The sequence below is a fragment of the Diadema antillarum genome, unplaced genomic scaffold (genome assembly GCF_040938485.1).
Source record: "Diadema antillarum isolate AM-2024a unplaced genomic scaffold, OU_Dant_1.0 seq00002028_RagTag, whole genome shotgun sequence".
Lineage (NCBI taxonomy): Eukaryota > Metazoa > Echinodermata > Echinoidea > Diadematoida > Diadematidae > Diadema > Diadema antillarum.
This window is the reverse complement of record NW_027272682.1, coordinates 1-134,134: the sequence shown is the minus strand read 5'-3', so window position 1 is coordinate 134,134 and position 134,134 is coordinate 1. Positions and strand designations below refer to the sequence as shown.

The 134,134-nt window shown below is 38.5% G+C and overlaps 2 protein-coding genes across 2 annotated transcripts; one reads left to right on the top strand and one right to left on the bottom strand.

The window, feature by feature from the left end:
- The first annotated feature begins 25,853 nt into the window (after nt 1-25,853).
- On the top strand, nt 25,854-92,330 carry LOC139713673 (N-acetylglutamate synthase, mitochondrial-like). Its single transcript, XM_071625373.1, has 11 exons — nt 25,854-26,284; nt 31,723-32,245; nt 70,286-70,408; nt 78,837-78,950; nt 80,484-80,665; nt 82,040-82,202; nt 83,036-83,216; nt 84,053-84,146; nt 87,863-88,028; nt 88,662-88,756; nt 92,159-92,330. The coding sequence occupies exons 2-11, from the start codon at nt 31,850-31,852 to the stop codon at nt 92,328-92,330; spliced, it is 1,686 nt and encodes a 561-aa protein (XP_071481474.1). The 5' UTR covers nt 25,854-26,284; nt 31,723-31,849.
- A 15,125-nt stretch (nt 92,331-107,455) lies between these two features.
- Nucleotides 107,456-131,946, bottom strand: LOC139713664 (uncharacterized; the record flags this gene model as incomplete). Its single annotated transcript, XM_071625366.1, has 25 exons — nt 107,456-107,743; nt 108,427-108,518; nt 108,788-108,992; nt 109,863-109,939; nt 110,792-110,892; nt 112,069-112,171; nt 113,220-113,345; nt 114,070-114,196; nt 114,935-115,017; nt 115,994-116,050; nt 116,750-116,878; nt 117,524-117,570; nt 119,174-119,231; nt 119,657-119,712; nt 120,577-120,710; nt 121,308-121,486; nt 122,188-122,262; nt 122,996-123,117; nt 123,641-123,704; nt 124,581-124,687; nt 125,664-125,802; nt 128,273-128,386; nt 128,950-129,050; nt 130,585-130,692; nt 131,840-131,946. Coding segments are annotated over 25 exons (2,632 nt in total), but the record flags the coding sequence as incomplete, so codon positions are not given.
- Nucleotides 131,947-134,134: the final 2,188 nt, after the last annotated feature.

The following is a 134,134-nucleotide window of genomic DNA, read 5'->3' as shown; positions in this document are numbered from 1 at the left end:
ACTTATTTTGATGTCGATGCAGGGCAATTTGTTAACCAGTTGCAAACATATCAACTGCCTTGAAGTTGCAGAAATGGTCCATGCCATTATGTTTCACATTGCCCACATTCCTCACTTTTCTCATCTTTTTGAAGACTGTATATAGCGATACAGCATACAAATGAAATACTAGACATCCCTGGCCTGCACATCCACACCATGCCTGCCAAACAACACTAACAAATTTTGGACCAAAGTTACAATACGCCAGAGGCTCGAGCCGCAGAGGTGAACTGTACTGAGCAGGAAGAAGAAGTAATGTAGGCCTCGTCCCCTAGATCTACTTCATATGAATCATACATGAATCGTAGCATTGATCAATTTCAACCAGCCTTTTAAAGTTTTGGCTTTGTTTCATGAGACTGAAGCCAAATCTTGCAACCCATATTCTACAAACGTAACGACATGTGTTACCCTGTTATTGAAATGGGTGATTGATAGACCTCGTCTAGATTTAGACTTGTCTATGAGTATACTATAGACTAGTCCAAGTAGTTTATAGACGTTAGACACCTCTAACCGTGGTGTTACTGTTAGACAAGGACCTCTGCTCTGTTGTCTGTGGCGACTTTTTGTTGCAACACTTTTTACATCAGCTAAAAACATGAAAAAAGGCTTCATTACTGTACAGTGTAGAGATTGATAGGCTTAATAATTGGACACAAGGGCATTCCTTTGTAACAGTGAGAGTGCTTACCGTGATATGTTTTAAACTGAACATAAAGTTCTATTCAAATGGAGTTTCTCCGCATTGTTTACATCGTATCCTGAACGAACGCCCACACGCAGCAGCAGACACTAGCACACACGCTACACACAAATCGGTATCGTCGCAGCAACAATGTAATGCAATGGGTAGTTCAGACTGCTGTGGCTGAGCTGTGCAATGCGATTGAAGAAAACTTCGAACTGAGGCCCTGAAAAGTGTTGGATACTTGACTTACTGATCTGAGTATATTTATCACAAAGCTCCATTCATAGTTACCTTTCTACAACGCAATCAACGACGAAATTTTCTGCCAGACGTTCAAATTACAGCGATTATCCGATAGACTTTACAGCCGACGGACGGCCATCTTGTTTGCACTGTTGCTAAGTTCTCAGTTCGTAGGAACGCCTAGCTCATCGAAAAAAGGTATCCGCTGCGCCGACGCAGATGGTGTAGTACCACAGAACCGCAAGTTCTGAACAAGAGTGTAGGCTGCTAACGATCATTCGTGGGACATTCTCAGATACCGTGGGGATTTAACTTTTAGTAATTACAGTGTAGCTCATAAATTCGTTTATCAATAAATTTCTAATGCTTATATATAATAATTATAATAATAAAGGACATTTATATTGCGCAGCTACTATAATAATATACTCTACTGCGCATTACAAAATGACATGCATACAGGAAATTCAAACAGAAAATACATTACTTCAAGAGATGACTTTTAAGTGTCATATAGTGTCATTGCGCAGTTCATGTGCAGCATAAGCCTATTATACTGGGGCTTATGGCTCTATCCAGCCATTTTCTCAGATGGAAATATCAAGCAAACAAAATATTTGACCTAATGTGAGCGGGGAGATTGAAAGAATTATTTTGCTATGATAAATGACAGAGAGATCAAAGATATGTTAAAGAGATAAACGTTTTGATACTTCTCCATGGGTCCCTTTGCTAAATAGTCCACTGTACCGATGTTGTCAGAACTTTAACCTCTCGACACATAGTGCATATTCGTAATTTTTATTTTTTTTTTATTCAGATGATTCAATCTAGCCCCATTATCTTGTTCAGACTAGAACACGTACGTGGCCAAACACGACACTACTTCCCTATTAATTATCATTAATGATATCGTTACAAGTTGGTACTCTTGTCTTTACTCCCCCCCCCCCCCCCATACATCCTCTTTCCCCCCCCCCCCTTTTTCTCTCGCTCCCGACCCTCGCTCTTTTCACCATCTCGCTCCGTCTATCAATTCACCTCTACTCTGACTAAAATCAAGTTTGCAATGCTTATATCCCCTCTCCATTCAGTTCCATCGGGGAAGTTTCTACCTCCCTGGTTCCAGTCTTCGACATACCCCTCTATAGATTAGAAGAACAACAGGCGATGTTAACTAATCATGACTATAAATACCCCTCCGGAGTCGAAGCGATGAAATGGTATCTCTCCCAAACAAAAGAAAGCTATTAACTCTCAAGTCATATGAGAATCCAGGCGAGATAACGAGGCGGTGCGGAGTGAAAGCCTTCAAGGGTGCACTTAGATTTTCCCGCCCTGGGAAGAGGGCTAACTTTGGCCCGTCAGTCAATGTCAGAGAGTTGAAAATCATTGACAGGTGCAAGCGCGGACCCTTAACATTGACCATGAGCATATCGGGGACGGATATTGCGTCACTACGTCACAATCATGCGTTCTTGACAGCGTCATTATTAACTCGCTATATCACTTTCTAACTGAAATGTTAGATATTTCGCATATAATATGCAATACCATTTCAAATTCACTATGATAGACTACTATAGTAAATCAAACAAATACTGTTGGCGGTTTCATCAAAATCTTACATAGAGTTGGAACATGAGTATGGCATTTTCAAATTTCATATACGTTTCATTAAATGTGATTTTAATGAGAACCATGAACATGTTCAGTTCAGATGAGGGGAACAGCATGATCTCACAAGCCCCTAACTGTAGACATGCAAACAAAATAATCGTAATTCAATGAAGTTTCTTTTTTTGACGAAATATCAGCAAGAGAGACTTCTCCTTTATTCGCATCAGGTTGTGTTGAAATAACTTAGCAATGGTGACTTGTACTTGCTAAGTCGTTCAAAACAAGGGCAAAACGATTTCTTTGAAAAAAAAAAACTAACAAGAGAGGTGTAAGACATTATACACTATGCACCTCTGTTTGTCTCTTATTCAGGAAAGAAAAACATATGACAATAGAATCTATATTTTTCAATGTTAGAGTTTGAAGAGACTGCTATATACCACTCTGTTCATCTGTTTTCACTGATGAGAACTTTGAAATTGTGTTTAATTATCATACACTGTAGTATAGTATAAAAGCACAAGTGTTCATCATGGCATCCCGAAAACCGTCCTCCTAAAGATAGTGAATTAAGAAGCAATAAATGGTGCTGAACTTACAACCAAAACAACAATATAAATTGTATCTCTCTCTCTCTCTCTCTCTCTCTCTCTCTCTCTCTCCCCTCTCCATTTCTCTATAATTCTCTCTTGGTATACATGTACAGCTCTACTGTCCTGTGTGTACGTGTATCTGATTAATGTTTAAAATTGTGAGTGCAGATTTCCGCTCCAAAAACTTTAAAACTAAACCTGAACTATATATATATGGGATATTTTCATGACACAGATTTGCTTTAATTCAAATGTGATAAATGTGTAGAGTTCTGGTGAAAAAAAAAAAGTCAAATATGATGAATTGAATCATATTATTGATAAGAAAATGCCATTTTCATCCTTTATGTGCGTTTCATCAAAACACGAGAAGTAACGCGAATATCAATGAGTGCGATGCCGTTAGAGATATTATATAAATAGATAATCGATTTGCAGGTAGAATGTTAACAAAACGTTGTTATTGCTGCTGTTGTTGTTGTCCATACAACGCAATGTCCCTATTCAATACTGATATATTTGGAAAGATGATCAGGCCTGTTGCCATATCTAGCAAAGTTTTGTTAACAATCAGAAGTGTAATGAAGCATGTGCATGGCTAAAGAGGAGAAATCTTACGCAGTCGAAACAACGAACATCCCCCCTTTTGTGATGGAAACTACACTGACAACTGTTCTTATTATGACTTTATCATGATATTTCCAAACAAACTCTTCTGGTAAGATCTGGTAACATATAAGAATAGAGGGTGCCTGAACCCTAAAAATCTGCGCGCGCACACACACACACACACACACAAGCTACATCTTATGTAGTTCAATCGTCCTTTCGTATTCTTAGCAGTTGAGCTGCAGTGGACTGCGATGACCTACTCACGGTTGAAAGGACAAAATCCCGAAGCTTCTGGGATCGAGACTATACTGCTTCCGAAGTTTGGCTGCTCATCATCCTCAGCGCAGCGGTCAAGTGCGAGCGGTCATTGGTCGATTACCTGTCATCACTGACCCTCTCTCGAGAAACAAAGGCCAGCGTGCTGTTGATTGGACGGGAAGCTGATTGACATGATCAGACGGGATCTGGTCGGGTCTGGTGCTCCGGTGGCGGCCGGCGGAAGAGATCAAAAATGCCCACTCTTATCTACAGGTCCCTATTTTTAACCTCATGGGTGCTTCTTCGGACAAACGAGTTAACACCATCGACAGACCGTGTCCAGCCATGAAAATTATGCGGAGCTGCACTCCATGTGGCTAATCAAGATTCTGTACTGCAATTCACAATTCTCGCTATATCTTGCGTTATATTTCTGGAATTTGTTGGCAAGTCTGTTGGCGGTTTACAGTGGTGAGGACATTGAAAGTAGTTGAATTCCTAATATGAAACAAATTTTTAGTATGTTTCCCGGATCTCTTGGTTGAGAGATGGGATAGAGTGGAAACATAAGGTGTCAAGAAAGTGAACGGAAAGACAGGGGAAATCTTTGCATAATTTTATGGTTGAAATGTGATGTGAGAGAGACATTGCACAATATAGGGTGTATCTATTAGGTATTCATGAATTACCCAACTGCATGGTGACGTTAGTAAACAAACCAGTACTTAAAAGATAAATGAATAACTGCAGGGAAGAAAATAAACAAATAAACAAACGACCACGCAGTATAATGATAGGAAAAATGTACATCGGACTCAACACCATGGTTAACATGACACCGATGAATAAGGGTATCCTAAAATCAAGCAAGCTATTGGTATACAAACTGGTTATGGCAGTTTCTTCGAACCTCCATTAGAATTAGAAAGTCATGAAATTGAATAGTGTTTCATACGTTTCTAAATCAGTCTTACCAATTCCACATAAAACTCATCGTTATGGCAGGTTCAATCATAACAACACTTCATTGGTTTGATGCACACAGGAGTCTGGTTTTGATGAAAAATTTCACAATCTATCATCTAATAGTGTGCGTTTTGCAGCCTTAAACGAAAAAAAAGGCGTTTTGAATTTACATTTTTCAATTAATTATTTCAGTCAACATCCGTCTTGATACAGCTATAGGCATGAACATAAGCACGAACAAAATATATTGTACACATTATTTTACGCAAACACGTATCCCGCTCTCCCTATCTCTCCTTCTCACACACATGATCGTATCTGTATTAGATAATGCCCGTCCCCCAATAGATATCAGCCTTTCATTCATTTCTCCTCCAGGCAGTCAAAGTAAGGTCTCAATACCATGTATGGCGTACAAGACTTTTGTACTCTGCCCACTCTGCAGGTTGGCTACGCAGCTCATGAATACAATAGGAGGCGGAGAATAGTTTTCATGCAGTCTGAGTACGATGATCGAGAAGATTACGATGTACTCTTGGCTATTCATAAAATGAAACAAAAGATGGCTGCTATCACTTGGTCCATCCTGGAGAATGCTAAGCGAACGATACGACACGGATTAAGGAGATCAAAAGATAGCTCAGATCTTACCGACTCGTCGAAGTATCCTCCTTTCGCCTGTCAATCTATGACCTGGGCATAGAATCATCAAGTTTGCACATGACATTGTCTGAATCGCAACAGACATGCACCATACCCATTCACATTCGCATGTCAGTGTTTATCAATAAGTTGTTTTTTTTTTTTTAAATCACATTACTTTCTCTCTTTTTTTTCATCTTATGTTACTTTTTTATCTCTATGATTATTACAGTGTAATCAGAAGGATTTGTGGAGAATATCATTATAATACTGTTTAGCAATGTAACAATTAATCAGATATATAGGTCTATAACCTCTGTACAATCAACGCTCGTGCATGTTTGGTGGTATGTTTTTTTTTTATTCTTTGTCATTATTACCTTGCGTTATTCACGTTTTATTGATATTCTAATTAATGCTCTCATAAAGATTGAGGCGGGCGTTGTCATGGAAGCAAAACGGCAAGGGAATCTGAAAAAAAAAATGTTTCAGACGTTTTCACGGAAACTAAAATCGTGGAACAAACGAAATAAACCACCGAACTTTGTGATACATTGAACTTTATGAACACCATAATGACGAAGGGCTCGCCATGGCTGTGCTGTGCAACATAGCAGCACCTGATGCATGCAGACTGAATCACAAGCATTGAAGGGGAAAGCCAATCCAACTAAAAGTTAGACTGCTAAAAGAGTAAAATTTTACGAGTTCAACGGTAGAAATTTGACTCAAATGGGATAAGAAATAAAGAAGTTATGACATTTTGAAGTTTTGCTAATTTCTGTCCAACAGTTCTTGTACAGTGGATATGAATATGCAAAATGAGGGAGCTAACATGTCAAAACCTCACAATTTTCCATTGATCGTGTACCAAAAAAGAAATATGACGAAAATTCAATGTTTCTGACAATGAAGTCTATAAAACATGATGCTATTCCCGGTTAACATTCAAAAAAGTGATCAGTTATAGATGTACCAGGATTTGAGACTCGGGCATAATTGCATTGGAATTAAAAAGGGGACATTTCAAATTTTATGTCCCAACAATATGGCAAGTTGTAAGGGGATGACATGCTCACTTTGCCATTTGCATAGTCATAATTTTATATCGACTGTTCAAGACAGAACTGTTTCCTGAAAAAATTAGCGAAACTTCAGTATGTCATAACTTCCTTATTTTTCACCCGATATTGATCAAAATTTTACCGTTGAATTCGTAACATTTTACTCTTTCTTATCAGACTAACTTATTTGGACTGGATTTCCCGTTTAAAATACAGTTAACAAATAAACTAGTTTAATTACATATTCAAATCTATGCATGTTTTGGCCTTTTGAACAAGTAGTACTGGTGCGTAAGACTTGCCTGATAAAGTGACACTAAATCTATGCCAATTCGATTTTAAATACTGATATGAATCCCTGATAAGTTCTTCAGAAAATGTTTTCCACTGCCACTTGAATAATTCATAAAACTGGTCAATAATGGTGCTTATACTAAAAATACGTTGTATAGAAGAATTTCAATATATATGCACCAGTCTGAGAAAAACATGAATAAGCATCCCAGTGGACCTATGTAATGCATTATGCTTGTTGACTTATACAATGTATAGTTTATCCCCTGATCATTATTATGTGGCCAGAAGATTATCTCAGTATGTGCCATATTTTTCCATCTTTTTTTTCAGACAACGTGGATACGCCCACAAAAACACTTTCTAATGCAGATAATATCATCTATCAATAACTGCTAAAGTGCTAAGACCAACAAATCGGAATGTACATTCCACTATAGACTGGGCGTAACTTGCATTATTCCATGTTTCTGATATGAGTAACACAAGACCTTGCGTGGAAACATGCAAGTTATGTTCAATCTAGACCGCTTCGCTCAGTCTAGTCATAGCTTCGGCCAGATGGTCAAAACAATAGCTCAGTGATCTGCTTTGTCCGTTGCTCTAACGCCTATCATCCACGGTCACGGTCAGCGAGTCCGCGCGGTCATTGGACAATGAGCTGTCACTGTCAAAGAGTTGGAGGGATCGGATTGGATGGGACCGTTGACTGGCGTGAGGATTTGACAGGATGTGACTGGAATGACTGGACTATTCAAGAACACGATCGGCGGAGATCACACGCCACCTGTGATCTACCGACCGCTATTATTACAACTTTCCTCCATCGCGATGAAGGTGAATGGCAAGTCTATTGGCAGACATGGTATAAATACTGCTGCTTCAGAAGGAAGGCTCATCATTCTCTGACTTCCAACCATCGATACTACGTCTGCCTCAAGCGTTATCTCCAAGTTCTTCATTCGATATACCTTTTGTACCTGAAGTTCACTTTGGAATTACATTACAATTTATCATCATCGTGATACCGAACGAACGCCAAGACTATTAGGATGGCAACGAGTGTCAAGTTAAAGTATTTACAGGTATGTTTGCACTCTCGTTATTTACCGAGTATGTACTCTGAAACCATTATGATTTTCTTTGGATGAAATGTCAATATATGGTGCTTAATTTTTCCTCTTCTTTTTTTTTCCCAAGAACTCTTTTTAATTTCAGCTTGAATCGTTCATATCGTTTCTATAAAGAATTCTGTTGCTGTAAATGTCATCTAATAATTTTCCTCTTTCATTTTCTTCGTTCCAGCTCTCCGACGAGGATGCATCTTGTATCGGCAAGCCGAGCCCTCTGGCCTTGTTGGCTGCTACCTGCCGAAAGATTGGCACAGCGTCGCCCCGTCCTGCAGCTAGAACGGCTTCTCCTCGTCCCGTGTCCGGGTCTACGTCAGACTTGTCAGCACCGCCGGTCGCAAAAGCACCCTGCCATCAACTACCACCAACGCCGCCTCCATCTCCCCCGTACGTCTCGGTGTCTCCTGCTGCTTCGCCCGTGGGCATCGATCGTTCATCGCCATTGCCTTCGTCGTCAACCACCTGCTACACCACGCAACCACCGGTGTGTCCGCCAGCCAGTCAACCACGCACCACTCACCCGGCTTACCGTCCGACGAGCGTCCGCTACTCTCCGTACACCATGATTCCAGCTCGCCGAAGTACCCGATATCCAGTCGCCTGTTCCGGCCCGTGCTGTCTTGGACCGCAGTACCTCCCATACCCAGCGGCCTACCACCAGGGATCAAGCTTCTGCTCCAGCAATTGCTACCCGGTACCATTTACGCAGTTTCCCGTGTTTGGAGTGTACGACCAGCATCAGCTCAGGACACCGGTTGCCTCGGTCTCGTCGCTGAAGGTCCGACCAGCGAGACGTCAACCGAGGAAAGCAGCAGAGCAGGAAGACGAGGAGGAAATCATCGACGTCGTGTCTCTTTGAAGTGGAGATTGATATGGACTTTGGGTCAAGATGCCCTAGGAGTTTCTTTATGCTAAAGACTTCTTGGTTTTGTCAAATGTGTGTTGTGTCCAAATCGCTTGAACAAGCTTCTGTTCAGGTGAAAAAATAAATAAAAAATATACTGAAGATCATGAAGATTACATCGCTTATTGTCTGTGTATTGATTACGAGAAGTATGAATGGTGTCCACGTTACTGATCTGTGCGCAGGTGAATTATGAATTCTGTCATATACGGGTGATATTACGTGTTTGTGTGTGTGTGTGTGTGTGTGTGTGTGTGTGTGTGTTTGTGTGAATGTAGTCTGTGGAATGCCACATTGAATAACAAAATAGAGGAAAGTGACGAACTGATAGAAATGAATATGTAGGTATAATTGTAGACATTACCACAACACCGCACAATACTACACCTAACAATGCTCCTTACATTATAATCCAAACTGAATATCCACATCTTGTTTAAACAGTGAAGTAAAGTGTGTTAAGCCATATATGGGACCTATACAAACTGGTAGAAGTTTCGTTACGAATTCTTCGTATGTGTGTGTGTGTGTGTGCAGTGTGTGATGTGCAAGATTATGTCAATGAAACAAGAGAGAGAGAGAGAGAGATGTCATTAATACAACTGTATGAAGCACACAAGCAGAAGGAAAAATACTAGGCCTATACATCGCAATTACAACACATGATACTATACCAACACAGCTCTTATCGTTATCAAGAACTGTTACAAATAAACGACTACTACATACATATCCGATAAACTTCAAAATTCCACTTGTTCAAGATGACTTTGATAAACGGAATAAGATCAAGCAAGCAGTCAAGCTATCTTCCTCTCGCTTTTTTTTTTTTTGGTCTCCCATCTCCCCGTCTATCAATTCACCTCCACCCTGAATCAGTTCAAGTTGGCAACGCTTATATTCCCTCTCCATTCAGTTCCATCAGTGAGCTCTGTTTCCACCTCCCTGGTTCCAGTCTTCGACATACGTTTCTATAGATTAGAAGAACAACAGGCGATGTTAATCATGACTATACCCTTCCGGAGTGTATAAGCGATGAAAAGATGTCTCTCGCAAACAAAAGAAAGCTATTAAGTTTCAAGTCAGATGACGATCCTGGCATGATAATGAGGCGGTGCGGAGTGAACGCCTTCAAAGGTACGTTTAGATCTTTCCGCCCTGGGAAGAGGGCTAATTTTGGCCTGTCAGTCAAAGTCGGATCGAGAGTTGAACATCAATGACAGGTGCAAGCGCAGACCCTTGACATTGACCATTCCTGTACGTAGGAGCATCGGGAACGGAAATTGCGTCACTACGTCACAATCATGTGTTCTTGGCAGCGTCATATTAACTCGCTATATCAGTTTCAAACAAAATTTGATAATTTCACATATTATGCAATGCAATGCCATTTTAAATCCACTATAGAGTAAAATCAAGCAAATAATGTTGGCGGTTCCATCAAAATCTTACACAGAGTTGGAACATGAGTATGGCATTTTCAAATTTCATATACGTTTCATGAAATATGATTTTAATGAGAACCATACACATGTTCAGTTCAAATGAGGTGAACGTCAAGGTCTCACAAGCCCCTAACTATAGACCTGCAAACAAAATAATCGCAATTCAATGAATTATCCTTTTTAACGAAATATCAGCAAGAAATGCCTCTTGTTTATTAGTGAATTAAGAAGCAATAAATGGTGCTGAACTTACAATCAAAACAGCAATTTGAATTGTATCTCTCCCCTCTCTCTCTCTCTCTCTCTCTTAATTTCTTCCTATATGCAAGTTATATTACATTTACACTGATGTATCTGATATTTTGCAAAATAGTGACTGCAGGTTTCCGCTCCAGGGAATATTTTCATGACACAGATTTGCTTTAATTCACCATCCATGCGATGAATGTTTAGAGTTCTGGTAAATAAGTTCAAATATATGAATTCAATCATAAATCAGAAAATGTCATTTTCATCCTACAATAAGAGCGTTTCAACAAAACAAGAGAAGCAACGCGAATATCAGTGACATCGTTCCCGTCTATAAATGAATATTCGATTCACATCTATGATATTGATGCTTACAAAAAAAAAAGGAAGTTTATTTTGTGATCCGTACGACACATTAACCCTATTCAATACAGATAGCTTTGGAAAGATGGCCAGGTCTATGTCGCTATTGTTTCTAGCAAAGTTTCGCAAACAATAACATTGCCAAACAAAAGTATGAAGTCATAATGTGCATTGCTAAAGAGGATGAACCTTATGCCGTCGAAGCCACGAACTTTTGTGATGCAAACAACACTGATAACTGTTCTTACTCTATGTCTTCATCATTATTTTCAAACGCACTCTTCTGGCAATATCTGGTAATATATAAGAATAAAGGGTGCCTGAACCATAAAAATCTGCAAACACACAGACACACACACACACACACACGTATACACGTACAAGCTGGTTCAATTGTTTTTTCGTATTCTTAGCAGTTGAGCTGCAATTAATTGACTGCGATGGCCTACTCACGGTCGAGTTTTGTTGAACAGGTAGCGAAAGGATTCGTTTGGCTACTCCTCATCCTCAGCAGCGGTCAAGTGCGAGCTGTCATTGGATGATTTCCTGTCATCACTGACCAGCGAGACCAGCGAGCTGCTGATTGGACGGGTAGCTGATTGACAGGATCTGACGGGACGTGGACGGGTTTGGCGTTACGGTGGCCTCCGGCGGAAGAGATCAAAAACTGCCAACTCTCATCTACAGGTCACTATTTTTAAACTCATGGGTGCTTCTCGGACACAAACGAGTTGACACCCCTGACAGATCACCTATTATTCAGCCTAGAAGAAGTGCTTAGCGATGAAGATATGCTAATCATGGAGATGCACTCCATGTGGCTAGTTAAGATTCTGCAGTACGTCATATACGTGTTATTGACACTGCTTGATTTTATCTTGCGTTATTTCAGTATAATTGGTTGGCAAGTCTGTTACAGTGTTGAGGACATGTATTCGTTGAATGCCCAAGGAATCAACTTTTAAATGCGTCTTATATTCAGGTTGAGAGGTGGGATAGATAGGAAAATTAGATGCCAAGAATTAGAATGGAAGTGAACGGAGTGACAGGGGAATCTTTGTAAAGATGGTTGAATTGTACATAATGAGAGAGACACGTGGACAGGATGCCTCTATTCAGTATTCATAATTTGATTTTATCCAGCTGCATGATGACGTTAGCAAGCAAACCTATACAAAAAAAAAAAAAAACATATATATATATAAACAAAAATAATTGCAGGAAAGGAAATAAATAGATAAACAAACTCATAAGGGTAAAATCAAGCAAGCTACCAGACATACATTATTTTGTAGCAGTTTCTTCGAAACCGGCCCTAAACTTGGAAAGTCATGAGATTGATTAGTGTTTCAGATGTTTTTTAAATCAATTCTTACCCATTCCACATAAAACTTATGGTTTCACCAGGTTATATCTTCATAACAACACTACATTAATTTGACACGAAGGTGCAATTTGGTGCACGTATTGATATCAAATACAAAAATAAACACAAAAAACACTAAAATGTTTCAGTATTGAGGGGATTTATATTTCATCTTTGGTATTATTCACCTCATAATAATTCAATATGTTTACGACGATTATCATCATTCTGTAAAGTATATAGTGCCTAACTAAAAATGTTAAACCTTTCTTTCAAATTACAAAAGTGTCATTTTCGTTATTTCATGATATTCTGCCTTATTTGAATATTTGTACCTTTCCTGGTAAGCAAACTAGTTTGTGTATGTTTATGTACAAAAGTGTAGTTGTTTCCATTTTTCAATATACTTGTTTTATTGCACGGTCGTAAGTGAGATACATCCATGGCTGAATCAGTACAGTGCATAAGTAAAATGAATGAATGAGCGAATGTTATATCTGATTTTGATGAAAAAAAAATCACCATTATATTATCTTCTCTGATAGTGTGCGTTTTGCAGCCTTGAAATTAAACGTGGCGTTTTGAATTAATCAGTTTGAATAAATCATTTCAGTCAACATCCCTCTTGATACAGCTCTAGGCATGAACGTGAGCACGAGCAAAATATATTGTACACATACACAAACACACCTACTCTCTCTCCCTCTCCCATCTCTCTTTCTCACACACTAACTTCCACCTGGTGAGCCTATCTATTATTAGGTGCCCGTCCACCAGTACTAAAAGTTTTTCATTCATTCCCCTCCGAAACAGTCTACGTAAGGTCTCAAATTCAATACCATGCATACGATTGTATGTTCACGCTATAACACATAGGTTGGTCACTTTGCTCATGAACATAATAGGAGACGGAGAAAAGTTTTCACCCAGTCTGAGTACGATCATCGAGGAGATTACGATGTACTCGCAGCTATTCATATAAGGATGGGACAAAAGATGAGGCTATCACTCGCTCCATCCTGGAGAATGCTGGGCGACCGGTACGGCACGGATTAAGAAGATCAAAAGATAGCTCAGATCTTACCGGCTTGTTAAAACGTCCTCCTTCGCCTGTCAATCTATGACGTGGGCATAGACTTCTCAAGTTTGCTCATGTCTGAACAGTGAATGATTGGCGACAGACAATTATTATTGCCCCATATTTCACGTTCGAATGGTAGTGTTGATCAAAGTTTGTTAAAAATCACATTACTTTCTTTTTATCTACTAGTATATATTTATCATAGTGTATATGCCTACATGGAAAGACATGTGGCAAATAAATATCTTTCTGTAGCAATGTTACTATTAATCACAAACAATTACCCCCTCCACCTGTACACAGTATAGGTCATGTTTGGAGTTAAGATTTTAGTAGGCCTATACTGACGTTGTGATTATCACCTGCGTTATCAAAGTCTTATCATTTTTCTGTATATGCTGTCATAAAAAGATAGGAAGTCATAATATGAAAGCAAAAACACCAACCTAAACTAGTAGATGCATGTTTCCGACATTTTCATTGAAAACATCGTCGTGGCGCAAGGGAAATAAACTGATTTGAATCACATCCAAATTTATGCATACCATGATGACGAAGATTCGCCATGGCGTGTGCGATATAGCAACATCTGGTGCATTATGCAGACTGAACTCCATGTGTTGGAATGTAATCAAGAAATAGACCAGTTTACTTACATATTCAAATTCTAATAAGCGTATTCTTGACCTCGCTTGTCTGAGGTTTGCTCGATGAAGCAACAACAATTAACTGCATTGAAAGTACAGTATTGAATGCATTGATGATATCATCGGTGGAAGGTATAGCTTGTTTCTAGGCCATGACAGGAAATAATTATATTCATAAATTTGAATACACTATGATCTCTAATAGGTAGAGAGCCCTTGTGTTAATACACGGTAATACACGGTAATACACATTACAGCATAAACTGTAGTAACACAAGTCACCAGCGATAACTATGTAGTTCAAGTGCGTAAGACTTGCCGGACAAGGTAACACTAAATGTATGCCAATTGAATTTGAAACACTGATATGAATCCGTGACAGAAAATAGTTAACGTAGCCACTCGAATAAGTCATATAAAACCTACCAATTGTGTGTGTGTGTGTGTGTTTTAGATAGTAGAACTGTAATAGGTCCTACACAAACATGAGATTCTCGGAGTATAGATGAAAACCTTTTTTTAAGTGAATACATAAACATTGAATAAGCGTTCCATCTTAATGGACCCATACAATACAAATGCATGTAGCCTTGTGTTAATTTGAAATACCCTGATTATCACTTATGTGGCCAAAATATGTCATTGTGCCAATTCAAATAATTATTCCTTTTTTCTTCAGATAACGTGAATACGCCCACAAAAAAGTACAGATTCTACCGATGACACCTTCTATCAATCACTGTTAAAGCATTCATAGCCATCGTTTAACAAAAGACATTGGAATGTACCTTCCTCTAGACAGAGCATAACTTGCATGTTCCATGTTTCAAATATTATGATCAAGAAAAGACACTGCATGTCGAAAGAAACATGCAAGTTTATGCTTGGTCTGGACCGTCCAGCTCAGTTTAGTCGCGACAGCTTCGGCCAGATGGTCAAAACAATAGTTGAGTGCTCTGCTTTGTCCGTTGCTCTAACGCCTATCATCCACGGTCACGGTCAGCGAGTCCGCGCGGTCATTGGACAATGAGCTGTCATTGGCAAAGGGTTGGAGGGATCGGATTGGATGGGATCGTTGATTGGCGTGAGGATTTGACATGATAATGTGACTGGAATGACTGAACTATTCAAGAACACGATCGGCGGAGATCACACGCCACCTGTGATCTACCGACCGCTATTATTACAACTTTCCTCCATCGTGATGAAGGTGAATGACATGTCTATTGGCAGACATGGTATAAATACTGCTGCTTCAGTAGGAAGGCTCATCATTCTTTGACTTCAAACCATCGATACTACGTCTGCCTCAAGCGTTATCTCCAAGTTCTTCATTCGATATACCTTTTGTACCTGAAGTTCACTTTGGAATTACATTACAATTTATCATCATCGTGATACCGAACGAACGCCAAGGCTATTAGGATGGCAACAAGCATCAAGTCGAAATATTTACAGGTATGTTGCCCTTTAATTATCTGTCATGTAACGTACATGTGCTCTGAAAGTGATTTTCATTTCAAGAAATGTCAATGTGTTACTTTTTTCCTGTTCTTTTTATCAACAACTCTTCTTGATTTCAGTTTGAATTGTTCATAACAATCTTTGTCCAGAATTCTGTTGCTGTAAATGTCATCTAATAATTTTCTCTTTCCTTTTCTTCATTCCAGCTCTCCGACGAGGATGCATCTAGTATCGGCAAGCCGAGCCCTCTGGCCTTGTTGGCTGCCACCTGCCGGAAGATTGGCTCAGCGTCTCCCCGTACTGCAGCTAGAACGCCTTCTCCTCGTCCCGAGTCCGGGTCTACGTCAGACTTCTTGTCAACACCGCCGGTCGCCAAAGTACCCTGCCATCAGCTACCACCAACGCCGCCTCCATCTCCCCCGTACGTCTCGGTGTCACCTCCTGCTTCGCCCGTGGGCATCGAACGTTCATCGCCACTGCCTTCGTCAACCACCTGCTACACCACGCAACCACCGGTGTGTCCTCCAGCCCGTCAACCACGCACCACTCACCCGGTTTACCGTCCGACGAGCGTCCGCTACTCTCCGTACACTATGATTCCAGTTCGCCGAAGTACCCGTTATCAAGTCGCCTGTTCCAGGCCGTGCTGTCTTGGACCGCAATACCTCCCATACCCAGCGGCCTACCACCAGGGATCAAGCATCTCCTCCAGCCATTACTACCCGGTACCATTCACGCATGTTCCCGTGCTTGGAGTGTACGACCAGCATCAGCTCAGGGCACCGGTTGCGTCGGTCTCGTCGCTGAAGGCCCGACCAGCGAGACGTCAACCGAGGAAAGCAGCAGAGCAGGAAGATGAGGAGATCATCGACGTCGTGTCTCTTTGAAGTGGAGATTGATATGGACTTTGGGTCAAGATGCCCTAGGAGTTTCTTTATGTTAAAGACTTCTTGGTTTGTCAAATGTGTATTGTGTGTAAATCGCTTGAACAAGCTTCTGTTCAGGTGAGGAAATAAATGAAAAATATATTGAAGATCATGAAGATTACACCGCTTATTGTCTGCTGTGTATTGATTACAAAAGGTATGAATGTGTCCACGTTACTGATCTGTGCGCAGGTGAATTATGAATTCTGTCATATACGGGTGTTCTTACATGTTTGTGTGTGTGTGTGTGTGTGTTTGTAGTCTGTGAAATGCGACATTGTCTCACACACAAAAAATGAACGAAAGTGACGAACTGATAAAAGTGAATATGCAGGAGTAATTGTGCACATTACCACAACACCACGCAATTCTACAACCAACAATGCTACTTCCATTATAACCCAAACTGAATATCCACATCTTATTTAAACAGTGAAGTAAAATATGTTAAGCCAGATATAAGACCTATACAGACTGGTAGAAGTTTCGTTACGAATTCTTCGTATGTGTGTGTGCAGTATGTGATGTGTAAAATTATGTCAACGAAACAAGAGAGAGAGAGAGAGGTGTCATTAAATACAGCTGTAATAAAAGCAGACATGCAGGAGGAAAAATACTAGGCCTATACATCGCCATTACAACACAAAAATAATGATACTTCCAACACAGCTTTTTATCGTTGTCACGAACTGTTACAAATAATCGACTACATACTGGAAGAAATATCCAACAAACTCCCAACTTCCAATTGTTCAAAATGACTTTGAAGTTTGATAGATCAAGCAAGCTATAGACTACTGGAAGCTTCACCAAAAACACCCTTGAAAAAAACAAAAATGGTTATGAGGCTCAATACAAGTGTAATGTTTCAGATATTGCATCAAACGGGGATATTGCTGGCAACCACACATATTTATACACATTCAAGAGTCAACGTTTATTATTACCCCACAACACTCATCAAAACAAAGTTATGAGACACTAATGTTTCATCTATGATTATTGATCGATTTTTTTTTCGAGTTGTTTTAAACCCATTCGAATAGTAACCCTTCATTGTCTTCCAGATTATAAAAAAGACCGCATTTGATGCTAAAGGGCATCTTATACGTATTGATATCAAGTGTCTCCCAAGAAGATTAAACCAAGAAATTTGTTTAAACTGAAGAATCTTTCACTCTCTCACAGCGTATTGATACAGATCCAGATTTGCACGCAAGTTCTTGAGACATAATATATTCACAATTTTTTTTAATAGTTTGATACTAAAAATGCCAAAAGTTGGTTATATTGGCCATTTTTTTCTTAACACCTCTATAATTATCATTATAATACCATGTGCGTATTTCAGCCCGAAACTTTGACGAGGCGTACATAAAAAAACCTCATCACTTCATTCACGATACATGCATAAATGTTTTAGGCACGTGCAAACACACACACGCTCTCTCCCTCTCTCCCCCTTCTCTCTCTCTCTCTTTCTATCTCTTTCTCTGATACTAAATTTCACTATAGCCTAGCTATAATTACATAATGCCCATCCCGAGTACTAAAAGCCTTCCATTCATCTCTACTCCCAAGAAGTAGAATGTACGTATTTCAGTCTTAACTTTGACAAGGCGTACATTTTAACTCTTCACTGACCTTATTCCCGATACATGTATGAACTTTTTAGGCACATACAAACACACACACACGCTCCCCCTTCTCTCTCTCTCTCTTCTCTGATACTAAATTTCACTCACCACTTTTATTAGATAATGCCCGTCCCGAGCACTATAAGCCTTCCATTTATCTCTACTTCAAAGCAGTTGAAAGTAAGGTCTTGAGTTCAATACCAAGGCATACGTAATTATATTGCATGTCCACTCTACAGGTTGGACACGCAGCTCGTGAATACAATAGGAGGCGGAGAATAGTTTTCACTCAGCCTAAGTACGATGATCGAGGAGATTACGATGTACTCTTAGCTATTCATAAGATGGAACAAAAGATGGCTGCTATCACTTGCTCCATCCTGGAGAATGCTGAGCAACTGGTGCGGCACGGATGAAGAAGATCAAAAAATAGCTCAGATCTCACCGGCTTGTCAATTGTTGATTCTTTCCTTCTCGCACCTGTCAATCTGTGACGTGGACATTCTGATAACACTGCTCAAATTCTTTTTGGTAGACTTACGATATCAAAACTTGCAGAAGAAGTGGAGGTGCCCTCTATCATGACTGTTTAGCATCCAGTTTTTCAGAGTCGACAAACATGATGGTCTTACACACACACACACACACACACACACACACACACACACACACACATAAACTATGTAGGCCTATGCATAAACCATTACAAATGTATAAAAAAGAACACTCCGAGATATTCCCCTATATATACGTGATAAAGTGGGTTTGTGAGAAAAAGAGATTTTTCTTAAAAAATAATCTTTAACTTTCTAAGTTTTGTTAAAGTCAACTAAGGAATGTGATATTGAAACAAGTTTAGCTTTCTCTGTTTTAATATTCGACAAAAAATGATAACAACAACAACAACAAACCGGCAGTATCATCCACCTGTAGACATCTTAATTTGTGGGATACACGTTACTATTGATTTATATTGAGGTATATGCGGAAAGATTTGTGCCGAATTATGCTCTATAAAGATGTAGCTAAGTTATGAATCATACATTCCTACTTCTGTCAGTTGTCTGTGAGGCCTACACAGTTGTGCAAGTTGTGTTAGGAGTTTAAATGTGGATAGTGTATTTGTATTAATTATCACTTTGCCCGATCCACGTTTTATGAAAATGTATTTATCTGGCCATAAAAGGTAGTCATGTGAAAGCCAAGACACCAATCAAAAATTGGAGATGCTTCCGACATTTTCATTGAAAACATAATCGTTTGGTAAACGAAATAAACCGGTTTTGTAACAGGCATAAATCTATGCATAAGATGATGAAGGATTTGCCACAGCAACACGCAAGCTGAATTCCATGTATTGAAATAGTAGTCAAGAACGATAGACCATGCAGTATACTTACACATACGAAATTTTAAATTTCATGCATATTCTTGGCATCTATAACGGAGATTCCCCCGGCAGTCAGAATTTTTCTAGAGGTTTTCCCGATGTCGCAGCAACAACTCCATGCAAACTACAATCCAAATATTGACAAGCTTTTGATGAGGTGACTGGCATAGCTATATAGCTACAAGGTCATTAAAAGAAGCATATCCGTAAACAATGAATTCTTGAATACATCAGGTTAGGTAAGAGATTCTTACACAGGATACTTCCTGTAAGACTTGCCTGACACAGCAACACCAAATACATGTCATGCATCGGATATCAAATACTGATGTGCATTAATAATAAGGTCCTCAGAAATCTTTCCACATAGCGCATTCACTGGCATTATTCATAAATTTCAATATTCATAAGTATCAAAAAGGAAACAGACCGGTTTACTTGCATATTCAAGTACTGTGCATTTTTTCCAAACGAGATTTTTTTTGGGATACATTCAGAGACGTCGCCCGAAAATTACCCGACAAAGCAACAACTAATGCGGCAAACTACATTTTAAGTATCTAGATGCAGTGAATTTGTATAGGTGAATTGAATAATTTGTCAGCAGGTATAGAGGACATTATCCGGGAAAATAATATTCAGGTCACCTCGTCTTGATTTGATTTGATTTGATTTGATTTGATTTGATTTATTCTTTGTATATGACATTGCTTTCCACTTACATCAAGTTTGAGCAAACTTGGTACGAGCAGTTAATAATTTGTATGGCTGTGAATCTCTGATGCTTGAAATAATATCTAGTACCTGTACATTAATTCAGTTGTAATGGGGTAGAGAGCTACTTTCATCACAACTCCTTTTGAATTCCCGCCAAGACATCTTCAGACGAGTGGTCAAAACAAAAGCTCGCTGCTCCGTCTTTTGTCCGGTGCGCTAATACGCCTGTCATCCTCGGTCATGGTCAGCGAGTCCATACGGTCATTGGACAATGAGCTGTCATTGCCAAAGGGTTGGCTGCTTGCGGATTGGATGGGATCGTTGACTGGCGTGAGGATTTGACATGATAATGTGACTGGAATGACTGAACTATTCAAGAACACGATCGGCGGAGATCACACGCCACCTGTGATCTACCGACCGCTATTATTACAACTTTCCTCCTTCGTGATGAAGGTGAATGACAAGTCTATTGGCAGACATTGTATAAATACTGCTGCTTCAGTAGGAAGGCTCATCATTCTTTGACTTCCAACCATCGCTACTACGTCTGCCTCAAGCGTTATCTCCAAGTTCTTCATTCGATATACCTTTTGTACCTGAAGTTCACTTTGGATTTACAGTACGATTTATCATCATCGTGATACCGAACGAACGCCAAGGCTATTAGGATGGCAACACGCATCAAGTCGAAATATTTACAGGTATGTTGCCCTGTAATTTTCTGTCGTGTAACGTACATGTGCACCTGAAAGTGATTTTCATTTCAAGAAATGTCAATGTGTTACTTTTTTCCTGTTCTTTTTTATCAACAACTCTTCTTGATTTCAGTTTGAATTATTCATAACAATCTTTGTCCAGAATTCTGTTGCTGTAAATGTCATCTAATAATTTTCTCTTTCCTTTTCTTCATTCCAGCTCTCCGACGAGGATGCATCTAGTATCGGCAAGCCGAGCCCTCTGGCCTTGTTGGCTGCTACCTGCCGGAAGATTGGCACAGCGTCTCCCCGTACTGCAGCTAGAACACCTTCTCCTCGTCCCGAGTCCGGCTCGACGTCAGACTTGTTGTCAGCGCCGGTCGCCAAAGTACCCTGCCATCAGCTACCACCAACGCCGCCTCCATCTCCCCCTTACGTCTCGGTGTCTCCTGCTGCTTCGCCCGTGGGCATCGAATGTTCATCACCACTGCCTGCGTCAACCACCTGCTACACTACGCAACCAGCGATGTGTCCGCCAGCCCGTCAACCAAGCACCACTCACCCGGTTTACCGTCCGACGAGCGTCCGCTACTCTCCGTACACCATGATTCCAGTTCGCCGAAGTAACCGTTACCCAGTCGCCTGTTCCAGGCCGTGCTGTCTTGCAACGCGGTACCTCCCATACCCAGCGGCCTACCACCAGGGATCAAGCTTCTGCTCCAGCCATTACTACCCGGTACCATTCACGCATGTTCCCGTGTTTGGAGTGTACGACCAGCATCAGCTCAGGGCACCGGTTGCGTCGGTCTCGTCGCTGAAGACCCGACCACCGAGACGTCAACCGAGGAAAGCAGCAGAGGAGGAAGACGAGGAGGAGATCATCGACGTCGTGTCTCTTTGAAATGGAGTTTGATATGGACTTTGGGTCAAGATGCCCCTGGAGTTTCTTTATGCTAAAGACTTCTTGGTTTGTCAGATTTGTGATTGTGTGTAAATCGCTTGTACAAGCTTCTGTTCACGTAAGAAAATTAAAGATATATACTGAAAGATTACACCGCTCGTGTACGCATCGATTAAAAAGTACGACTGTATATTAAAGTCAAAGTGTTTGTGTGCATTTGAATTATGAAATCTATCACTATCAGTGATGTGCTTATGAGTGTGTGTGTGTGTGTGTGTGTGTGTGTGTGTGTGTAGAGTTTGTAAAATGTAAGATAATCGCGTGATATGTCACAACATTGACTGAAAATGAGAGCCTGATTGAAGTGAATAATCGGGAAAAATTACACATCGCCACTATACCACATAACAAAATATATCCCACACATCTCCTCACATTATGAACTGCAAACAATATGAAGGGTAGATTATTATACAGACTAGAAGAAGTTTCGCCAAAGAGAGAGAGAGAGTGAGAGAGAAACTTTGTAGTATGAAATGGTAATCGGTCGTAGTAAATAAGCAGGAGAGAATACATCTTGACTAAAACGCATGCAAGGAGTTTAAATAACAGTGTAATGTATACCTGTCGTTATAAAGAAACTCGGGACATGCATAGCGGGTGGCTGTCCTTCACCGCTAATAACTTATACCTATTCGCTTTTACAACACTGTAACTTTTATATGTAAGCCATAAATGGGGGGGGGGTCAAAATAATAGGAAAAGATGATTCATTGAGTCATGCACTGAGTCAATGAAACAGCACCCAAACCAAACAGGCATACACCTAGCAGCTATGTGGGACATATAGAGAATCTACTCATAAGTTTACCTGATATTTATTTTCGAGTAACATGTCATTGTCAATTCAGGGGTAGGCCCTATATATTCTTCTTTTTTTTTCCCTGTCATGGTTGAGGGCTGGGCGCTCTGTTGTCAGTCTCCTTCCTGCATTTTCAGTCACGGAGTCACGGATTAACAACTCGCATGGAGTCCGTCTCTTGGTAAGCCCAGAATGTCCCCAGCTACAACGATACAAAAGGGGGCAGGGATGTTGGAAACGCCTATTACAGTGCAAGTACGATTGAAAAGGACAGGCTTATCATCGTTCTATTGAAATCGAGAGTACGATTTTTATCCTATCCGGGAGAGTAATCAGCGAGGCGGCTCAACATGAACTGGATCAAAGATTCTTCAGATCTTGCCGCTTTGAATTCATAGCCACAGTTCCCTAAGAAGCTTGTCAATCAAGGTCTGAGGAAAGTGCTAGTGTAGAGTATATTACTTGAAGAAAACGCCAATCCTTGTTTGCCTAGAACACCCCCCCCCCCCAAAAAAAAAGGAAGAAGAAGAAGAAAAGAAATGATAATTATAATGAAAGTTTCATTTAAAAAAAAAAATCGCGAATAAGAGAAGCACGGTACCTCCAATTTCACAATTATTTACATATGCCAACTTCACTTATTTTCTTTCATTTCTTTCGTAATTCACATTCATAAAAGGCAAAAGTGAAAGTTCATCATTAAACTATTTGGCTAAATATTGACAATAACTGATTTTTAAAGAGACGGTATAATAGAGAGGAATGGTGCCCATGGGATGAGTCGAGATTGCCCCTCGAATACTTGACCGCGATGTTTTTCAATCATGACATTTTCATCTCACCTCAGTGCTTTAAGCATGGAAAGTTACTACAATATTGATTGTTCTTCTCAACAGTAGCGTCCAGCCTACGTCTTTAATAAAATCATAATATGTGAAGTAAATTACCTGCAGTTCTTATCATGCACGCAGCCCATGAGAACAAGGCAGTTACGTCGGTTACACGCAAACCATAATATAGGGCAGGCAACGGCAGGTGGTGACGTCGTCGTATAGCTTTTTTCACTGGTTTTTACACAAAGACACACTAATAAATCACATTTTAGTCTATAATTTTAGACTACACAACCATATACTTTAAGTCACTCCTAAAAGTTATCATTGATAGACACAAGAGCGCCTGATGTATAGAGCAATTTATTATGCAACTTATACTGATTTCACCACGTTTGCATCAAATTGTTATAGGATTCAAATTATTCGTAATAATTTCAAGAGGATTGCAGCAATACATGATGATGACTGTATGAATGATATCAAGGGAATATAAAGAAAATTTCACAAGGCTATTTTAGTTAAATTAAGACATTCCTTTGACTTGTTCTGACAGTCACTATGTCTATAATAAATGCTAGAAAGAAAAATCTTTAAGCAAGTGCTTGATAGTGCGACATAACGATTTGTTTCATGGGCCCTGTACCTCGTTGCCAGCGATGACGGCACGTGAATTTGTCAAACAAATGAAAAAAAAAAAATCACTTTTTTAATTGATTGTCTTAATTTCCTCAAATTTAACTGACATGAAATTGTTTTGCTAATATTTATTATCATTTCTGCATTCATAACCTCATAATTTTAGGTAAAATCTGAATGTTTTTCACGTTATAATAGGGTCCTAGTGATGTCGACCACAGTCGCATGATCTGCAAATCAGATCTGGGGGCATTTCATGAAGCATTTTGTCCGACAAAGTTGTCGGAGAAATTTTCTCACAGCCAATCAGATGCAAGGATTTCAGTAGCTTGTAACAGTTTGTCAGAAAAATATCCGACCAAAATGCTTCATGAAATGCCCCCCCCCCCCCAGGGGGGCGTTTCATCAACGAGTTCGTTGGAGGTTTTCACCGACAAATTTGCTATCAGCCAATCAGACGCAAGGATTTCAGTAGCTTTTAACAGTTGTCAGTGTAAATCACTGACAAAAAGTTTCATGAAACGGTTCCCAGCACATGGTGGTTATTATCACCTGACAAACCTTCCATTATACCCCAAAACAACAACAACAACAACAACAACAACAACAACAACAACAACAACAACAACAACACATTATATGCAGCATCCCCGTCGCATCAGGAGAAACTATCCAATTCAATCATGTTATTTTACATCCATTTGCATTGACTTACCACTTTTGAAGTGGAATGGATTTATCACTGGCAAAATCATTGACCGAATATAGGCCTAGTAATTTTTCTTATCGAAGAAACCAATGGAATATTTGTGAGGATATATATGTCATATTTAAGTTTGCATTTGCCATTATCTGTTGTTGAGCGTCTTTGCTTACTTTCCTATTTTTTTTTTTTTTTTTGTGCGATGATAAGTGTACATTCTTTCCACGTTATTAACATAATATACTATGTGGGCCCTATTATGAGCAAAACCACTTTATGAATTTCATAAGAAATGCAATTAAATATCATTGCGCAGTTCATCTGTTCTCCTTCCGGAAATCGCTGCAAATGCACGTAAGACTGTTTTTATGTAAATTCTCCTTGTGATGGCAAGTTTGTAAATAATCATTTCAGTCCGTGGGAGAGGAATGATGGGATTCCCTTTATGCTTATGATGAAATCAGGAAATAAAAATCGAAGGACTTCTACTTCGATCTCGAACGTGAAACTTACATAGAGTAAGTTGGTATCAAGATGACATTGAACGAAGTTCTACCATAAACTGAAAAAAAAAAAATCACACTACTGTTAAGTAGGCCTACTTCATAAGTAAAGTAAAATATGCAACATCAGTGCACTGTGTGTACAGTGTAACCAACAATAGAGGGCGCTGGTCCAAAATGAGTTTTGTTAAGATTAATTTCTGTTCGGATAAGCGGTTTTAAAAAGACTGCTATCTTGTTTTTTAATGATACAGCCATACACAAGATACACATGTTTTCAAGATATATGAGAGCAATCTCTATTAAGATCAATCGTGCCCTTTACAAATTCAACGAATCTCTCTGGAAGCCACTGATCTCTCATGCAAGCCACTGATCTCTCAATGAGACAAGCCGACCGCAGCTCTACAGACATTGATCAGCGCATTTTACCCTTTGATAAATCGCTCATCTACGCACGGAACACACGTAGTCGGCGATATTTTATGTAAATGATAGCTAGTTTCTATCCCAATACGTGCGCTGCACCGGTAATTTTGTTGAATCCATGTGGCATAGAGTCTACAGTTATACATACGAGGCCGACTAGCATACCGGTACCGGTTCGTGTAGTACCGACACCGGCTGGCCTCCTGCTAGCTAGCTTACCTGGGATCGCGTACCGACTGGCAGCGCCTTTCTACCGGCAAACTGGAAAATTTAATAGCAAGACTGGAGTTCTGCTTCTAACAGTTTCTTGAAGAGACTTGAATGAGCATGTTGAGAGAGATGTAAGTGGACTTGGTAGACTCGATCTTGTCGGTGAGTTAAATTTTCATTAAATTTTAATAGATTTCTGGTTAGTCTAACGGTTAGATCTAGAGTCAGCTCATATGAGCTAGAAAAATACACAGTCACAGTCGGTCTGCCCTAAATTACTCAATCGGACAACTAACAGTTAGAGTTCTAACCGTAATGCTGTAATAGGCTTGATCCGGTGGCTTTGATTATTACAGTTGGAAGCTACTCTCTGCGCACGACGGTGCAGTGTTCATGTGATTAGAAAAACAAACAAACAAACAAACAAAAAACAACCCCCCAAAAACAAAACGTTTTTAGCTGTTAGCTTTTAATAACTTGTAACATGTTACGATTGTTAGCAGTTGGATTCATAGAAATCTTTAAGGACCTCACTGTTTTCAAGTCAAGGGTTCCTACTAGTGTCTATAATTTAAATCCAAGCATTTCTAACGTGTTACTCTCTAACGTTTACGTTAGTGTTAGAATTGTAGACTTGGCAAGACTTCCAAGTTCCATATGTACCCCGCCCGCTTTGCGTTATGTATAAAGTTTAGGTGGCTTTAGGATTAGAGTTTACTCAGTTTAGGATTAGGGTTAGGGTCAGGCCAAGGGTTAGAGTTAGGGTAACATTGATCTTAGTGTCTTAAGAAGGGAAATGCGGACTTCAGAGGAAGCTCATACAATGTAGAGAATGTAGAGGTCTACAGCGTCGAGCTACCAGAATGATACGTCCACTCAGACCTTTGAGTTATGAAGCAAGACTTAAACATTTGAAATTGCCTTTATTGGCATATAGACGGCATAGAGCCGATATGATTGAGATCTTTAAGATTGTGAATGGGATTGATGATATGAAGTCCTCTGATTTTTTTGAGTTCTCAGTTGGAGGAAGGACGCGTGGTCATAAGTTTAAGATGCTGAAGAAACATGTGGAAAAGTCCAAAGTGAGACAGTGCTCTTTTTCTCAAAGAGTTATCACTGAATATCAGTGAGTGGAATAAGTTGCCATCATTTGTAGTCGACAGCCCATCCGTGAATAGTTTTAAGTCTAACTTAGAGAGGTTCTGGGGGGCGTTTCATCAACGAGTTTGTCGGGGGTTTTCACCGACGAATTTGCTATCAGCCAATCAGACGCAAGGATTTACACTGACAACTGTTAAAAGCTAATGAAATTCTTGGTCTGATTGGCTGATAGCAAATTCGTCGGTGAAAACTCTGACGAACTTGTTGATGAAACGCCCCCGAGTCAAGACAAGAACAAATACAACCCCGACGGATATTTTTTTGTCCATGTTTACTGCACAGCGCCTAACTAAAAGTTATTAAGGTCATGTAATGACGGCACCGAGGGGCAAATAAGTTAAGTATAACTTGTATACGCCCACATCCAAGGTACTTTGTATGTTAAGGTATGTATGTAGGTGTATAATAATGGGGAGGGGGGGGGGGGTACATATGGAAGTCTTTCCGTAGACTTTGTGGCTCGAATTCACGAAGGTGGTACAAATGAAACCATGGTTTAATTTAAACCATATAGAAAATGGACGTGGAAACCATGGAGCACCAAGTGTCGCACGGAATATTTCATTACGAAATTGGTCATTTTGTCAACAAAATGACCGTTTCGTTTAAGTTACAAAATGTTATCATTTCGTTACAAAATAATCATTTCATCGACGAAATGACTGATTTCATAACGAAATATTCCATGTGACACATGGCGCTCCATGGTTTTTGTCCATGGTTTAAACCATGGTTTCATTTGTACCACCTTCGCGAATTCGGGCCATTCTGTTTGTATTAAAACTTTAGATCTACTAGACAGCTGATTCAAATTAAAGGGGTCAATCATTAAAGTCAACGTTGCAATAACAAGTGTAGTAGGAATCTTCGCTCTGACTCTTTATCATGTTATAGAACTTTCCTAACCTGACGTTAAACATTACAATGTAGATTTAACGTTGCAGCATATCAACACTTCAGTGGATGGAGATTTGCATATTGGTGGTCTAACGTCACTAGTGGCCACTTGTATTTCCTATGCACTCCCGGGTTGGCAAAACTAAGTCACTGTATTTAGTTCGCTGCCCATGGTGCGCCACGTATTATTAGCGTGAGTGTTATCACACTTCAATGTAGGATGCATTGTGCATCATCACATTTGAAAAACTTTGTTAATCTGCCACCTGAAATCCATTTGAAATCAAAAACATTCTTGCATTAAAAATGATTTTGTCACCTGTTACATGGTAGCCCATTTGGATGACAATTATTTGTGTTTTTATGGAGGAACAAAGTGAATTAGGAATGTCTTTTGAGAGCGATAAAAATCTGTTGCCCCTGCTAATCTCTGATCGCGGCGCGACTTACATGCGATGTGAATGTCTGGCGACTTTAGGTACGGTACCGGTAGTGGTGACGTAACAGTAATCGATGTTAGTCAAGAGTGACTAGTCGATGTGCTATCAACACGTCTCTCCTTTTGGCAGCTGTTTGGATCGTTCCTGGTTTGTGGCAGGAGGTGGTACATAGCTGGTATGCATGACAAGAGCCAAAGAGGGTTGGTTACAACACTTTTAAACAGAACAGCACCAGCAGATTGCACACGTGGGATGAATGCATGTTCGCTTTGTCATCTGACACAATACATACAACATGCACCCTCTATGATAGCCCTACACTTGTACTTGCGGCCTCCTCTGAAACCTGACAAGAGTGAAATTGTTCACTTTACGTATTTGCAGCAAGCGGGAGCAGAAGGCAACCCTTACACTCTCCCATCATCTCAAATCGGCCTCCAAAAACACAGTTAGGATTCATATCTAGGCATTATCTAGGTATGTCCATAAGCCTTATTTTACGGATTAGTATATTGTGAACTTACAATGTAACAGCATTAGATGCTTCTGTGAGATTTCCAGTTATTTTTTTCAGCTAAAGAGCACTGCGTGTAGTTGTGCTTAGTCCCACTATAGAACAAAAGCAGAGGTTGCTTGCATCTGTTCTGGGAAGTGAGCGTACTCTCGCACCTGATCGGGCAGTTTCATCGATGTTGAATGAAACTGCCCCTGCAGTAGAAGAGAGAGGTAGAAATATAGAAATCTATAGAATCTAGAGTCTGCGATATAGTAGAATCACTAGACCTATAGATGCGGTCTGCACATTATTACCTCCACCAAGGAAGGAGGTTATATTTTCATTGACCAGCATTTGTTTGTTAGTTTGTTTGTTTATTTGTGTGCAGCATAACTCAAAAAGTAATGAACGGATTTGGATGAAACTTACAGGAAGGGTTGAGAATTACACAAGAAACAGATTATTAAAGTTTGGTTGTGATCTAGGATTTTTTAATGGATTTTAGGAAGAAATTTCAATATTTTGGCAGATGGGGTCACTGAAGTTTGGAGTTCAATCCGCGCATTTTTGAGGTTTGCATACAATGTATGTGCACTGTGCTTTGCTTGAGCGAGGCTCCGCGCAGCTGGAAGCTGATGAAGTAACAAAAGGCTTATTGAGAAATCGGGTATTTTCAGCATGCATTATATGTGTATGAGTGGAAATCACTGACCTCATTCGGAGAACAACATCAATGGTGGATATGAGCTGCTTTGTGGAGGTTTGTACTCTCAGAGTGCCAACTCTAGTTTTTTTACCTCTGCCAAGGTAGGAGGTTATGTTTTCGTTACCGTTGGTTTGTTTGTTTGTTTGTTTGTCTGTGTGCAAAATAACTCAAAAAGTTGCACACAGAATTGGATAAAACGTGTAGGAAATGTTGAAAATTACACAAGGAACAAGTGATTAAATTTTGATAGTGATCCGAAAATTTTGATGGATTATATGAAGAATTTTTGATATTTTGGCAGGAAGGGTCATTGAACTTGGGAGTTCAAGTTGCACATTTTTGAGGTTTTCATACACATAATAAAGTGCGTGCTCTAGTTTCTGCTAGGGCAAGGCGCGCCGCGCAGCTGAGAGTTTTTAAGGCTCCTACTACCGTATATTGGGAAATCGGACGATTTTTCAGCATGCATAATGTATGGGTGGAAATCACTGAGCTCTGTTGAAGAGCAAGATCATCAGTGGATAGTTACAGCTGCTTGGGGAGGTCTGTGCTCTCAGAGTTTTTTCTATTTTTTTAATTCAAGTATTGACTTATTATATATTGACTTATCAATCTGATCTATCAGAACCTACATGTATTCACCATTTGTTTATTTTCCTTGTAACCATAATGCATTGTCTATAAGTCATCTGTACAATGATGCCCCTGTTAGCCATCTGGCCTCCTTGTATGCTGTGGTAATGAATCTCATTTCTATCGCAAGTTCCAGTCAACGCATTCTGTGCTCACTGCCTTAAATAACAAATCATGTACTGTACAATGTGTAGGCCTGTTTGGCTACTGATAATTGAGCCCTCTCTTAGCAGGCTTTAAGATGCAGGATGACATCCAGATGACGCTTAGACATCACTATCGTTCACTTTTTGTCGAGGTGCAAAGTAGAGTAGCATCCAGACAATGTCTGGGTTACTTTTTGCCCTTGTCTGGCTCAAGTTACTGGCAGAGTAGTCTTAAAGCATCAGCCAGGTTTTTAAGGGGGATGTTCTGCTTACAAGTCGCACAATTAATGTGAGCTCCATGTAATCATACGATGTATGTAGATGCCTCTGCTCCACATCAGTGCTGCCATTCCAATGTTCATTGTAATTAATCTTTCATATTACTGAGACAGTTTTGTTGTGTGTACTTAAGTATTTTCAAAATCATCATTGAAATTAATGCAAGATTGAAACCAGAAATTTATTTTCCTTTAACATCAACTTTATCTAACACAATTTTGATTAAAAACCAACTAGATGGCAATGATAAGCAAACTACTTATTACTTGAAAGATTGTGAATGAAACTGAGTGTAGAAGGATTGGAACTCAAGATGAGCCTGTGGAGTAGTCTAAATCCACACAGTCTCTGTTATGTACAGTGCATCATACCCATGCATGTATTGTGCAGACATTTAAAAAGTACTGCGGGCTTAGCAATCATGATAGTGCTCTCACGGGACATGTTACTCAACTCCATCCACTTTGTATCATCACAATTTTAGGGGGAAGTCAAGGAAATTACATCACAGCTAAAAACAAAAATGGTACGAAGGTCTGGAAAGCTATGAAGTTTGCACATAAAGTCTTACAATGTAAACTAGTGAGCCTTGGAAGGAATAATTCACATGATCAAGTTACAGTATAAAAATGACAAAACTTCTTAACTGTGTATTTTGATGATATTGATATTTTGAGGACATAAAACATAATTAATAGGATATTATTTTGAATTGCTATATGTTTGTGACCACTGACTTACATGTTTTCTTATGATGTTTAATTTTCTTGTTTGGGGTTGCTTATTTTTATAAGATGTTGAAATATGGTTGTTTTAAATCTCATTGTTTCATTATCCAGGACTTAATTCGCAGGTCAGCCTTATCCATCCCTGACTGCGTGACGAGTCTTTGAATGTCAGTGGCCATGATATCAACAGTGTGAAGAAACCAGGAGAAGACACAAGAGACTCCTTTACTCAGTGACAATGTCTCGACAGGTCATCATCACTAGAAACTTTTCAGGATGGAGCAAGTGCTCCCCGCCCCCTAGCACCCTCCTCAGTGGGGATCTCGCCAGCAGCATCCTAAAACACGCCCAGAACCTCGGGGCGGGACTGAAGAAGGGGGCAGCCGGCCAGAGCAGGACTTTCTCCCTCCTGTCCGGCGCCAAGCCCCTGTGCGGTGTGGTGGACTCCCGTGTCTGGCAGGAGGCCGGTGCCTCCGACTGCCACAAGGCACCCAAGGTGCACCCCAACCAGCGGGGCTACATGCTGCAGTACCAAAGGTGGAAGAGTGACTTCTTCAAGATCACCATGCCTAACGACTGGAACTCCATGTATTCTCCCAATCTCACTCACGACCTACGTAGATTTCTTGAAGAGGTAAGTAACATGCTCCCTGCTTCTCCCCATTTTAACAAGCCAATAACTTCACTACTAGCAGCTGGTGCATACACGTAGGTCACTGGTCTTTCATATTTCACACTGTGTAATGTTAGGATATTCGCAAAGGTTTCATGTTACAACCCAATATCACTTTGAGATGTGATATTAGGAAACAAATGCCTGCTTTTGTTTTTCTTAATCTAGAAACATTGTTGCTCTGAGGGAATGTTCTAGTCCCATTGATTCAACATGATGTGTAATTACTAACTAGTACTAACACACGGTACATCCAACTGAACAAATTTGCAAAAACTTGATAGCTTCATGTTTGCATGTCAGCATGTTCCAGGATATTGTTATGTGGCAAGCAAAAACCTCGGTGTGAAATGAACGACAGATCTTTTAAAACCTGTCATGCTATTCTGAGCTGATGCATAATTGTACTACCTGTGCAATACAATAATTGTAGTTCGTGGTAGTAATGCACCTAAACAAATTGTCTGCTAGGGTGCATGTCTTTGATTTCATTTTTCCCATGTGTGTAGCTACATGTAACTTTACAGTAGGGGTCAATATTATGAAAGGCAACTGGATTAACAAGGAGCCTGTAATGTGATGTGTGCTTTAAACACATACGGTATATTGTAAAAAGAAAGAAAAAAAAAAACAACTGAAAGACACTAGGGAAAAGAATACAGTATACATGTATTTGAGTGCCTTGTCAAGGGCAACATTGTAGTCTGTGCTTGAGACGATGGCATCTGTTGAAGATGTTAAAACATGTCTTAGTTGAGAATGCGAGCATGTGCCTCTCGAGATAGCTCCTCTTTCTTCTGTTCCGTTGATCAAGTGATTATTTGCCTGTGTATGACAGGTTGACCTTGAGTGAGGTACCACCTGTTTCAAAGCTGCATACTTCTTTGCCAATGCAAGATCTACGACTAGCATCGAATGTGCTCTTTGCATAGTACAATGTATGAAGTACAAAAGTAACACTATTCAAAGTGGCACAACACACAGACAGTTCAACCAAAATAGGATGCTTGACAGTGCCAAATTAAAGAGATGTGCAGTGGCAGGTGATTATGAAAAAGCAAGCAACAATATGATTGGCATACAGTATTGCAATCAGGGCGGTGTTACAGAGATGGAGTGGCAACTCTTTGTAATTCATGCAAACACACGTTTGGGTTCAAGGCGTTACAATGGGATGTCTAGGCATTCCACTACGCTTTGAAGTCATGCTCGGCACCGCTCTAGTTGCAAGGCGAAGTTTGGAGATGAAGAACGGATTTCACCTTTCGTTGAATTACAAGCTTTATTTCACCGTAAAGTTTTAAATGAAATACTCAAATCGATTTAGTATAGTTTAGGAAAGAATTCAATATTATAAAATTATATTTCTAGTTTCTTTGTAGTGTGCAAATCGAAATGAAATGAAAATTAGGTCCTGTTAAAAACCTAATATTTTTCTATAATGCGCACATTTTCGCATGTTACAATGTAGTTTTCAATCTTTTAAATCTGGTATGTTTTGATCTCTCAAATAAAGTACTCCGCTAAAGTGTGTTCCAGCGTGCTTTTAAACTATTTGCTGTTAAAATTGTCAGTTTTACACTGTATTTTGATTCGCTGCTCCAATTCAAGGTACACAAATTCATTGTTGCCATCACCTTGAAAGAGAGAGCGAATTGCAGCAGGGGCAAGTATCTGTGAGATAGTCGCGATTATTGATGCTCTCTTTTGTCAAAGCACCTGGGTAACACAATAGTTGAACGCATTTCAACTTCTTGGCGGTGGCGCGCATGACTTCAAAGGAGAGCAGTTGTTGTCTCTCCTTCTCTAGCACCTCCCTACTGCAATAGATGCCAAACTGTCTGTCTAGAAGACTCTATATCATGTAATATTCAACAGAGGTACATGTATTCTGATTTAAATTCAACATTGTATCTTTGTATGGTGTGAGGCAAGTATGCTTCTGAATAGTGTGACTGATAATGAAATGACAAGAGAAAACAAATTCTGATTTTTTTTTTTTGCATTTAATTTTTGAAATCCTCCACTAAAATCATTGATTGATACCCGTACCATACAGTGTACTGTAAAATGAGGAATGTTCGTGTGCATTTTAATTTCGTGAATTTTATGAGAGACAAGATTTGTGAAATTAAAGTGCGCATGAAAGTTCTTGTCTACATTACATGCATTGAATGTTAGAGGCAACTTGCGAAAATTTCATGCTGCGAAAAAGGCTGCCGGCTCCAATTCGCGAAAATTTCATGCTGCGAAAATGTTGTGTTTACAGTACCATTTGACATTTTGATTCTGGTTATAAATGTTCATAACAGATACAGTACCAAGACTGTAGTAAAATAGATTGAAGCTTTTGTGTCATATTAATGGTGTCATGATAGCTGACAGATATTGCAAGTAGACTTGACTACTTTATTTCTTGCTTGCCATTGCCTGTAAATGGATCAGGGAATTGATTGATTACAAAACAGCACATGATTCAAATGCTTGGAGTAGAAGCTCATACTTTTCATCAAATCAGAGACTCCAACTCTCCCGTTTTCGACGGGAGATCTCCCGCTGAAAGCCCATTTTTGCAAAATCTCCTGTTCTCCCGCTTGATATTTGATTTCTCCCGCCCTGGCTCAGTGTCTCCCGGTGGAAAGGATTTCTTACTTATTGCTATCGTATGTTGAAAAAATAAGCCTTAGATAGCACCAGAGAACATCTAGAACCCTAGGAACTTCGTGCTTCGCGCACATCAACTTGGAGTCTCCCGTTTGCTAGGGGTTTCGGCCAGGAGAATCTCCAGATCAGAAGGTGCTTGGGGTTGGAGTCTCTGTCAAATGTGAATCACAATATCATGCTACAATTGTAGTACATGTAGAAAAGATAGCAAAATTTCAACCTCCTTCATTTATGGCAGTGCAACATATTGAAACCATATAATAAAAGGAGAATCAGGTTGAACCTTTTGTGGAAATTTTCATTTGCACAGTAGCTACACAAGAGGTCAGTTGTAGAAAAAAAAAATAGTGAATGATGATACATTTTCCACATACACCTGTACACTATAATGCTTTTTTATACTACAGACATTAGGTGATCAAGTACATAATAAGTAGAGTCAGTTGCTGTCTGGAAGGTTTTTCCTCTGTATTGGGTGTTCATGGCTTCCTCGCTCTGTTTAGGAATATGATAGCTTTGGGCAGTGTGGATATCTGCACTGCTTCCGTGTGTTTCCCTGGCTAAACTCTGGAAGGAGGCTCTCTCCACGTACTGTAAGCCTCTTTGCCTACGTGGGGAGAAAAGAAGGTGGCTGATGTGTCTGCCTGCTTTTCACAGAGTCGTGTTCTTGTCGTTCGGAGGGAGCATCCAGGCCCCTGATGCAAAGATAATCACCGTGCATTGCCTGGCACAACCTTTTCGTGTCCATCAGACCCTGCCACTGTCAGAGAGGTCTATGACATATTGTTTTGTGTATTCCCGAGTGAACTTCAGAGGATATGAAACAAAATGAAGCAGTGTACAAAGCTTTTCTTTTTGTATAACATGTGATTTTTAAGTGAGAAAATGTGAAACAATGTACACGTTTGTCACAAGCGTGTAATCCACAAGACTACATTGTATGTGTATCGTGTTGAAATAAAAGAATGTCCAGTGATACTCTGAGCTCAGGCAGTATTCTGTGATGAAGTGTTTGCCATTCTGGGATTGTCGGAGTTTTAGATTAAATTTGCATCCCTGGCAAACAACGAAACTCAAGGTACCTTTGCTTTCAAAATATTAAAATGAAAAGACTGAAAAGCAGTGCAGACATGAATTGTAAAGTAGCATAGAGCCAATGGAGAACAACATTTTGCACAAAATGCAGAGCGGAAGCTGACAAAGATACAGTGCAGCACACTTATTGTCATGCTGTACCACTCCTTGCCACTTTGTACTGTAATTTACAACGTAGAGGAATGGTAGGCACGTCCCTGCCTCAAGCATAGCCATTTTTTGTTGTTGTGCATAGTGATGAATATATTGTGTATTTGTATGCATCCGGAACCCCCTCCCCTCCCATCCCTTTCCCCCTCCGACCTCTCCCCTATCCCCTTCCCTGCCCCCTCCCCTTTACTCTGCCCTTCCTTCCAAACTCCCCCTCCCACACACATGCACACAAGAGCATTAGCTTCATCTTCATTTGGAGGAGTCGTTTCCAGAAGCTATGTGACTTGACTACCCATACTAGAGCTGCTGTAATTGGAGAGCCTACTGCCTCCAAAATTGCCCAGAGATGAGATAGGAAGAGTAGAGTTGGATAGAGAGAGAAGGGGGGAGGGGGGGGGGGGGGGAGGAGTTAGATCTTCCTGCATGACAAAAGCATGTTTCAATTTTTAAAGATCAACCTAAATCCAGGTTGATAGTTGTCTGCTTTCTGCTGCCTTTTTTGATATTATGAAAAATACAGGGGTCACATCATTCAAGCGAATCAAATTGGATTTAACATGGAAAATGTTTACCGGTATATTTGTGCCGTTCTTTCTGGTGCACAGTTGAAATGCCCCGCTTTCGTATTACATACATGTACGTCTCAATTTAAATTCCTTTTAGAAGCACAGCAATTATTCCTAGGGCTGTACTGGAAATATACATTGTATTCTACATCTGTTGATGATAGCATAAAATTGATTTTATCTCAGATGCTGTCTCATTTACCCTTCATGGAATAATTAGCAGGTGTAGGCTACAAAAGGACATAACATACATTGTATTTGTAGGAACTGTTCAGTATATTAATCATTATTCGAAATAATGGTACACTTTCTGATCTAGATGAGAATTGGTTGTGATTGTTGAATGTGTGTACTTGAAGCTCAATTCTAAGCTTACACATCTTCACTGCAGGCTCAATTTTTGCACATTTGCTTGATAGGTGTTTTGCAGTATTAAATCAAAGTTCTTATAAAGATCTATAAACTTTGAATTTCTGCAGAATGCAATTTTAGTGAAGCTTAATGAAATGAAGTTAAGGCAATGTTAAGTCACATGATATTGTAGGCACCTATACCCTGTTCGCAGTCAATATTTGAAAGCAGATTCAGAAACACATTTTTTTTTTTAACATCATAATCATTCCATAGATGGATGTCAGTCAGTGCTCACTGATGAATTGTATTTTGTGGTACGTGTTTAACAAGTAAATTCTATAGGTGGATGTCGCTCAGTGCGCACCAATGAATTTTGTATTTTGTGGTGTAGGTAAATTGCATTATCTCTCATATCCAGATCTTTGTGTGATACGTGAGCACAGAGAGGCCGCCACATTTGACACACGGACCGTATTTTGTGATCCTCCCTTATCTGATTTTCAGCTCACTATACTCAATTAGCACTGCCTACAAATCAGGCTAACACTTTTGAGAGTCCCATGGCTGTTGCCTCAAGCGGTGAGCGTTTCGAATGCCACACATCCCTCTGATAATACGGGATGGATTTCAGCATGTAGATGAAGTCGTAGGCCGCTACAGTCCACTTGAATCTGTCCTTCCGGTTGTTTTTTGCTTTGTTTGTTTGAACTCTTCTCCCGGAGAACTCTCAATCACCGTTCACTATGATGGTACAATGCTGTGTCATCATTAGTACTGTTGATATTTGCAGTCAGCTGTTGGAAAATGTAAAAAAAAAACCCAGAAAGAGACTGAGCGTGAAATGCATGTAATTTGTGTATCATCATCCTTATGCAAGATAATGTATCCATGAAGAAATTCACTCCGGCACAAAGATGCTTCAGGTACCCTTTTGGAAGAATTACAAGTTTACCCAGGGTCAGTGCAAGACCTACACCGTACATGTATAGTGACATTTTGATATTCAGCTCTGGCACAGGCTGGTCTTATCCTCATTGCTCTCTGCTGGTAGATTTTGAATAGAATTTAAAATGAAAGGGCCACGTTTAAAGCTGTCATGAACCTATTCATCTCTTGCATTAAAGTCAGGATCATTAATCATAAAGTACAGTTGTTCCAGCAAACATTTCTATCTGTTCACCACCAGAGGATGCCTGTAGCATTCACAGGATAACTGAAGGAACTTCAAGAATGATGCTCTCAACATTCAAAGAAAAATACAGTTAAAACTTTCAAGATAGAGCCATTACGTTCAACACAGGATTGTACAAGTTGTATGCCTCTCCCTTGAGGACAAAGTTAATATACAGTCAACTTCGGATACCTCGAAGTCGTCGGGACTGAAGAAAATGGTTTGAGGTACGCGAAATTCGAGGTACGCGAAATCCGAGGTACGCGTACGTACGTCGAATTTTCTTCGACCTATCCGACGTTTATCGATGTTCAACATGGTATCTGTTATAGTGCCTACCGATTGTTTACATGCTTGTCAATTGGAATTGAATCGACTTTTATATGACTGAATTGAATGAAAATCGGAATTGAAATAAAAATTTCAGAAATGAAGATTTTGGTGGCCCTATCGCGCCACCAAAAAAAAGTCGGGTGTTTGCCTTTACTTTTGAAAATGAATAGCGGTAACAATCGGCTCCGTAAGATACTAAAATAAATGTCGGATGTTTGCTCATACTTTTGGAAATGAAAAACGATAAGACTCAGCTCCGTATGGTGCTAAAACTAATGTCAGATATTTCATTTTGCGTTCGGAAATGAATAAGGATAATATTCGGCTACGGAAGACGCTGAAATAAATGTCGAATATTTGCTTTGACGTTAGGAAATGAAAAACAATATTCAACTCCGTACGATGGTTAGATAAGTGTCGGATGTTTCCTTATACTTTCGAAAGGAAATAGCAATAACATTCGGCTCCGGAAGATGCTAAAATGAATGTCAGATGATCGCTTTTATGTTCGGAAGTTGCAGTAATATTCTGTTCCATACGATGCTAAAATAACTGATGTTTGCTTTTTAAATTTCGAAATGAATAACAGTAACATTTAGCTGCGTTCAATGGTAAAATTAATGTTTGATGTTTGCTTTGACGTTCGGAAATGAGTAACAATAACATTCAACTCCTTACGATGATAAAATAAATGCTGGATGTTTGCTTTTACGTTCGAAAATAAATGGCAATAACATTCAGCTCCGGAAGATGCTAAAATACAGTGTACATCTCGAATGATTGCTTTTACGTTTGGCATGTTTGGAAGTGAATAGCAGTAACATTCTGCCCCATATGATGCAAAAAAAAAAAATATTGGATATGTGCTATTACATTTCAAAATGAATAACAGTAACATTCAGCTACGTTTGATTGTAAAATAAACGTCTGATGTCAGCTTCGACTTTCAAAAATGAAAAACAGTAACATTCGGCTCCATAAGATGATAAAATAATTGTCTGATGATTCATTCCACTTTCGGAAGAGGACAGCAGTAACATTCGGCTCCGTACGATGATAAAATAAATATCGTATGTTTGAAATGAATAACGGTAAGATTCTGCTTCGTACGATGCAAAAATAAATGACAGATTGTTGCTTTTACATTTGGAAATGATTAACGGTATTAAACCGCTCAGTTAGGCCTAGATGCTGAAACAAATAGCGGATGTTTGCTTTCACGTTTTGAAATGGGTAAGGATAGCATTCAGCTCCGTAAGATGCTAAAATGAATGTCGGTTGTTTGCTTTTACATTTAAAAATGATTAACGGTAATATTTGGCTCCGTAAGGTGCTAACAGACTAATAAATGTTGGATGATTGCTTTTACAATAAGAAATGAATAACGGTAACTTTCGGCTCTTTACAATGCTAAAACAAATGTCAGATGCTAACAAATGTCGGCAAATGCTCCCACTTTTTCATTTCAAACCGAAGTTTTGACCTCCTAAGTATATAGGCATCAACTTTTATAATAATCTATACGCCTATTTGCTAAATCTTAAAACACAGAGTCTAGATGATTGGATTTTCTATTCATTTGTTTTAGACATGGGCATCTGTTTCACTTTAGTAATGCTTAATATTCATTTTTCTATGTTTTGTAGGACCGATTTAGTTTTTCTAATGTTTTTCTCCATTTTTTTTTGTGTGTCGCCAGATTTTAATTTCGAGTAGATTCGACCACCAAAAAATAAAAATCAATGATACTGGTGGCCCGATAAAAGTTAATAGTGTGGAGCTCTGTCTATTCTATTCTTTATTATGCTCGGCCTATACTTCCACATCATATTCCACAAAATTTTCATAATCGCATTGCTGAAAAAAAAAAATCAGTGCTTGCGTTCTCGGGGAAGAATAAATGAAACATACTTCGTGAAAGGTAAAAAAAAAATAAGTTAAAAAAGGCACTACGCAGGAGATTGATGTTTGGACAGTGGACCGTGATTAATGCCAAAGATATAACTGTCAACACCTATATACGCAGGTGCGCCACGACGGTTAAGAAATTGACGCGCACGGTATGTCTATCATGATCAAGAATTAAAACACAGTGGTTAAAGAAAAGAAGATGATGGGGCAGAGCGTAGTGCTGTCGTTAGCACTCCATTGCTTGGCAAGGGTGCTATGTGCATACCGTGTACGTATGTAGGTAGGTGTTGGGATTTTTCTTGTCAGTTGTGTACCGGGTATTTCTTTGGGCGCGCGATTGTTCTGGTCGCGAATATTTACAGTCGAGTGTGAAAAGATTTGTGACATGTCTTCTTCGCTGTCCACGCGCGCTTTATCGGAGATGCTGAGTGATGTTGCAATTTCGATTCGAGCTACATGCCGGGAAAAACAATAAGTTAATCAAGATCGGGACAGTAGATTTCACTTCGAGGTAACCGAACTTCGAGTTATTTTCTTCGAGCTACGCGAATTTTAATACACGGAAACTCCATAGGAACAATCGGGACTTTCATTTTGCCCCCGAGGTAAGTGATATTTGGCTTATCCGACGTCGAGGTATCCGAAGTTGACTGTATATGTGACCGTGCACCTCAAAACGAACATAAAGTCGCACACACTGATTTTGCGTGAGGACTGAAAATAAGTGAAATGGGTCAACCTAGCCGAACTTGACTTTTTCATATTTTCTGAAAGAGCGGGTCTTCTTTTACATTATGCTAAAATTTGGTATCATAAAACGGGCAGGAAAGCGTGTTTTTTTAGCCGTTTATCTCGAACATTTTTGGTAGAATAGTGTGATTACAAAGTTGTAGGTGTGTCTTTAGAATCCCTTTTTCATTTCTGAAAAACCTTGTCCACATTCTTCACTTTCAACTCTAATAACTTTTGAAAAGATAGTGCTACTCCTTTGAAAGTTGGCATCAATTATGGACAGAATGTGTTAATGAGGCATGCTTAATTACAGTTTAATCTAATAATCCCTTCATTGTTGTTACTTGTTTACTTCCTGTTTTTTTTCCCATTCATTGGTAAAGATTAAGCGCTTGAATAGACACTGTACTTCAGAGCCTCTTTTCTCAGTTCACACTTTTCCTGAGTTTGTGCTTTCTTTCCAATATTTAGATAGATTAGGAGAGTCCATTCGATTTGAGTTATACATCATTTCAAAGCTTAAAGTCTGCTCTTTCAGAATATGGTCTTAACTAAAAATTCATGTCTGGCGACTTTATGTTCGTTTTGAGGTGCACGGTCATATATTTAGTTTGAGCTGGACCTTGTACCATATTGGTGACAAGGATTGGAACTAGCCTTCTTGTCAAAGGTGTAGAGCCTACTATCATAAGGACACTGTTTAACATTGTGTTTATAAAAGTATTGTCTGTGCTGTAATTTATAATGACGACAATTTGTCAATCAGCTTCAATTTTACACACTTGCGTAGATACTGGTCGTATGGAGAGCCATCCAGCTCAGATCGTTCAAATCGGAAGCATTAGACTACAGTCATAAATGCCTTTAATGCCCTGTCTGCATCGTCTCCGAGTGAGTAATTTTGTGAGGAGCGCATTCCTCTAAGTCCCCTTATCAACTCCTCGTGACAAGGTTGAGCTGTCTCTGGAGCCCCCCAAAAGCCAGAACATGCCGACGACTGATTGGTGCTATGTTCGTATGGGCGAACCTACTTCCGTTGATTAACCACCGACCTGGATTCGCAGTAGAGACACTCGGCGAATGGGGTTGGTTGTTGCTTGAAAAGAAAACATTCAAGGGTACACTCTCATTCAGTCAGAGCTTTATATCCTGTACTCATTTGTAGGACGATGTAGGGATTCATATCACGTACAATGTACACTTTGGAATGCTGCGCTGTGTCTTTTGATGTCAGACTACCAAAGAATATGAAATTATTTTCTTCTTAGATTGTGCATCTTGCAGAATACAAAATGTGAAATAAAATTGAATGAAAAAAAAAATGTTTGATCAAAATTTGAATTCATTTAAGTCATACTTGAGGTTGTTAGGAGTTTTTAATTGCATTCATCTATTAAACTCACTGTACTACAAGTACAGTGTACGTCAAGAAAAATGATGCAGTTATGCCATTAAAATGAAAACCAAATCATCAATCCGAGGAGTTATGCAAGCTGCTGACGGATATTCATGCGTGATGGATGACATGCTCTAGCAAGAGTTCAGGTGTCTGTGAGCCATACAAAATGTAATACTCTATAATAGGTGGAGCCTGTTATTGATCACCACACGGCTGCTTTGAACAAAATGGTGCCGTGTCCAGTGTGTTGACCAGGGATGAAAGACCAGCTTGATATTGATTAGTGTCTTTCTCTCACTTTCCCTTGAGTCATCCCAGTAAAGACAAAGTTGTGTGAAAGTAAATGGCCTTTGATATTGATTTTTCCAGTCATGCAACAACGCTGTGTACTTCAGGACATGGTGGTGACTCGAACATGTGCTTTTCATTTGAAGAACACTACCAAAACTTTTGATATACCGGTAATACATTGTATTCATCATAACGTGTAGACATTAACACAAAATTTTCATCATTAAACTATATGAACCATGCATACAAACTGTGATAAAATGGGAATCAGGCCAAATACCCAACTGAATGCACAAAAGCTCAGACTTGTTTTTTACTTGGTCACATGTAACCTACTGTTCATAGAAAATGTCATTGGCAGTACATGCTATGTCAATTGTTCAATGACATGGCCAAGTTGCAGGTAAGGACATTGCCTTTGTGTATTACTTCCTGTGGCATGTATTGTGACCAAGGCCAGACTTTGTTTTGAAAAATGAGGGGGGGGGGAGGTGGAGGATCTCACAAAGATCACATTCCACTGGAGTTTGTTCATGTTCTACTCAAATTGCCTTGAATTTGAATAAATGCATGATTAAACAACAAACTTTTTTAGGGAAAGAAGAAAGCAAGCATGCCCTTTGACCTACGTACAAACAGTTTGATGTGTTTTATTAATGGACAGATTTATCCTTACAGTAATACCATTATCAGTTTGATGCAGAACAGCAATAAACATTTACTTTTTCCTTCCTCTTTGTTACTTAATTTTAGTGGAGTGAAATGTAAGTGAGACATGAATAGAGTAATTAGTAATGCCTAGATGATATCTCATTCATAGAGGATGATGATGGCCAGCACCCTTGAAGTAGGCAAACCCATCAAATCTTTTCATTTTTTACCACTTTGAGTGTGTTGAGGAAGTATCCTACATGGGAATTTCAATTTTTGGTGACCATCTTGAATACAGTCACAATATATCAAAATCCTCAAGGATGCAAGACTTGCAGCACCCAGATTCATAATGGCACTCTTGAAAAAGGTTAAAAACATATGTATTTTTTTCTTTTTAAGTATTTACCGTTCGTAAAGGAAATACAGTATAGGAATTTTAGATTTTGGGGGCCATGTTGGTGGCCATCTTGAATATACATCTCAAAATCCTCCAGGCATCCAGATTCAGATTCAGCACTGCATAAATGAAAGATAAAGCCATCAAAAAACATTGGGAGAATGGTGAAACGAGGTTGGGCTCAAATCTGACTTTGGCACCCAGACTACGGGTACTGCAATTTACAATGTGTTACAGCTGTACATACATATGTAGGTGACAAGTATTAACCATATGATTGTGAAGTGTGCCCCCCAGTTTTCATTGCTCTATGCAGCAGATGTCACAGTGCAATTGCTATATGAAATCATAATTATTTGTGTACCATGTGACACCAGTAACCCAAGCATTGTATAGCATTTGTGTATCACATTCATAATTTCACCACTGGATGGCAGACATAGCATTTAGAAATAAATGGTTGTGCTGTAATAAGGGGCCGCTTTAGGGACAAGCTGTCCCCATGCCACGTGTTCAGATTATATCCTCGTTGATGGAATACCTAGCATGATGGGATAGGACATGCAGTAACATGACCTCATCAGTTGGAGTACATCATCATTGCGGAGTGCTATCCTCTTGATTTGTTTGCTATCAAATGTCCAGTCATGCTTTTATTTTCAACTCCTATGTGCAAGGGTAGTGTTGTGTCATAACATGCCATGTAACACAAGGTAGATTGAGCACATGTAAAGTATTAACTCAAATTTGTAATTGTATCATTGTCATAGACCTGTGTTTCTTTCAGTGTATCCTCATCCATGAATGAAAGTACTGTATACGCTATATATTTCACGGGGGTTTTATTTTCGCGAATTTCGCGAGTCGGGAGCTATTCGCGAAATTAACAACACGCGAAAATATTACCTTCCAAAATGAATCCCTTGCCTTGATGATACGAACATTTCAGTACTAGTATACCATGTCACGGCTTACCGAACAGACCATACTGGCTAAGCTTGTTTACGCACATCCACGTCTACGTATGAATACTGTAGAAAGCCAATCCATTATCGCAAGGCGGGACCACTCGTCAGAAATCTAGGGGACCACTCGTCAGAAATCTAGTGCGATGGACTTAACCACTTCAAAAATGTTGAATTCTAACTTACTAGTTCACAGAGTTTGGCAAGTCTTTTTCATGCAGTGTATAACTAGTATCATTCTTATTTGCTAGTAAGTTGAAAATTCACACTTTCTTTGCCACTTCATATTTTCTCTGGTCCCCCCAATCGCGAATTTAACCACTCGCGAAAATGTGTGACAGCGGCAATTCGCGAAAATTTATGTACGCGAAAATTATAGCGTATACAGTATGATGAAGTAGAGGAGTTCTATAATATCAAGTGATATGATAAGGTCTGAATTTCTGAGACTGACTAGAAAGGGTTGAGACTTGATCGCCATCTTGTCTACCTCCAGCCTTCGGCAGCATTTATCTTCAGCCTGGCTTTGATGTGAATGTCTGACTGTGCGGGTGGGAAACCACAAAATACCCTTGCTGACTCTGTGCATTGTGCACTAGCAATCAAATTACTCAACTACACAGTGAAAGAGAACTTTGATATTGTGAGTCATAGAAATTGTCTCTAAAGTATTTCAACTTATGAAATTCTAATTGTCATATTTCAGTGATGCTGTTTATGATATCTTGATTATGCTCATTACATGATGATGCTCGTTATAGGATGATGGTCATACAATGTATTCATGAGCAAATTCACATGAATGCTTTATTAGCTGATACATAGTATTATTTTGTGTCTCAAGGTGCCTAGAGATTTCCCATTCATTGAGTAAATCAGACCCAATATATGATGTGTGTATATGTGTGTGTTCCTTTTTGTTTTTACTTCAAAGCCTATTTTAAACATACACAATATTGCCTTAAAAATAAGTGATAATGTTAAATTGATTTCAAAGAAGGACCCTTTCACAAACTCCCACCCAGAGATATATACAGTCATGCTTTAGGAAAAAAAAAATCATATGTTTAGAATGAAAATACCCCTTTTCTGTTTTGTTATAGGGATCACTTGGTTTGGCTTACAATTTCATGGGTAATGTTGAAAGGATGGTATCATAAAATATACATGGTGTATATCTAAAAATCACAAATTTTCGTATCATCTCGAATGCAAAAGTTATGCTGCACACTCATTGCTCAGAGCTCTGCATTATCATTCAATGGACTAAAATGTTTTTTTAAAGCACCGTGCTATAGGCAGTGTGAAAGAGGCTGTCCATCTCCAGGTTTTTCTGAGCTGTCCCGTCCAATTTCTTCTGCGGGGGTGTACAATGTACAGATAAGAGCCAGCGCCTTGCCAGACTTTTTGTGGCTTGGGACGCCTCCCAGGCTAATCAAGGAGCCGAGTATGCAGTGAAGAGACCGAGCTGACCTTTATAAGATAACTCGGCCTAATGCTGTGGACACCACTCCATGGGTTGAAAGAGTCTGGAGTCCCTGTCAAGTTCAATACTAGCTATTAAAACTCATGTCCATCAGCCATTGTTACGTGGCAGTGGTAATTTCTGTTTGAGAGAGACGATGAACATTTTTTTTTGTTCTAGATTCCTTCTGATTTATATCTTCAATAGCAATTCAAGATCAGGTTATGTTTTTCATGCTTTCGATCATTGATCATACAATTATTTTGTTTGAAAGCCTGTATGCTGTACTACTACATTTCATAAACAGTCAGTCTGTATTTTGCTAGTTAACATGTTTTGCTGGACCTATGTCAAGATGTTAAAAATAAAAATGAATGGAATTTTTTCCCTCCATTTTGAAATGGGTTTACTGTCTACTAGTAGAAACTGTAGCATAAAATGTGCCATGCATACAAGCAATATTACTGTATATTGGCTCAATGGTGATTACGTGATACTAGTCTCACTCATAGTTGATATTTAGATACCGGTAGATCTTTAAAAAAAATTGTGTGCTGCACTTGGTAAATCTCTTGTCTATAAAGAATTTATACCTGAAGGGATATCAAACACACTCTCTTGACATTGTAAGTGTTCCTTCATTAAAGTCCCCTCAAGCCAGATACACCATGTACCTGTACCATTTGTCATACTGAAATGAAACCCACTTTCGGGGGGTGGGGGGGGGGGGAAGGAGGAGCACCACATACAGTACATGTACTCTGATGGATGCAGCCCTTGTTTCACTGATGCATGGTTCTACTGGTACAGCCAGGCCATGGCAAATTGAGTGCAAGTCACACATAAATATTTGAGGTAGTCACGTGTGTGTTTAATGGACTGTATGCATCCGTTGACAAATCTGTGAAGATCTACCCAATTTGTGGCGCACTGGGGCTCACTCAAAATAGCTGAAGGAATATGCTCCTGTGGACTTTAAAGGTACATTGTTTACAATTTGGAGCAGTGATTTTAAAAAATGTTCAAGTTATCACATTTGATGCATATTTGTAGGTCAGTTGTATCACAAAACATCCTACCATATAAAAATGTTGCAATGAAGCCTGAAATATAAAGATATATCACTATTTTTATCAATAAACCATAACTGTAGACGGTTCATTCTTGAAACAATTTTATAATAACTATTGTTCACATTTCATATATTTAACAATTTACTTAACACTACAGTAAATACTGATTGACATTTTTACATCAGTTGTTTCTATCCCTAACTCACATTTCAATACTATTTTTAAAAGAACTTGTTTTTTTTTTTTTACATCTGCAAATGGTACGTAATGCCTTTAATGTCTATAGTTCTAGTTGCAAAACATACATTTATAGGCATTGGAAATATCCACTCAAGGTATCATCACTTCCATGATAGGTAAGGCTGGGTAGCATACTTCAGAAACAAGTGTACTGTATTAGCTGAGGATGATTCATAAACATAACACTTACATTTGCAGTGAAATATGATATTGAGTCCTGTTTATATTGTAGAAATCATATGTCCAACAACTGTAGTTATCAGAACCAGATGTGAACTTACTGAAGTGCACTGAGTGTCATGGATTTTCAAAGCACCTCACCTACTATAAAATGTGCACAAATGAAACAGTTAAGTCCACCTATGTAAGTGCATACATGTATTATCTCAGTACCGTACTGTAAAACAAGGAATGTTCGTGTGTATTTTAATTTCGTGAATTTTCGCGAGCGCCAAGATTCGCAAAATTAAAATGCATGCGAAAGTTCTTGTCTACATTACGCTACATTGAATGCCAGTGGCAATTTTGCGAAAATTTCATGCCGCAAATATATCATGTTTTACAGTATATGCATCTTTAGACTCCTTATAAACTGTACATGGGGTAAAATCTTTGAAGGCTTCCGTGGCGGTAGAACATTGGGTGGTAGAAGGCTTAACGGTGTACTACGTCCTCTTTCTAGGGTATGTGTTTGGCCCTGAAAAGGACCTACCCAGTCCCAACGTTTCGGCAAGCATGTTCTCGCCGTTCTCAATGGAATGAGAACGGCAAGATCTAACAGCGAGAAGCATGCTTGCCGAAACGTTGGGACTGGGTAGCCCCTTTTCAGGGCCAAACACGTACCCTAGAAAGAATACGTGGTGCACCGTTAAGCCTTCTACCACCCAATATTACATGGAGTAGTTCATGGTCATGAAGACACCATGCTGTAAATGGGGTCACAGTATCTATTATCAAGACACCAAAGCATGGGGAGACGTTGCATGTGTGAAACAAATTCCTTGAATGGATACACACCCCATACAAAATGTATTTCACACCTTCCTCAGTATCGAGCTGTGCTATGTAGTCTTCGTACAAAACTGAGTTGCAGCCACATGTGCTGTATACAGTATCCTTACGACTGTTAATATTACAGCAAGGGAGATCCCAGGTTTAAGGGCTGCCTGTACTACTGAGCGCCAGGATTTGTTGCGTCTGGGTCAGTGCTACAGATTTGTCTCTAGAGCTAAAAATAAACCCCTTGATAGTCACAATGTGGTGCTTGACCCTTTAGTAGGTTACACCACAAATAGTACTGAGGGACAGTAGGGGAATACACATTACAAATGCACAGGTGCTGCTTTGACGCTCTTGTGTAAGGTGTTCACTTGTCATCGCTGATGATTAAGAAATCTGTGTTGTTTGACAATCTTTGTGACCTACATTGCAATACTCAAGTGATACGTACAGTTTATATAGTGTTCAGTTTGATAAAGACAACATGGAGTGACTTTGTGGTGGTTGGAATCTAAAGGTACAACTGTATTTAGGGGTTATGGCATAATTAAATGTAAAATAAATCTGGCAAGAATACCAAGTTGTCATTATAATGCACTGCTGTGATACTGATATGAAGTGAAAAGAATTGCATATACACATGTGTAGCCATATGTCTTAGAATACATGATATGGCAAGAATAACTACAATTTATACATGTGCGATGTGCACAAAGCTGGGTCATGACCCAAGATGTATTAATTTGTAATAATGTGCACTGTGTATCCTGACATAAATTTGTACAGTGTTTCCCAGACCTACAAACCTACTGTCTAGTTTGTGACCATTAGGAATCTGGAGTGTTAAATACTAATTTCAACTGCCATCCCAACTATGTATATCTGTGGGTTATGGCAGCCACAGTATGAGCTACAAAAGCACTCAGAGAGCGGAGACCTCCGCCAAGCAGCTCATTTCCACCCTTTCCACCAATACATGCATGCTGAAAATTGCCCACTTTCTCGATATAGAAGCCTTTTGTTTATGTCATCAGCTTCCAGCTAATAATGCGGCGCCTCGCCTGAGCAGAGCATGCATTTTCTATTAAAGAGCATGTTAATGCAAACCGCAAATACGTGCAGCTTGAACTCCCAAGTTCATTGACCCTTCCTACCAAACAAACAAAAATCCATATAAAATTCCCAAATTACTTGTTCTTTGTGTCACTATCAACTTTTCCTGCAAGCTTCATTCAAATCCGTTCACAACTTTTTCAGTTATTTTGCACTCAGAAAAACAAACAAACCAACGCTGATGAAAACAACCTCCTTCCTTGGCGGAGGTAATGATACTCTAGAGATGTAGTATCCTTTGAAACAGCAGATGTCATAAGTGAAGTGAAGTTCTTCTCATTTAGAAATCCCACGGGTATTGTTTGTTGTTGGCATTTAGATTTTGATAGGCTGTTGTGATGTGAAAAAAGTATCTTGAAGGAAACTACAGTAATTAGTCTTGTTGTATGTGATATTCTACCCCCCCCCCCCCTCTCCCCAAACGTGCAATTTGTGAATGCTCAAATTCCTCAGGAAGAAAAATGATGGCTGCAGGTAAAAATTCCTGTATCAAAGTAGAATCAATTGTCCAATGTTATCACAGCGATATTAGCTGTGTCATTAAGTGCCAGAATGCTTTTAATGAAAAATTGTGTGTGATGAGATTCATACAACATTAAGAAAATAAACTGCTATCAAAATGAGGTGAATATCACACGTCAAGCATTTGGAGTCAATGGGTATACTAAAATTTCTTCAGCCGTGTAATCGATGAGCAATAATTTTCTGCCCTTTTGCCTTTTCAAAAAGTCTCTGAAGCTTGGCTGCTTGAAGGCTTCTGTGGTCTGGATGTTCCCTATATATGCTGTCAAGTGTAAAGTATAAAGCACTTTGGAGTAAATGGGGCTATTGATTCACCCCCTGGAATGCAGAGGAAGCAGTGACTGTGTTTGAAAACTTAAAATGAAGTATATTAATAATATTTTGCTGAAATCACCTCAGCACATTAACCAAAATCTACAAGATTTTATGTGCATCATATCATGCCCTATGGAGAAAGCAGGCAGACACAGTGTGGCAAAATGTGCATTAGATTGATGACATACATGTATGTAATTTATATGGCCTTTAATGATAACATGACCGTAAATACCCAGGGTAGCCACTTCAGTGTAAGCACGGCCATTTTTTCCCCCCGCTGAGGGCCCTGCCGCTATTACCCTAGCTTGGCCAATACCCATATTTACACCTCGGGCAAAAAGAAAATGATGAACGAGACATCTGCTGGGATGTACAATCAACAGTATATTGCATACAGTGTTTTTATTTGCACAAGATGTGTGACTTGACCAATATTTGTGAAATTAACAACTTGCAAAAATATTGCCTCCTGCAATACAAATGCATTGTATGTAACGTATTAGCGGTGGGAAATTGCTAATTTTTGTTTTGAAATATGATAACTCTTAGATGTTATTCCGTCATTATGGTTCCAGATTGCAAATTTAACCACTTGCTATTTTGTTACTGTCTGACAAATCCCAATTCACAGAACTTACACTCTTGAAATATATCCTAAGATACGGTATACAATGTATACCTTGCATGGATCTCGCTGTTATAGAGTGAAGAGCTTCAGTCACTCTGACATGTACCATAATCATGTTTGGCAGTAATGTCTAAAAATATATATTTAGTCCTTCGTGGTAAGAGTTCGGTCACCTGCAAACTTAATACTTGAAAGTTTCATTTTCTTTGTAACAATTTCACAATATCTATCATTCCACACACTGCGCATTTCTTCCCAAGAAGTTGATATGGATTGTGCAATGTCCACAGTCTGTTTGATTCCAATGAAGAGCATACATATTCAAGTGACTTATGTAAATTTTGGTGGAGTATGGTGAGGAAAGGGTTACTGTTCCCATAGCAACTGATGTAAAATATCAGTGCTGTATCTCTGCAAGGTGCACTGTAGTGGCGTGAGTCCTTTGGTACTTCTCCGTGAGAGGGGCCACTCTGGGGGGATGTCCATTATGCTTGCATCAATTTTGTGGGGGGGGGGGGGTAGCAACTGAATGAGAAAGGGAGCAAAGTCCATATGTTTCAATGCAAGGCAATCTTTCAACGCCACTCAGAAGTGAGTGCACATTTAATGAGGCTTTTACTCTACATCAATCCATTTTATTAGCACTCATGGTTTGGAGAATGATCATCGTACAGGAAACCAGCAATTAAAGCAGAATACTAAAGGAAATACATATTTTGTTGGATTATTCCCCTATTTCAAGCATAGAGCATGTTAAACACAGCGGCCTTTAATTCATCCATTTAGAAAATTGCGTTTTGGAGAACGGCTGCTTAGAAAAAATGTATCCTGAATCATGCTCAATCGGAAGATCCGTGGTTATTTTGGGGGCGTGTCCATGACGTCATGGGATGAAAGGCAAACCCGGAAGTATCACACAACAGCCTAAGCAGTGCTTACCTATGTATGCTCTCGATGAGAGCGTGATGTCGAGGCTCATACCCCGAAATCCCAAGACATTTTTTATCAGAATGTCACAAAAAATGAAATAGAATTGTTTTCTACTTCAAGTCTCCCGTGAAATCACACATTTCCTCGTTTAAATAGAGTCTGTTACGTGTTATTTAGGCCACGAATACAGAAGCTGTCAGGCCTAGTGCGTGTACGATGGTGCTTCGTAGTCGATCAGTCACATGCATGCGCCCATCACCGGCCGCGTATGTCGCAGTGCAGTAGCCTCCGTGTATCAAAGAGCGGAGAAGCCTGAGCTTCGTACCTCTTTGATACGTACAATGTATTATATCGGCAGTTCCTCGGTAGTACTACAGCTGTGTACGGCATATACATATTGTACATGTATTCAGCGAGGCTATTTTTTCGCGAATCGGGACTTGCCAATAATTTCGCGAGTGCTTAAATTCGTGGTTGTGGAGTACACTACGGAAGAAGGAAATATATACGGAAAGAGAGTTGATATTTTCTCGTGTTTTTAAATTCGCAAAAAGCACCAGGTTCGCGAAATTGGCGAAAATAATAATAATAATAATAATAATAATAATAATAATAAAAAACAACTCGCGAAACATTCGGCGTACGTGGATCGCTAATTCATTTATTTATTTTTTTTTTTCATACTTCTCATTTATGAACATTACAACAGAAACCAGACAAGTTCTTTTACCTTGTGAACAATGTGCAGAAAACAAACAATATACATGGTGATAACACAGTAATTACATGTAATGATAACTGGTCAAAATCGAAATCGAAATGGGGTTGATCAAAGAGAAGTATGACGGGACCTACATGAAAGCTAGCTTGTTTGGCTGTAAGCCCCGAGTAATCAGTGTTTGTGAAAAAGAAACGGAGAACGGATAGAAGGCCAGAATGATGATGTAAGGTTGCCAAATTTTATGTAATAAAAAAGAAGAAGAAAAAGAAGTAGAAGAAAAACAAACAAACTATACATTAATATGAACTTACTGTGACCGAGCCATCATTATTATACAGCCTACTTTGGTGTATATACTATAAACTATTGTTGCATTAAAACTTTCACCAGGATATGATCAGTAAGACACAAAAAGTAACATGTACAACTATTAAGCCATTTGGTGCCTGCCGTCAAGCTCTGCATAGAAGGTTAGAGAGGGGCAGAGGGAAAGAGGAAGAGAGGGAAACGAAGTAGAGTGTGGAATTGCTAATGATGAATTCAGAGAGCCCGATGGCAAGACCCTTAATGGAATCTGTAACGTGTTGACAAAATGTTTGATTGGACAATAACATACCACAGTATTACATAAGACATTACGACTGTTCAGTGTCTGCAAAATATGCACTCAATAAAAACTCTTTTAATTTACGTTTAAAGGAATATAAAGACAAGCAGCTTGTTATTTCGGGGGAGAGGTCATTCCAGTATCTAGGGCCCATATACATTATCGTTTTTTTAGCGAAAATTGTTCGAGTACGTGGAAGGTGAAATGCGTCACTTTGGCGGGTAGGATAATTATGAATCAAATAGTTTTTTCTGAACATGCTAGTAAAAACATCCGGTAACTCGTTGGCAGAAAATTTGTACATAAATATGCCGACGTTGTAACTGAACAGATCTGATATTTTCAGTATTTTATTTTTCAAAAATGAATCATTCGTGTGGGACAAATATCCGACATGGTTGATATTTCTGATGGCACGTTTTTGAATACGGAACAGTATATCAAGAAGATTTCTAGTTGCATTCCCCCACACAAGAATACCATAATTAAGGTACGGAGTAATCAAAGTAGAATAAAGATTAAGCAGAATTTGACTTGGAAAAACACTCTTAAGTTTATTAAGAACACCCGTATTTTTAGAAAGAATATTACTTAAATAACTAACGTGGGATTTCCAAGATAAATCACTATCAATAAAAAGCCCTAAAAATTTTATACTACTGACTTGATTTAATTCAGTTTCATTAAACTTAATATGAAAAGGAAGGGTTTTAAGACTATTGCTAAAAAGCATACAATGAGTTTTATCAATATTAAGTGACAATTTGTTGGCGTATATCCAAGATTGCACAGATTTAAGTTCTTTATTCACTGTGTTAACAAGAGTATAAGGATCTCTGTGTGTAAAAAACAGATTGGAGTCGTCAGCAAAACATATAAAGGAAAGAATTGGCGAGGAACTAGGAAGATCGTTAATGTACAAAATGAACAATAGTGGGCCTAGTAAGGAGCCCTGTGGAACACCACATGAAATTAACTTTAACTGAGAATCACGGCCATTTATACTCACAAATTGTTTTCTGTTTGATAAATAATCTCGAAACCAGTCCAAAGCCTTCCCACGTATACCATAATGTCGTAGCTTGTAAATCAAAATATCGTGGTCAATTGTGTCGAAGGCCTTCGAAAAATCAAGAAAAACTCCAATAGTGTGGGAGACATCATCTATAGCATGAGCAACTTTATGGATAAAAGTGAGTAAGGCATGGGTCGTACTGTGGTTTTTCCTAAAACCAAACTGGGAGTTACAAAAAACTTCACACTTTTCGAGAAATTTGTGTGTGCGCGTATATACCAACCTTTCAAGAAGTTTTGAAAATGAAGTTAACAAAGATATAGGGCGATAATTTGTCACAGATTCTTTTTGTCCTTTTTTAAAAATTGGTACTACTTTAGCTATTTTCATTTTTTGTGGAACTATGCCAGTAGATAACGATAAATTAAAAATGTGTGTTAATGGTATAACTATTTCATTAATGATGTTTTTAAGGAGAAAATTGGTGATTCCATCACATCCAGAGCTTTTCTTAGTGTTCAAGTTTTGCACGATATCTTTGATTTCTTCTTCAATGACAGGTTCAAAAAAAAGAGACTGCTGATTCTGGTCTTTTAGAAAGTAATAAAAATCAGTATTTGAATGCGGAATACTGCTGGCAAGATTAGGTCCTATGCTTACAAAGTATTCATTGAATACTTCTGCCACATCAGCTTCATCTTCAATGTACTTATCATTATTAATAATATGCCTAGGTGGTTCGATGTTATTTTTAGTGTTCAGCGCTTCATTTATCACCTTCCACGTACTCTTGATGTCATTTTTATGCTTGATAAATTGCTTTGAAAAATGCATTCGTTTGGCTAAACGTATGGATGATGTAAGAACGTTGCGATAATGCACATACCGAGACCGAGTTCGACTGTTAGGATCACTTCGGTATTTGTAGAAATGCTAGATACCACGCAATCAATGCGCGGGCATCGGCTAAGTCTAAGTCTTGACTAGGCCGGCCGGCCTATCTGGTGATAAGATAAACGATACAGAGCACTGCCATTTTCATCGATAGTGATATAACTTTGATGGACTCGGTGAAGTAATGAATGGATCGTGCAGTACCTAGCTCTTGCTAGATAGAATGCTGATGAGCTGTGAACGGGAGTCTCGTTTATGGAGTGAGTTAGCCCGACCAGACGCTGTAAATACGCTGTGCGAATTAGGTCTGTCGCGATGTACCTACGTACAGCGACTGGGCTGTATAGGAGTGAGTGTGATGTGATTGATAATACATAGCCCGACCAGACGCTGCGCTACTTACAGCGACTGGGCTGTGTTCATAGTTAGGCCTACTGCTGCTCTGAAGTACGAGATTAAGTCAGCACTAAGCTCGGTTCATCTTCAGTTCGGAATTTAAAAAAAACCTCTTACCCATCTAAATTTTGAAGTCTACCTGGTATTGGTCCTGCGTCACCAACATTGTCCCCTGGCCTGCCGTGTGGCAAGGGCTCGTACTGCCAATCTCCACTAAGTCCGTCCGCTTCAACCGGACCGCCCTGGGCCTTCCCCACTAGCTCGCCCGTACCGTCTCCCTCCTGCGCCCCGCCGTGCGGCTCGTCAGCAACATCTATCTCTCCAACTTCACCAGGGTCATCATCACTAGTTTCATCATCGTTATCATCACTAGTGTGTACTGTATCACTCAGTTCATCATCGCTCCCACATTCAAATTCCACCAAGAAATCATCCTGATCATCACTGCATGGCCTTAATGTACGATGTCGTGCATTATCGAAAAACAAACTTTTAAACTTTGTATGCAAATACTATCTACAACAACTTGTATGATACAATGCATGCATTATGCGCGCGAGGGCCTGCGGCGCTCGAGACCTTGCGCGATTCCTTTCATCCCATGACGTCATCGGCAAAGCCTCGAAATTTACGCTGTGACCTAGATTTCAGGGGGGTGACAGGTGTAAATTTTCAAAATCCTCTAACTCCACTTCAAAAAGGCCATTTTAAACGATGTAAACGACAAATTGTTCTATGTGTCCCACTCTTTCACTTCATATATAATTCTATTTCTTTAGTATTCCCCTTTAAGACTAAAGCTTCAAAAATGGAGTAATGACATAATGATGACAGTCACTAAGCTACATTGTAATCTCAAATTTAATATCACTTATTTGGCTGTAGCCCTCATCAGAACCACATACAGTGTGATAGCATCATCTTCAGCTACAATGTAATTCACTCACATGAAATATGAAGTAGAGCATTAAGTAGAGTGAAGAATGAAATGAACAAAAACAAAATTCATAACATTGCCAACTAGTTTTATGGCCATAGAAGCCAGTTGTAGATCTATACACTGCAAAAAGTCCGGTGTTTATAAATAGTGAACACCGAGCTGGTGTTAAATTTTCAGTGCTCATTTATGGTGTTAAATTAACACCTACGGGTGTCATTTCCAAATTTTAAACTGTTTTTTGAAGAGTTTCTTAGTAACTGCACTTCTTGTTGATTTTTGATTTAAACAAGACGATCAAGAATTTTACATTAAAATACTAGATTTTTGAAAAAATGTGAAAATAAATTTACACCAAAGTAACACCAGCTGGTATGGTCTCTTATTGAAGCTGGACGGGTGTTAAACCATTGATATTAACACCAACAAATATCAAATCAACACCATGTGGTGTCATTTTTGAATTAACACCAGTACAGTGTCAAAATAACACCAGGTACAGTGTCAAATTAACACCACGAAGTATCAGGTGAACACTTTTCGACACCATCACAGTGCATTTTTAACACCTGTGGGTGTGGTCCTTTATTGAAGTTTGATCGGTGTTAGATTTAACACCCGTGGTGTTAAATCTAACACCGATGTTTTCACAGTGTAGCTTCGCAAATAAAATATGTGGGGTACAGCAACACACATACAGGTAGTGGATACCAGTTGTGTGCATCATGTGTAAGATCTTTGAAATAAACATTGCATCTTAATAATGGAGATACTCTACAGATCTTAAACAAACAGTGAAGTCGCTGGGTTGGGCGTAGTGGCTGCGGAAATCAATAATCAATCTCGGAAGCTCCTCCTGGATATTTTTTCTTCCAGTGCCTTCCCATGGTACCCGCAGCACTGCTACTATGATACTCTCAGCCCTGCAGATATAAACATCCAAGTGAATGTGAGTGTACAGGTCTGTATGTATGTATAAAAGCAAGAGATAGAGGGATAGAGTGAGAGATAGGGCACACTTTGGGTGTGGGAATGTTTGGTTTCTCTGCTCGCAGGAGGGATTTTGTCTGTTAATAGGGGAGCGAGGGATTGCCTACGTGCACATCGAGAGCCCTCTTCTCCCCCTCCCCCTGTGGGCATACACGCCGCACAAGCTTCGAATATCAGCAGCAGCAGCAGCAGCAGCGGAAGGCCTGATTTGATGAGGGAAGCGAAAAATGCTGTGTGTGGTGTGCACTCATTCGGGTGTGTTCTCATCGGTCCAAGCTCATGCAACGTTCATAATCAAATTGCTTTCTCTCTCTGAGGGATAATTTTGATCAGAGTGAAATTAAAACCTCATACATGGTACATTTTGCCCAAGTTCATAGCGTTCATTGTTGTCCTTACCACCCCCACCCCCCCCCCCCCCCAAAAAAAACCCATTTATGACTGATTTGAACAATTTGTGGTTGCAGTTTTAACCTCTCGTCGGTTCTAGGACAATTACCCCCAGGACAATTACCCAGACCCCTCCCCTGACTCTCACCCTAACCCTATTCCTAATCCTGAACCTAGTCCTAACCCTAAACCTAATCCTAATCTTTACTCTAACCCTATGAGCCAGTGTTTAGCTGGGGGGGGGGGGGGGATAATTGTCCTGATACATTTAACCTCCTGTGCTGTCAACTGTATCGCTCAACTGTTCCCACTTAACCTTTGTCTTGCATTAAGATAATGAAAGGAATCATTGTAACAACCTTATTCAGGTCAGCCATCAATTTTTTCTATCATCTTTTTCTTGTCAGTTTGTTGTTGTAGTTTATACCAGCAAGATGACATTTAATACAATGTATGATGTAATCTTACAATGTATTGATGACGTGTTTGTATTTTTACTGACATTAAAAAGTGCAGCTACCCTTTTTGTTTAAATAATCAAATATTTGTATGGTATGATAAAAAAAAAAGGAGTGATGTTCAGCAGACCACACAGCATGTGGTGCGGGAGTGAGAGATGATATATGAGGAACATTGATCAATTGCCAACAGACAAGGGGAGGGAGATAGGCAAGGAATGCAACAACTGCCTGGAAGGCATGGTCTTCTCCAGGGCCCAAATGAATACAGGAGACATAAGTACTACAGAGTGAAGTATAGCTTGGCATTAGTGCACCCAAGGGCCAACTTGTTTTCTAATTGCTTTTTATTGCCATTGGGCCTGTGGTAAAGCCAGTCACTCAAAAGAAGTAATGTCTTGATAGTGAATATTATTTAGGTAAAATCACTTAATCACTGGTACACACTGTAAGTGCAATGTTTTTACTATAAAGAATAATTCCAAGCTTTGTTTTGAAATGGATATTTCCTAATTGGATTTGAAATTGCATTGCTCCACTCCTTTTTCAAACTTTCCAGAAATATGCACAGCAAGTACCTATTTAGCATTGTGGAAACACATTTGTATGAATGTGTGAGAGTTTGAAAATGTATGTATGTTTTTGTGTGCAATATCTACAGGCTGCAGCATATATCCGTTGCTGTTTGTTAGGTGCTTTTGAGAACCAAAGTTTCAATGTCATAGTGAATCCACTCAAAATGAATGATAGTACAGATCAGCGGTCATGATGAATAGAGACATTATTAATTGATGGATTGGGGAAGGCTTGAAGGCTGGTGCCTACTGAAGTACAATGCAGTGAATGTAATTCATGTGCTTTCTTTTTTATATGACCAAATTTAAGAGCCCACACATGAAAGGAACATGCTCTCAGTGCTCTATGCGACAATAACATGTATGACTGATAGCTGGGCTGCTGCAGTGCTCATAAATGCTTTATTTGCTTTCCCGAAAGTGCCAAGAATTCAAGTGGTGTAATGTGATATTGGAGCACCGTCACAGTGCAGAGGCAGGAGAGTAGAGCAAGGGAGGGGAAGAGTTTGAACTGAGAGGAGAAAAGAGGGGAGGAGTTTCATGTTTTCAAGATTGATGTGGCTGATTTAAAACCATTCGTATTATGCCCACTTTCACCATTGTAGGAGATGCAACTGTAATGATAATAATGATGATAATAATAATAATGATAATAATAATAATAATAATAATAATAATAATAATAATAATAATAATAATAAAGTACATTTATATTGCACAGCTACTATAATATACCCTACTGCGCATTACAAAGTAGTAATCACGAGTAGAGTAGAAGAGTTACCTTTATTTTATAGTCTATTAAATGTTCCTTTTCCTTCATTGTGTGCAGTGCTCACCTTCCACATCTTCTATAGATTACAGCCACTCACATTTCTGTCCCTTTGATGCCATGCCTCGTGCTTGCTGGATCGAGTATCTACAAACATTTGTCTGCCAGCAGATCTATAGGGATATCTGCTCTCGCTAATTGTGATTAAAGGTAACAGGTGACTCTGCTACCTCTAATCAATATACTCCTGTCCCAAGCCTCATAATTACTCCACCTATAACCATTCAATTATGGAGGCGAGAATAGCGGATGGCACCTAAAATCTGTACAGGAAACACTCACACCTGAGATTTATTGAGGTCAATGCATCGGCTCCAAATATTGTGTTCATAATTGATCAGGTTTCATTACCATCAATTAAATGTTATAGTTCATTCCATACCCTCTTCTCACAGAAAAGTTAAGTTGATAATCTGAATGGTCATTTTCAAGAGAGTTAGATGTATATGTGTGTAGGTGTTCACATGTTATATGCAGTCCTTGCCTTTAAATTTAGACTTATTTTGATTAAATACACCTGCTACTGTAGAAAAAAAGTATAATGATGAATGTCATGGTTAGGTCGTAGATGGGTGCAGTAAGAAACTTGTAAATCCCATAAAAAATGCATTTGATGAGTATTCATGTTTGTCGACGTATTAAACATTAACTCGAACAGTGATTTTGCATTTTAGTAGCAAAGTGCCTCTTTGACATTGTTAATCTGTGTGTGTGTGTGTGTGTGTGTGTGTGTGTGTGTGTGTGTGTGTGGTGGAAAATGGCTCTTTGTGAATGTAGATCATTGATACACGAGTGTGACAAGTTTTTCAAGCTATCTCTGTGTAGAGCTAAATGTGCTGTGGTTTTTTTTTTTACTCTACAATTTTGCCTGATTAGATTCACCTTTCTCGAATAGCATCAAAATACAATGTTAGGTAACAAACAAGTTTCTGTGTGAAACTCTTTCTTTCTTTTTTTTTTTGGGGGGGGGGTGGCTTCATAGAGTATGTTGGTTTGTAGAATACATACTGTCTGGAGGGAATTGTGAGATGTTACAGAGTACACATTCTCTATAGGCTAGACGACCACACCAAAGGCATGACTTCAAATGAATCCCATTCATGAGTAAAGCACCAGGCTCAGTCAAAGGATCTGTTCTAAAGTAGATTTGCCTCAACACCTATCCTCAGTATCCAAAATGGTATCTATTTTACTCTTTGTAATCACCTCATTCAACTGTTGTTAAAAGATAAAGAGGGTTTGGAAACGATCATGCTTGACAAGAGGACGGAAAACCAGAATTTTACTTGGACTCAGTAAGTTATGGTGAACGGGTAAATGCTATCTTGTTTGGGTGTCAAGTAGGTAGGGTGTTGTTGCCTGGCTCAATGATGCTGACACATGATACATAGATCAGACAACATCTGCCAATTGACCATGTTGTGTCAACAGAGATTCAGATTACTATTCTTCATGTGAAAGGGGCATATGGACAGAAGTTTCAGCTGTAGTTGGGCTATGTGCAGGTGCTGGGAGGTCGCTCCAGTATATTGTCGTGTGGCCAAATTGGTCGTGTCCAGTTCTTTGCCGACACTGATTGGTAATTCTAGATTGAAGTCGATATGGATGAGATTCTCAGTTTACACAGGGTCAGTTGTCTGGAGTTTGAAAGTCAAGATGCCTTAATTAAGCGAGAAGAAGATTTATGTTTCTCCAGAGCTCTTTAAGCACTTTGTCTTTGACTTCAGTATTTTTGCAAAGGAGAAGTTGTGGTTCTGAGTATCAAGGATTATACCCCACCAATGCTAAACAACCCCCTTCACTGCACAGCTACTTTCTTTCAATCAATTCCTAGTCCTGATAACAAAGTCAGCATGAAACATTTGAAAGTCCTAAACTCAAAGAGATATCCAGTTTGTAGAAAAATTATGTTATAAAAGATTCAGATCACAAAATTATTGTCTTTATCTTTATATGCGGTACTGTATTAAGGCTGTAATGGAATTTTGTTTCAAAAGAAAATTGCAGTTCACTGAGGACTTCAATAACAGGAGTCCCTTCCATTCATCAGACAATAAACATTCCTGTGGTTTGTGGTTTCATCCTGGCTTATTTGACTAGCGCAACCCCATATCATGTTTGAATCCTGGATCTTCAGTCTCTGTTTTGAAAACCATAGATTGTTATGGCTGCCTACGTTGTAAAGTGCATTTACCTGCCCCAAATCCTTTTAGCGTACTCAACCCCATATTGCATACTATACTCTGTATATTTCTTGTACGATTTTTTTTTTTTTTGACTGGAAAATGAAGATATGACTATTGATGCTGGTTCTATACTGTATGTGGCATGTGCACAGCACCATTGCTCATCTGATTTTGCATGTCCCCTTTGGGAAAAGAATGTCTGGAGGCCGAAACAGTGCATAATGTGAAGCCATATTGAGGAGAAGTGAATCCTTTAATACTGAGTGAACATACAGAAAGAGCTTATGTTTGTGTGGTGTGTTGTGTGTGTGTGTGGGGGGGGGGAGGGTTGGAGAAGGGGGTAAGGGAAAGTCATGTTAAGTAAGAGAGGAGTTTTGCATCCTTATAAATGGCTTGGCTTGTCTTGTCTTTCGTGTAAACCTCAGTGTTAATCAGCGTCTACTGAAAAGCTTGGGATATGGGTTAAGGTGAGGGAGGGGTCAGTGGTGTTGGTAAGGGGTCTCGGAGCAGAATGATAGGTTGCTTACAGTTTTAATGATGATAAACCTGTACACTTGTGTATGTACATTTAACTTTATGGACTTTATGAAGCCCGCTCTTTTTTATATGCCCATACATGTAGCCATTAGCTGCATGTTGTTTAATTTATATCAAAACGATGAAAAAAAGTGTTATAATCCCACTGTGGAATAAAAGTGCCACACCCGACATAATGACCATTATGATGCAATCAGAGATAAGGGGGATTGCATTTAAAATTCTTAATATTGGAAATCCTTTTTTGAGGTTTTAAACTGTGCTGATGCAGTAAAAGGATGCATCCAGCTATTTAATGGCAACCAAAGCACATTTCAGCTCATTGCTTTGGCATCTATGGAATTGAAGAATTTGAACCAGAATGATTTAAATTCTAGATGCAATATATTCTACGTGCTGTACTTTATAGATCATCTGAAGGAGATATTAAATCATTATCTGATACGTTCATTAGATACATCCTCACTCAGATAAAAGAAAGAAGACGCAAAAAATAGACTTGCAATGTATGATACATGCTGGAGAGTTAGTATCTTTTCAAAATCGACATTTACAAATGTATCTCAGCATTTTATTTAGTTGTGTGTGGCAGTGTAATAGCATGGTTGGAACCATGTTCTCCAGTGAGCTGGATTCTGACATGTTTACAAGAGGATGTTGAAACAGTATGCTGGCATTGCAGTGGAGACACAAAAGAATGCACTATGGATAGTAAGAGATGGAGCCTCACCAAGGGAAACAATGGCCCGAATTCACGAAGGTGGTACAAATGAAACCATGGTTTAAACCATGGACAAAAACCGTGGAGCGTCAAGTGTTGCACGGAATATTTCGTTATGAAATTGGTCATTTCGTCGACAAAATGATCGTTTCGTTAACGAAATTATCATTTCGTGGACGAAATGTTCATTTAGTGACAAAATGTTGTCATTTCGTTACAAAATAATCATTTCATCGACGAAATGACTGATTTCGTAACGAAATATTCCCTGCGACACTTGGTGCTCCATAGTTTTTGTCCATGGTTTAAACCATGGTTTCATTTGTACCACCTTCGTGAATTCGGGCCAATGTATTCATGTTTTTCATACCCTTAGAAATCAGGAGTTCAGTGTAGATTAGGTTTTGCTGTCTATAAATAGGCAATATTTGACTATGTTTCTGGTTTGAAAAAAAGAACAGAAAAAGATCATGCTGCATGGTCCTATGGTGTACACATGCACTTCCAGAATCTCTGATTGTGTCAATATGAAGATACACAGCGTGAAAATGACTGCTAAGTGCTTTAAAAAAAAAGAAAAAGAGAATCTCCTTGTGACTGGATTTGCCCTGTATGCACTAAATTTTTAAGTGCTGAAATGGACTATCATAAAGTAAATGCTCAATTAGTGTGATGATCTTTGTCCATAGATCTCTTAATATTGATAGCATTTTCTCAAATTTTGCATGCTGGAATGTGCCCCTTTTTCTATCATTTCTGTCATGTCCTTGAACATCATCGTACAGCCCAGTATGCTAGTTCATAGGCAATATCTTGAATTGAGCTATTATGTTGCACAGTGTCTTTGAAGATGCCATTGCATTACAAAGGTACTTGAGTTAGGAAGGGGGTATCAAAGGAGGGAGTGAATGTGCCATTTGTACCCTTCCATGAACATGAGGAGCCGCTATGGCTTTAATAACAGCAAATGAGACAGAAGACTCAAATGTGAGGTCCCTGGTTTAAGGGTGCTGCCATTAGGCAAGGTATGAGGTACTTTATCTTTGCTGCCGTGTTCTTTAAAGGGAGGGAATGTAACATTGTTTGTCCCACTGTATCCTGCTCATTTATAAGCATCTATTCATAACACATAGAGACATTATCAGTTCAGAGATAAGAATAAACATCTTTTTTTTGTCATGTGGCAGTAATGCCCTTCTGGCAGTGAAACTCAGATCAGCCATGTAGTCACAGAGTACAAGGGGAACAACCTCTTCCACTGTTGAGGAGACTCAAGCTCAAGACAGCGGTCACAAAAGACAATGCTTCCTTCATCGTTCTCACGTACACTCAGTAGGTTTGACCCAGGAAGATGCCCCATGCACCTGCCTCTACTTCCTCAGGTACTTGGTGCCTGTCATCTCCAAAGAGAATATGAAGGGAAGTTGACAGTGAGATACAATTGTAACAGTTGTCTTTGTATGTTTCCAATCTCAAGAGACCTTTAAAAAGTTTGTTTGGTACCCTCCCCTTAAATTGCTAATATAAAGCTCTCTGTCTATTGGTCTATCAATGTCAATCTATCTATCTATGATCTATCTATCTATCTGTCTGTCTATCTGTCTATCTATCTATCTATCTATCTGTCTATCTATCTATCTGTTTGTCTATCTGTTTATCTGTCTATCTATCTATCTGTCTGTCTGTCTGTCTGTCTATCTATCTATCTATCTATCCATCTATCCATCCATCCATCTATAAGATCTGTCTGTCTATCTATCTAGATCTTTATGTTTATCTATCTGTCTGTATCTATCTATCTCTATTTATCTATATATCTATATCTATATCTATATCTATATCTATATCTATATCTATATCTATATCTATATCTATATCTATATCTATATATCTATATATCTATCTATTCTCCTTCTCTTTCTCTTTTTTTAGAACTATCTATGTATATCGACATCATGTTTCTGTTCTCAAAAATGTTTTGCATCTTCTGCGGTTGATGAAATGCCTATGATACATTTGTAATAAAGGTATATTTACCAAAGTAAAATCAAAGAACAACTATGACCAGTCACATGCCATATTGTTTACATACACACAGGATGTATGGGGGCCTGCATTTTTCTCTTTTTGATCCATAGGCTTTTGATAAGTACTGTAAAAGTGGAAATTTTTGTGGCGTTGAAATTTTCACGCAACCCGAAACTAGCGCGAAAATAAAAGCATGTGAATATTTTAGTTTGCCAGATGTTCCAGGAGTTGATGCCTTGATTCCACGGAATTGAAAACATGTGAAACTCTTCTTACCCCGCCGAGAGCGAAAAATTAGTCACGTGAAAATATCCACTTTTACAGTTAGTGTAAGATGTGTGTTGTGGCGCACTGTGATCAGTTTGGTGGGATATAAAATGGCTATTTAGTGCCGCATATAGATCAATATGGCATTTGAAATAACATGACATAAAGAAATGTATGAGAATGCTATGCACAGCACATTCTAAATTCAGAATGTCTCTATGCACTTTACTTCTCTACTGTCATTTAAATCAGAAAACTAAAATTTTAGGTAAACCTCAGACAGGCATTAAGAACAAAATGCTGCCACTTCCTTTCCAGTATAAGGATCCCACATCATTGATCTACCTCGAATCCCCTTTAGGGCCCAAAATGACAAGTTTCCTCTGTGTGTGTGTGTGTCTACGTGTGTGTGTGTGTGTGCGCATGTTTTATGGATTGCACAGTGAAAGCAGAGCAATTTTAATATTCCATTATGACAAGTCAGATTTGAGTGTAATTGGGAACCAACAATTGATTGCTTTGATTAAGAATTGATTGATTGATGAGTTTTGTGTCGGGAGAGCTGGAATTTGAACTGTACAGGGAAATTCAGTATGCATAGTATATGATGGTACTACAATATTAATAGCATTGTGTGTATGTGTGTGTACATGTGTGCATATCGTCGGCCTTATGCCAAAAGGGCCTTAAAGAACTTCCCCTGTTATGCCAAAAAGGGCACTAAATAGTGTACAAAGTCTAAAGCATTAAGGGCCTTTTGGCATAACAGTGGAAGGGGTTTAAGGCCCTTTTGGCATAAGACCGACGATATGTGGGTAAAGAGAGGAGTGGATGGGCTTCTTTTCTTCCTTTTTTTCGGGGGGGGGGGGGAGGTTTAAGATAAAGAAGTCCTGTTCCTCTGCATAGATATTGCAATTCCTCCCCCAACAAACAAACAAACAAAAATACAAACAAACTGACAGAGAGTGCTGTATGTCTGTCATATCTGTATCCTCAAAGAGAGAATCTGGTACAGAATTAACAGCTCCCACACTAATTCCCAGGGCTCTGAAAGGCAAGGATGCGATTAATCATCGGCTGAGAACCAGAAGGTTGTTAGTGCAATTTTGAGGGGTATTGAGTTATTGGTATCACATTGTAAAGCTCAATCTCCTCTACTATGATGGTATAAATTTTCAATCATTTTCACTTTTAGTAAAATGTTAGATATCAAACCTACAAAATCACTATTTTTGTACCAGATATTTGGAACAAAGGTTACAAATCTCCCACTTTTGATTATAAATGGACTTTTTGTCATGAAAATTGATTGTTCCTTTGTATTTATGCTCAAATTGTAGAATGTGAATGTGCCCTTCTGCTTCTCAGCCATCTTATAAATACATGTATATGCCATAAAGTTCTACTCTTGTAAGCTCTAGCAAAAAATTAGTTAAACTGGTACTGTATACGCTGTTATTTTCGCGTTCAGATATTTTCGCGAGTAATGAGGTCATAGACATTTTCGTGAGATGTTCTTTTCACGAATCGATGCCGACGTTTACGTTAATGCTCTATTAACACAGCGCATGGAGTCATTTCGTGTGTTGTTAAATTTGTGATCCAACTGTGATTCGCGAAATTCGCGAAAATAACAGCTTATACAGTAACTCTGAATGCAATGTGCTGTGTCTTACAGTGCAACTACAGCGCAGTATATCTTGGCTTCAGACAGGAAGCTGTTCCAAAATTTATACTATTTCAAATTCAACATAGTCATTGTGAGTTTGCTCATGGAGCTACGTAGCTCCATGGTTTGTTTGACCATATTCCCCAGTAGAAGTGTAACTGTCAATTGTGACTTGTAGAAAATGTAAATGTACATCAGAAAGGGATTGCCTGGGGTGCAGAAAAAGAAAGCAGAAAAAAAGGGAGAATGGAGAATCTGCACGTAGCCCTCGTAGTTCTCCAAATAGAGCCGGAAGTGGTGAATAGAGCAGTGCAGATTCACAGAATTTCACCCCTATTGCGATTGTCAAGAGAGAGGTTCTCGAAGAGGGTTACGCTTGGTGGATCAGAAACTCTGCATTTAGGGTCATCTGTGGCCCCCATGTCTAATACAGGGATTTACAATGCCATTTTTGTCGGCTACCCTGGCTGCAATCACCATGACAACGATTTTATTGTGCAGATTATCGCTTATTATCTAGCTGTCTGTTGGTGCAGCAAATAGCCAGAGCGTGCAGTTATTCTAAGAGGTTGTATGAACTGGATTGTGATCAGTCTATTGTTGATACACAATTTGATTCACAGTACCACCCTGGTCACTTGAATCACACTGACATTATGCAGTATAAGCCCTAGCTCTCTTTTCATGGAGGATTTAAACATAATGAACAGGTTGTAAAGAAGAATTTGTGTGTTTCATAAGAAATTGTTCATGAATTGAAATGATTTTAAATACTGTACCATAGCAATGATACCCCTTTTGTGTGTCATTTTTTTTTCTAAAGATGGACAAGCTACAGTCACCATTGAATTGACCTAAAAAAACACAAATTATTATCTGAGAGTTATTTATAAATAGCCAATGAACAACATCACTGTCTTATCTATCTGTGTATGACTTCGACTCGGGCAAACCTTAAAGACTTTGAAATTCTATGATTTTCTTAATCCTCATCTGATTGTGGAAAAATGCTCACTGTTCCTTCTTATTGAAGTTTATAGATTTTATTGATCAATCCAATGTTTGAGTCAGATAGGAAATGGTGTGAAGTCTCCCTTTAAGCTAAGCTAGGATAGACACACACACACATACAGACACACACACATGCCAGACCAACACATACAAACAAGACAACTGTGTAAACATGCACATACTCAAGTTTTTGTATGTTGCTATCCAGCACTAGCACACGTGTACAGCCACCCTTGTCCACATTCATATTGACCTTTGTCATTTCATGAATGACTGCTATCCATCTCCGTGCGTCCCCTATCTGCCGCATCCGACATTGCTATGAAGGTTATGCTGTATCTATTTAGATGAAGTCACAATTCAAATGCAGGAAAATAGCAAGGTGTACTTCGAATGATTTACTGCCACAAGTACAGATATGGAACGGACCACTCAATTGATTAGTTTATGATATCTGTCATCTGAAACCAATAGGGGATTGGGCTATTAAAATGCATAATGTGTGCTTTAGGGCCATAGGGCCATAGTGCCATTGGAAGTGAATCTCTTTCTTGCCAAATGAAGAGGGGTTAAAACTGTGGGAAAGAACTTGATTGTAAAACTGTTTAGAGCATTTCATTATTCAAAGAAAAAACAAACAAACTGAAAGCAAACTGGAATCATGGCCTCAAATGTGTGTCTTGAATTATGTTTGACCAGTTAATACCTAGAAGTGTTTGTGAATCAAGTTTTGCATGAATTTGACCTATTTAATTATTATCAAAAAAATTATAGAACATTTAGGTGTACCAAATAAATGACCTTATATGTTTTGCACGTGTGTGTCTTATGTGTATGTGTCTATATATAAATGAGCATGTTTTCATGCATAAAAATAAAGATTTAATTTTTGATAGTGAAGAGGCTGTCTATCTATGAAATGTTTCACTTTCTTTCTATCTCACAAGAACCAAAGAGTTACTATGATGCTATGCTGTATCGTCATTGAAATTCAGTGGGTGCACAGCAATCTGTTCCCAGCTGTAGCTCAAGTGGCAAATTTCTGCTTGCATTATGTTATTAACTGGCTTGGGAAGATGCCATCCATGAAATTGTGAGTTAACCTTTCGAAAGAGGTTTGGTTTTCAGCTCTCTGAATTGACAAAGAAAGGAAGCTTGATCTGATATGTTTGCATATTTTGTGTTTTTCATATACCCAAGCCCCATAAGGGGCAAAAGGAAAATTGCTCCCTCTATTCAATTTGAGGTGCATTTTCCTGAATTTCTACCCCCTGTAAATTCTTCATGCTCAGCGCACCATCCATTCAAAAATGGGAATGCAGTTCCATAGTCATCAAATCCCTCTGCAATAAAGGGGATTTGTGATTGGTATAGCCTTCTTATTGAATGCATCAATGGCCTGTTTTCACATTGTGAAGTGCCTAATGGCCAGTTTATGTATAATTTGGTGTGCTATTTTGCAGAATGAACAGTCAATATGTTGAGATTCCGTCTGCAAAGGAATGCACAAAATCAGAAAAACCTACACCATTTGACCGACATCCAGCCAGCTTTTGTTAATTTGCCATGAGAGACCTTAATTACAGAAATAAGCATGAGATTTGAAAACAGTATGCAAATGATTTATTTTCAATATTATATTTTCTTATTCTCTCCTATAAAAGTCAGGGTAACATGCCTCATGTACATGTAACTGAAGCCGTCGTGTTGCATGTCATCTGTGTCATGTGCTTGCATTGCATTGACATCAGCCAATCACCATCTCTCTTCTTTCCATCCCTTCTGTTTTGCCAGGTGGGCACAGATCCTAAGGAGGCACGCTATTGGCTGAAGCAGTTCCAGCGTCTGGGTGGCAGCCACTCCAAGCCATTCGCTGTGGTCCAAGTTCATCAAGAAATCTTTCAGAAGCCTGACATGGTAAGGGAAAAAGCTTCTCCAAATTTGGGCGGGGCATTCCTCAAAGCGATTATTAACAAAGAGCCCCAAAAGAACATGTATTTTTGTTTGCTTTTTTGGTTTTCTTTGTTGATAAAGCCAAAACATGGATCTCAGAAGTGCACAAAATTCAACCACCATTTGGACTTTGCTTACCATATTTGATATATTGAAAGGATCTGCTAAGAAACTTGTCTAGCCACCCTGCTTTTCCTTAATAAGGGGCTGAGTTTTCACCCTCTTTCCTGTTTTACTGATACTGGTACATGAATGACACTTTCTATTCTAGCTTACTTATCAATACCTGGTGGATTTTGCTGTTGTTGTGAAACTATGAATTGAAGGAAAAAGACACGTGAAGATGGGGTAAGTTTCCCTTCAGACTTACGAAAATTTCAATTAAATTCATGGTTTCCATTGCATTCACTAAAGGCCGATTCATTGCCACAGTGTAGGGATGCCTGTGACTGTAGACAGGGTCTGATTAGAGAGACTAACGGGAGACAGACAAAGTGGCCAATATAGGTCTAATTGGAGAAGCAGCAGTGCATTATGGGATATTAATTAGCACACCTAAATAGAACACTCCAAATGCTGATGACCCTTCATAACCTAAATGCCCGTAGGAGTCCATCAGTGGCCAGGTATCCTTAAGAATCCTCAGGAATTACATTGCCAGAAATGTCTGATACGAAATATCAAGTGAACTAAATATTTCAAGTTTACCTTGGATCTCCCATGTCTTTGTTCTCATTCCATCTTTATGACCCAATGGAAAATTCTATGTGATTTATGAATGTAAATTCAGTCTGATATACTGAACTGAGATTTTTGTTTAAATCTCTTCATTAGGAGTAACCTATGGTCCGATTATTTCAAGACCACCTAACAGTGTAGTCATCCACCCTATATGTTATCATCTTCATCCTTTGCTCTTTGTTTTGACTTGTTTTTTCCCCCCTCTTGAAGACCAGTTCAAGTTTGGTACCAGCTGTTTCTGACAAATCACATTTTTAATTTGCGGTAGCTGTTATTCAAGTGAAGGAAAAAGATATATGGCAAGGTCAAGTCTTCTCAATTTCTCAAACAATAAAGGGGAAGTGGGCAAACTGTTGATTTATGTTTGGTTTTTCTTTTTGCCTCCATTGCTTAGAACAAATGATGCATGCAAACTGAATTGCGGGCATTGTGATGTCATATTAGCAAGGACAGATAGAGTGCTGAAAGGTCCCAAGACAATGGAAAGAGAAGCGCCGTGTGTTGTTATGTTAATGTGAAAAGGTCTATCTTACCCATAGGCTAGCCCTTTCTGGCATGCTTCAGTTGTGACAGATTGTCATTATGTACTTTGCACATTAATGTTTGATCTTGGGGTCTCGGCTGAATGGAGTTATGTCCTTTCATGGTCCGTTGAGATTGTGTATAAAGGTGGTGTAAGGCGGGGGATATGCCGGTAACACAGAAATCTCCTTGTGTTGGCATTGTTGGAACCTTTGAGAAACCACATTGATTGTTCTGTTATACAATAGCTTCAAAGGTATGACCAAATGAATGTGTTATTTGTATGAAGGCTACACATGGATGTGTTTATCAAATGTTGACGACACAGCCTGGTACTTATTGAAGCCTCTATACTGTAAATGTGGAAATTTTCATGCATTTCGCGCAACCCAAAACTTGCGCGAAAATAAAAGCATGCGAATATTTTTGCTTGCCATATGTTCCAGTAGTTGATGTCTTGATTCTGCGGAATCAAAAACATGCAAAACTCTTCTTACCCCGCCGAGCGCAAAAAATTAGTCGCGCAAAAATATCCACTTTTACAGTAGTTACTTTTACCAAGGAGGTTCAAAAGATTGGAATCACATTCACTGTCTTTTTCTCTTTGAACTCATGTTTTATGCTGCTGATCAAAGATATTTGAAGTATGTGCCAATGTGGGACTACATGTTATCTTTAAATACAAATAGGAAGACTATTGATTCATATAGTCTCATTTCATAATGACCAGCCACTCTCTAAGGAAGATCCCATACAATTATAAAAATGTACACTATGTCCTTAGGATGATAATTACTTTTCACTATCCTACTTATAAAAGATATGGGATAGAAATCATAAAGGCACGGGATGCGAGAGTAGAAATCCTGAAAAGATTGATGAAAATAGTGTATTCAAAATTACTCGACTGGGCATTTTTTGGCACTGATCTGACATATTAATTCATGAAGAGCTACGCTAACAAATCATACCATATCAGTTTTAATTGTCACAGTTGAGCAGAAATGTGATAAAAGCAGCTTTCCATATGGGTGCAATTTTCTAATTTACACTTTTGCAGAAACATTTGGATGTTATTGACTTTTGTTTCAGTGTATATGTTTTATCATTAGGCAATGCTGCATACTGGCTCCAGTCCGACAGTCCCTGACCAGTAAAAATCACTTTCGGACCAATAATTTTTTATGAATGGGCCAGTAAAAAATGGAAAAATTGTGTACCTACTTGTCCAACAGACAGGTCAGACGAGTAGAAAAAATGTGTTAGTGTGCGGCCCTGTATTTGGGGAAGTCACATTTCATAAACAAGCAAATATACCTGATATCATATTAGAGGTCAAAATGAATCGACCGATTACTCAAAGAGATGGCGGCTTCAAACACCGAACAGCAAAGGCACAAATGCACTGAGGTGGAATTCTTTTGTGCATCCATAGCAAATTGTACTGCAGTTTGACTATAGTTACAGCTGGTTGGAACTCCAGCTCTTAAAGATACTAGCCCACATTTGTAAACCTGCAGCAATTGGTCTCATAGTTAGCATGGAGTTTGGGTATGATTGCAGTAACACCTGTGCAAAATTTCGTTCCAATTAGTCCATTACTTTCATAAAAATAAATGAAAATCCACTGTATGCATGCGTATAACGCTCGCTAGCTCCGGTCCACGTACATACTACTTGCATGCGATACATGTGTAAGTTACATGTACGTACTAGTAGCTAGCCCCGGAGACCGCGCCGCAAGTCGCTGTCCTGGCGGCTACCTCGCAGCTGAGCGGGAGCAAAAATCACTGCCACATTCACGGCGACTTCACAAATAAAGCACAGCTAAATTTCTATCATAAACACAGTGACAATTAATACATTACCTTTTCGACTTGGTTTTTCTCACCCATTTATCTAGAAACTGCAAAATTTTCTACATTTTTTTAGGAGTAATAAGCGGCCTGCCCTAGTGCAACAGTGGAGAGACTTGCTGCTACATGTATATCCATTAGTACGCATTACACATGCTCTCAATGCACTGCACTGCATGCATGCTGTGCGCCTGTGCAAGTGATTGTGAGTTTCAGTGAGCATCGGTGAGCTGAAGATATTCGCGTTATAAGACAACATTTTCTGCATCATAAGCAATGAAATGCATCAAACAGTCGCCGAAATTAATCATTTAGGTTTGATCGACCCATGTAAGTATTCCTAGTAGTTTTTGTTGAAAAATTAAGGAAATATAGCGCCGCAACGGCACCCGTTTTGTACAACTCCTCGATCTGAATGCGAAAACGGCACAGCCCCAACGCTGCACGTTGGGGCTGGTCGCAGTTAGTACGTAGCTAGCCCGCGCTCGTAACTCGATTTTGGGTCGGGTTGACCCGGTTTGAAAATTGATTTTAAAACGATGATTTTCTCTCTTTTATCGAATGGTATAGACAAAGAGCAACAGGTGAGGTATGTTACTGTTATAACTTGTACTTGAAGTCATATTGGACCTGTTTTATGCAGTTTTGATTTTCGTGGGTTTGCAAATGTGGGCTAGTACCTTTAAACCTCCTTGCTTTTACCACTCTTCAATTTCCTAGTTGGTTACTGAATACGCTGAATATTTTCGTGAATTTTGCGAGTCGGGTGCTATTCGCAAAATTTAAGACACGTGAAAATAATGGCTTTGATCCCGATATGAATGTGACGCACACATATACATTTCTCCGTTCAGTACAGCACTCCACGATCGCGAATTTAACCACTCACGAAATCGTCGGAGAATCCCGATTCTCGAAATTTAGACTCGCTAAATATATGGTGTATACAGTATTTATTTTGTGATGTCAGGTGTGGCACATAGATGAAAGGAAGAATTCAATGTCAAATAGGAATAAACATCTATTTCACTTTTATCCAACTCAGTGATTTTGTTGTTGTTGTTGTTGTTGTAAAACCCATTTTTAGAATGAAGCCCAGAAACTTTGGCTGGGGCTTGATTTGGAGAAAGTGTGCGATGATAAGTTTGAAATTTTATCTAAATTATGCATAAAGAACAATTGATGTGTCAGGCATTTCAGTTGTGTGAGAATGCCATCCTTCCAGTGAGATGAGATGGTCAAATTACCAGCCAAGCTGTGTTTTCTTAAAGCTTCATTTTACATTTGCCTAGGATTTCCATGCCCCATAATAAAAAGATGGGCCCAGGAGCATTCCTAAAGCAATTCAATGTATGCCTCTATGAGGTTGCATGGTCAACTCACTTCTGAGTGCAGAATTAAGGTTCCTAAACAACTTTCAGGGAGTTTTGGGCAGTTGATGAATGCAAAGCTGTTCTGATTATGAGGTTAGAAACGCATTCCAGAAACGGCAAAAAAGTGTGATTTCAGCCAGAAATGCATTTCTGTAGAGTTGACAAATGCAAAGTCACTTTAATTGAAACTCATTTATAGCATGGACCTGCCCACACCGACCACTGCCAACTACACATCTCTGCTCTAGGGGTCAAACTGCACAACAGAGCTGCGCAGTGACAAGGCCTCCCAATCAACTCATGACAGAGTGGATAAACACACGAAAGGTGTTTGCAAACTTGTTTTGATAGTGGGTATTGAAATACTTTTAAACATGGGAAAGTTGATAAACATGGCCTGAGTCTGGCCATGCAAAGAATCACCACTTGCTGAGACCGCACACAAAAGGGCTTTTTACACTTGCAAATTTTTGCTTAGTCCTGTACCAACGGTGGGGCGAAGGGGGGCCTTAATTAGCTCCACCGTTGGTACCGGACTTTCCTTAGCCCACTTTCTGTTTACACTCGTTTTTGGCAAAGTGGGCTAGCCCCACCGATAGTCCCGTACTATCTGGCCCTGCAAAATAGCAGGGTTAGCACTGTAATTGCGGTGCTAACCCCGCAATTGCGGTGCCAAGCAAACGAGTCTAAACAGAATGAAAAAATAATCCGGGGCTAAGCGACGGAGACGAAGTGCGACCCCCACTGACCAATCAGAAACGAGATAATCAAGTGCTACCGGTGCGTGCGTGTACGTGTACAGTGCACAGCGTAATCATGGATATGCATGTGGTTTGGAAAGTACCGGACTAAGAAATACAAGTGTAAAAAGGTCAATTTTCTCTTTAGCCCCGGACAAGAGCTTTAGTACGGGACTTATTGGCGAGTGTAAAAAACTGAAAAAATTGGTACGGGACTAACGATAGTCCTGGGTCAGAGAAAGTATGGCGTTAAGAAACACAAATGTAAAAAGGGCTATTGTGGCTAAGAGGGGCATAACTGTCATGGTAACCTTTGAGTACGCAGAACTTCGAACATGTGTAAACTGTACAGTATGTACAGCACACACTGCATTCCACTTCCAGAGTGCTCTGAACATTGGCGACGGTTTAAATACAGAGTTTAGAGCATTTCATGGGAGTGCTCCTGATTCTATTTTTCTTTCTCTTCATGCAGAGTTGAGAAAGCTTTAGAACTGCTCCTGGAGTGTTCTAAATGCCCTATGAATAGGGTATCAGTGCAGTTTTAGGGATATTATAAATTACCATGGGTTGTGTCATATATATGGATGCACATTGTCCATTGCCATTTCTTGTGCAGGTCCTTAGTAAACGTTAAAGCAGGTCTCGGGAAATCTGTGCTGAGGCTGCTTCACAGAAATTTCTGCAAGGTTAAATCTCAGCATGAAAGGGGCAGTATTCATTCCTTAGAATGCACATTGTGTGAAAGCAGTTGTTAGTTGATTTGATAGATGACGTGTCGATTGGTGTTTATTGGTGTTTGTTGATGTGCATCTTCCTGAGTTTCATTTTTCTTTCTTACAACATAAGGCAAGCCTATATATCCTAATCATACTGCTCAAATAATGCCGCATAAACACAAAGGAACCACCAGAAGTTGTGTTCCGTCTACCCTCCTCCGCTGTTAGTGTAGTATGATAGGGACACAAAGCACGAAGGATGGCTGTGGGATAAACACAAGAGGAACATATATCGCGCATGATGGACGCGAGTACATGAGAAAATCGCGGAGGTTGCGCCACATCGACCGCTCCTTATGGTCAACAATTGGGAGGCAATGCACAAAGCACAAACATCCAGGGGTCAATCAAAATGATTATTAATGCAACATTGACAATCCGGCAGGATGAACACAGCAGAACTTCCGGAGGATGTGATTTGACTCCATGCATATATTCCACCTCTGGGCCTTGTTGATGTCAAACAAGTCACATTTGGGATGGCATAACTTTTGCGAAGCAATATAGATATTCAGAATGCAAAATCTGATGTATTGAAAATTTCACTTTTACTACACATTTTTAATAGTATCCTTGCTTCCTCTGCCAATGTGAGAATATCGTCATGACACAATTTTAATTGAATTATAGCCTCTTCTGCCATTCATCTTGAATTGAAATAATCCAGTAGAATGACATGTGATTAAAGGGACTGTACAGTTCTGGTTGAGGTGAGGATTTAGCTTCTAACGTCTTTCGAGATATTCAGAAAGCACTCTATAAGATGTCAAAGAGCATGCAATTCTAAGGGGTATCAAAAGTTTATTTGATGTAAATCAGTTTTGAAATGGCTGAGATATCCAAAAACAAGGTGAAACAAAGAGATCCTAATAAAAAGCGTGGCCTGTTGCCTTTTATTATTATCACTTTTTGGGATATTTCAGCCATCTGAAAACCAATTTTCATCAAATAAACGTTGAATCCTTCTCAAAATTACATGCTCTTTCATATTTCACATGAGGTTTCTCATTACCTCACTTAGGAATGTTCAAAACATGAATCCCCACCTCAACCAGTACTGTACAGTCCCTTTAAACTGGGCTATGTAATTGAAGCATCTTCTAAAAACAAGTCAACAAGAGTTGCATTTTAAGTGAAATATGATGTGCCATGCAAATTCAAGATGGATGCACTCTTGATGTTGGGGACAGGTTTCCATGGAGACCTTAGTGTCTATATCCATATATATGTTTGTGTGTGTGTTTACGGGTCCGTATGTGTGTAGAAAATTTTTCCTTGGCCCTTGCACCATGTTTTCATAAGAAATGCAGTGCCATTGCCATGTCAGATGACTGTCTGAAAGGAAGACAGAGTGAACATGAGAAGACTGCCTTATGAACAGGACTTTACTGCTACTTGGCAGGCCTCTTTAGAAGGGTATACTTTGCGGCAGGAAAAGTTGTCCCCATGCAATCAAACGTCCTCTTCGTCAGTAGACTTTAATCATTCATTGCTGATACACCAATAAATCACTGCAAGGAGGTTGCAAATAGTACAGCTGTCGTATATTTTTTGGCACCATCCAATCAACGATACCATCAATTATAGATTTTGAGTGGTGAGAATCGAACGCAGGCATGATGGGCTGTTAACCAACACTGAGTAGTCACTTCATGTGTATTTAATGGAGGAGACATGGCCTCTTTAAATTTTTATGAAAGGAGGGCATTAAATGTGACATGTATGATGTTTCAGCATCATGATCATTTGAACAGAATAGATCTATCACTCCCTCTTGAAAGTGCAGTGAGGATCACCTTGATTCATTGTGAAACCATGTGGGTACCTTCTTCTTTTGTATGGTACATTAAAAAAGAATATGCAATAATCTGGGAAGATGATTGCCATCTGATGATTACCCACGCATGCATCAAACAGACGAGGGGGTTGGCAGAGTTACCTTTTCCCCCAACTAGGTAAATAAAAGGGAGCTACTTCTCAAGGCTTTAACTTTTCAGATGTGCGAGTTGTGACCCTCTTGCATGTTGTGACCCATTAGAGGGACAGTAATTTGTCTTTCTACTTTTGGGAGGGAAGGGCTTGATAACCCTCAACATTGGCTCATCTGAAGTCTTGGACTTGAGCATGGGACCTCTTGACTGCAAGGCAGATGCAATACCCTACAAATTAATCCAGCATGCTAAACTACCTGACTTAGGTACCGACACAATTGCATTCTGATAGGTTGTTTATTAAAGTTGTATTTTAGAAATTGACCAAGTGTAATATGTGATGAATATGTTTATCTCATTGCCTATGTGACTAAAACATCTATCATTTCTTAAACCCCCCCCCCCCTTCATCCCTTCCTACCCTTTACCACCACTTCGTCCCTCGCACAGTTAGAGGCATTGAGCTCAAACCTAGCATTCCTGCACCGGAACGACATGAAGTTACTGGTGGTCCACGGAGCTTCCTTGCCTGAGAGCAGCAACATGTCAGACCAGGAACTTCAGGTAGGCAGAAGGATGCACTCAACATTGTGCATATGCTGGCCCTGAGGCCTGGGGGATTGAGGGGTGGGGGGGGGGGGAGGGGAGAAGAAAATGAACAAGTGCTAGGCCAGTAAAATTCTGTTTGAATGTTTGAATGCTTGTTTTACTTTCAATTATTATTTTTTAATCTTTACTGATTTCATGGTAAAAATAATGACGATGTTAGTAGTATTAATAGAAATGAATTCAATGACAGTACAGATTATTATGAATAGGTTAGCAACAACAATAACAATGAAAGCTGGAAATAAAGGGTTGGTAAAACTTATACCTATGTACAAGTGTATTTTTTATTTGTTATCATTATTTATTCTTTTTTTTCCCATATAATTTTTCAATACCTTTTAACCAGAGCAAGTAGCATATCAACCATTGCCTGGTGAACTTTTCATAACCAAACTATCCAAATCTGTGTTGTACCTTTGGTTATTGTAACAACTAAGCCAGGAAAGTATTTGACTGAGCTGTTATATGCAGACAAAACCCAAAGAGATATAATGCACATTTTCCTGACTAAACGAAAGTCTGCTGTACCTGCATGAATTAATATGTGCACAGTTTTGATACACAACAGAATAGCTCTCATGTGCGAGGGCTGACTTGATCGTTTGAAGGATTTTTAATATGGTGTGAAACTGATTTTTATACTTGTACTGAAGTTGAAATATTACTTCTGAAGACATCAATGCACAGAAAATGATGTTGCTGCGCTACATCGGGGAACAATTACAGGGATTGGCGTGTCAGGCCAAGAGATGGCAGTTAATTTTTTTGGTGAGAATAGAACGTGTGCTAGTTATCTCCTCCCCCTTTCCAATCACACTGTGTGAAAGCAAAGGAAGGGGATGGTGAGGGGAAAAACTGAGAGCATGGTATGTGTCCATATTGCAGCGGAGAGAGGTAAGCTGTGTAACATGCAAACATGCACGTAGGCGGCTGAGCTTCTGGAGAAGCTGAAAAGATGAGAGCTGTAGTGCACTGTAGTAGCAATTCATTGAAATTGACACTGTTTGGCGGGGGGGGGGGGGGGGGAGAAAAGGAGAGAGTGAATGCTAGGTGGGAATATTAATAATATTTTTACTATTTCATATCCCAGTAGATGAAAAAATCAAATATAAAAATATGTCTGCCAAGTGTCGTTGTGTACAACTCAACAATCCGGAATAAGGACTATGAAAATACAAATAACGGTAGGTCAATATTAGTATGCTCAGTGTCACTCCCATATCATATTAGTGAACATATGCTTGTATCATTCCCCCAGGGGAGTCGAGAGTTGAGTAAGGTACTAGGAGGGAGTATTTACTGATAACTAGGTCTTATGAAAATTAATAGAATATGTCTGACAAGGGTCATTATGTACAAGTTAACACTCAGCAATGATGACAATGAAAATGCTAACACTGGTACAGTGTAGCTCAATACATTGTAGGTACACTTCAGTGTTACTCCCATGCCAAATGAATGACCCCATTCCTGCATCATTCCCCCCAGGCTAGTCGGAGTCGAGTGAGGACGGATACGATGACCATGGTGAACTTCCTTCAGGCTAGCGGCGCCCCCGCCCATCCGCTCTTCTCAGGGAGTAACGTCTTGCAGGCGGAGCCAGTGAGTGAGGGGCGATCCAAGGGGAGGGTTGTTCACGTCAACACCGAGCCCCTGGAGTGGTGTATAGGGTAAGGCCATATTCTGCCTCCTCCTCCTCCTCTTCCTCTTCCTCCTTCCCCTCCTCCTTCTCCTCCTCCTTCTCCACCACCACCTCCTCCTCCTCCTTTTCCTCCATCTCCTCCATCTCCACCTCCTCCTTTTCCTCCATCTCCACCTCCTCACCTCCTCCTCCTCCTCCTCCTCACCTCCTCCTCCTCCTCCTCCTTTTCCTCCTCCACCACCTCCTCCTCCTCCTCCTCCACCTCCTCATCCTCCTCCCATCCCTCCCTCTATTTTCATTCCTTCAACCATGACACTCTCATGTTCAACTACATTTTGTATGTTCATATCTGCTGATGGTGTGGCTGTTAAAGTCATAAAACATTCAGATGCGTAGAGCTGTCTTGATTAAAGTCATCATCCTTTGCTAACAGCATTACCATCTACATCTACCTTCTCACCCTCATCCCTTGTTCTCCTGAGTGGGATCTTACAAGAGAATCAGGAAAGAGAATAAAAGGCATGATGTAGATAACATGTAACACATCCCACCGTACCTGATATCACTTTTTCTTGAAATTCTTATACACAACTAGCCTTTTTCAAAGTCCCTCCCACTATAGTGATTTCAAGAGGTGCAGTGAGAGGGTCATTGTGCAAGACTAGTTAAACCACCAGCGAGAACCAAAACCCAGCGAAAGTGCTTTTGGAGATATGTCTGAATTCTAGTACTTGTACCTTTGAATCGAATACTAAATATCCTACCCAGCATTTAGTTGCAAAAATTACAATTTATTAACAGAATGCCTTCAAAAAAGCTTATGAGTACATTATTTATATGTTTATTATTAATTAAGTAATGTATTTATTTACTTATTTATCTATTTATTCATCTATTTTTATTTGTCTATTTTTCATTTTTTTTTTGCACTGAAAGCAGATGGGCAAATTTTCAGTTGGTCAGTTTTCAATTGACCAGTTTTATTGGTCAAATTTACTGTTTGAATTATTCACATGGACTAGTATGCTCTCCTGGTCATGACTGATAATCGCAATCACAGATCTAAGAAGTACCTTGCACTGATGTGCTTAGTTTCAGCCCTTCAGCTCTTCAGTCACAACTGTTGTTGCTAACAACAACATGATTGCCTTTAGTATAGAAGAAGGCTAATATACTTCATGCATTTATTGTAGATTGTGTCATTATGTTTCATTCATTGAGGATTTCTTCTGTGATTTCCAATCCATGATGATGCTTCCTAGCTGATGATGATGGGAGAGTTGAGGATGATAGAGAATGTAAGAATGGAGTGGTGGTACTAGGCAAGGGGAGGGATGACAATGTATTCCACAATATACATCCCTGTGTGATGGTCATTTCCATGGCAACCGCCTCCCTCCAGGTCAGGGCATATACCGGTGGTGTCATCCATTGGAGAGACGTCCAGTTCGCAGCTTGTCAGTATAGATGCTTCCGAGGCCACGGCCGAGATTGCCAAGGCTGTCCAACCCATCAAGGTGCTACTTCTCAACAACAAGGGAGGAATTCTGGATGGGCAGGGGGAGGTGAGGAAACCCTTATTTGTCACGCTCTTGAAGGATGTAGATCTGTTGAAGAATTATAATCAAATTTGTTGACATGATAAAACAGAAGAGAACTATCCCATGCCAGTTCATCTATACCCATCTCTTGTTCATTTCAGAAAACTAGAAAAAGTAGATAAGGACTTACCTTTGTCATGAGTAAATTATTCATTTGAGAAGAAACAAGTCATTAAAATCTGCAATCAAGGCACCAGCCTTGTAGCATGCTTACACCTACATGGCCGAGTGCCTGAACGTGTTGTGATGCTGTAAGTCATGACTGTATGATGCAAAGTATTAAGTTACAACATTTCATTTCTGTGGAAGAGTACCAGTGGACGTTGCCATAGTTTGTTCATTTGTTTGTGGTTGTAAAACCCATGATTGCTATGCATTCAGTGTTAACAATTTGGCCATAACCTTACTGCCAACATTAAAGAGACCTTTTTTGAACAATTTGTCCATAATCAAACTACCAACACTAAGATAAAATCTTTCTTTGTGATTACACATAAGTCTTTAATTATATCGGATAATAAGATGTAGTTCATTTTAATCAAATTAGAAATTAATCAGATGAAGACTTCACACAGGAACTCGGCAGATGGCTTTGTTGACCGAAAATATGTATGTACATCTCAAAAACGAATATCAAAGATGTTTTGTGGAAAGTTTTTATTGGCAATGATGCACAATGCTTTCAAACAACACAGTGGCTTAGATACACTTGTGGAAGCTTTTTTTTTTTTCCAATCATGCACCTCCAAATGTGACCCAGTCATTTACTGGTTTTTCCCTCTCCCACCTGTCTACAGGTCATTCCCCAGGTCCACGTCCCCGCCGACGTCGACTCCATGATCGAGGAGCCATGGTGCACCGACTCTTGCCAGAACCGCATCCAGTACATCGCCACCATGCTCCACGACCTCCCGGCCATGTCCAGTGTGGTCATCACCTCGCCGGACGCTCTCCTAGCTGAGCTCTTCACCCACCATGGTAAGCAGGCCGACTTTGGTCGTTGCCAAGTTAACTCCTCCCTGTCTTGTCTGATCTGCAAATGTATATATTCCAATAATATATTGATATGTATATTCCAATAATATATGAATATATATATGTGTATATATATTCCAATTATATATAGATATGTGTATTTCAATAATATATGAATATATATATTCCAATAGTATATGTGTATTCCAATAATATATGATATCTATATTCCAGTAATATATAAACATGTATATTCCAATAGTATATAAATATGTATATTCCAATAGTATATAGTTATGTATAATCCAATAATATATGAATATTCATATTCTAGTTAAATGTTAATTCATCCCAATGGTATATAAATATGAATATTCCAATAATATAAAACATGTATATTCCAGTAGTATAAAAATATGCATATTCGAAGAATATATAAATATGTATTTTTCAATAATATGTAAATATGTGTATTCCAGTAAAGAGGAATGTCAGGTTGTGGCTACAGGTGCAAGGACACAAAGAAGATTAGAGACCAAAGGTCTTGTGCTTGAGCCAAATCTTGGCCGTAGACAAAGACTGGATGTATTACACCTTTCATTAAGCCATTTACATACATACATGTATGATGATTTCACAGTTTGTTTGTACTTTTTCCCCAAATGATAGACTAAAAAAGAATTCACTCTGTAAGTTTGAGAAGGGGATGATGTTGTCGCAAATTCTGAGATACATTGCTTTAAATAGTTGTAAAATGCAACAATGTCAGACATGAAACAATACCCAAATTAATATTGTTTGCAATAACTATTTAAAAATGTCTCCTTCTTTTCACCCAGGGTCTGGTACACTGTTCAAGAATACAGAGAGGATAGAAAAGTACTACGACCTCGAGAATGTAGATAAAGAGAGACTTATACAGCTGATTACAAGGTGAGGATACAAGATTACATGTGGCAAACCTTTAGATGGTGGTGGAATATTTGTAAATAAACTAATGATCCAGCTGTAGGAAGACATTATATGTGCATACATACTTTATTAAGGAGATACTTAACCGTAAGGAGACAATTTGTGTCTTCTTAATGTTTTTAACTGGCACTGTAAAAGTAGATATTTTTACAAGAGTAAATTTTCACTCTCGAGTAAGATTACTTTTATGTTTTTTTAATTTAATTTTTTTAAATTTTTTTTTTAATGTCGACATCGCGAAAATGTCCACTTTTGCAGTATGTTATATCCCATTCAATTGCATGCTTTACTATCGAAATTGCTCATCCACACGATGTCTCCCTAAAGCCGTATCCAGAGTTATATGGATGTATATTTAGCAATCTATTGCTGAGAATGTTGAGTGATTTTTCATGATGCTGTATAAACATGGATTAAAGTGAAGAGAAAGAAGACAGAGAAAGAGCGGAGAGAGATAGAGAGAGAGCTGAATGTTACTGGTTGCTTGGAAGTACAGAGAGGTAAAAGTAAATGAAGAGTAGAAGAGAAGTGTCTGTTGGGTAGAAATGCTAGAAATGCGAAACCATTGTGAGCCGTTTATACCAGAAGTTTGCTTCCAGCGGTGTAACTGTGGCGGATGTGTGTTCTTTAAGATCCACCGTGTGTAGTGCAGAGTGTCGTCTCTTGTTTTGCTGGCGTCTCGCGACGACGGACGGATCCCAGATTGCCTCTTCTCGGCCATTAAGGGAGTAATTGCCTGAATTTAACCCGAGAGATTGCAGCTGGCTCTGCTAATTTGCTAGCCAGCTCAGGTTTTGTGTCGTTCCACAGTTAGGGTGTTATTGCTTGAGCAAGTGTGTATAGTGTGTGCCAGAAGAAAAAAAAGAAGAAGAAAGAATCAGTCGGAAAAATAAAGAGCACTTTTTCTGAATGAAATTGGCTGCATGACTGCACAGATATGATATGTAAACATACTGCTTGTTTTCTGTTAAAAAAAGAAAAGATTGTTAAAACACAAACAGTCTAGACAAAAAAGAAAATGAGGAAGAAAATGAGGATGGAATATAGTGAGGTGTGCCCTCGGGATACATTCATATTTCATGAATGCCGGTTAAAGGGACTGTACAGTACTGGTTGAGGTGGGGATTCATGTTTTGAACATTCCTAAGTGAGATAATGAGAAACCTCTTATGAAATATGAAAGAGCATGTAATTTTAAGAAGGATTCAATGTTTATTTGATGAAAATTGGTTCTGAAATGGCTGAGATATCCAAAAAAGTGATAATAATTAAAGGCGACAGGCCACAACTTTATTAGGATCTCTTTGTTTCACCTTGTTTTTGGATATCTCAGCCATTTCAAAACCGATTTTTATCAAATAAACTTTTGATACCCTTTAGAATTGTATGCTCTTTGACATCTCATAGAGTGGTTTCTGAATATCTCACAAAATGTTAAGAGCTAAATCCTCACCTCGACCAGAACTGTACACACCCTTTAATATGTCTAATGATGGTGGGAAATTTTGTCATATTTGACATGCATTGCTAACTTAAAACTGCAGAAATATGTGAGTTGTCCAGCAGTGCATTCACTGGGTACTTTAAAAACACTCCTCATGTTACATGACTGTGATATTTGTGGATGCAATACTCCTCATTGTCTCATGCATGATGGCTTTTACCATGTGTAAAACTTGGCAGAAAGTATGTAAATTGGGAAAATAGATGGAGTGGAAAACAGTGAAAACATCAAGATTTGGGAGGTGCCAGGAATAGATATTTGAACGGATTACATTTCGCAAGAAATTTATTCCAGAGAACTGGTCTGATCTGAAATTTATTGGATGAATTGAAGAGTTTATCATCACGGGATGATGCTTCCATCTCCCTTTGGATGGTCTGGAGGACTGGGAGGAACGTCATGGTTACCATGGCGACTGGCAGCACAGCGTAGCATCTTTGAGTGGGATGATGTTGGGTTTCCTGGGGTATACATGTCTTGTAAGCACGTTTTTGTAAGTAAGTGTGACCGTTTTGTACTTGGGAGATGGAAAGGAGGGATCTCCTGTGCTGTTAGTCTGTGACTTAGAGTGTCAGTGGTACTCCATCAATTGCTATGCTTGAGGCCAGTACATGATGTGGTGGTGAGAGTGTGGCTGATGAAGATGTCAAGACTAGTCATGATGATGACAGATGATAATGATGATGGTAATGATGATGATGATGATAGTGGTGGTGGATATGATGATAAGGATGATGGTGATAATGGTGATGATGGTGATGATGGTGATGATGATGGTGATGATGATGGTGGTGATGGTGATGGTGATGATGTTGATGGTGATGATGGTGATGATGATGATGATGGTGATGATGGTGATGGTGGTGATGATGGTGATGATGATGGTGATGGTGGTGATGAGGATGGTAATGATACAGGTGATGGTGGTGATGGTGGTGATGGTGGTGATGGTGGTGATGATGATGATGATAGAGATGATGATGATGGTGATGGTGATGATAGTGATGATGGTGATGGTGATGATTGTGATAATGGTGATGGTGATGATGGTGATGATGATGGTGATGATGATGGTGATGATGGTGATGGTGATGGTGATGATGATGATGGTGATGATGGTGATGATGATGATGGTGATGATGGTGGTGATGGTGGTGATGATGGTGATGATGATGGTGATGATGGTGATGATGATGGTGATGGTGATGGTGGTGATGGTGGTGATGGTGGTGATAGTGATGGTGGTGATGATGGTCATGATGGTGATGGTGATGGTGATGGTGACGGTGATGATGATGATGATGGTAGTGATGATGATGGTGATGATGATGGTGATGATGATAGTGATGATGATGGTGATGATGATTGTGATGACGGTGATTATGGTGATGAAGATGGCTGCTATGATGACGCTGGCAATTATGATGATTCTAAAGATTTAATGTGAGAGTTATAATGAATATATTTTATCAATGCTGATAATGTTGTTAATGTGCCGATAATGGCCATGTAGAATTTCACCATGTTTTTTGTTCTTCTTGCACTTTGATTACAGTTTAACAATCTTGACAATGCATATTTGCTGTAGGCCAATTCATGTGTCTTGTGATAGATGCTTGACTTCTGTTTTGTTTGCCTTCATATGCTTCCGGCATGTATTAGCTTAAATACTGAACATCACTTTTCATGCATTCCTGGCAGTATTGTTTCACAATCAATGACATAATCCATAGCTTTGCTCATGACTTTTGAAGTCATATATTTTTTTAAAAATATTTTTTATGAACATACTCCCTCTTTTGGATGTGTAAATTCACTGCCATTGGAAAATTTCAGATATGATTTGCTAATTTCAAATTTTATTCCTTTTATCTTATCCGTAAAAGATTTTTGATGCTCAAAAAGCTAAAGAATTGTTTTGCTTCTTGCATTCTTATGCCTTTCCTATATGCTCCCCGCATGCCCCATTCCTAATTTGCTCCATTCTGCTCCATTTTGTTCCATTCCGCTTCGTTCTGCTCCGTTCTGTTCTGTTCTGCCCCATCCCGCTCCGTTCCGCTCCGTTTTGCTCTGTTCTGCTTCGTTCTGTTCCGCTCTGTTCCGCTCCATTCTCGCCACGTGTGACTTTCCTCTGCTGGGGATGAAGCTGTGGCTCCCATTCTCCCCCTGGCAGGTCCTTTGGCCGGGTGCTGAAGAGGAGCTACATGCAGGAGCTGCCGCGGCGGCTGCACACCATCTATCTCTCGGAGGGCTACAACGCCGTGGCCATCATCACCAAAGAGGACGACGTTCACGATGTGCCTTATCTCGACAAGTTTTCCATCAGCCTCCAGACACAGGTAAGCCATGTCTTTGACTGCAAAAAGAACATAGGGCAAATTATTGTTTTGTTCATTTACCTACACTTCCTTGTATCTATCTGTCTGTCTATCTATCTATCCATCTGCCTACCTGTCTATCATATATTTATGTATAGTAGGTTTAAACACATAAATATATAGCTGTATATCTACCTTATGTCTCTATCAATCTATCTACTTACAACATCTACGTACAGTTTATAGATAGATAAAATATGTTTAAATAGATAGCCGTAGACGATACAGTAACTAAGCATATGCATAATCACATACACACCCAAAGAAATTATACATATTTGTACATGCATACATGTATGTTGAGTTATAGCTCTATATTGACATGTAGATATGTATGTCTCTATCTGTATCTATCTAACTAACTAACATATGTCTGTATTATATTATACAATGTAGATCCAGACAAGCACGCACGAGCACTCACACACACACACACACAAATTCACTCAAACACACACAAATACATGCATACATGTTTTATGAATCCTGAGCAAATGATTCCAACCGCCAACCCACCTGTTCAAACATATTGCCACACCTCTCAAACCATCCCATCGTGTTCTCCATCCTGTTCTCCATCTCCTCAACCTCCAGGGGGAAGGGACCAGCGAGATGCTGTGGGACTACCTGAGGAGGGACTTTGGGATGCTCTTCTGGCGATCAAGAAGCAACAATAAGATTAATCCATGGTGAGTGAGGAGTGTTCACAAGAATTCTTCATCAGGGATGTATCGTGTGTTCAGACCTACCGAGTTAATGTATATTCATAAAACATGTGGATATACAACACATTTATTTATTTGAGACCATTCGGATAAAATGTCCCGATATATGATAATCATATGGCAGCGCTGGACTATATGTACTGTCATGTTTCATGAGAAGCTCATGAATATGTATGAGTCTCTCCCTTGGTCAGTAAGAATACTCGGTATCACCAATACCTGATTGCCGTGTGCAGAGCAGCGTTTTAGATGCATTATGGGATAGCTCAGGGGACAAACTTGCCCCGGTTTTGGCTGCATATACACTCAGGTCACGTTTTGTCTTTATCCAGGGGTATTTTTTGTTAAGGATTTCTTCGCTTTCCATCATGTGACCAGCACATTGAAGCCTTGCAGTTGTGAACCATGACTCTAGTGCCCGCAAATCAGTAAAATTAGAAACTTTCAACTCTTTTAAAGCTGAATTATAGCCAAGAAAAAAGGAATAACAACGTAAAAGCAGACAAATAACTCTTCTGAATCATATTGGAACTGGGACGCGGGCAAGACAACCGGAAGCAACAATGGCACTGAGGAATCCCACCGTGCATCTGTGACAGGGCTCTTCAGCGTGCACAGACGTTTTCTGTGCATTGGCGATACCGAGAATTATTTGCAGCTTTTAGCATTGTGTTACTTCATTGCATTGGATTCATTTGATAGTTAGTGAAAAGGCCCCGCCTACTTTGTACTTTATGCCACATGTGGACATGAGAACATATACTCATGAATATACAATGTACAGTGTACCAATTTATGGCCATTCGGACATGTAAAAATGTCCAATATCCATACATCGTATGTCCATTCATTATATATCCGTACAAGAACTCCAGTATGAACGGGGGTTAGGCTGTTTTTGGTGGGTTGCTGCTTCAGGTACATTATGGTAACATGTGCAGGACTGTTTTCTGGTTTCTCTAAATTCCCAAGATGGTTCCTCTCCTGAGAGATATGCAATTGCTTGCAATACGCCACAGAATTTCATGCAAAGTTCTGTTGGTCATCGGGAAAGCATGTGGAGGTCCAAGCATGAGTTCCATTACACAATTGCTGACCTGATAAAACCTTTGCAAGCTAACCCATAACCTTTGTACTTCCCAAGATTAGTTACTACAGCAAATCACTCCCATAGAACAATGTTAGCATTAGATTACATATTTGCATGGATAGCACCCAAAACTAAGGAAGAAACAAGCTCTTGGACTTGAAAAATTGTGTTTCAGGTGGAAATTAAAAGCATATCTTTTCAATGATACATAATAATAATAATAATAATTGTTTTGGATATAAACTCCAAATTTTATTGTCCAAGAATGGAAATTCTTTTTGCCCAATTGATCGTGGGCCCGGCAGCCACTGAGCAGCGCCAGATCGACGTTGCTCTAACCTTTTCAACTGTTGAACGGCAAACAAGGTAGCAGCAACTCCCATCTTTTAACGTCTTTTGGTATGACGCGGCCACGACCTCCCGATTGTGAGGGCAACCGCTCTACTCACTGAGCCAACACATCGGTATATACATGTATATATATGCATAAAGTGTCATATCAAGTGCATCACAAGCTCCTGAGTGCAGCAGAATACAGTGTACATACTGTATATCTGCTTTAAAAATTGATATTGTATTGTATTGGCTAACTTATAAACATAAACATTAGTAGGTATATAGACTTAAGTAATTGCTATTACACATTGGGTTTAACCCTAACCAGGCCGGGCTTTTCTGGGTGTTCTGTGGCCGGGGAGGGGTTGATTCAAACCCCCCCCCCCCGAGATCTCGGCCGTCAATCGCATAATCGCCATGAAATTTGGCACGTGCATTACCTGTGGCGTAATCTACCAAGCTATACAAAAAGAAATGGAAATTTTTGTCATAATAATTGATTATGCTAATATATACATAAAATCATACAATTTGCTCCAAATCAGAAATTAAAGCTCCTAGAATCCTAATTTTTGGTGAAAACATTCTTTGTAGCAGTCCGAACAATGTACTTGGAAAAAAAATTTGGTATCAAAATCAATTTCTTATGTATTTTATTGTTTTATGAATTTCTTACGTATTTCTTTGTTTCTTTCGACCTTTGGTTTATCATTTTTTTCCCGCAAAATTTATAACAGAACCTATTTCAAGCATAATTATGCTAAAATTACTTAGTTTCAGCCTATGAAAGTGAAAATAATCATATCTTTATGAGTAAGAAGAGAAAACTCCATTTGCATAGACTTTATACACAAAATCACGTTTTTGAGCCATTTTCGGTCTGACAGGCATGTATAAAATGTTATGCAGCGTTGTAACGGTATGCACGATTTTCGCAAAAATGGTGTCAAAAGATGCGCGAGACTTGAAAGTAAAAAGTCAGCGAACGGCGCAGTCAAAAAATTTCGCGCGGCGGAGTAGTCGCGAAAAATGTTGAGGGGGGGGTTGATTCAAACCCCCCCCCCCCCCGGCCTTTTTAGGGTTAATGCATAGGGGAGCTCTGATAGTCTTTCTTGTGTATGTATTCTTTTAGGAAGTAAAGAGGGTAGAGTGTAGAGAATGTACACCCTCCTATTTGTGGTGTGATGCTTTATATATGTGTAGTGTACAGGAAGCTATGTCGTGACATGTTAATCGAATCAAGTCAAATGTGGTGATAGGTTTACCATGTCCGCATGTGTGTGTAGTTTCAGTTTCACTGGGAACCAGTGTGGAAGAGTTATTAATTCAGAAGCTCGTAAAACAGATCAGATGTGTGCTTCTTGATTCAAATGAAGGGGTCGGTGCAATATAGTGCTAACCCATACAATAGTCATTCTGAGATAATCGCTGTTGAATGTTTGGAAAGTCCATACATTGTATGTTAATAAAACATGAATGCATGTATTCTTACCATCTTATTGGTTGAATTCAAATATGATATTTTCAGGGACGTTAGAGTGAAGGATAAGGATTATAAAAATGCATGTAACTCAATTTTGACAAAAGTGTGGGTTAGCACTATATTGCACCGACCCCTTCAAATGTTCAAGTGTACTTCACATGCAGTAAAGAGATATCTTCAAGATGTAATATGGTGAATGAGATAATCCCACAAATGAAAGAAATTGTAGTCAAAGAAGGTTGTGGACAAGTTTTGTTTTGTTTTGTTTTGTTTTGTTTTGTTTTGTTTTGTTTTGTTTTAACAGAAATGACAGCATTATATTTTCAGTAATCTCCTTTTTACCCTCGCAATGCTTCTCCTTCTCCTCATAACTCTCCTCATCTTTCTTTCTGCTCCTTTTTGACTCAATGTTTTGATGTTGTTCTTTCCATCACGATGATTGCCATCTGCCTTGCAGGTACTTCAAGCGATGCGAGGGAAGCTGGAGCAACAGCAAGTGGACGGTGTTCTGGTACGGGATGTCGGATCCCAAGCTGTCCTACGCACTGGTGGAGTGGGCCATCAAGCGCCCCGCCTCCTTCCAAGAACCGGACAGCTACGAGGATGACAAGATGCATCAGTACCCTTGACGACACTCTCGCATCTCCCCCAAACCCCTCTCCGACCCCTCTGCTTCTACAAACCTTCCACGCCCCCGCCCTCCCTCCCCACCCCCACGCCATGGCATGTTGCAATACCAAAGACTTGTCACGTAGTACGCAGGTAGTGCAGGACAGCCGTAACTCTGACAGCGCACTGCACTCTTATGTTTAGAATACAACGTACCTCAGTAGGACAGTACATAATATTCACTAGTTAAAGGCTGAAAAGATAGATAGATAGGTAGATAGATAGATAGTTAGATAAATAGAAAGAGAGAAGAGAGAGAACGAGAGAGAGAGAGAGAGAGGTAGAGTGAGAGGGTGAGAACAAGGTTTGACATGAGGAAGAACCCCTCCACCTTAAATACTTCGTCTAGTAGATCATATACCAGAGACTCAAGAGTTAGATATTAAGAAGGTAGATATGAGGTAGATATTTCACCCTTTGTACTGTTAAGAGTCACAGGTCAGAAAATGTGCAGTCTGAGAGGTCTGGAACTAACCTTTGACCTTGTGACCTCTGGATTCTTATCTTTCTTCTGATATGTTTCATAAGGGCATGCTTCACAAAGTGATATCTTTAGCTAGCGTTCATATTGTGGAACAAGAGATATTGCACATGGTAGATGAATTCTCCTCTTGTCGCGAGTATTAGAATATTTATACTGCCAAAGGTGTCGCATTTGCAATCTTCCGTCTGTCCGCGTGTAGCATAGAGAACATACATGTAGTGTAATATTTCTCCAACAGATGGTCAAAATGTTCGGCTGGAGGCTAGCAATGTTTCAAAAGTGTGAGCTTGGAAGATGATATAAAGATATATGATATATTAAGTGATCATCAAGGGGTGTGTAAAGTAAGCAGTTGAATTCTGTGATTCCTTCAATGGCTGCATGTATACTAAAAGATGGTAGAGGAACTTGCTAATTTTGATACAGAGTATAATCATATCTATCTAGAGTTTATACCTTGTAGTAGAAAGGCGGAAATAGCTCAAGTTTCCAGTCCGTTCACATCACGGCTGTTAGAGGGCAGAGTTCTAGGGAGATGAATGCCAGTTGAACAATGTCAATCTTGCCTAGGCGGACATTTTGCCAAGGTCTCGTGATATAACTTAAAGGCAAGCAGGGTTATAGCATGCACAGTGTGCTTTGGAAAGATTATTGGACGGATCTTTCTCTCTGGGTGTATAAGTGTGATGTTTTCCCGAGAGAAGAAAAGAGAAGAGTGCAGAAAATATTGTAGATATGTCTTGCTGTGATTGAACCTTTGGTATAATGTTAAGATCCTTATACTGTCAAATTGTAGCAGCTGAACTTGGCAGTGGAGCATTATGAGAGTGCCATTTTGGGTTGCCGATGACCCTTCGTGATGCCAACATCCACCGGACTGGCCCAAAAAAGAGATTGCAGAGGAGCAATCAATAGAGACTGACCTTAAGTATTACAAAAAAGACTTTCAGTAAAGACTTTGAATGGAGCGTGTCCTCTCCACTCGTGCCAATATGCATTGCAAGAGGGAGAGATATGCAGACACTTGGTGGGAAACCAAAGTTGTGATTTGCATCAAACTTCTAAATTGAAGAGGTTGCATTTTGTGTCACGAGTATATATCTCCCATCTCAAAAATGTTTGCAAATGAGAGCAAATAGAGAACTCGAAAAAGATTTTCGATTTTGTGACAAGATGCATGCATGTGGTGTGTAAATATATGGAGAGGAGAAGAAAATAGTGTCAAACTAATGTGACTGACAGTATTGACAGCTTTATGTACAGTAATATGTATTCAAAGAATGGACTTATCATTGCCAATTTATACTTTTTGTGTGTAAAGACTCCTGTCAGATGATACGATGATGCGACAGATGTTCTCACCGACTCGTGTCGTACCACGTTTCACATTGTCAGTGTGAGATTTGCGTGTGGGGGGAAAAAAAAAAAGTGAAATGTGCTTTAAAAGCAATAATGTTTAGTACCACCCTAGCCCTCTCATTGTAATGACTAGATTGTAGGAGACGAGAATTGCAGATTGTAGGAATAGGACAGTTTGCATGAAACGAATGTATTCTGCGGCTGTCAAATGTTTGTTCGTCAGCGATGTCGCAATATCTTCAGTCGTGCAAATGATGTTTGAAATGCCCTCCTGTGACAGTACGCAGAGGGGAAATCAATTTCTTTCATCCAGAACAATCTATCATTGCCAACACAGTATCATTCTTCTGAAAGAATTTTCGGAGACCTTGTGTAAATATTCATTCATCCCATCGTTTTTGTTTTGTGGGTTGTTTTGTCATTGCATTTCACTTTATGACACATACAGAGAGTTACGTGAGCATTCTTGTACAAAGAATTTGCCCGTTTCAAAGGCTCACTACAGTGTACCTGCATGCAGTGTTAAGTTTTGAGTGTGAAATGGGCCATATCATTCCGTGTGCTCTGACCCAGGAATTCAGACTGATGTACTTAGATTTTTAGGTTCCACCCACTTTTAATTGTACACAAACCTTGCCCCTCACCATACTTACTTTGTAAACAATGTTCAACTTGATCTAAGGGAGCAGATATTATGTCCTGCGCCCCCCATTTTTTCTAAAGTATGTACACTAGATTTATTTAGCTCTGATCTCACCCATCAATGCCTCGAGAAAAATACTCCCACTTTCATACGTTAAAGGGATCGTACAGTTTTGGTTGAGACCTAATTTCAGGTTTCTAACATTTTTCGGTGATATAAGGAGAAACCTATTATGACATATGAAAGAGCATGTAATTCTATAAGGAATTCAACGTTTATTTAATGAAAATTGGTTTTGAAATGGCTGAGATATCCAAAAAAGAGCGATTCTAATAAAGTGTGGGACCCACACTTTATTACGATCGCTTTGTTTTACTTTGTTTTTGGATGTTTCAGTCACTCCAAACCCGATATTCATCAAATAAACTCTGAATTCCTCTTAAAATGGTATGCTCTGTACTATATCATAAGTGTTTTCTTGGTATCTTGCAAAAAGTTAAAAGCCCAATTCTCATCTCCACCAATACTGTAGTATCCCTTTAATTTGTCAATATCTTAAAGGGTTATCTGTACTTCAAGGAGATTATTAAAAAAAAAGAGAAAAATATGAATTTAATTAATTAATCTTTTTTTGCATCCATATGTAGTATATATGATTAACTGTGGCTGAAGAGTAAAGAAATGTTTATTAATTTATTGATAAATTGATTAATTAGATAATTTATTATTATTTATTTATTTATTTATTCATTTATTTACTTATGTTTCAAGTAGTCTGACTCTGGCAGCATTGAAGAGTTCGGAGCAAGAGGGAGTTATGTGCTGAATGCAGACCTTTCTAGTGTCAATCTTTGTTGACAATACCCATCATATGTCACACTGTCATCCCGTATTTGTATTGAAAAGCGATCCCTAAAAATAACTCTATACATTATGAATTTAATTGCAAATTTTTTTGGTCTTTGAAAAAAAATTTCTTACAAAGGAGTCCTTCACATTGACACAATTTTGACTTGAAACTGGGGTTTCTCTGCTGTATATCTCTGCACTTGGATTGGTGGGGAATGAAGCTATTATTAGTATTTGTTTGTTTGTCGGAAAGCAAGTGATTAAAGTGATTGATAGTTTTGGTTGAGACATATTAAATTCTCTTTTCTAACATTCTTTGGTGAGATAGTGAGAAAATTCTTATGAAATATGAAAGAGCCTGTAATTCCAAGAGGAATTCAAAGTTTATATTTTAACTTGGTTCTGAAATAGCTGAGATACCCAAAACAGAGCGATCCGAATAAAACGTGGTACCCACCTTTTATTACAATGGCTTTGTTTTACTTTGTTTTTGGATGTCTCAGCCATTCCAGAACTGATTTTCATCAAATAAACTTTGAATTCCTATTAGAATGGTATGGTCCGTACTATTTCATAAGTGGTTTCTTGGTATCTCGCAAAAAGTTAAAAGCCCTATTCTCATCTCCACCAATACTGTACCATCTCTTTAAGGTGTAGATAGATGAGGGCAAGCAGAGAATTTGCCAACAATAGCATTTTGTCAACAAAGTTTGTAATTTTGTTTATGAAATATGAATAAAAACCATAAAGAAACTTCATAACGTAAAAAAAAAAAAAAATCACTGTACTGAGCTCGATAGTTTTCAGCACATTCTGTTGCAGTTTATATGTGCCTACTAAATTTATTGGATAAAGCTTGTCTGTACCAAATGAAAAAGATTGCTTCTAATTCACTCTATTTCGATCTTGAAGTTGATTCTATCGAACAGCAGATGCTTTCTATTACAGTAATGGAAAATGGAGTTGTTGCAATATACTATATTCACTGTACATCCGCAGCGATAGTAGCCAAACTTTTTCAGTCGAAGACTCGCAGATCGGGGCAGACTGCAGTCCCATTGCGTGCCAAAATGACCCAGTGTCTACGAGAGACATTTGTGAAATATCTGCATGAACACCTTGATGAAGCTGTATCATTATTTTTTTTTTTTAAAGATTGTTACAATTTGGCTATCGATAACATCAGCTAGGAGTCAGATACTTGTATACATTGTATATCTGTGCACAAGCTGTTCTTCAGAAGTTAGCTGCAAAATTTGTTTACTTTTTATAACAAAATTGATGTATGAGGATGAATGATGAAAGAGGTATTGGTATTCACAAGTAGTCAACAAATTTAGAGAAAGAAAATATATTAGATAAAGATGTTAGGTATTAAATGAAGTACAACTGTGGACCAGAGATCATTCTGAAACATCAAAGATGTTTGATCTGCCTGCCTGCTTACTTGAGTGTGTGTATCCCACTTGAGATGTATGTTCTTCTTTCTCCCAGCAAACTGTAGTCTGTTTAGAAATACAGCTAAGATACAATGTAGTACCAGAGGATATCAATAACCGTAGAGCTGGACCCTGGCCGCAATGGTCAGAGTCAGCAGTTTGCTCTTGGGTCCAGGCAGGAGAATCTACAGTTGAAGAAATGCTTGGGGTTAGGAATCTTTTAAGAAGCTGTGATTTACAAAGTTCTTGTTTATATTTGTATCTTTCGAATTTCTGTGACTACCTGAGCAATCTCTCAGTTAATACCTCTTTATGAAATAAAGCTGATATTATTATTTGGTTGATGTTAGGTTATGGCAGTTAGATTCTTGTACCATATTATCTGTATCCAAGCAATGAGCCACTTTTATATGAAGTTGGAGTTGTCCTGTAGGCCTCACAGACTCCTTGCTTGAACAAGGTTTGCGAAGAATAGCAACCATAATTGGTACTGTAAAGCAAGATATATTCATGGCATGAAATTTTCGCTAATTCGAGCCGACGGCCTTCTTCGCGGCATGAAATTTTCATGAATTAGAGCCGACGGCCTATTCGCAGCATGAAATTTTTTGTGAATCGCCACTTGCAGTCATTGCATAAAGTGTAAACAAGAACTTTTGCGTGCATTTTAATTTCACAAATCTTGGCTCTCGTGAAGTTTGTGAAATACTGTAAAACATGATATATTCGCGGCATGAATTTTTCGCGAATTGGAGCCGACGGCCTTTTTTGCGGCATGAAATTTTCGCGAACTGCCACTGGCATTCAATGCATATAGTGTAGACAAGAACTTTCGCGTGCATTTTAATTTCGCGAATCTTGGATTCGCGAAATTAAAATGCACGCGAAAATTCCTCGATTTACAGTAATATGCACATAAACATTTCTGTTTTTTACAGTATTTGAATCTAAAGCTGGCAGTCCAAACCATCTTTGTTTTGTTTGAATATATTTTGAGCAGTGCTTTCTATGGGTCTTAGCTGTGTCTGGAGTTGTACTTCATTTAATAACAAGTACTGTGTAAGCTGTTATTTTCGCGAGGGTTTAATTTTCGCAAATTTCGTGAATCACAGTAGGATCGCAAATTTAACAACACGCGAAAATGTCTCCACGCGCCCTGTTAATAGTGCATTAACTTAAGCGTTGGCGTCAATTCGCGAAAACAGCATCTCGCGAAAATGACTTTGGCCTTGTCATTCGCGAAAATATCTGTATGCGAAAATAACAGCATATACAGTAGTGTGTGTATATGTATATAAACACTCAAATATTAGGTATGTGTTGAAAATGGAAGCAAAAACTATATTTTTTACAAGGGAGTTTGGGATAGGTATTATAATTAAATGCTTTAAAAAGGGAATGAAATGCAACAGAAATGCAAATTTATACATTTATCAGTGTGCTGTGTCTGTTGTGAATTTATCATTCCTATTTTCTGAGTGAAATCAATAGAAACATTTACTTTGAATACTTACTTTATTTTCTCAATTTACATAGCTTTGATACCCATAAAGCATTGAATAAAGATGTTTGATAAGAATTCATGTAGAAAATTTATTTTACTGAATGTTTGTTTCTCAACATTTTCTACACATCTGTTTAAAGACAATCTATTGCGTGGGAGGATTTGTATATTTTCTTTGCCAAGGGTTTTTCACAAATCTGTTGTGTCAATGACTGATATATGCATGGATGAATTTATTCAAAATGTGTTGAATTGTGCATTTATACATTTGAAATTTTAGATTGAACAACCAACCTTTGCTTTGCACTCAAAAGCTAAATTCTGCTGTTGTCTCACTCATTTCATGCAGTCACAATTATTGAAAGGAAAGGTACATGTAGCTCTCAACCTTATCAACTATTACAGGATTCGATGCACTCATTGCTGATTTCTCAGAATTAAAGGATGAGAATTTTGATTAGTCACTCATCATTCTCACCAGCTCTTGACTGGCAGCTTGCCCATGAACTTAGTGCGGAGGTGGTATTTCCTGATTCGTAAATCTCTTCAGGTTTCCTGATTTTTACTTAATGAAATGGATGCTGGCATACCTGACAACTATTCCTATTTCTCCAGGAAACAAGAGGCATCTTTCAACCAGAAATTTTTGTATTTGTGAACACCCTCCTAATAGCGATGATAGTGAGATGGAAAGAATATCCTAATTTTGGCTCTATTTTCTTCCTTTCATTCCTATTCAGTGTATTCCAGGGTTGGCCAAGTATGCACTTATAATTCAAGGCTAAATCTTCTCTCTAAACTTGGTTTAACATTTCTGAACTTCAGGCTCCTGCCTAATCTTGTGATAGGTACCAAATTTTGCAGCACTAGCAAGTATTTCCCAGTGACTTGTTTCATGGAATAACTGAATATACAATTGTTGTGTTTTCATAACATTACAGTGTCCATTGATTTGCAGATTGTTTTTTTTTTAATTACTTTAAATCTCTGTTCTAAATTTTCTTTGATGCATGATTTATTCAACTAATGTACGGTAACTTAAAGATATTGTGAAGAAGTTGGCCCCCAGGTTGCTACAGATAGACACATGCTAATTATTTGGTGAACTCTTATAAAGAGAGAAAATAATGGGATTAACTTCATATCAAATTATTATTTTTTTGTCCCTTTGTTGAATATCAATGTGTTAGTATGTATAATTTTAAAATGATTAGTTCCATGCATCTATATTGAAATTCATCTCCCTTTGAATTTTTTTATCAAATTTATACTTAAACTCATTTACATGACGCTTTTTCACACTTCCAAGAAATATACAAATACAATTTATTTAATTCCTTTGTACGCAGAGATAATATTGGTAAGTTTTGTGTTTGTTCCTGCTACTTGTGTCTTGTTGCCCTCTCAATTAAATCAGAGAAGAAAAATAGTTAGCAACATTTGAGCAGAATTTGAAAAGAGTTTGTGCAATAAGCGATATCTTTGTGTGTGTGTGTGTGTGTACGTGTGTGTGTGTGTGTGTGTGTGTGTGTGTGGATGGATGAAGAAAAAGATAGCTTGATAGACAGTGAGAGAGAAAGAGAGAGAGAGGGAGAGAGAGGGAACTAGAGAGAAAAAGGAGGGAAAACATGAAATTCTGGATAGGAAGATGTAGAAATATGAAGAAGAGGACATGTTTAGCAACTTAAAAGTGATATATGCCTTGATACATTTGAAAATTCATCCATGCAGATCTAAGGTACACATCATTGCTTGTAAAATAGGGTAAGTTGTATGATACTCAAATGAATATTATACCGTTCATGGACAAGCTGTACATTAAATAATGACATTTTGAAGAGACTGGTTCTATAAATTTAGAGGGATGTAGGCCTCCACATCACCAAATGAAGAGTTTGTTCGCAAAAACCGATAAGTCCAGATTTGCCAAATGGAGATATTTGCGATTAAAGGTCAAGAAAAATAACGAGAATAATAAGGAAATTTTTGCTTCTTTTGACTATAACTTGAAAAATGTACCTTTATATGTAGTGACCAATATATCATTTAAAAGGTATTATTTTGTACTTTATGACAGAGACCGTACTTCAAATCTTCAAAAATTGACTTATCGGTTTTTGTGAACAAACTCTTCAAATGCTGTCATTAAGTAGTAAATCCAACCGTATTGTTAGTGCACAGATATACACATGACTGTATAACCTTTTTGGATAAAAATACCCAACTTTCTTCATTGTTTTCTTTATGTCTATGAAGTAAAAAAAACAACAAAAAAACAACAATACCACAACACAACAAGCACAAAAGCCAATAAACAAGTAGTTGATCACCTTACAATTATTCAAGATTTAAAAAAAACCAAAAACCAAGTGCTTGTGGTGTCAGAGGCGAGTGGGCAACTACTGTTTAAAAATCTATTTTCTTCTTTATCATTTTAAATACATTAAGCATAAATCTGTTGAGCCAGGCTTATTCATTGTTACAAGTAAATTGTAGGCTGGATGAAATACGCAACAGTGTTGCAAAAGTCACAATTTGAACAAGTGAACATGTAAAAAGTTGAAACATTTCAGTCCGCTACTAGTGGGATTGACAGTACACTGTATTTGCAGAACAGTGAAATCAGTCCTAGTTTTCTATTTTTGTTTTTGCATTTAAAGGGTAGAATTAGCAGGGTATTGGCACCGACATTCTATCATGTTTATCACTATGAATTCCAACAAGCTCTATTACCCTGCCCATGAATTGTCCACATTGGATGGCTCTTCAGCAGTATCTTGCACCTACAGAGGTGATAACGTGTGTATAGATTTCAAAGGGATTGGAATTTCGCTTCACACTTCATACAGAATCAAATTTATGCATTTCAATTTGAGTATCTGAATAATCTGCTAGTAAATGGAATAAATGAGATGAAATGGAAAGAATGATGGGACAAGACAATTCGAACAGGGATTAAAGGCGCATAGTCCCAGTAGTGTAGAGGGCGCTGTTGATGATACTGCCGATCACCGTTAGCATTGATACAAAGATTGCCGAAGTTTAGCTGTCATCAAGAGTAAAGCCCGTAGGTGTAGCTAAGTAACGTTGCCTTCGTTGTCTTCTCTGCACATCACGCAGTCTGTAGTAATGCCAGGGTGCGTGCATCTGCGTGCTTCTTCTTATGACATCACAAAAGAAGTTTGCTAAAGCTGTCATCCCCCTCAGCCGAATCATGAGCCGAACTGTGATCGGACCACTGACTACAGTGGATCGGACTTCTTCGGACTCGGGGAAATGGGTCACAGCGTAAGCGCTAAAGAGGAGTCGATAGCGTAGGTCTCTATAGGAAACTTGCGCCGTACGCCCGCGTACACATTTGACTAAACCACCGGGACCATGTGCCTTTAAAACGGGTACATGGATGCCCCCCTCCTTGCCCTGAGAATAGAGCATAATTGTTGCTATACATGTACATCTCAAAGCTAGCATCCATTGTTATCAAAGAAAAGCTTAAACCAAAGGAAAACTTGAGAGTATCTCCCTATTATTGTGTTTGTGCACTGTGGAATTTGTTGCCTTTTTTTTCACTTTTTTTTTCAGTACTATGTAGTGCAGAATGTAGAATGTCCCTTATTGAAGAAAAGGTCAACTGATTATAAAATGAAAACAGAAATATGTGCATGAAATGAAAATATGTTTGCTCAGCTGTACATGACTCTTCCATCAGTCTTTGTCAAATCATATTATGCTAGCTGTACACATGAATGTTTATAATTTTGAATGAGATATGCATATATTCAGATGATGTAAAGAACTTATACAGAGAGAGAGAGAGAGGGAGAGAGAGAGAGAGAGGAGAGAGACTTTTTTCTTGTATATATATTCGTCATTTTGTTAGTTTTTCTAATATAAAAATGAAGAATGAGAGATTGATTTTGCTGATTGTATCGCAAAAGGGGTGTTTTTCTTAATTAACAAATATGAGTGTAGCAGCATGTGTGTGTCTGTGTGTGTCTATACTACATACATACACACAAACATTTTAATTTGTGTGCTGTGATGCGATATTCATTAATTTACCCTATGAGCTCCTTTTTCAAAAAAAAAAGAACTCTCTTCTTATTCATCTATTAAGCCAAGGATGATAGATAAAATGCAAAATAAAATCACCCTCTTTTTAGGTGTTTTGGGGGCCAAGTCCTTCATAGCAGGCCTGTTGAGCATAAAGATTGAAAAGAAGCAATGAACACTCATCATAATTTCAAGTGGTAAGTTTAGAAAGGCATTCAAATTATGAGAGGGGTTAAGGAATTGTCATGGTTCACATTGTGTGTAGATATTCTTGTAGAGACACTTTTGTGTGTCATTGGTGAGAAAGCCTTCCTTCCTCGCCTCCCCCCCCCCCAAAAAAAAAAAAAAAAATTATACATGGGACTTTTTTTTTCAGCCAGTGGGTCTACAAGATTAACATACAGCAATTGTGTAGCAGCCAGAATTCAGTAAGAGATGCAAGACACAGGAAGATGTTCTTGAACAAAATGAAATTTTTATGTGAATTTAGCCCGTTCCATTTGGAGGCCTGTGTATTAAGTCTATGGGGATTTCATAATTTAGTATTAACAGATTTGAACTTCAAATTTTCATCCAGTTTAATTCATTTGAAACAGGGTCTATTGGTATGATAAGACATGCTAATTTGTTTTCAGCCAAGATATCATCAATACTGTAAAAGTGGATATTTTTGTGCGACTAATTTTTCATGCTCAGCCGGTAAGAAGAGTTTTGTGTGTTTTTGATTTGGCGGAATCAAGACATCAACTTCTGGAACATGGCATGCAAAAATATTTGGCTGCTTTTATTTTCACACTAGTTTCTGGTTGCGCAAAATGCACGAAGATTTAACACCATGAAAATTTCCATTTTTACAGTAGTATACTATTATGTCCAATAATCATGCATGGACTACTGTAAAACACGACATTTTCGCAGCATGAAATTTTCACGAATTGGAGCCGACGGCCTTTTTTGCGGCATGAAATTTTTGCAAGTTGTCTCTAACATTCAATGCGTATAGTGTAGACAAGAACTCTCATGTGCATTTTAATTTCACGAATCTTGGCTCGCGAAATTCGCGAAATTAAAATGCACATGAACGTTCTTCGTTTTACAGTAAGTTTCGTTTCTTAAAAAGGTCCAATTCTTTTCTTTGAATGCTAAAAGATGTCATGACTGATTGCTAAGTTTCTTCAAGTGATAGAGTTCGCAGTCTGACAGTAATTGCCATCAATCAGTTTGTGCACACTCCCGAACATGTGCATTTATGTTGTTTTTATATACTGATATCATAAATAGGTATGGGGGAACTTGTATGTCAACTACGTTGCATATTCTAACTTCTTGGAAGAAGGATTATTGTTATTTTTGTTTCTATGGTTATATCATAAATGGGTATGGGCAAACTTGCTTTTCGACTATGTTGAATATTCTACATTCTTGGAGGGTACTTCGTTGTTATTTTTGTTTCTATGTGTACATCATAAATAGGTATGGGGAAACTTGCTTTTTAACTATGTTGTATATTTTATATTCTTGGAGGGAAGGATCTCAGAAAGTGTGAAATGAAAACAACTACACTTGACGGTTTGTGCGTGAATGAACTTTGTGCTTTATCACGAGTGAAAGCTACACATTGTTTGCATGAGTCTAGACAGGTAAATCATCCAGCGATAACTTTTGTGCCAACGTCCTGACACAGTTCTTTACCAAATTTATTGCAATGAGAAGAAATTAAAACACTATTATTATTACTCATAGTCTGTAGAACTTCAATAAATGGCATTATGCAGTATACCAAAAATACCTGAGGGGCATTAACTTGTGGTAGCTGTCAGAATATAAGGCTACCAACCTTATATATATATATATATATATAATTTCTTTTTTTTGTAATGAAATGAAACAATTAAAATTTAAATACATATCCCGAATTTTATTCTAGATTCTCCTGTGCTGAAATGGCTTTTCATTATCTCCTTTCGTCCTTGTCAGAAGGAATAGAGGTTGTAAGCATTATTGATGCACACACTAGAATGGGTCTGCAAGAATAATGCTACTTGTTTAGGATATAAAGGATGTCAGAGTATCTTGAAGTTGTCTTTTATTTTAAAAAATCGAATAGTCTGTAATGTTATGTACCGGGTAACTGTATTAAATCACTACAGACCTGTTGTTAAATCTCCGTAGAACATCCAGAGCAGTAGAGTTCTGGCGTTTTCATTCATTTACTTTCTCTGCACTTTTTTTTTTTTTTTTGAATTGTGTGAGTGTGCAAGCCACCATATGAGCATCATTCATTTTGTGTTGCAAGCTTCAAAGGTACTGTACTTTAAAAATGTTTTTGTTGGCTTCACTGTATGCATGTACAGATTGCTTCTATTAAAAGTTAAGGATTGCTGTATCATCAGTGAATTTGCCACAGATGAGTAGGCCCACTTATCCACAAAATTCCATGTGTGAATGGCTTTATAATACTTACACCTTTGTTTTTTGCTTTTTGCTTTTTTGGTTATGTGTACACACATAGTATTGTGCAAAGGTTCAAGAGTTTGAGTGGGTTCAAGCTGTGTATATCTCAGTGTTTAATGTGTGTGATGCAGCTTCTCCCACACCCACAAAATTGCAAATACAAAGTTTTGTTTGTGGAATTCAAACACCCACACTGTGTCAGACGAGTTTTATTACTGATGTCGGTAATGGAGAGATGGTGGTGGAGATGATGTGGATGTTAACGCTGGGGAAAGTAAGTTCAAATTATGAAGATGAAAATGATGTGATGATGAAACGAAAATAGTGGAGTTGAGAAAGATAATGATGAAAGTGATCGTTATACGATGAAGAAATTGATGTCGAGAATGATAATGAAGATGTTGATAATGATAATGTTGATGTCACTTCAGATGGCATAAAGATGAATAACAGAGATAATGATAGAAATGATGGTATAGATAGCAAAAATACCCCTTCATGATAGCAATGAAGGACTGATAGTACCAATGAAGAAGATGGTGATGATGAAGATGATTTGGAAGACAGCAAAAGTGACTTGATGATAATGATGAGAGATGATAGTCAAAGTGGCATAGATGAAGATAACATTGATAGATAAGATGATAAAATAATATCAACGATACTGATGACAAGCATCATACTTATGACAATGACGATGATGGTGATGATGATGATGACGAAAAAGATGACAATAGAATTTCTATAGCATGCTACCCTTTTACAGGGGTACCCAGGAGGGACTGAAATGTGAATGTTCCGGATAAAATGATTTTCTTCTGTCCTGTGGATATTCACAACAACACACCAACAGGAAACTTTGCAGACATTCTTTAATATTCACATGTATTGTATCAACACACACAATGCACTATGCCCAAGACTAAGTGATACCAGGGAGGTGTTACAGAGATGGAGTGGCAACTCTTCGTAATTCATGCAAACACATGTTTGGGTTCAAGGCGTTACAATGGGATGTCCAGCATTCCACTACGCTTTTAAGTCATGCTCGGCATCGCTCTAGTTGCAAGACGAAGTTTGGAGATGAAGAACGCATTTTACCTTTCGTTGAATTACAAGCTTTATTTCAATGTAAAATTTTAAATGAAATACTCGAATTGATTTAGAATAGTTTAGGAAAGAATTCAATACTATAAACATATATTTCTAGTTTCTTCGTAATGTGCAAATCGAAATGAAATGAAAATTAGGCCCTCTTAAAAACCCAATATTTTTCTATAATGCGCTCATTTCCGCATGTTAGTTTTCTATCTTTTAATCTGGGATATTTTGACCTTTCAAATAAAGTACTCCGCTAAAGCGTGTTCCAGCGTGCTTTTAAACTATTTGCTGTTAAAATTGTCAGTTTTACACTGCATTTTGATTCGCTGCTCCAATTCAAGGTACACAAATTCATTGTTGCCCTCACATTGAAAGAGAGAGCGAATTGCAGTAGGGGCAAGTATTTCTAGATGTGAGAGCGCTAGTCCCGATTATTGACGCTCTCTTTTGTCAAAGCACATGGGTAACACCTGTAGTTGAACGCATAACTTCTCGGCGGTGCCGCGCATGACTTCAAAGGAGAACAGTAGTTGTCTCTCCTTCTCTAGCACCTCCCTGGTGATACTTACATATTCTAGCAAGAGAACACAGTGTGATAAAAAAGAGAGAAGAAGAAGGAGTGTTGAGGATTGTAAGGTTACCTCATCAATTTATTTAAAAGCTACAAAAATACATTATACAAATTTATAAAGATAAGTATGTAAATAAATTGCAGGTACTCTGATGGTGTAGCCACTTATTAAAAGAACAACAACAAATGCCTACTTCCTGGCATTAGTCACTGATAAATTTGGTCGAAATTCTCCCTACACTGGGACAGTGTCACATATTACTGAGTGTTTGTGCCTGATTGACGCAAGATGTAAAGGCAGGGTGTGCTAATGCAGAAGGTAGATAATCTGATAAGACATGGAACCTTTCAGCCTTGGGGAAAATTCACTGTTAAATCGTGACTGCAGGTAAAGAAAAGAAAAGACTGTACCATGTAATCATTGCCACATTTTTTTCTTTTTTTTTTTCCACATGTATGTGCTAGGTCAAATTACACCTTTTAAGAGTCTTGTATGTGAAAATTTCAACTATTGCACAAAATGCATGAAAGTAGTGTAGAGTTTACACCATCACTGCCAAATTATCAAAAAGTTTAAAAAGCTGTTGGGTGTAGCTGCAGGCAGTAACGGCATCTACCACTAGCTCCGGTTGTGACAACGGTCTGTACTTTCCACTTTGAGAATGAAAAGGGGGAAAATTGCAAGAAGTACATCCGTGTCAGGGTACGTGTTATAACTGATGTATGATAGCTGACTGTACAGGAAGAGTTCCATCGCTTCCAAGTTGGACGAGGCCAGGCATCCTTGATCCAAGGCTAGGAGGAGATGGGAGGAAACATGGTGGCTATTGGGGGTAAGGAGGGCTCCCTCGTGTGACGGGGTGCATTCAGGTTGCGAGGTTGGTGGTCATCTGTCTTGCCCAGTCGAAGGAGGACACTGGAATTTTGAAAACAGACAGACAAACAAACATTTCAAGCTCGCTATTGTCACTCAAGAATACGTCTCCACAAGTTACCATCACACCCACCAGCATTAGATTCATAACTTTCAGGTGGTACCTCTAGTGACTTACACGTAAGTATTATTCCCGTTCTACAAATTCAATCTGTATAGTTCTTGCTCATGTGATTCATGGTAAGTGATCAAGAAATCTTGTACATTCATGCCCATAAATGTGATAGTTCTCAATTGCAAATTTAGCAGCTTGGAAGCTGGTCACACAATTTCCTATATTTGAAATACATGCGACAGTATATAATTATAGCAAAATACCCCCCAAAACAAGTTAGAGTAAATCAAAACAAAAGCATGTTTGTACACAAGATTTGAAAAAGTCCACAAGGACATTTCATGAAGCGCTTTGTCCAACAAATTTGTCGGACAAATTTGCTCTCAGCCAATCACATGTAAGGATTTCAGAAGCTTATAATGGTTTGTCGGAAAAATTATCTGACAAAACGCTTCATGAAATGCCCCCCCAGGAGACAAGTACCACTAGCATGGGAGGGTAGATTTTGTTTCATTGGAAAAAGGACAGAGGACAAAGCTAGCATGATAGGACCGACATGTGAGACTCTGCTCTATGACAAAAGATGGGGCAATAGTCCTTTAATACTCACTCCTGGGCTGCCTTACGTCTCGTGTTGACGTCCATGTCTAGCATCCTGGGCACAGTGACCAGGGCGGTGGTGGTCTCCAAGTTCACTGGCATCTAAGCAGGAGGATAAACACTTAAAGAGATGGTCATGTGGTCATGTGAATTAAAAACTCAAATGGTCTCACTTCCTATTCATTGTTCATATGCATAATTGTTAAAGACTACTCAGTATGCTAAATTTCTGTTTTGTTTCTGCAACCAACAGAAGAATGGACATTAATTTCAAAAGGGCTAGAAACTGAATTAAAAAAGACCCAAGTTTTTAGACCTTTTTTTTTATTTGATAGGTTTTCCTTAAAATATTCCCCTCTCGGCTGCCTTACCCTCCAGAAAGGTCCAGGTTCCCGAAGGAGGGCCATGCTGGTCCCGAGGACTGACTCCTTCTTCATGCTATGGGGGATGTCCATGTGTACCGCGCTGGACTTGATGGTCAGTCGGCGACGTCTGCTGGGCGGCTTGTACGGCTTGAAGGTCGCCGTCACGGGGCGGATCATTCGAATGCCTGCCTCCTGTGACACGGCGTCGAAGCTGGGATGGAAAGACATGTGACCGCATCAGTACTAATAATATTCACTACGTTTATTTGTTTGTTAGTTTCAATTTCCATCTGAGAAGATGGCTGGATAGCCCAAAGTCAGCTGCACTAGCTGGTCTTCCTTGGGGACCAGTTGGATGTGAGGTGATGTGACAACTACATCAGGTTATGCAGCCTGCTCTTTCCAATAAAAGAATAAAGGCAGATCTTCTATGTACATGAGTTGTGACTGTCTTGCACATGGGACCTATACGTCCTATCTGAGGGACAGAGTGTTTTGCCTCTTACTAGAGGGGACGGTATGATTACACACAACATTGCTCAGCAAGACTTGGGAATCAAACCTGGGTCATTTGGATTGGGAGGCACATGTGTTACTGACTGAGCCAAATTACCACCCTGTTCCATATGTGGAACTGCTAACAATTTTATCCTCTGAAGGCGAGGAACAGAACTCAGTACATAAACATTACAAATCACTGAAATATAGAAATAATACTTATATAATGTTTGTTGTTACTTTGAAAGTATTTATAAAGACATTGTCACCTCTCACACACACAAACTTGCCCCTCTAAAATCTGCTATTGCAACTCATTGCACATGTTAATTTTGCTGTTCATCAAAAACATACGGAGAAGAAACACAGCAAAATACAAAAGATGAACCGATGACAATCTCTAAATGATAGCTGTGGACATTTTGTCGAGGAAGTCCTTACAAGCTATGAGGAAGAGTTGACTATGAGGTACAGAAATTGATGTGCCTTAACACATACTCTTGTGATTTAAACTAATAAATTACAAGAAAATTAGATAAATCAAGGCAAGGTGGAAATATTGCTTACAGGAGGAGTGACTTACATGTCAAACATCTGTTCATACAGCTGGGTCCTCTGCTTTTTGAGAGTCTCTCGCTTTTCCCGCCACTTGTTGATGCTCTGAAAAGGATGAAGGCGGAAATTTGTGCAGAGAAAACATCTTCACTGCCACACAAAAATACATAAATTTTATTGAGATTACAGAGTACAAGGGGATACCTCACAGGTGTTTGTTCATGAATACTCCTACATCCAGGGTCTAAGCCTGCAGCAATGAAATTGTTTAACATTCTTACCAGAGAAGCTTTCCAGGTCTTACAAACAATTTTGTCCATGACACTGATGTTAGACCTGTGCAAAAGTAAGCTGCATTACAAAAAGTTGTCACCTCCCAACATTTTAATCCACTAATAACTCTGGGAATCCGATTAAGTGCACAGTTGTACTCGCAGGAATTAAAAGAGCAATCCACAAACAGTCTGAATGAAAATCATAATGAAACTTAAAATACGGCAATATACCAGGTTATGAAAGCATGACAGCACTGGCACACCAAGGCACAAGCATGAAACATCAAAATGACTCTTGTTGGGAAGAGTAATCTCCCGAGGCTCATGACTACAAGAGAGAAAAGGAACATCAGTCAATTAATGTCATCAGGAATCAATACTGTGTTTCTCTATGCCCTAACGGCACGGTGCAAAGTGGACCCTTGTCGCCGATGAATAAAAATCAATTTCATGTTTGAGGTACAAGGGGCAGCCAAGGCCAGTATTCATCAATACAGCGTCTGCCGTCCTTCTTTGTTTTGTTTCTACCATTTTTTTCTTATCCTAAAGATCCTCTTAGATCTGGCAAATCACCAACAACATTACATCGGATGTTCCATTGTGATGAGAATATTTAAGCATCCATCCCCTTTCAGTCAAGATGAGTCTACAGATAGGCCTTGTTACCAAGGGAACTACTAACCTCCGTCATTCGTTTCTCCATTCGCTCCAGAAAGTTGGTGAGCTGCTGGTGTTTGGCCCGCGGCTCATTCTTGGAGCTGCTCAGCTTCTTACACAGCTCGTCTGAGGTTAGAACATATTTTATCAGGAATGGGAGAATAGCAAGGAACCAATATCAAAAACCACATTTTTTAAAACTTATTTACGTCTTACTATTTATAGCTAACCCACATCTGCTTAAAGGACAAGTTCACCTTCATATACATATGGAATGAGTGAGTGCAGCAATATTATTAGAACACATCAGTGAAAGCTTGGAGAAAATCAGACAATCTATTCACAAGTTTTTTTTTAAAGTGTCTGCGTAGTCACTGCTGGATGAGAAGACTACTATAGTGTATAATGTCACATGCATACAACGATATAAGGAAAATATAAAGAGAATCTCACAAATTTTTATTTTTGAAAAAAGTGCACATTTCCTCGACTTGTCGCTGACGTATGTTAAAGGTAATATTATTACCCCTGCCTTCTTAAAGAGGCAAGTCAAGCGTTCTTTTGTTATGAGAGAAAAGTGAACATATGTTGAACTTTCTTTATGTTTTCGTTATATCATTGTACACATATGACATCACAGGCTTTAGTAGTCTTCTCATCCAGCAGTGACTGAGCAGAAACATCAAAAATTCATAACTTTTTAATGGGTTGTCCAATTTTCCTCAAACCCCCACTGATGTGTTCTACTAATATTGCTGCATTCACTCAATCCACATGTCTACGAAGGTGGACTTGTCCTTTAAACATTGGTCTGTGAGAAACTTTTGGGGTTAAATCAAAGCTAAAATTTTCCATACATAAATTGTAATTACTTTTAATACTCAAACATTTCAATACGTACCATTCCAATATAAATATGACCCTGAAATTGGTGTTGAACTTTTGATTTTAGCACAAAATATTCACCTATGGAATTTACAGCTCCTGCCCATTCCACAAAACTCGATGCAGTAGTTTGATAATGAGTGAGAAATAATTACAAATCATGAATTTAAGTAGTCACAGTTTTACATCAAACATATGTTTCAAGGCTTTCTTTCAATGAAAGTGCTTTCCAAGTTTGAAGTCAAATTATGTTCAGGATCAACCTGAATAAAAAAAAAAAAATGTCCCAGTATTGGGGGCCTGTAATAGATGGATTACTCACAAGTTCTTACATACAAATGTATACGTGTATATCATGTACATGTATGACTGATGCGTTGTGCCACTGACTGAATTAGGTGAGGTGACACAACAAACCTTTTTGCTCCTGGAGTCTCCTGAAAGTGATGTACCTCTCAAATAAGCTTCTTAGTCTCATTTCAGGCACTTCCATGGTTTGATTGATGATGTCCACAGTGATCTGAATAAAAAGCACAGAGAATTTCATAGCTAATAATATAATGAATGAAATAAAGAGTACATGAATATATAGATAGAGGAATAAGATAACAAGCAAATGAGTGCATGAATGATTGAATAAATAACTGGGTATGTGAAGAATCAATATATTTGTAGATAAATGAATAAAAATTGATAGATGTATGAGTACATGAATAAATGGAAAGACATATAAAATTGCTGAATAGATAACAGCTAGAAAAAATGTATAACTACCAGCGGATATGAAGTATATACATAGAAGACATTATAAATATAAGTATATAGATATACAGAAGTATAGATAGAAGTACATGGATATATAGATAGAAGTATATACATTGTAGATATATAGATAGAAGTATATGGATATATAGATAGAAGTATATAGATATATAGATAAAAGAATATACTAGTGACAGATCAATACACATGGATTCCCAGATGCAGTCCCATGAGCACAAAGAAGACAGACATTGATAGCCTGACTGGAGAAATAAAGGGAGAAGGGAGAGAAACAGACATAGAGAGGGAGAGACAGAGATAGAGATAGACAGATAGATAGATAGATAGATAGATAGATAGACAGATAGATAGATAGACAGATAGATAGATAGAGAGATAGATAGATAGATAGATAGATAGACAGAGAGATAGATAGACAGACAGATAGACAGATAGATAGATAGATAGATAGACAGACAGATAGATAGATTGATAGATAGATAGATAGATAGAGAGATAGATAGATAGATAGATAGAGAGAGAGAGATAGATAGATAGAGAGATAGACAGATGGATAGATAGATGATAGATAGACAGATGGATAGATAGATAGATAGATAGATAGATAGATAGACAGATGGATAGATGGATATATAGATAGACAGATAGGATAGACAGATGGATAGATAGATAGATAGATAGATAGATAGATAGATAGATAGATAGATAGATAGATAGATAGATAGATAGATAGATAGATAGATAGATAGATAGACAGAGGGTGAGAAAAATCCTTTTTATCTCACTGTGTGGAGCTCCAGAGATATCTTATTCTCCTTGAAAGCCTCCTCTAACAGGCTCAAATTCTTCATCTGGTCTGACACTTTCATCCTGATCTGCTCCACGTTGGGCTTCTGCATCCGTGGTGCTGGCTGTTGGGGAAGAAACAATGAAATTGAATGAATTCCCGTTTCAAAATTTGAAAGAGGCTGCTATCACAGTTTGGCTGAAATATGCTAATGTTAATAATGCTATTAACGGCATAAGTACAATTTGCAAACAAACTAATGTCAACTGGAAGCTAGTTAATAGAAAACTACATGAAAACTACAATGTCCAGCTCAAAATTCTCTGTAATGGACTAAAATATGACATTTGGGTTGACCAACTCAAATTTTTGAGGTTTAGTATTATTATTAACATTTTTTTTTTGTTTTAATGTTTGTCTTGCCTGGGAGAGTAAGCTTTCTCTACATACAGTCAAAATTTGGTTAAAAATGAAATTGAGATATTAATATTTTTTACCATGTCTTTGGACAGATGCTGCTTTCACTGAGAAATAGAATATATTTTCATTGAACACTTCTGCACAGCATGCCCAAGTGTCCCTAATTTCCCATTCCTCTTTGCTCCCTTTACTATGAATCTGCACCTATTCATTATTGTTTACGCTTATCAGGAGTGATTGCAGCACAGAAGAATTATTCAGCACGTACATAGGTTCTTCGCTTTATGAATTGACATACTATGCAGTGCAAATGAGCCACCATTGGTGTTGAGCACTGTATTATTATCATTATATCATTATGATACTGTAGGACAACATTTCTGCCAATAGTAGAGGTCTAAGACTGGGCCTGGTCCTGCATGAAGCACCTGTTCTGGCACACTGTTGAGTCTGGAGACCAGGACCTGCTGGTTCCGTTCCTGTTCAGCGGCGCTGACCCTCATGTTCCTCAGCTTGGCGTCTCGTTTCTTCATCTCCTCCCGGAACGTCGCCTCCCTGGAAGGAAGACAAGACGTCGCCGTGAAGCAAGGGGACGTTTGGCAACAGGGACAATTTTCACACATTTGCGCCACAGCATTATACCAATAAGACATGTAGGTAAAATCATGCAAACTTTGTCATCTACGTTTATGCTACTGTGCCCTATGTATCTTAATTACATTTCAACAACTGGTAGTGTTTCTTTTTTCATAAATGGTAAAAGTTATCTGAATCAACAAATTGTGAGCACTTCCTTGGACACAAATTTCCCCCTTTTCACCTTTTTCAGTTATCAGGTGAGTTTGAGGAGCAGCATGACATATCGCTGATTGTTTTGTGCACTCAGAGACACTACATTTCAGTCAATCATAGTTCTCAGTGGCATCAGTTTCCTATAGATTGTTTTAATTTGCATGGTGGTTCACAACATAGACTCAGATGTGTGGCAATTGCATACAAGTAGGTGTATACTATGAAGGCTATGCTGACGTGTACAGGCTACATTTGTCATAAATCCACTTTTAGGCTATAAATCTGTTTGAAACTAAGAATATAAGGCAAAAAAAAAATCTTATTTGCTTCACATCAATGGCAAATATGTGTAAATGTAATGTGTAAGTATAAAGCTTCGCTGGAATAAAAAAAAAAGTCAACCACATGCCTTTTACTAAGTCACATGCACATACACACAACACACACATACACACACAAAATTAAACTGCACTTTGACCTTTGACCTTCGGAGTAGCTTACATTGTACGGAGCTCCCTCTGGAGGCTGGTGGCATGCAGGATCTGAGCTTTGTGGCGATCCAGCAGGGAGTTGTACTTCTCCTCCTGTGGCATGGTTGAAACAGTGAATCTTTGGATTTTCACTTTTTTTTTATGGGCAGTGGAAGATCTACATCTTAAAAGAGTTATCAACAATTCACAAGCACTGCTTTTTCGCAAGTCCGTCAGGTGAATCAGGGGAAGAAAAAAATAAACAAAATTTATCTCTGCAACCTTTCTTTATCTATACTGGGCAAGGTTAAACACAAAATGTTAAGTGATACACAATCTAGCCCTCTGAGAGCTATGTTGGGAGTTCATCGGACAGATCCAAGAAATAAAAAGTTTTTACTCTGTTGAAGGTGGATATATCTAATAGGACAAGACATGTTTTTTTTTTTTTCTTTTCAATGTACGATGAAATGGTGTATGGCTCATTTCCTCAAATTCTAAGCCATTATTCTATTTTCAAGCAGTACTTTATTACAACTGACATCATCGATGTCAGGGTAATTTGGTCATGAGATGGAAAAACAATGTACAATGTATGTCTCAATTTTGGAAAATTGACTTAGTCATATATTTCGGTTTGTTTTAGTATAATCTAACTTGTAACCACATCTTGAAATCAAACACACCGTGTTTCTGAGATTTGACATCCCCTCCAAATGGAAAATGTTAGAATTTTGTTGACAAAACAATGTAAAAAGCGGTGATACTGTGGCCACCTCTCAGTGCTTGTCCGGCACGAGCTGCATGTTTGCAAATTTTTGAATTCAATTTACTGGAAAAGCGGTTACATGTACAATAGATACGCCGTTTTGCCATCTCACGGCCAAACTGCCCCAAGTGGCCTCGGGCAGAAACTGGCAACATGAAGTGCTGAATTAACACTTAACCTGGAGTGTCTGAAGAGGCGGGGGGGGGGGGGGGGGAGATTATCTGGACATTGTCAGGGTAATTCAAGCATTTTAAATTACCAAATTATGTGATTTCTGGTGGAAGGATAGTATGGCATGCAAGAAGGCAACCATCTACTCACATTGATTCGCTTCATCTCCTCAAAGCTGACCTGAGCTGCATTCATCTGCTCCTGGTACTAATGGATGAAGTCATGGATATAAGAGAGGAGCGGAAAACATGATGTCAGAAAGCTTGCTAAAGTTGTTATTGATTTTGCTGTTAGAAATTAATTTTGCTGTCAGAACAAAAAGTCCATTTTAGGTAATCATCTATTACACATACTGTAATTCTTTGGAAGTATACATGTAAGTAGTCGAATAGGTGCCTTGATAGGCAAAAGATAGAAGCATTCAAAGTTCTAAAAGATAGAAAGTTATAACCATTCTGTGAACAAGTGCCGGTAGAAACAGGGTGGTCAATGTATCCAGAAATATCACGATAGTATACAAATTCCAAAGACATTTGAAACTGTAATTTTGTTTTGCTAGACTTCAACCTGTTTTCTAAATAAATCTAGAATACCATACATGTCATTCAAACATCAACTGCAGAGCTATTGCTAGGTAGTTAAGTCAAATGTACAAACTGTGTCAGTGGAATTTGCGGGGCTGGGCCTGTTCAAGTGGCAAGAAAAGCACACCCAAATTCCTCAAAAAATGCTTTGCCATAAGAGGATCATAAGTCTGTCTTTTTCATTTACCTTTAACAACAAATCCAGAAATATATGAAATGAGGGCAAAAAGAGCAACAATATCAGAAAAAAGGGGTATACACACAAATTAATTTCATTAGAAAAGACTGAGAGTGAATGATGCCATCCCGTTGCCATGCCAACCTTGATGATCCTCTCTTGGAGCTGCTGATTCTCTTGCTGGAGTTTGTCTGCCTCCAGGTTGCACTCGGCTGCTGGTGGGGTGGCTGGGGCTTTCTGCTTGGCCAACAACGCTTCCTTCAGCTCAATGCGCTGTGCGAGGCAACAAAATAAATTGTGATTTGACCACATTTGATATGCAGAACCTTCAGCATCTCATGGACCTGTCGGTCTTTGTTTAAAGAAATCCAGACTATACATTTGTGCATGGTCTCTTTGAATGGTTTAATCTGTGAAATGCAGACACCAGCTAATGTTACAAACTGTCTCATGAAAGCAAATGCTGTATAGTATGTTATTATGCCATATATTTTGTGGAGTTTTTATTTTTGTGATTTCTTTTTTTACTTGGGTGCAGTTTGCAAAGTTTTAAAACACATGAAAATAACAACCCTGAACCCAACATGAATGCGATGGGCATGCATGCTCTTCTCTATCCATTGCTCTACTCCACTATGGCAAATTTAACCACTTATGAAATTGTCAGGAAGTTCCAATTTGTGAACATTCTGTCTCACTAATTATATGGTATATACAGTGTAGAATGATGTTGGGTTTACATGCCATCCCTCATGCATGATATTTTGAGCTTGAAATCAAGGTTGAAGTATGCAGTCAAAGAATTGATGATTACCTCTGCAAACATTTCAGTATGTTACCATTAAACTGTGATAACAAAATCAAATCCCATAGTATGATGATTGACTGATTTACATGCAGGACCTACAAAATGCTCACCTTATTCATGAGTGCTTGAGCAAGCTTTGATTCTAGCGATACCAACACTGTAACCACGACAACAATAATATTGTGCAGGTTGTGCACGAAACAAAGAGAATGGAAAAATCACAGAGAAACAGAAGGATGAAAGTTAGAGAATTCAAACAGAATGAGGAAAGAAGAAATTGGTGAAGTGGAAAAACAAGGTGTCTCGATACAGAATCATGCAGCTGTAGCAGTGATGATGAACTTTAGGGTGTTTGCATCATGATATACTCAGTATGCAAGAGTTATGTGATCACTAATGGTTAATAATGCATATACACGTATTATACCGTATGATGCCATAAGCATTACAGGGTGGTGGTGCTGGCGGATGAAGAGCAATGATCATTATTGGCTAGGCTGGACTAAAGCTCCTGATTGCAAGTAGGTGAATTTACAACTTCGACAGATCACTGTACAACTACTTCAGTTGGATGCACATGACAGATTTTAATACTTCTTTTCAAAGTAAATGGAAGGAAGTCTACAGAAATGGCACCAAAAAATTGTGGATTCATTCATAATATGTCGCAAGGTGATTTTAAAAAAAAAGGGGAGTAGTTTTACAATTCGTCTGATTGGCAAATTATCTGAAATTATCTGGGTTTTTTTTTGTCAAAAATAGGAATAGGCCTACTAGCAAACAATGACAAAAGAAATATTTTCCAGTTATCAGCAGACAGTGAATCTAACATCAAATTCAAGAAAGTTAAATAGGCCAGGACAATAAATCAAAGCAAAGACGAAATGTAAATATTAAAAAGAAAGTGCGTAGTTAGTTGCACAAGGTGAATCTATGATGTGCAATGGGAAGGCTTTAATGTGAACATATACATGACTTTAGTCTGATAATATACTCATTCCATCCACAGGAATACATGCATCTGGTGCAACAGGTAGGAGATGAGGTGTTAGCAGTAAGTGAAAGTAATGAAAAGGGAAGACAATTGATGGAAACTATGACATCATAATAGCATGAAATTCATCTTAACAGGCTCGTTAACTACTTTGTAATAAAGATATGAACCATCTTGTCTATGTTTTCCTGAGATGTATAGAAATTAATTGTCAAGCTATTTTGAATGTTATTTATGAAATAAAATGTATTTTGACATTTTGAATCTAGGTTGTATGCATCAGATAATTGTTCTCATGTTGGGCAAGTTTTAAGGACAGCTTTCTGGCTGCAAGGAACATCCTGCTTTAAAAAATGTTTGCATAGAATTTGAACATGTTAGTACTAAACTGGTCTATTCCTAACATGCAGAATACTGGATGGAATGGGAATATTTTTGGATTTATAGATGATGGGGCAAAAAGAACAAAGAGAATCATACGATACATTGCTAGTTGAGAGTCAATAAGGCACCTTGTCCACAGACTTCATCGAAACATACATGTAAACACGAAAATGAAGTGCACGCAAATCTACTTTCGGAGAACAGGTCTCCATGTAATTGCGATGCAGTAACAGAGCGCATGTGAGCACATTCAACTGGAAAATACTATAACTCTATGGTGTCAAATTAATCAGGGAAATGTTAATCAGAATAGACTGAGCAGAAAAAAGAAGATCAAAGGCAAAGAGCCCGTCAAAAACATTGTTGATATTATTTCACTCACATTCCAAAGCGTTGCCTGCCATTTGGTTTAACACTCTCCGCAAGTCAGTCGAAACTTTCTAGAATGATAAAAATAAAGTTTTCCCAAACAAAAAATATGAAAGAGAGAAAATCACTCATGTAACCAGCATCTACATATTGATATATTGATCAGTTTGAAGTTGACAATGTATGTAGAATATTGAATAAATTCTAAAAATGGGACTCCTTTGTCCTGAAATATCAAGGACTAACCAAGCTAAAATGCTGTCTGTTCTGTAAGTGGAGAAACACACAAAAATAACTTATACCAGAAAAATATACGAAATCTTCATTTTCATTTTGCAATTTGGTTGGTGGAGAAGGAAACTATTTGGTTTGTAGCATTGCTAAATGATTTCAACAAAATTATTACCAGTATATACAGTTCAAAATATGTACACAAACATCAAAAGAGACTCTTATCATAAATTAAACATATAGGGGGGGGGGGTAGGGGACTAACCTCCTCGATGACCAGATTGTCCATTTGTCTGATTTCATGCGCTGTATCCAGCAAACCTGGTGCAGGGATGAAAAACACAGGGCACTCTTGATTACTTTTGGAATGCAACATTTAGCAGGGAAAAACAACAACAAAATATATTATCACATCTGGTCTGTTACTGTGTACAATATCTATCTCATGAGCACACGATTTCATGAATCAGGACTTGTAAAATAAGTTAACAGGTGGTCAAATTCACTAATAGGAACTGAAGAAACAAAAGGAGAAATAAATTCTATCCCTTTCTAATATGCAAGGCAGGTGATTTCTTACCTTTGAGATAATGGAAATTACATATCATGTCATGGAAGGCATTATTCTTGTGCATTTTCAATTTCATGACTGAACATCAGCTACCTCACAAATTCTTGAAACTAAACACTGCAAACTGTTGTGGCATTTACAGTGCTCCTAATTGACTGAGAAATTATGATTTACAACTAGATGCATACTGTTATTGCGCATTAATTTCTATAACTTACACAGAATACATCATGTACACTGTACACTTCAAGCCCATTCTAAAAAATAAAAAAAATAAAAAAAAATCTGCACTGAGACAAACAACTGCACCCAGGAGTAAAAGAAACATAAAAAAGAGATATTCCTTAAATATGAAATACAAAAAATACATTTTTAAAAAATCATATTTTTGTGGCATTTCTTACACAAAATTACAAGGAAAATATACAGGAATTATCTACAAAATACGGTCCCTAAATAAAAAAAAAATATATATATATACATTTTTGGAGGCTAATTTGGAGCAAAAAAATGTGCACAAACAACACTAAATGTAGTCTTTCAATGGAAAAATATTTCAAAAATATCTGCACAGTATACTTGCAGATTCAATCTGCTCGTCAATCTATGCTTACTTTCCTTCTCTAGAAGTATGGCGATGCTCTCCTTGAAGCGGTTTATCGCCCTCGTGAGGTGGATGCTCTCTTTGTGGATATTAGCCAGCTGCGTCTTGTTGTCGGCCTCCTGGCGCCGCTTCTCGGCCAACGTCCTGGACGGGGTCAAAAGCGAGGGGTCAAGGTTCATCATCAGAAAGAAAATATTGAGAGACTTGTGATCAGCAGTGAAGACCTAAACTCTCTTTAAATCTTATACCCCTACAAATAGTTGTGAAAACATACATGTCATAGCACTGATTTCTTCTCTACAGAGTACAATATGCGTGGACAAACCTAATTGTTTTATTTCCAGTTTTTCCTCCAGACCAAGCATTTCATCACATGCCACTGTATCTAGACAGTCACACCTTCCCACATAGGAACATTCTACTAAGTTTTCATTGTTATTTTGTGGGCATTTGTCTCTAGTTCTGATATGTTTTCCAATCTGCCATTCTGACTTGGCTAGTTAAATTCATAGCAGTTTTCCCTAATAGTGTCTATATATTCACAATCCAGAAAGTGCAGAATGACCATAGTCTTTTAATTTGTTGAGGACGGACTGATTTTGCTACAACACGCATTTTCCATAGACACCTACCTGAGTATACTTGGGACTCGTCCTCAATGGGTTAATTGAGATATGCAAACATCATTACATATTCTAAACTTGGAGAGAGTTCATGACCTGTTGACATTTGACCTCTCACCTCTGCCTTTCTTTCTCCAGGTAGTCCTTGAGTTTGTTGATCTCCTCCTCGTAGTCTTGTCTGATTCTAGCGATGCGCTGCTTGGACTGGATGGAGGAGTCGTTAGTCGTGACCTCCTTGACCTTGGGGGCTTTCTGGAACTCCCTCACCTGTCTCGTCAGGTCTGCTATCCTTTGTTCCTGTCCCATTCAATGGCAAAGATTCAAAATCATTTAAAGGGACATTCCAGACGATTTTCATAATTTTACATCATGTAGTACATAAATCGACAACTCCATGTATAGATTTGCAGAATTTATTGTGGTTCTTGAGCAGAGAAACAATACTTGGAAAAACCGTAAACAAATTACACTGAACAAGGATGATGACATAGGAGGTTCACATATTTCAGAAATGTAGCAGTGTAATTCCATTGCAATACCGCTTGCTTGCGAGTTCACCTGTGTATAATCTATGCATGCCTTCTTCTTTTGTTCTGCTTCCGTGAGCCCCAACTCATGCATTCTTATGATGACTCTGCCATGTCATCATCCTTGTTCATTGCTATTTGTTCTAAATGTTGAAAATATTCTTATTCTTCATCCCAATTATCACAAATTCTGAAACTCTGTCCTCAGTATAACTAATTTATAGTTGTTCAAATGTAAAAATCTGAAAATCATCCGGAGGTCTCCTTTAATACACAATTTTGCATTGGTAGTTATACACCCTGTCTGCATTACGAACGTCGCAATTTGATCCCACTCAAAGTTGAATTTAGAGAATATCTTTGCTTTAACTGTAAAAAATTCATATTTTGATTCAGTCCAATACAAATATATGCATCTTTGATATCTGCTAAAAACTATCTATTTCCACTCGTCCATGAAGACTTTAATACCTGTTTGACAATGGTTTCTTCTCTGGAGTCCAGCTCGGCTCTCTGGCTTGATATTTCACGGTGAAGATCATCAATCTATTCAAAAAAGAAAGAAACAAGGAAAGAAAAAAAGAAAGAAACAAGGAAAGAAAAAAAGAAAGAAAGAAACAAAGAAACAAACAAACAAACGAAGAAAGAAAGAAAGAAAGAAAAAATATGCAATGTTAAAGTGGATAGAGAAATGGACCACTCGAAATTAAATCAGAATCTGACGCACAAAGATGATAAACTCAGAAAAATCATTCTGAAAAGTGTGGGAAAGGCTGAAACCTCTAAGGAGTTGGACCACATACATTGTATCTGAACAATCTAATGTAGATATCAGCTTATCATTCAGGGACACATTGTTACTTAGCTTGGGGAAGGCTTAACCCTTTAAAGATCTTCTGTAAAAATATCGCTTCTCATGAATGCGAGATTCACACATTATACATGACTTGTACTCATAACACATCACCACGTACTATCTTCAATTACCAGAAATGCCTTTTTATGTCATTTCACAGTATATGCTCCACTTTATATTTACCATACAGTTGTGCTAACTTACTTCATCTTATAACATTCACCATTATAAAATAACAATAATCAAGGGTATCTATATCAAAACATAGGGCACATATGATTCTCATATAAAAGACATTTATGAAGTATCAGACTCACAACATGATTATGAAACATGAAAAGCTTGCATCTGGTTACAATCAGCATGAGGAAGGCAGTGGTGGAGGGATTGAGAAAGATACTTGGGGATTAATATCAATCTTACATCCTTCTTAAGATCCTTCATCTGGTTTTTGTACTGTTCCCTCAAGGAGTCAGACCGGTTCTTGCCATCTTGTTTCTGGAATTCTGCCAAATCCAGCTGATGGGCATATTCCTCCTGCAATTCTACATGAATCATAACAAATGTGATTTTTTTTTTAAATTGTCAATTTCATTCAACATGCCATCTTCATGTCATATTTGTAGACGTAAGGAGATATACGACAAAAAACAGAGGATTCCAGGGTAAAACAGAAATGATCACTTATCACACTTTCACATATATTGTGAAAGAGCTTTCATGATATGATATCATTTAAGAAAGAAACTAAAATTCAATTTTTTTTTTTTTATCCTTTATAATTCTATCAAACAAATCTAATATGCAAATGTACAACTTTATCAATTACCGGTACTTACAAAAACAGAAAGTTTAAAGATAAACAGTACTCTGTTGCCTTTGAGGTGTCAAATATAATTCTTGGTTCATAAACAATAAATGAAAAGTTTCTTTATTATGCAGTGTACCTACACGTCTACATAGAATAATTTTCTTTTTCAAAAACCCATCTCATGCTTTGCTGTCACAAACATCAATCTCATTGATCAGTTGAAAATCCAGCACACTTCACAAAGTTTGCAAACTTACGGAGACTCTCCCGCAGCTCTGCCTCCAGATTCTCAATCACTCTCTCAAGTTTTCTAGCCGTGTCCTGCAGGACAGCAATCGATATCATACAATTTAGTCAAATACCGGTCAACCTCATCTAAACCATTGAAATCTAAAGGGACTGGTAAAAATCTTTCCATTTCCGTGAATGTTGACTTTCAATACAAAACAGAATAAGCACCATAAACAACACTGTGTTAACAATTATCAAAGAAGTATCAAATGTATCAAAAATTATGAGAAGAAATTCAATTCAAATTTTAATTCGTTTTTTAAAAAGAACATAGACATTTAACTTTCCTTGGTAACAGAGAATAAGGTTTTATAAGGAAAACAAAGTAAACTGAGAAGAGTAGAAAAATAATTGGGGAACCGTGTAGTACTAATACATTGTCATGAGAACTGAAGTGATAAAGATGAAATAACAGTACGCAAACTTCAAAAAATGGAGAGGCCCACTAAAAGGACAAAGCTTATAGAATGTGGGCCCCTAAGGTATAGAATGTCAATAGAAAAATAAGTAAATGCACACAGGAGAAAAAAAAAAGGTCTGGAAGCCCACTAGGAAGACAGAGTAACAAACAGACACACATACATATGTGAATGAACATTAAATGAGACTGGAACAACAATGGAAGTAATAAAGGGAGACTAAGAGACTAGACTAACATGACAGGAAGACAACATTATTGCAAGAGTGACATTCTTCTTCTTTTTTTTTTAAATAGACACGGACAACAAAGCATGATACATTAATGGTGAAAATTCTCAGCATTTCAGAAAATAGTATGTTGGCAGATGGTAGCAGAGAAACACTAAATGAAGGAAAATGAAAACAGGTGAGAAATATACCCGAGATATGAACATACTCTTATATTACAAGATACAGATGGTTGTTTGAAAGCCCACTGAAGCTTACCTCTTCATTTTTGTACTTGAACTCAAGCTCCTCCACAATCTTCTCATGATCTTCAGTCATTTTTGTCATGGCTTCATTGGCCTTCTTGAGGTTTTCAAGGGCAGTGTCTGATAAAACATTGAAACATGATACCAAATACAAAATGAAGAAACTATGATTAAACAGAAGATGGATACTTAAAATGGTTATCTACTATTTATTACTAATTCCCAGAAAAACAAATTCTTCTCTCGAGTATGATGTTTGTCAGAAGGTATTACTTCAGATGAAAAAGTGTTGAATGACAAACTTAAAGCAAAAGACACATCACAGAGATATGACATAGAGATATGAGTCAAACAGCTAATGACAAGAACTAAGGGGTAGGGAGGGTAATGTTGTTGTGGGGAATGGAAACATTTTACTTTTTGAGCTGTGGTTAGCATAATTAATGATACATGATTTCCTATACCTTTAATCTCTTGTTCATATTCTTCTTATCCTCCTCCTGCTCCACTTCAGTCATTACTCTGCTTCATTAAAACCTGAAGTTTTGTTTAGTTGATGCTATCAAGTTAAAAGCTGCTAACGAAAGTAGGGTTAAACATATTGATTAAAGTCGCAAATCATTTATCGCCAATGAAGGCTTCAACACTCACGTTAGTCAATACTTGGTTCATGCACTTGCACTTGCACCAAATTTTAACCCTTTAGCAACTGAAGATTCTGTACATTATGGCCTACTGTTCCCTGAAAGACACAGAAATATTCCTCTCATTTTGACAACTTTCTAAATTATGTAAAAATAGATCATGCACTGCATTTTATTTTTGTCTATTATAAGTTATGCTTACTTGGAAGCCTATGAAGACTTGTGTGTCACAGAAATAATTCTGACATACTTTTTTGGACCTATGACCACTTTCAAATTACAAAATCACATGTTCTATATGAAAACAATAAAATTAGTAAAGCATGAAACGATAAAAAAGCAGACGGGCGGTTTCGGGCGGTTTAGGGATTATAATCTAACGGGTGGTTTCAGGCGGTTCAGTTACTAAATGGGATAAGCAAGAGTGACCACTATGTCTATTATCAACTCACTTCTTTCGCTCTCCATTTCCTTCAGCTGGGCAGCCATCTTTGGTGAAGCCTCGTTGCCGGTGGAGACAGCTTTCTGCAGTTGGGTTTTGACTTCTGTCGTCTCCTTCTTTGCCTCCTTGACTTTGGTTTGCAGATCGCTCTACAGAAACGAAAGACAGATAGGTGCTAATAAAATGTAACTGATCAGAAAAAGAATAAAAAGGTTTCCAGAAATGTCAAATGAAAATAACAAATGACCACCATATAAGTAATAATGCATTGTATTTGACTTTGATTGTCAAGGAACAACCCAGTGAAAATTCAACCTAAAGAATTAGGAACAGCAGGCCCTATAGCCAGCCATTTGGACCTCAGTACTCCATTTCCATTGCAACTTATAGTCACACCTTTGTAACAAAGGTTGTTTTGTCAATGACTAAGCGTGCCCAATTACTGCCTGACAGAGCAACAAATAATGAACACAAATTAAGATAATTAATTAAGTAATTAATCAATTAATCAACCAATAGATTAATCACTATTGGTAAGTGCATTGATTTAAGCAGAAGTAGATGGAATAGCCTGTTACTACATTCTCAGAGGAAAATTATCAATGAATTTGAATACATTAGAAAGACTTGCTTTTTTGACAATGGAAAAGGAAATTTTGTTTTCATTTTTCTATCTGACAAGATGGCTGGATGGCCCATATTCAGCTGCACAACCTGGGCCCTCTTTCATAAAGCTGTTCGTAAAGTTACGCATGACTTTACAAACGACTGGAATATGAAGTGCCGATATGTGCCTATTTTTGTTTTTCCTTACATTTCAACAAAGCATGACTGTATGTCAACATTTCATCTACACTGGGGTAAAAATACACTTTCAACTAAAAACATGTGCTAACATGTAAGAATAATCATTATTATCAAAGATCCTACACACTACATAAGATTGTAAACTCTCAGTCGAAAAGTGAAACGTTACCGCTTGGAATTGTGGGATTCTTATGGAGTGCGCCAACTAGCGTTGATCGCGGAAAGTTTCCAGGTGAGCTGTACTTTCCCGATATGTTTGCATAGGACCAAGACAGGCTAAGACAAGAAAGAAGGAATTTTCTGTAAAGAATCATGAGTAAACCTAAGAATTGGTGCAGTGGATTACACTGCATCAATAGCTGTACACCAAACCATCAGCAGGTTTATCATTATTTTGATTTCCCAAAGACTGCACAGCGAGTTTTTGTCTCACCTCGATCCCTGGTCACAGTGAACGGTAGACTCGCACACAGCTCGCTCAGCTCCGCTTGCAGGTCGCTACACTCGCTGTGACTGTGCCCGACCACAAATTATTGTGAGCTGTCTTTGCAAAAGGCTAACACTTGTTTGATCTATACCCGCTCAACGCTAGCGGGGCGGCAGCCACTTCCGTTTCACCAGCGGCCATGTAAAATAGGGAGAGTTTATCATCTTATGCAGTGTAGGATCTTTATTATTATCTGCAGATTTCAACTTTAGCTAGTGAAATTAATGATTAGGAAACCAACTTGGCTTGCCATATCTAAGTTATTCATAAAGTCATTTATAGCTTTACAAACAGCATTATGAAATAGGGCCTAGTCTTCCACTGGGTCTAGTTGCATGCACTCAGAGGGGATCACTCCAATGAGTTATGCACCCTGCTCTTCGTGATGAATGAAGATCTTTCATGTGCATGAATTGAGAATCTCTCACACACAAATCCACCATTTGTGACCCTGCACCTCAAAACAAACACGAAGTCGCCAGACATGAATTTTTAGTTAAGACCATATTCTGAAAGAGCAGACTTTAAGCTTTAAAATGATGTATAACTCAAATCAAATGGACTCTCCTAACCTATCTAAATATTGGAAAGAAAGCACAAACTCAGGAAAAGTGTGAACTGAGAAAAGAGGCTCTGAAGTACGGTGTCTATTCAAGCGCTTAATCTTTACCAAACCGTGCTGGCTGTGCGATGAATGGGACAAAAAACAGGAAGTAAACCATCAGAGTAACAACAATGAAGGTATTATCAAATTGAACTGAAATTAAGCATGCCTCATTAACACATTCTGTCCATAATTAATGCTAACTGTCAAAGCAGTAGCACTATCCTTTCAAAAGTTATTAGAGTTGAAAGTGAAGAGTGTGGACAAGGTTTTTCAGAAATGAAAAAGGGACTCTAAAGACACACATAATCACACTATTCTACCATAAATGTTCGAGATAAACTGCTAAAAAAAACACACTTTCCTGCCCGTTTTATGATACCAAGTTTTAGCATAATGTAAAAGAAGACCCTCTTTTTCAGAAAATATGAAAAAGTCAAGTTCGGCTAGGTTGACCCATTTCACTTATTTTCAGTCCTCACGCAAAATCAGTGTGTGCGACTTTATGTTCGTTTTGAGGTGCACGGTCACATTTTATGTCCTATCTGAAGGACAAAGTGTTTTGCCTCTACTAAAGGGAACAGTATGACAACGCACAACATTGCTCGGTATAGGAATAAGGCTTGTTTGAATTTGAATCAGTGCCCGAACCCGAGCCATTCAATTGCAAGGCAGATACATAACCGACTGAGCCACCTCCCTGCCCGTTTAGCTGACTTACGATCTTATTGTTCGCTTTTGTGATGATCCCCTCGGCCGCTTCCAGACGCTGTGTCTTCTTCTTGATTTCAATCTCCACTTTTTCGTTCTGCTTGGTCACATGGTTGATCTTGCACTGTGGGTATCAGAAAATACCGGGAAGATTTCATAACATTCAACTTTTGGTGTGTATGCGATTATAGAGTCAATGGTTCAATGCTCATATCTACTGCAATACACTATCTTGACAAAATTAGAAAGTGTCCATCTTTCAAATCAATTTTCCATGAAATTCATTGAAAAATTGGAGGGGACATTCTTCAAACAAAACTGCTAAGGTACGAGATGGTTCTCTCTACTGCTACTACTATCACTACCACTACTACTACTTCTGCCAAGACTACTTCCACAAACGTCAATATCATCATTATCAATATCATGAAACACATTTTAGCTATCATGTGATGAAATATTAGTTTAATGTGGTACGCATTCAGAAACTTGTTTTTCAACGTTTGTGATGGGAACAAGTACGAACATTCAGCACAAGGATGTGATGTACATGTATCTCATTCAATGTTTGCACATTTGCTCTTTTGTGAGAGCGCTCCTGCATGTATGTATGTGTGTGTATTTGTGTCTGTGTGTATGTGTGTATTTGTTTGTCTGGAAGTCTGATGAGGGCGCCCTCGTCCTCACCTCACACTCCAGGATGTCCTGTGATAGTCGGCTGTTCTCATGGTTCCGTCTCTCCATGGCCAGGGACATGAAGTTGAACTGCTTCACAGCGTTCCTCATTACTATCAAGATATATGTGGAACATGGTAACATTTAATCCTGTCACTACAAGGGACTTTAAACATTGTGTACAGCACTATGGGCTTTTCTGTGCCAATTGTATCAGCACTCAAAGCATACAAACGGTTTAAGGACAAGTTCACCTTCATGTACATGTTGATTGAGTGAATGCAACAATATTAGTAGAACACATCAGTGAAAGTTTGAGGAAAATCCGACAATCCGTTCAAAAGTTATGAATTTGTAAAGTATCTGCGCAATTACTGCTGGATGAGAAGACTACTATAGTGTGTGATGTCACATGCATACGACGATATAATGAAAATAAAAAGAGAATTTCACAAAATTTTACTTTTTGAATAAAGTGCACATTTCTTGGATTTGTTATTGATGTATGTTAAGGATAATATTATTCCCCTTGCCTTCTGAAAGAGAGAAGTCAAGTATTCTTTTGTTATGCGAGAAAAGTGAAAATAAGGTGAATTTTCTTTATACTTTCTTTATACCGTTGTACTCATGTGACATCACAAGCTATAGTAGTCTTCTCATCCAGCCTTGAGTGAGCAGAAACTTAAAAAATTCATAACTTTTGAACGGATTGTCAGATTTTCCTCACACTCTCACTGATGTGTTTTACTAATATTGCTGCATTCACTCAACCCACATGTCTATGAAGGTGAACTTGTCCTTTAATGATACAATTGGGTTGAAGACAAAAAATTGCAGAAATCACTGCCACTAGCTTTACTCTGTCATTCTTACAGATGTCTTAATGCAGATATCACACAGCACTTTCTGTGAATGCATAGTTCTGATGCTTAAAGTTGCCTTTATAACTAATATTCTGGAATCATACAAGTGAAACATCTTTTGCTAAGGAAAAGTAATTTTTTTCATGTAACATAAACTATCCCTACATACAAACACTTTCATGGTCACCAACTTTCAAAGATACATGGTCTTCAGTGAGCTTTTACACATCTGTTTGCAGCAAAACTGGTCCTAACTATTTTTTCCCTAAATTATTCAGGACGAAAAAACAAAACATAACAAATGCAGTGGCAAGCTATTCTCTGATGCTACGTATTATGAAGGTTTTATTAAAGACATTCATACAATGTATTTGGCCAAAACAGAGATAAATAAATACAACTACTTATATCTTGGGGCAGTTGGTCTGAGAAATAGAAAAATGCAAATTTGTGTGAAAAATACGGTTCATGATATAAGATCACTACATTACTTGTTTATCCCATCATGTATGGTGATAACAAGAATTCACAAAAAATAGAATATTGCTCTATTAAACACAAAATTAAGTTTGTTTACAATCAGATTGTCTCCAAGCTGAGAATATTTGAAAATTATCCCTGTAAACGACTCACAACAAATTTTGAAGACAGTACACTCATTTTCATTGACTAACCTACAGTAGCACTTTAATGTATATACGCTGCTAACACGAGTACATGAAATGCTTTGAATGTTCGAGTACAATACATGCATGCTTGCCAGAGCTGAAGGTTCGAAACTCACCCATGCGATCGTTGTTGGTCCTCGCCATTCGGCAAGCCTGGTCCAGAGAGCTCTCCACGTCTTTGGCGGCGCTCTTCCAATTCTCCGCCTCCTTCAGCATCTGTTCCTCTGCCACAGCAAACATAATGTGTAAATATTGTAAATGTGGAAATTTATGCAGTGTGAAAATTTTTTTGAATGTCGCGAACGCAAATATCCGAACAAGAAAATATCCCAAGATTATATACTGTAAGTGGAAATTTTTGCTGTGTGGAAATTTTCATGAATTTCGCGCAAGAAGCAAACATCCCAAGATCATCTATATTGACAGAACTGTTGAAGCTGGAGTTATTCTAGATCAAGCGCCATGAGCTCCCTCCAAAGGCAGATACCGGAGCTATACAAGAAGCCATCATTATCATCAAGAAACTAGCGCAAAAATTAAAGCACATCTTTTTTTGTCACTGTTACATGCAACAGTATTTTAATAATGTTTTTGATTCTGTGGAATAAAAACAAGGGAAATACATCTTACCCAGCCAGGCGTGAAAAATTTCCACTTTTACAGTACATGACAACACAGAAGAAGTTCAGGACCACTATCCAGGTACTTTGTTACGCTACTAATTTTGTGCATACTGCTCAAAATGACAGCTGTTAGAAAGGGGACTGTGGAATGTTTTGTTAGTGTGGGGGTGCAAGGAGAAGCACTGACCCTTGACTCAGCAAGGGTCGACTCTCTTCCCTCTTTTGATGGTAAGAATCTAAGGGCGGAGTTAAATTCTTTTGTTATGACATGATTCATCCATTTATCTATCTACCTACCTACAGCAGTATCTATGTATCTATGTATCTATCTATTTATCTACCTATCTATCTATCTATCTATCTATCTATCTTTTGATACATTTATGTTGTGTTTTATATGCACGGACCTGCGGAAGAACAGTCTCTGGACTGAAGTATGTGCCGTGCTTAAATAAAAAAATGAAATGAAATGAAATTTATCTATCTATCTACCTATCTATCTATCTATCTATCTATCTATCTATCTATCTATCTATCTACCTACCTATCTATCTATCTACTTGTATCTATTATGATTTATTTACTTATTATGACTATTGTAAGGAAGCCTCCTATCTATCTATCTATCTATCTATCTATTTATCTATCTATCTACATGTATCTATTCTGATTTAGTCATTTATGATTATCATTGTCAGGAAGCCTCCCGAAGAATCAAGAAGATATAGCTGGTCTGTTTCCATACCACGTGAAGGCAACTGAGACTTTTTAGCTTTCTGCTGCAGCATGGCCATTTTATCAAAGGGTTGGTTGGGTACATGGTGGCTACTGTTTCGCTCCTCCTCCGCGGCATACCTTGATAATGTGAAAAGGACGACAGATGGAGAACAATATCAAATGCTTACCAAGTACAAAAACACATTATAAAATGGGTTCAAGAATGTAGCCAATTGGAAGCACTGAAATGAGTCACGTGTGCATGCATTAATTTCTTCACGTATGCACTAAAAAGAGTCTCTCTTCCACCTCCCTGGCCTGACGTACGTCACAATGTTTACACTAGCAGTGCGCACTCAATCAGTTGTTACAAGTGCGTCACGCACTACTATACGCGCTGTCAATCCTGTAAACAACTTCTAGTTCGGGCCGCGGGCTGCCACAACAGCCGGCGGCCTTTCTTGTGCATAACAGTACGTGGCGTACGTATACTCTTATACGTACGTACAGTACTTATGTGCGGGATTTCCGAGTGCGACGTGCGTAAATGTTTGGGACGAACATCTTCGGACATCTTGACTTTTGAGCGAGTGCTACATGTAGCTGACTGGTATTGACCCACAAAGGTACGTGAATAATGCTGTTAGTTTTCGACCCATTTTATAAAACTAATGATGCACAGGATTATTTCGTGGCGTTAGTGAAGGTGCGGCTCACTCTCGAGTATTGACAACGGTTGCAAACATGCACTCGGCTGCGCCTCGTGCATGTCGCACCATTGTCAATACTCTCGAGCGCGCCGCACCTTCACTAACACACTCTATCCTGTGCATCATTTGTATACACACATATAAAAAAAAAAAAAAAAAATCATATAAAATCTCTCTTTGTTACGCTATATAAAAGACATGACCTGCATATTTACAATTCTTTCCCAGCGTGAGATAATTTTTTTTCTTTAAATAAATTTTATGCTGGAAAAGTCTTTTGCACAATTGTCTTTCTGTGCTGGACTGATTCCAGTGAGCTTCACTTGTTTAAGATTTTGTGGCTTAGAGCAAAAACATTTGCATGCAGTACCAATATTTCTCCACATATTTCAGTATTTCCCAAACACATTTACATGCTATTAGTTTCAAGTACATTAATAACAAGAAAATGAAATTCATGGCGGGGTTGAATTTGAATTTGAATTTGAATTTGAATTTGAATTTGAATTTGAGCTTATTTTCTGCATCATTACAAATACTGCAGTACTTTTTCCAAAAGCAATATCATGAATAGCACTTAACGTCTTAGTATTCAAAAGTTACACCTTGTAGATGACAATTTTTGGAACGATGAGGCCCAAAAATGTTAAACTTTTTAAGTTACACTAAAGTGCATCTGATGAGGAGTGTCAAACCACATTGGCAAATCATCTGGGTGAAAAAAAAAAAAAAAAATCTAGTATTGATATATCAATAATATACGATTGACAAGAATACTTTGAGAAAAAAAAGGAGGGATACATACCTGTAATTGTCCATTTTCAAACAAAGCCACAGGCAAATAGCATGGTAAGAGGCATTTACCCTTAACCCTATTTTAAAGATAATAAAAAGTTTTGGTACCTCAAAAGTGTCCTTGAATTTCCTTGTCTTAGTTTGTGTTTCAGGTTAAAGTACCTTTCATATAACTAACACTGTGAGACTTACTCGCCCCAAAGTGCTCTCATGTCTTAGTAATCATGCAATTAACTGAGATCAGCAGCCCCATACGCATAGCGACCAGCAGTCCCATACGCATAGCGTAATCGGGCTTCGCATTGTAGCATTCAGGATCATGACAGATTTAGTATCGCAGGGTAAATGTCAACTTAAAATCCCATAAATTCTTCAATTTGAAGACTTATCAATTAAGTTGAAGTATTGAAAACAGGCTTCGGGCAACGTTTGGTTCTGCCTATAGTCCCTTTCTGTTCGAATTGATGACTGAATGTGACTCGGTCGACAGGACCTTAGGAGAGCTACATACACTGAATACTACAGCCAGTGCATGCGAACACATCACATGCACACAAATTTCAAATCCATGAACGGATAAGATGTTTGTGTGCGCATGCGCTGGCCATGGTATCCAGTGTATGTAGCTCTCCCAAGGTCCTCTCGACCGAGTCACATTCAGTTATCAATTGAACAGAAAGGGACTATTGGCAGAACCAAACGTTGTTCGAAGCCTGTTTTCAATACTTCAACTTAATTGGTAAGTCTTCAAATCGAAGAAATTTTTGGATTTTAAGTTGACATTTACCCGCGATACTAATTCTGTCGTGATCCTGAATGCT

Excerpts from the sequence above, each read along its gene's own strand:
- LOC139713673 (XM_071625373.1), top strand. The coding sequence starts at position 31,850 with ATGTCTCGACAGGTCATCATCACTAGAAACTTTTCAGGATGGAGCAAG. Across the intron at positions 84,147-87,862 it reads CTTATACAGCTGATTACAAG|GTCCTTTGGCCGGGTGCTGA; the intron begins GTGAGGATACAA and ends TCCCCCTGGCAG. Across the intron at positions 88,757-92,158 it reads AACAATAAGATTAATCCATG|GTACTTCAAGCGATGCGAGG; the intron begins GTGAGTGAGGAG and ends TCTGCCTTGCAG.